Source organism: Salvelinus namaycush, chromosome 27 (genome assembly GCF_016432855.1).
Source record: "Salvelinus namaycush isolate Seneca chromosome 27, SaNama_1.0, whole genome shotgun sequence".
Taxonomy (NCBI): domain Eukaryota; kingdom Metazoa; phylum Chordata; class Actinopteri; order Salmoniformes; family Salmonidae; genus Salvelinus; species Salvelinus namaycush.
The window spans coordinates 30,560,509-30,704,687 of NC_052333.1; the positions used below are offsets into that span (position 1 = coordinate 30,560,509).

The 144,179-nt window shown below is 44.6% G+C and overlaps 3 protein-coding genes across 4 annotated transcripts; all 3 read left to right on the forward strand.

Annotated features, from left to right (window-relative positions):
- The first annotated feature begins 3,491 nt into the window (after window positions 1-3,491).
- On the forward strand, window positions 3,492-9,799 carry LOC120022337. Its single transcript, XM_038966230.1, has 8 exons — window positions 3,492-3,537; window positions 3,892-3,912; window positions 4,076-4,348; window positions 4,672-4,971; window positions 5,179-5,466; window positions 5,713-5,891; window positions 8,970-9,068; window positions 9,356-9,799. The coding sequence occupies exons 1-8, from the start codon at window positions 3,492-3,494 to the stop codon at window positions 9,797-9,799; spliced, it is 1,650 nt and encodes a 549-aa protein (XP_038822158.1).
- A 5,918-nt stretch (window positions 9,800-15,717) lies between these two features.
- Window positions 15,718-20,553, forward strand: LOC120022574 (transcription factor 19-like). The gene is made up of 4 exons (XM_038966532.1): window positions 15,718-15,870; window positions 17,116-17,731; window positions 17,987-18,962; window positions 19,166-20,553. The coding sequence occupies exons 2-4, from the start codon at window positions 17,473-17,475 to the stop codon at window positions 19,479-19,481; spliced, it is 1,551 nt and encodes a 516-aa protein (XP_038822460.1). The 5' UTR covers window positions 15,718-15,870; window positions 17,116-17,472; the 3' UTR covers window positions 19,482-20,553.
- An 8,905-nt stretch (window positions 20,554-29,458) lies between these two features.
- LOC120022450 (poliovirus receptor-like) lies at window positions 29,459-105,751 on the forward strand. Of its 2 annotated transcripts, XM_038966356.1 has the most exons (10): window positions 29,459-29,863; window positions 58,249-58,358; window positions 58,647-58,890; window positions 59,195-59,494; window positions 59,967-60,084; window positions 60,663-60,811; window positions 104,054-104,189; window positions 104,393-104,450; window positions 104,586-104,681; window positions 105,197-105,751. In XM_038966356.1, the coding sequence occupies exons 1-10, from the start codon at window positions 29,779-29,781 to the stop codon at window positions 105,425-105,427; spliced, it is 1,527 nt and encodes a 508-aa protein (XP_038822284.1). In that variant the 5' UTR covers window positions 29,459-29,778; the 3' UTR covers window positions 105,428-105,751. The 2 variants fall into 2 exon arrangements, with proteins under 2 accessions (XP_038822284.1, XP_038822283.1); XM_038966355.1 differs by lacking the exons at window positions 104,054-104,189; window positions 104,393-104,450; window positions 104,586-104,681; window positions 105,197-105,751 and adding an exon at window positions 67,793-70,767.
- The last annotated feature ends 38,428 nt before the right edge of the window (window positions 105,752-144,179 follow it).

The window sequence follows — 144,179 nt, forward strand, 5'->3', positions numbered from 1 at the left end:
ATATATCATTGATGTCGCTCCTGCTGCTGGTGATTCTCTGATCTACCTCTACGCAGACGACACCATTCTGTATACATCTGGCCTTTCTTTGGACACTGTGTTAACAAACCTCCAAACAAGCTTCAATGCCATACAACACTCCTTCCGTGGCCTCCAACTGCTTTTAAATGCTAGTAAAACTAAATGCATGCTCTTCAACCGATTGCTGCCCGCACCCGCCTGCCCGACTAGCATCACTACTCTGGACGGTTCTGACTTAGAATATGTGGACAACTACAAATACCTAGGTGTCTGGTTAGACTGTAAACTTTCCTTCCAGACTCACATTAAGCATCTCCAATCCAAAATTTAATCTAGAATCGGCTTCCTATTTCGCAACAAAGCATCCTTCACTCATGCTGCCAAACATACCCTCGTAAAACTGACTATCCTACCGATCCATGACTTTGGCGATGTCATTTACAAAATAGCCTTCAACACTCTACTCAGCAAATTGGATGTAGTCTATCACAGTGCCATCCGTTTTGTCACCAAATCCCCATATACTACCCACCACTGCAACCTGTATGCTCTCGTTGACTGGCCTTCGCTACATATTCGTCGCCAAACCCACTGGATCCAGGTCATCTATAAGTCTTTGCTAGGTAAAGCCCCACCTTATCTCAGCTCACTGGTCACCATAGCAACACCCACCCGTAGCACGCGCTCCAGCAGGTGTATTTCACTGGTCATCCCCAAAGCCAACACCTACTTTGGCCGCCTTTCCTTCCAGTTCTCTGCTGCCAATGACTGGAATGAATTGCAAAAATCACTGAAGCTGGAGACTTATATCTCCCTCTCTAACTTTAAGCATCAGCTGTCAGAACAGCTTACCGATCACTGTACCTGTACACAGCCAATCTGTAAATAGCACACCCAACTACCTCATCCCCATATTGTTATTTATCTTTTTGCTCTTTTGCACCCCAGTATCTCTACTTGCACATCATCGTCTGCACATCTATAACTCCAGTGTTAATGCTAAATTGTAGTTATTTCGCCTCTATGGCCTATTTATTGCCTTACCTCCCTAATCTTCTACATTTGCACACACTGTACATATATTTTATAAAAGTGAAATAATAAATTAAATAAATAAAAAACACAGCATGGTGGCAACACACCATAACAACAACATGGTAGCAACACAACATGGTAGGGGCCCAAAACATGGTACAAACATTATTGTGCACAGACAACAGCACAAATGGCAAGAAGATAGAGACAATACTTCACACAAAGCAGCCACAACTGTCAATAAGAGTGTCCATGATTGAGTCTTTGAATGAAGAGATTGAGATAAAACTGTCCAGTTTGAATGTTTGTTGCAGCTCGTTCCAGTCGCTAGCTGCAGCGAACTGAAAAGAGGAGCGACCCAGGGATGTGTGTGCTTTGGGGACCTTTAACAGTATATGGTCTGATATACCATGGCTGTCAGCCAATCAGCATTCAGGGCTCGAACCACCTAGTTTATAACGGGAAATAATGCAGAGCCGAACCTCCGGAGTCCGGATTCTAACGAAATTGCACGAGCTCCACCGATCATTAATAGACCACAAACCGACACCTACCGAAGCTCTCCAGATAATCCCGATTCGTAACACCATTGAAGTCCCTTTATTTGACGGGTTGGGGGTGAGGGAGAGGGGGACGGTATTAAGAAGAAAAAAAACAAATTTAGCAGAAAACCCTACTTCCTATACCCCGCCCGTTCCATCTGCTGCTGCCGGATCCAAGCCTGTCTGAAAGGTATTTACCAGCATCGAATCATGATTCATTGGTATCTGCTCAGTTCTAGCGGTTTTTTATTTGACCGGGAAATGTATGGGTTAAATTTGGCCGTTTTTTCGTTTGCTGGCTGGTAATTTGGCTGTTTGTTTTATGCATGTCTAACAGCTATATCTAATATGCGTGATTTAGGGCGTGTTACTAATAACGCAGCAGAATCGGGTAGGATGACAGTAATTACCTTCATATTCACCTAGAACACAAACATCATTATTATTTTATATGTAGAGTATAGCACTTCCCATAAACAAAGGCTAATAATAGAAAATAGAAACGGGAAAAAATGACTATTGTTGGGCACCAGGCAGCATTTCATAGGCTACTTATGCTATTTGGGAAGGTTGAACGCCCTCTCTGCATCTTCAGATTGTAGCCTATATCCTTACAATGAACACCAGAACAAATACTATGAGGGTTCGTCCCCTCTCCCTCTCCCCCTCAATCGTTTATGTAATTGATGAAGGAATGGTAGTTCAATGTGAAATTGGTGATTCTTCATTATTCGTTTGATGTCCTGCCCAATGCGTTAATACGTGGACACCCTGACAGGACACCCAATCGTTAGGCTTCATAATTAATGGAAACGACAGATGGCAAATTTAGCGTAGTCGCTGAGTAAGTGTTTGGTATGGTCACATATTCACTGTACTGAAGACAGAATACAAATCCTAACTGGAGTGAGGAGGAGTCAACTCTATGTCTTTCAGATTCCTCATGGCAGTATAGTCATCATCATTACCACAGCTGTGTATTATCTTGTTGGGACAGCCCATGCAGCGGAGCGTGACACACCCTTGTCGCACCACCGGTGTATAGACTGCACACTGTTTTACTGAGAGATAGAACAAGAAAGACGACGATGCTGCTCGCGCGAGAGTGTGTAGTGGAGGAAGAGCGACACGGGGATGTCATACTGATGATATATGTGCGAGAAATTGGGGTGAACAATTTCAGCTCTGCATTTGTTAAATAGACTCCTGACCTTTCAGAGTTCTGATTGATGTACATTGTTATTGCATGCGACAGGCTCAAGGCAAGCTTCACTCGAACGTAGATTAGCATCCTTCTTCTCAGATACTAAACACAACCCATTGGAAATCAATTGCTTTCAAAACTCTGCCTACACTTTGATTGTCCTGAATATGAGATGCAAATAGGGAAGAGCTAGTGCTGTAATTTCTTAATTTATGCCGCTGAAAGAGAGAACGCTTATTAAACAGCACTCTGTGTTCTTTCATGGTTGTATGCTAGATCTTTGGAGCCACTTAACTCCTTCTCCTTCCCATCTCCTGCCACTGTAAGCAGAATGGTAGTCTGAGCCTGGGCTCATGTCCACTCTACTCTAATGGTGGTCAGCCTCATCATCATACAAAAGAGCTGACTAATGCCCTGGGGAACTACAAGCCAGTCCGGTTAACCCCAGGAAATGATGTCAATACCACTGCAGACACCTTGGCTTTTTTTCTTCAGTTATAGTAGAATTTCCTGGGAGTAGATTATTGAATATTAGCTCTTCATGTCCAGATTTAAACTATACCCTATTATGTTTAGTGAATCTTCATATCTCTACATGCATGTACAATAATTAAATCCATATTTAGGTAAGCAATATCCTGCTGTAAAAAAAACACTTTTTATTTGGTGTTTTCAGAGATTCAATCAAGATGAAAATAATTGGTGTTGCCGTGTTTGGAGCCGTGTTCTGCACTGGTAAGCATATTGGAGAATTAGTCACCAGGGATTTAGGTTGAGAGGTTGAAAGAGCATAAAGCAAAGTTTGACACAGTCACATGATTACATCAGATTTTATTCACATGAGTACACAATTCATTTATTATCTGTTCCTTTTTTCCCCCTCGTTAATTTATGGAGGGTTTGATGTTGTTGACAGCAGTTCTATTTTTGGCGGTGAGAATGTAGGGCATTTACATTGCAAACGCTTTGAGATATTTGCCAAGTTCTGTGGTTTCTCATCCAGCAGAACAAATAATTTCTAACTTCTTGAAGGATCTTTGACAAAGAACATAAAGTAATGCTAAAATAAACCTCTCTTTTACTCTACAGTTCTGACTGCATCCCTGAAAGGTAAAGTCACGCATGATCTACAGTTTATTCTGTCTGTGACTGTCAAAACCTGAAGATTGAGTATGAATACCATCACTAACGTTTCCCTGATTCGGACATACTATTCCTTATACTCTTGAGTCCCCTTATCAATCTCCACCTCTTTTCCATTCTCTGTCTTCAGTCAAAGAAGAACACAAGATAGCTTTTTTCGGCGAAGATGTGCACATCCCACTCCCATCCCTAGACAGCACTGAGGTTCTCTTCAAGCCCGCCTCCAATCCAACCGCCGAGGTGGCCCTGATGAGGGACGGGCGGGTGGTGGGCCACCGGGCCCAGCTTAACTCCCTCAAGCACCTCATCCTGGAGGATGTGGGGGAGGAGGACGAGGGCATGTACATGATCAAGAACACCGAGGCGCCTGCCGATGTCAAACACATCCTCCTCCTTGTCAGGGGTACTGTTCTTCTAATTACTGTACAGTTAAATCATCTTCTGTCCGTTTAATTCTTCAAGCTTTTCTTCTAATGTTGCAATCGACTTGTTTGTATCCTCCTTCTTATCGGTGTTTATCCAATACATTCACTGTCTAAGATTGTATCCTAACTCTGCACAAACAATGTAACTTAGACGCAGATATCGATCTAAATGAGAGTTTCTTGCATTTTTGCCTGCAATCGATTACGATCACTGTTCTGATGCAAGTGCAACTGTATAGGAATAAAATACTCCCCCTGAGCCCAGAGTGATAGAACTGTGCTGTTGTGTGTTCCCTGGCAGATTGCGCGCTGGAGCAGGTGGTCAAGTACGGTGAGACATACCACATCCCACTCAGCGACATCTCGGGCCCTATCACCCTGGAGTTCAGGCCCAGTCAAGCCCAGGCCAATCAGACCACGGAGCCACCGGCGGTGGTGCTTCTCAACCAGACTTCCATCCCCGCGGAAGAGTACAAGGGCCGTCTGAGTGTGTCAGAGAAAAGGGTGACTCTAAGCATGGTGCAGGGGACAGACGAAGGCAGCTTCACCGTACTGGACCGCAACGGGAAAGTCAGGAGAAGGTCATGCCTTAACGTTAAAGGTGAGATGAGGAAGACCAAAGTCAGAGAGGGAGTGGTTAATGTCAGAGATGGAAGGGAGATTATACTTTATCCAGGGGTTTTGAAATTGTGGTTCGTGGTGTGCCCAACATATGGTTGACAAAGCTTGAAAGACACAGGCCAAGGTAAGCGCAAACAGAACTATTTGACAACTTTGATCCTTTTTATCTCGCCCCTTTGTTCCAAAGAGCACCAGAACTTCGTCCACCTATCATATGGCAGTACTTTGAAGATCAACCTGTTTGTGGACCACACCAAAGTCAACCTCCTGTACACTCCAGACTGGGACCGGAAGGACCGGGTCATACTGGAGCAAGGAGAGCTAGTGGTGCCGGTGGACCCATCACTGGACGGCAGGCTGACTGTAGAAGGCTCCATGTGCATTCTGGAGAGGGTCCGGTTCAGTGACATGGGGCTCTTCAGAGTGACAGACCTGTTGGGGTTTCCTGTGACCAACATCTACCTGGAGGTAGAAGGTAAACCGTGGGTTGTCAGGGAGGAGACTAGGCCTTTAACATATGGATCCATGTATCACCCCTTTTAATGGTCTTTCCTTTCTCTTTCTTCTTATTGTCATCGATGGGACTGTCTATTTCACTCTATTGTTTTCATGTTGGAACTCTCCACATTCACCTCCCCCGTCATTCATCTCTCCTCTTTTCTTGGTGTTCCTTTCCTCCTTGTCTTCCCTTTCCTTCCTCCATCCTCCCTCTCTCTTTTAGCTTATAAGTTACCCACGCTGTATGTTGCAATCCTCTCCTTACTGGGCTTCCTGGTCCTCCTCTTGCTGGTGTGCCTGTTCTCCTGCCTGACCAATGTGCGCCGTCGGGCAGAGAAGGCGAGGCAAATTGCCCTCATCGCCCAGCAGGCGGACAAGGGGGATGGAGACGCATTCGTCAAGGTAACTCAGCCTAACGCTTCCTCAACAGGGATGAACACTTTAAGACACCACGATACAACCCTTTTACTATAGTTAGGCAGCATCTGCTTTATCACACCTGTGTGCTATTCTCATGTCGAAACACTTACATTTATTAACAATTATTGGCCATTGTCTCTTCAAGAGCGCGGTTTTCACGTTTTGGTTATTCATGAATAACCATGTTACCATGTTACTATGATTGTAGGCCTAATATACTCGTAGAGCAGATTGCAAAGTGATTGTTCGAGAAATATTGGTGATTGTAACCCCTCTTAGAGGGATAGTGAGACATATTGGATTCCTTACCCTGTAAGCAGTCTATGTACAAGGTATGACAGCAACCCATGCTTTGGTTTTGTTTACCTTGCCGCTGTTTCAACTGCTAACCGTTTAGCATTAGTGGCACGAATCCAATCAAAGTCAATGCGAACAACATTAGTATATGTCCAAATCATCCTAAAGTATTTTAAAATTGGTTTTGTAACTCAATGTAGTTACTTAGAGATGATTTGGACATGAAGCATGACAATGTTAACGTTGTTCCCATTGACTTGCATTGGATTTGTCCCACAAATGCTAAAAAGTTGAACAAAACTAAAGCACGGGTTGCTGTCATACCTTGTCCATAGACTCCTTACAGGGTAAGGAAAATAACATGTAATTCTGTAAAATGATCACTTTAAGTATGGTCAAAGAAAGATGTCAGTGGACATCTAACTGTGTGAGTGTTCGTGTGCACCTTTGTCTGTCCCGCTCTCTTTTCCTTAGAGTGCATTCCAGTGTTCGTCTTTTAGTCTCAGATATATAGCTTTAATTACACTTAAGGTCCTAATTTACTTTTGTTCATTCGCTGGAATTCACCATGGAACAAAACCTGCCTGCCCAATGTCGGATTCCTGGATGTGTGGCGCTTTGAATCACACAAAATGAGATCATCCACATATCATTAGTCATCACTCTCTCCACATGGCAGATTCCATCACAGTGGCCATTTCAAGTGTTTTGTCTGCAGCCCACAATGTTGCCGTTGTCACACAATGGGATCACACATATATCATCGCTCACTCCATATCGCAGAATCCATCAGTGGCAATTTGAAGTGTTTTGTACATTTGCAGCCCACAATGTTGCCATTGTCCACCCATCATCTTTATCTCAATCCTTATGTATTTGGTCCACCCAATAGATGTCAGCCTAATTACAAGCTTGGGGAAAATCTAGTTAACGATTTGCCTTTGGTTACATTTCTCCCTCTTAAAGGAGCCTCAGACGGAGCCTCTGCTTGGTGAGAGAACTGTGTTCTGGCTTCATTCCGTAGTGTTAAGTGGATGAATCTGTATTGGTGTTTGTACTAACGCTCTGGGGATGGTCATAGAGTCACTATGCTGTGTGGGCCTCCTACCACCGTCAGTGATTATTTGTCTGTGCCATCCATTCCTCACCCCTCCCTCCTTTCGCCAAATCTCCAAGCTGACAAATAACTGCAGTTACTCATTTATGATAATTCATGATAACTGCAGGCATAGCCTCAGTGCAAATAAGCATACAGATGCAGCCGTCCAATACGATTCAGCTATTCTCAAGCACACATGCACATATGTTGTTGTTGGGGGGCGGAGTTACAAGGTAAACATGTATTTATGTGTATGTGTGAGTATGTGCTGATTTGTGTGTGTGTGTGAGTCTACTGTGCGTTTGTAAGATCGGGGCAGTAGCGATTAACATATCAATTGGCTTGGTGATACTGGAATAGATCTACCACTTGTTTTCTTGATTATATGCAGTGGTACATTGGGAATTGCACATTGGGAACCAGGATATGTCCACCTAGTTAGTGGCACACTTACAGTAGCCTACATGCAGAGTATACAGACATAATGTGGGTTTAGGCTGTATAATACACTGGATTAAGTTGCCACCCGGACTAAGATTATCACAGCCGTACAGTATGGTATTATAGCAATTAGTGTTCTCTAGTAAGGGAATACTGTGGAGATGAGTTCATAGACATTAATTAGTGCATCAAATAACTACTGTACTGTACATCGACCAAGAGCATTATGCATTATGACATCATGTAGTTTAAGAGTACACACTGGGTGGGTTCTCTGGACACAGATTACTCCTGGACTAAAACACATGCTCAACGGTGAATCTCTGTTGAGGATGCTTTTAAGTCCAGTTACAGGCTTAATCTGGGTTCGGGAAGCCGGGCCAATTCAAGTACTGTAGTAATTACTCAAAGTATTCGACACTGTACGTCCAAGTAAGATTGTATTCTTGATTACCAAAAAATTTAGGGGAACTCTATTGCTTAATCAGCTACTAGCCCAACAGACGTTTGTGTCAAAGGTGTGCCATTTCTGTTTGTTTCTTTGTCTGTGTCTACGTGTGTGTCTGTGTAATTTCTGTACACCTGATGCTATACATTTGTGTGTTTGAAAGTGGTGTACCGTAGATAATTTACATGTATATATTGTGACATGATGTGAGGGGCCTCTACTGTTCTAATCCCCCTGTAAGGTGTTTGCTCTGGAGGCTTAGACGACACTATCAATATGCAGCGAGGCTTCATGTCCCACTTCATTATGGATTTCTGGAGACTAGGTCGACAAACCTGGACAGCCTGTCTGATTGCCTTTGCGCTCCCCACAGCAGTTTCCGGAGCGCTCCGACATAAAAATCGATTGATCTACCTCATCTCTCGCTCTCTCCTGACATACACACTAGAATGCGAATCCCTGTCCCTCAAGAACGATGGCTCCCCGAAGCCTGCTCCTCTAAACTTCCAGTGTGTTCTTTTCACGCCAAACAACTCCAGTCGCTCAACTTGTCACTCTATATATACACACCTTACGATCTTATACATCGATATAAGAGCTTAATGTGCAGTACATGTACAGTTTTTCCCGCCAACTCCTATTTACCCGTATGTGTTTTTTATGACGCATATATATACATGATGTATACATGATGAAGTGAACCTGTGATTGCTACTGTGATGTGCTTGCCGTGGGTTCCTGCTAAAATACGACCCTCTTGTGCTGTTGTTGGTAGGTTGTTCAAGAGGCCTATACGCGGTTCGCTGAGGAGTCCACTTTGACGTCTACGTGGGACAACAGCAATGCTACAGAAAGCACTGAGGTCACTATTAAGGTAAGCTGGAAAACATTATGGGGTGGGAAGTGGCCTACCGGTGCGCATGTTAAGTTGCAAGAGGAAAACAGATTCCACCATTATAATTGCAAATGTTTTAAATAAAGACAGACATAAACAGAAATACGGGGGTAATGTTTCCATAAAAGGCTGAAAATAACCAGTCTACACACCAAGCAGTACCTAAACTACATTTGCAGAAACATCCGAAATGAATCATTCATGTTCTTTTTTTGCTGACCCTTTCTTTCCACACCCCTCCACCCCACATGACTTTCCTTCCACAGGGTCTGGAGGTATCCAAAGCAGGCCGCTACCACACTTTCTCCTCGGACAAGAACTTCCTGGAGATGAGCGACTCGGGGGTAGAGTTCAACTCCTCCGGCCTCCCGTTAGACAGCGAATACGAGACGGACATGCCCCAGACCTTTACCTCCCACAAGTTGGTCCTCAACAACTCTGACAGCGTGGCAGCCACTGTCATCCCAGAGGGAGATCAAAGCGCCAACTGGAACCCCGACTTGGCCATGAGCCCCAGCCCCATGACCCAGGCCCGCTCTGAGGCCGACGCCCCTGAAGAAGACCTGATGGGTGACAGCACGCCAGAAATGACATCCAGGGGCGCCGAGCTGGCTGGAGGACTTAAGGCAGCCGACAGTGTTGCTGAGCCTGCCGATAAAGCAAGAAGCCCATTGATTCCCAGTGCCACCGCAGAGAACACCATCACCTGAGAGCTCCTGCATTGTATTCCTAAAAGTCAGACACAAACCACCGGACACCCTAACAACCTTTACTCTTCAGCCTCAATTACTCCCCCACTCACACAGACACTACCCAAATCCTGATCACTGCTTTTTTAACCTAAAGCTACAAAAAAATACATGGTGTAAAAATTGCCACTCTAAATGCACTAGACTTTCTAAAGAAAAAAATACAAGAACTTAGCTCATTAGAACACATGAATTCTGTGCATACGGGAAACGCATGTGTAACAGATTTAAGAACATACCGTAAGCTCACTCCACAGCTAGGTTGAAATGTCACGGATGGAGCCATCCAATTGGTACCTTTTGGGTGGCTCAACCCGTTGGAACGTTGTCAAGGAGGGCGGTCACGTGTGTTGTGAAGCAGAGGATCACTGGGTCGAGCCCAGTATGTGGCAGTTGGACTGTGGAGGAAGCTAAGCTGTTAACAGCACACTGACCCCCGTTACACATGTTTTTAAATTAGACTTAAAGCCAGAATGTATCCTTAGCTGGCCCAAGAGGGAATTGACAGTATTAATTACTGCGTACTGCATGCATTCCTAAGAACCACAGACTCAGAGATAATATCTAAGATAATGCCAGATTAAAATGTCCAAAAGGAATGAGTGCACATTGATATCAAAGCATTTTTTAAAATTAATAATCCTGTAAAAATGTATCCCAGATTTCCTATAATGACAAAAATTATAACATTTCTGACAGAGCTACAATATATTTAATCCATCTTTCTTATTAGCACTGAATGTTCCTACCACTGATACTGTATGTGGGGCCATAGACATAGCAGCAAAATGTATGACATAGGCCCAGGGTAATAGACCAACTTAATTTTAGAAATAAAATTGTAATACTAGACTAACAAAACCAATAAATACAACTTTATTTTCTAAAACAATCTTGGTAAATAACGCTTCTGACAACCATAAGCCCATGGTTTCTGACATAGGCCTATACCGCTACAATTTCATTACATAACAGAAATTACAGGCAAGGCTTTGGCACCAACTCAGAGAAAGCGCTTGTCTCAGCATATAGCCTCTATAGAATACCAGAGTTGGAGAGCTAATTCTTGATAACTGATACAAGCCTCGTAGATTGAATAACACCATGCTATGCAAGAAAGCTTGTAGTGTCCCTGGGCATGTAACAAGGTGTCCAATCTCTGCCACTTTTGATGACATCATCCAGTAAAACACACATTTACTACATCCCTTATCTTGCAACACAAATGACCCGGAACTAATACAACGGCAACTTCACATCACGCCATTTTGAACCCATATACATAAGAGCATGTTTCTCATTACAACCCCAGCCACTGCAGAAAAAGCCTTGGAATAGGGACTTCTGGTTGGAAGGGACCTGAACATTTGGATCGTTGCCCTTTAATAAAGACAGACTCAGGAGTGATTGTGGAGGAATAAGATGACATTCAGACCTATGACATCCAATGCTAATGCATGATGTCACCCTTCCTTTTTTAAAATTTTTATCCAATTGGTAGTTACAGTCTTGTCTCATCGCTGCAACTCCCATATGGACTTGGGAGAGGCGAAGGTCGAGAACACGTCCTCCGAAACACAACACTACCAAGCCGCAATGCTTCTTGATACAATGCCCACTTAACCCATAAGCCAGCCGCACCAATGTGTCGGAGGAAACACCGTACACCTGGCGATCGTGTCAGAGTGCACTGCGCCCGGCCTGCCACAGGGGTTGCTAGAGCGCGATGGTACAAGGACATCCCTGCCGGCCAAACCCTCCCCTAACCCGGACGACGCTGGGCCAATTGTGCGCCGCCCCATGGGTCTCCTGGTCACGGCCAGCTGCGACTGAGCCTGGACTCGAACCCAGAATCTCTAGTGGCACAGCTAGCACTGCGATGCAGTACCTTAGACCACTGCACCACTCGGGAAGCCCCCTTTTTTCATTCCTATTTTGCCTGACTCCACGGCCCAAAATGAACTGAGTGCTGAATTGATAAATGCTAACGATTAAGCCAACTTTCCTGACAGACTGAAAACACATCGCTTCCTGAGATTGGCACGCCAACAAAGCCAGCAAGTTATTAAGATTCAATGCACTTGCTGCTGCATTCATCACGATCTTTATTCATCACGGTCTCTACTGTCAGATTCATTTATTTGAACCAAACATCCCACCCAGAATCTCTAAACGAATAACAGTCGCTACTTCATCTCAATTCACTACAACATTTTTTCAAACGCATTGTATTTCAGATAGGTGAGGATGCATGACTAGATTATAATAACGCGGTAAAGTCCCAATGCAAAACAGAACATGAATCTTAATCCAACATCGTGATTGCTGAACTGTTGACATTTCATGATTATTGTATTGTCTAAATTCTATGAGAATTGTACTGTCAAATAGGCCTAATATCCTGGATCTATTCAGTCTGAACAGGAAAAACGCAGAACCGTTCGTCAACCGTTCAGATAACATCAGTGAGAGATGTCTGTCTGTCCATTTGCTGCAAATATATATTGCAAAGTCATCCACCATCAGTCCATTTGCTTCAGTAACACTATATTAATACACCCATTACAACATCTGACAAACCATTCCACTAAGGCTTCCCACTGGTTTCAACTCTAGTCCAATCAGGTTCTGCATATTATTAACGAGGGCATTCTGTATGTCGATAATTGGTGTGTGTACACATGATCATGTTAAAAAGGTCAAAACAAAGGGAATGAAGGGGTGTAACAGTCCCAGGGACGCGGCATAGTTGTTGTTGGGGACAGCGTCTGCTAGCAATATCGCTACCTCGTGTTGTGACCGATATAGGTATGTCCGTGAGTGGAACTCAATTGAGTAAGACAGACATGATTGGTGTCTGAAAGAAAAAGCACAAATATAACATGAAACAGTTAAAAGTATAACAAAAATTTTAAAAATGAATTTAATTGCAGCTGTTGTAAATAACACTACCTACAAAATAAAAAGTATGATTCTACATTCCTTTTTTTGTTGAAAATTAAGGTTAAATTGTTTTTAATACAACATGAGAATGCTGGACAGCGTAAATAAATATCTTATGTGTAAATTCATCATATATGATGTAGCTACTTCATCGTTGATATTCTATCGGCTATTATATTGGTTTTGTAGAATATTATTTATTTATAGATTTGTGTTCAATTGGTGTTGAATTTGCACTAATTATTTAGAATTGATGACAACTTTGACTAAAGACAATGTAAAAGCCACCTTTAAAGCTATCCCTTTCATATCAGGTAACAAGCTACTGAATCCATGGTCTGGTGAGGTACATTTGACCCATTCCTATTTTAACTAATTGAAGGGGGATTGATTTTTCATTGAATCTTGAGCAATATCTGCGCTTTAGCACTGAAAAAAAAGGAAAAAAAAGATATATATCTAAATATCTTACTTTACAAATATTACCCAAAGCTCACTTTCAAGCACTCTTGTATATAGCCGAGATATATTGCATGTGTATACAGCCAATACTGTTTCTTACTGCAAAGTTATGCAAGATTTTATATCCCTGAGTTGGGTAATTTATCCTTTCACTATGTTCATAGTAGTTATACTGATACACGTAATGTAGGAGATGCCTTAGACTGAGTGATCGAGGAGACATAATAGCAGTAAAATGCCTATTTTTCTGTCTCTCATTCTCTTCTCTCTTTTGCATCACACATCATCTACCTAGAGTATCACACGATAGTATCCGCACCTCAGAATGTTTCTTGGAAAATGCTAGACGTGCTTGAACATTTCATAAGAACTCTTAGTATCACGACTACTTTAACTAATATTACACTTTTTTCTTCTTATGCAGATAACTGCTGTCAGCTATAGTGTACCCAAAAACTACTGCTGCATGTTGAGCCGTAGGTCACCTGTGAGACAGCAGGAATACTGTCATATTTAAATTGCAACGTAAATACTATCTTTTTGGTGTCTGTTCATGCAGTCAAAGAGGTATTCTCATTGTCAATATTACTATGGCTCAGACTGGAATAATGTACACGTCGCCCGCAAAAGCCATTACAAAATCACCTCTGCAATTTTCACAATGATTCTATTTCCTTAATATTGATGTCAGCCAACATGGTATGTAAACAAATGGTCACCCAGAGTTGAGAGTAAGTCTTGGGGTGACTTTATGCTCTATACAGGTAAAAAAAAGTGGGATTTCGGCAACAAAGTACGACCATTCATTACAAAGTACGACCATTCATTAATAGTAGTATTTAGTATTCAGCAATATATGTCCATTTTATCTACTTCAGGGTTGAGTTCACAAGGCCGAAGTCCATAGCTGAATTCAGCTGAATGGTATACCTACCCGGCAGGTTTATTTCAGGTACCTTGGTGGGAAAAGATGTCAGATGTATTCAGGAAAACTGCTTCTGCAAATGAAATGATGCATGCTAACCTTGGTTGTTATGATTGCATTTGATTGTTTTGTTTCATTTAAAATGAATTACTTTCCAAACTTGCCTGTTAGGTTTAAGTCCAGAATTCATACTGTTGGCTCTCTAGCTATATTATCGTTGACTTTTATAATACTTCGCTATCACGTACGAACAACTATGCCCTTGTATGCTAGAATTAACCATTTTGAAAATGTTATACTTTTGGCATCATGCACAGATTTTTCTTTTTTCTTTTCTGTAATGAATGAGCAATGTCCATTAAAGGATTTTGAAGAGACTGATGGAAAAGGATGCCATAATTGTGTCTCGTGTCAGTGCCATGTCTGCAATAATATTCTTCCAATATAATGAAAATACTGAGCTGAGGTAAACTCACTAGGGAACATTCTTAGTGTAGGAGGGTTGGGAAAGTAATTTCCATAATGAAGTCAAATTCTGGAAGTGAATCGAGTTTCCTCCTGTAACGTGTAGACCTAGGGCCTACTGGAGGTGCATCTACAGATTGTTACACAAGATTATGTGATATAACCAAAGATTGTTGGTGTCCATTACTGAATGTTATAAGTTTGCCTATACAAAACTTCACCAACAATTTTTCTACTAACCTGCATTTGGTGATAGTCTCTTTGTTCTCGATTCAGGAAAACAGTTATCTTTATAAAATGTCTGTATCCAGTTGCAGGTGGTTCTACAAACACCATATACAACTCAGGAAGATAGTAAATACATGTTTTGTATCGAGTGAGATATGCTTACTGCATGCATCTGTTTTAGTCGCCCTGTCACCTACTTCTACATGTGGCCATGTCTCATAGAAAGGACTTGTTCTGACAAAGATGCTGGGAAATTCTAGATGTGCGGCGGCTAAGATGGCAAGGAACCTTCGTTTGTGCTGCTTTTTTTGTAGAACCACCTGCAACTGGATACGTCATGTATAAGAAACTGTTTTCTAGAATCAAGAACAAAGGGAGTTGCAGATTAGATGCTAAATCTATGGCGCTGTTTGGTATAGGCAAACCTGTAACGTTCAGTAATGGACACCAACAATCTTTAGTTATATCACATTATCTGGTGTAGTAGGCCTACAATATGTTGCTACTGCAGGTGCTGCAGTGCACTGTTCTAAGGTGGAAGCCACATGGTATGAAACGCTCTAAAAACCTTACCGTATCAATTTATTTTTCTTTAAGAATTCCCTGTCTTAATTACAGGAAACTCTGAAATCAACAGACACCATAGCCTATCAACTAACTAACTACCTACACCTTACCTGCGAGTTTCATATGTAATAGCTGGCCAAGGTAGCTACAGTACCACTGTTTCAATTAAAACTATGCCATAGCTGTGAGTGACAGAACAGAGGCGGGCGGAAATGGCGTGAATCAAGCGCAAGGAAGCCTGGATGGCGCGCCAAATTTCAAAGGACTTCCTGGGGAAAATAACGCGAAAATCTCCGTTCAGCAAACAACGACGTTTAAATTGGACATAAGTTATCAAAAGACTAAAGTATATAGACAGTTTTAAACAATCGGCAGCGTTAGCATCATATTTAGATAGTGGATAAGAATTCAAGTGCAGCAGATTCGAGCCACTTTTGTGGAGGTATGACTTTCAATGTGGATTACAGGAACTATCCGGCTGTCTACGCCTTGATTGTGAAATGCTTTTTCCGAGTAGTGTATTTTGACATCTTAATATGATGCACCTCATAATCGGTGTAACGATGGTTTAGTTTGTTAACATTTGCATAGTCATCTTGGCAAAACTATTCGTTGTAATTTAGCTAGTTACCTAACAAAAGTGATACACTTGTTGCCCACTGCTTTGTCCCTGTGTAATTTCACCGCACGAGCCTTGTGCTACACTAGCAAATCAGCAGCACTGTCAGGCATACAGTAACGTTAGCTATTAGCTACATGCAGTTTGTTCGTTTTTCATAGAACAATGTGCATCATATTGGTGAATGCTCACAACGGCAAGGTAGTACCTACAATTCAACTACATGTAAAAGTCTATTTTGATGCGTATTTTTAATTTATGCAACTTTTCTGAGATACAGAGTGCAGCTATGGGCAACTGATGGGGGCCACAATCTGAACTCATCATGAGAGGACACAGTGATCAGGGCCTTTCTGCAATTCTGACTGACATAACAAGAGAAACTGCTGATGCGCAACCACATTTCGAATTGTATCTGTGTTTTCTAACTCTCAACAGTAAGCTGAGATCCCGATTTGAGTTCCTAAAATATATTTTTGGAAGTGTTCGTATTTGGAAATTGATCTGCGGGCCTACAAAAGGGCCAGATAGGGCAATAGTGCTGGGAATTGCCAGGGACCTCACGACACAATACTTAGGTGCAAATACGATATGTATTGTGATTCGATGTTCCAAACATATTGCTCACTATATGTCTTCTGCAGAGAGCATGAGACAATTGGTTTTGATCAGTCGTGGCAATAAGTTTTTGAAAATCGGCTCACTTTTTAAAAAGATGGAGAACAAGCTATAGGATAAAAAATGCTCTACCAGAGTTTTGGCACAGGTACAGCAGACTAGCGCTAGCTAACACTACCTAGCAAAAGGTAGATTTCCAAATCGATACTTGGAGTCAAAGTATCGATATAATATCGTCCAACGTAGTAACCATCTACTTTTTTCTCCCCATCACTAGGCAATAGGATGCTAAATTGCCATCAATCCATAGATTGATCACTTGTGTCATATGAAATTGTCATAATTGATTATATTAGCAATATAAATGAGTTAACAATCTATGGTGTAGACCGGCTGAGTGAGTCATATGAGCATTCTGTCTTACAAACGTTCCCTCTTCTGTCTTTTCAGGTTGAACCCACCTCAAGCTGCCAGCTCTAGCTCCCAGCCTTTACGTGTCAATTTATGAATGAGTTAGCTTAGTCAAATGTACACGGTATTACAACTGATATTTAGGTGACATTACTCAGCAAATAACCGTGCAGGTTATAGATTGTATACAATACGTTTTACTATTAAAACAAGAGTTTTAATGTTAAATCTGTTCAAATTCATTCTACGCAACATACTAAGAACAAAGCTTTTACCAGCATTACAGACGGCTTTTTGTTATCACATTCACTGACTTAAGTGCTATTTAAGCAATGGAAGGCTCTATGTAAGAAAGTATCTGTCACTGACTGGGGTGGGCATCGGTGAGTCGTGGCCATGCTGTCCGGAGTCCAGCCGTGTTTCCAGCTGCTGAGAATCGGCTCGTCCTCTACAGATTCAGCCCGGGACCTGTACACGTTCCGGCCTGCGCTGACCCACTCGGTGTTCCGACTGGGCCGTGCGGCAGAGCTGTGTGATGTCACACTGGACTCAACGTCTGTGTCTCGTATCCATGCCGAGCTGCATGCTGAGAGGGAGGCGGAGGGAGCAGCTGAGGGGGGCTGGAAAGTGCAGATAAAAGACCGGAGCAGCCATGGTGAGTTCCACACCATCCCACATGATTACAGTACACCGTTCTTCGAAGAATCACCATCAGAGACATATAACTGTGATGTAGTCTGATATGATGTGTCTGTCATTCTATCTTTGGGAGGGAATTAATATTTATTTTGTTAATTTCTTGTAACATATTCTACAACTACACACACTTGTGTTTAGTTTCCTTAGGTCTCATTAAATTCTATTCTACTAGCCTTTCATCTGAGCATTCTCCTCCACCTTCCCATGCCAGGTACCTGGGTGAATGAGGTCCGGCTGCAGCCAGGTGTCCAATGGGTGCTCTCAGATGGTGACACGCTCACCTTCGGCGGCCAATCAGAGAGAGGGAGCCCAGAGTTCTACTTCCTCTTCCAGAAGGTTAGCGTGCGGCCGTTGGACTTTGACGCCATCACCATCCCAAAGGCCGGCACCTTCTCCTCCGACCTGAAGAACCGAATCAGAACGAGCATGGACCGCAAGGCGGTGGCCAACTTGGATTTCAACAGGGCGACTGTCATTCTGAATTCCATCGGAAGCCTGAGCAAGATGACTGGGACTCCTTGGACATTTAAGAGGTGTGATGGCAATATCACAGACACAAGCTCCACCTCCTTGCCCTTTACATCCTTGGTCCCGCCCTCCACCCCTCCTCCCTTTCCACCCACTACCTCTGTGGCCTCATCCAAGTCACTCCCGCCCTCATCCAAGAGCAGGCGCAAGTCAGCCCACACTGTCCTTCTGGAGGATGACAGCTCGGACGATCCCGGGAACCACCGAAGAGTGAAGGACGGGCCGAGTGGGACGAAGAGAAGGCGCCTCTACAAGTCAGAATCTGAGGGTTTCCATGCTCATTTACCCAAAACGGACCAGGATGTACGACGTCAGTTTGAACTGAAACACGTGCCTGTGCCCAAACCGATCGCAAACTGTCACACCATCGTCGCTAACGGCAAACTCAACCATGTTTCCTTCAACATCAGTCAGAGGCGGGAGATCAACCCAAACAATCAAAGGACTGGCCCAAATGTGAACGTCTCTTTGTTTCGCCAGCAGAATATTTTTTCGCCGCCATCCTCTGGGCGGGGAAGGCAACGGGCTCACAGCTCCCCAGTTTACTCCCCTATGGTGGTGGGAGGAACGAGTTACACCCTGGGGTCTCCATCCTTGAGGATCTGCAAAGAGGATCGAGGACGGGCAGGGCAGTTTGCTAGATTTCACATCACCTCTGGGTAAGAATGCCCTCATGTGACAGCATCCAAACTACAGTGACATTGCTCTATCATATATTTGTATTTCTCATTGTACATTTTCCTTCTCTGGAAACGAATATGCTCCGTTCTCTCTTCACATTCTCAAATATGTATTTTTTGTGATATATAGTGAATACGTTGAAAGTCGAATGTGACACTTCGCTCTTCTCCCTCCCTCCTAGCAAGCGACGGGGCAGACCAAGGAAGCACCCTCCTCCGCGACCCTCCCTTCCCCCTCCTTCCTCTTCGTCTTCCTCCTCCTCCTCCTCGTCGTCCTCTTCGAGCTCCTCCTCGTCGTCCTCAGAAGACGAAGTGGAGGGAGTGTCCCAGGGGGTGGAGCCGTGTGCCGCGCCTCGCTGCCGCCTGCCCCAGCAGGACACGGTGCAGTGGGTCCAGTGTGACGACTGCGACGCCTGGTACCACCTGGACTGCCTGCACTGCGACCGCAAGAACCTCCTGCTGGACCCCAACGCAGACTTCCACTGTGGCTGCTGCTGATACAGCAGGAGTGGGTCACAGACCCCTACACTAGAGTACACTTAATGCCTTAATCATACCACAATGAATTATGGGGGGAAAAATACATTTTATTGTTGTATGATGAAAATAGATGTTGTACAGTGTTCGTGGAGGTTTTTTAAAGTTGTGACTGAGGCTCTTATGAACAGTAGGATGGGTCTCATGTACCTAATGGTTGGAGGCTGCCCTTACCTGACATTTTTCTAAGTGTTCATCCAAGCTCTGATGTTGAGCAACGGTTTGAGGAATACAATGAAAGCTAGAACTTGGGTTAGCTGTGGTAACCCCGGGGACTGATATGAACTGAACTATTTTAGCTGCACAAAGGCTACTCTGGTGAACAGTACAAGTCTCGAAACGAGTAGGCTTACAGTGACAGACTGTAGGTCTTTAGGTCTTTGTGAATGAAGTCCTTCCATATTGGGTTGTGAATAACCCTGCTGTTGATGGGGCTAAATGAAGGTGGTATTGGAGAATTCGCCAAATTCATATCTGCCGTAACACAATATGCATCGCAATGCTCTCATCACACAATACGAATAATCGAGCAAGGATCTGCTTAGTTTGAGTCTATCCCGTTCGGTAAAGATGTCTACTCAAAAAGATGAGCGTGGGTTTTCTGCGTTCACACTCTGTCGTTGTGTTGATATTGATCTATAACATGCCGACTTTAATTTGTTCTTCTGTCTGATGACGTCGATTTATATATCTAACTATGTATGCATATCTGTCCAAAACACGACTAGATTTCAGCTGTAGAGCAGGGACGGCCAACCTCCTGCAGGGTTTTGTTCCAGCCCTACTATAACTCACCAGTTGCTCCTCGGGATCTTGATTGGCTGAACCAGGTGTGACACAGTACGGCTGGAGTAAAAGCCGGCTCTCCAGGAAGGAGGGTTTGCTACACCTGATGTATGGTCGCAAAATATTTGACACTGTCTTCACTTTGATGATTATAAGATCAGCTCGTGAGAGCGCGTTACCGTTTGGATGTTTCTCTTCAAAGTTATTAGGGAAGAAATAAAATGTGTTGATGGAGTATATTTTTCAACCTGTAGTTCACAAGTCCGTCTGTTCACCGTGAGTCGTATTGAGAAAGTGTAACACACACACACACCTATTGGCTATTGAATTACCAGGTGCGCGGTTAAAAACGGTGCTAAATTGCAAAGAAACTTCAGCACACTGGTGATCTTGACGCAGCAGCTTCACAGATTTAATTGATCTTCTGCGGACCATCAAGATCACCAGTGTGAGCTTCTTTTCAATTCACCATGATATTACCAATGACTCATACTCCGGCCCTCTGGGGTACATATCCATCTAGTTACGGCTCTGGGTTGTGAGTCGTGATAACATTCTCTGGCCTTTCTAATAGCTTTTCATCCAGATGTTCTTTCTCCAATTGGAGTACGTCTTCTCTCAGGTTAGTGAGGTGTGCCCTAAAGCCCTGGTTAACGTGATACCAAGTCAGATCTTTGCAGACAGCCTCAGACGGCCAGGGGAATAGATTATCGAGCAGAAAAAAGCTGCCCGACTCTCAAGAGAGAGTATTGCATTGTCTGTTTCCATGGCAACACTTTTTCGGCCAGCCACAGCAACAGGCAGTGTTAATTCTGGGAACCTTGGAGGCGATTGGAGATGAGATGGTAGGGAGGGGAAAATCTATTTGACTCAGATAATTGTAGTCTGAGGGAAAATGCAGTACTGTTATCGGGAGGGTGGTAATGAGAACATGGAGCTAAAAAGCTATTTCACATTGTTATTGTTTGTTACCAGCAGAGGGCTGTCTTGTTCTTTTAAGTGAACTCTGGCTTTTGACTTCACTTAAAAGTGTCTGGTATAAAACTACCTGTCTGGATATATTTATGCAGCCATTCCCAATTATTTTCAATGAAAATCATATGTTTTCATTACACAATTCAAAGAGAATTCAATATCTTTTGAACGCATGGGTGAGATAAGTTACTGCGAGGGCCAAAATAGGCTTGGAATGGATGGATTACAGTGCATTTATTGGCACAGCATATTGTCCGACACCCCAGCCAAACTGAGTTTGGCCCATATGTGCTCTGGTTCCTGGGAGGTGTGGTGTGACTGGCACACAGGCTTAACTGAAGCCTAATGGGATCACTCTGGAGCAGCTGCCACTTCCCCCAAGAACCTGTTTCTGCCCTCAGCGCAGGATATGAGACGCTTACCATTTCCTCCCGACCCCATCCTGACCCTGGTTTGGTGGGCTTCCAGCACCAGTCAGGAGAGGAGGGAAAACCCTTTTACTCACTAGTACAGCCTGAGAGGTAAGTGCCTGGAACACAATGAGCGTACTGTTCATAAGCCTTGTGTTCAATTTAATGAGTATCAATTACACTCAAACAATATTAATGGGCCATGGAAATGAATGTCTGATAGCATTATTACACTAGCTGGGCTATAATGCTTGCGGTTCAAAGTTGCAACTCTTTCTCAATAATGAATAAAACATGGCCTGTAACAACAGGTTATAAAAGTATGATTCTAAAAGATTTAAATAAATCACATTTAGCAGAACCGAGGGGAGAATGTATGTATTACTTATCACCACAGGCGGGCAATGGGATAGAGATAGTCCATTCATACATTCATGGCCCTGTTTCGAGCTGACCAAAATTGTAGTCAGATACTTAACTTTGGATCGAATCAGCCTGGAACACATATTAAACATTTTATAAATCTGAGGGGTTGGGTTAAATGCAGAAGACACATTTCGGTTGAATGCATTCAATTGTACAACTGACTAGGTATCCCCCTTTTTTCCTTTTCCTTAATATGCCAGTTGTAGGGGGATGGTCATCGCACATGACCAGGCTTTATGTCGCATAAAGTCTGGTCATTGATGGTCTGGTCTTTGATGGATGGCCCTGGTGTCAGAGGGAGGGGAGAGTAAGTGTAGCGGTAATTGGACATGCCACTTTAATGGCAGCCTATCTGTCATTAGGCTCATCAGAGAGGGTTTAACACGTTGCCCAAGCATACAACACATCCTGGTATCACAGCATTTAATTAAATGACTAGTCATGCCACCCATAAGAACACATATGCTTAGGCTCAAACACACACAAATTCTGTTTCACAAACATGCGTGCGTACACACACACACACACACACACACACACACACACACACACACACACACACACACACACACACACACACACACACACACACAGGCCATCACTCACACAGCAGCATCTCACAGTGGGTGGCATGCTTCATTCTCTGAACAGTCCACAGGTGGGGAACAGAACAACCATCAGTCTCCAGTCTATCCTAATCTCTAAACAAATGGGGCTATATCTGCACTGTAATGTCTGTGTGTTTGAGTGATCTGGGGTTATGAGGTTAACATCACAAGAGCAGTTGATTATTATTCTAATCAATTTGGCTATATCAACCCTCCAGCGTCTTGGTATTTGAGTGATCTGGGGTGGTGGGGTTAACATCACAAGAGCAGTTCATTATTATTGTGAATCTCTAAACAAGATTGTATTTAACTGCACCTAGGGGGTCTGTGTTGGAGACTGCTGGGGTCATCAAAACAAGATTGTATTTAACTGCACCTACGAGGTTCTGTGTTGGGGAATGCAAAACAATTCCTTTTTTCTTACATTCCACGGCTCCCACCTCACCTTCCCACAGGTAGCACGGCTATTTCTCAGTGGAGGAAAGTAAATGGTAGCAATGGCAGGTGGCTTTATTGTAGGATGTGAACCAGTGCCCACTTAGTCTTCCACAAGGGCAAACTGCTGTTGAACTACCAATTACGTGGTACACTTTCTCTAAATCCACTGCTTGTAATAAAGAAAGAGAAAGCATCCTCCTAGTAGGCTGTATCGGTTCGCTCTCTCTAATTGATTTAAGTCTTTTACGTGATTGAGTGAAGTCTGTTGAACTGCCAATTATGTGATACACTTGCTCTGCATCTGCGCTGCTGCTTACAGTAAATTAGCGTTCTTGTCTCAATCCATTCTCAGTAATTGTTTTTGCTAAGTCTATATGTGATGGGAGTAAAAGGCCTACTATTTCACATGGCAGAGGGGCCAAGCAGCGGACATGAGTCAAGCATAAGGGATGTAAAACCCACAGGCCCTCTCACACAGGACTATTGAAACAGGACTATTTATCTCACCAGTCTCACCCATCTAGCCTGTCAGCCCCTCACTCAATGAGCTCTCCACCCTTTAATCTGTCCACCAAACATTGTCTTCACCCCTGGGGAGCCGGTTTTCTATTTATGGAGCAGTGTTGAGCGGATGTGAGACAATCAGAAAGCGCCTTCCTGACGTTGTGTTTGTGTGTGAGCTGTGCATTGTGGATGAGGAGTGGATGAGCGGACACACAAACAGGAGCCAGTGACGGCATACAGGGAACAGAACAGATGCACAAGTATTATGTGTAAAATGGCAAAATATGGAGAAACAAGACGGACCAGATGCAACAACACCTTCTAGGAGAGGCTCTCTCAGCATGAGGACAAAAGCCTACACTTTAGGTGAGACAAATGCCAACTCACAGAAGCTGTAAACACACACACACACACACCCATATGGGCCTCAGTATATATTCACAAACACACAGCTACCACCATTGTGCCTGAAACTCAAACCCACACAGTTTCTTAAATCCAGCAACAAGCGTACTGGAAATAAATGAGCAGGGAAAACACTCATTAACTGTAAACAAAGTCCACGGTACTAAACTAATGAAGATATTCACGAGTCGGAGAACACCAAGGAGAAGGTGGCGGAGACACCGAGAGAGAAGCAGATAGAGGAAGAGAAACGAGTGGGAGAGAGATGGAGAGAATGGAAGATAGAATGAGAGCGGGAGGGGAAGAAATTAAGAATATTTCAGGAGGTGTGAGAACACTTCCTCCCTGGGGCTCCATGTCTCTCTAGCCCTTTAATGTCTTTAATTAAAGCGAACAGTATTATCTGCTGCTCCCTTGGAGTGCGTTTACCAAACCGACACTTAGCTACAGCTCAGCTAATAGGGGAGGGGAAAGGGAGAGGGGTAAACTCTAATTATTTTATTATTTATTTATTTATTCACCTTTATTTAACCAGGTAGGCAAGTTGAGAACACGTTCTCATTTACAATTGCGACCTGGCCAAGATAAGGCAAAGCAGTTCGACACATACAACAACACAGAGTTACACATGGTGTAAAACAAACATACTGTCAATAATACAGTAGAAAAATACGTCTATATACAATGTGAGCAAGTGAGGTGAGGTAAAGGCAAAAAAAGGCCATGGTGACAAAGTAAATACAATATGGCAAGTAAAACACTGGAATGGTTGATTTGCAGTGGAGGAATGTGCAAAGTAGAGATAGAAATAATGGGGTGCAAAGGAGCAAAATAAATAAATAAATACAGTAGGGAAAGAGGTAGTTGTTTGGGCTAAATTATAGATGGGCTATGTACAGGTGCAGTAATGACAGAAGGAAAAGAAAGGGGGAAGAAGGAAGTCATCGAGGGGGAGGGAAAAGATGGAGGGAGGAGGAGAGAGGAGGAAGATGGGAGATCAACGCTTCAAAAAATGAAGGAGGCTGCCACCGGCTAAGATGTACAGCGCTTAAATGTGTTGCTTCGGCTGATACACGATCACATTAAGCGACAGCTTGTTAAATCATTCTCATTCCTCTGAGCCGATCTTTGGCCACAGGGGCAATTTCTCAAATGGCACGGAAAAGGTCTGACAGAGAGGGGGAGATGGAAGAGGCTAGTAAACGTTAGATGCATTTACTGTAGTCATCTTTTTTGATTCCATGGTTTTACCAAATGAACTTATAGTTTTTTTAGTTTCTGTTGCTCTGTATGTCACAGTGGAAGGACTAGTCTTTCATTGAAGCCTCCTTGCAGAATGTTGGGTCGAGCCATCAGTAGTGCCAGTCAGACAATTGGCAGAGCTTTGGGACAGATAAACACATTATTTTATTAGTTGAAAAAGATTACCCATTGAACAGTGCAATATTTCAGTGTTTAAAGTTCACAAGCAGAACTAATTTCCAGTGGTAGTTGGAGGTATTAACTTTGTTGTTTATGGTCTCCATGGAGATAACCCCAGCACAAACCCTAATAAACCCCCAATAAACCCCAGGGCTGAAGTTAAGCATTAAGAACCTTTTGACCTACATCTGTACTGGCTAGATGTTGCAGATGATATGGCCAACCCAATCTACCCTCGGTTGAGTGATGGTGAACATTGCCTCCATTTTGCCCAGGCACAGCTCTGGCCCCCTGCCGTTTGCTGTTTGCGACCCCCAATCACAGCCATGTCAGCAGGCTCCTTATCGTGATGGACAGCCACCTCTTACCCACCGCTCCATGTGTTTGCAGATTGAAAGATTATCTGGCAACCTACGGGTCCCCTTCCCTCAAAGAAAAACATACGAATCTATATCCACACAAATCACATGGAAACCATATGGGCCTTGTGGCTTCTTGGAATGGGAGTGAAAACAGAGGGCCACATATACAATTCATGGGCTCCTGTATAAAGAAAACAATAAGGGAGAGAGCACTTTGTTAGCTTGCCTGGCTCCAGCGGTAGACCAAAGCATCTTGGGTAAATAACACAATAGGGGTCCAAGCTGTCAGGGGGTGGGAGTTGATTTATATTCCCTCCTGGAAGGAGAATGAGGAGCAAAGGCCAGGATGACCTGAACACGAGGTGATATATGTGGCCGCAATTGCATCAAACTGACAACAGATGGCACACTGTAGTTGGTGATTTGTATGCTGTGTACACTCACACGGGGGTGGTCACTAGTTTAGAGGACAGAAGGTTTTCGATGCTCCACCAGTATTGAGTGTTTGATTGAGAGTATTGCCAAGACAAAGAGTCAGCTGGTGACCACTGTGATAATGAACTGCTGATAGAGAAGCATCTCACAGCTTATGGCCATACCACCAATCACAGGGCCATATTCTGAGGCAACATTCTCCTCTGAGCGACATTTATACATAAGAAGGTTACTGAAGGTGTGTTTATGCAAAATATTTAAATAGGTGACATCTTGGAAATTACGTAAGGACGAACAACACCAACCTATAATCAATACCACATTTGATCAACAGAGGATTCAAATGAATGTACAGTGCATTTGGAAAGTATTCAGACCCCTTGACTATTTCCACAAAAATTCTCATCAATCTACACAGAATACCCCATAATGACCAAGCGAAAACAGGTTTCATAGAAATATCTTATTTACATAAGTTTTCAGACCCTTTGCTATGAGACTCAAAATTGAGCTCAGGTGCATCCTGTTTCCATTGATCATCATTGAGATGTTTCTACAACATGATTGGAGTCCACCTGTGGTAAATTATATTGATTGGACATGATTTGGAAAGGCAGACACCTGTCTATACAAGGTCCCACAATTGACAATGCATGTCAGAGCAAAAACCCAAGACATGAGGTTGAAGGAATTGTCCGTGGAGCCCAGAGACAGGATTGTGTCAAGGCACAGATCTGGGGAAGGGTACCAAAACATTTCTGCAGCATTGAAGATCCTCAAGAACACAGTGGCCTCCATCATTCTTAAATGGAAGAATTTTGGAACCATCAAGACTCTTCCTAGAGCTGGCCGCCTGGCCAAACTGAGCAATCGGGGGAGAAGGGCCTTGGTCAGGGAGGTGACCAAGAACCCGTTGGTCTCTCTGACAGAGGTCCATAGTTCCTCTGTGGAGATGGGAGAACCTTCCAGAAAGACAACCATCTCTGCAGCACTCCACCAATCAGGCCTTTATGGTAGAGTGCCAAGCGCTCTTTCCATTCAACCTGACAGAGCTTGAGAGGATCTGCAGAGAAGAATGGGAGAAACTCCCCAAATACAGGTGTGCCAAGCTTGTAGCGTCATACCGAAGAAGACTCGAGGCTGTAACGGCTGCCAAAGGTGCTTAAAAAGTACTGAGTAAAGGGTCTGAATACTTGTGAAATAGTTGGGGAAGTTCCTGAATGTCATGTTTCATAGGAATGAGTGTTGGTGGTAGGAAAATCCCTAAACTTCACAGCTTTTCACAACCTAATCATTTTAACTGAAGCATTTTGATATCTATGCTGCCTCTCACCCTGTGGTCTCAGTATAGATATATTCATCATGGGTCCCACCCACTCCAAATAGCCCAATTATCCTCTGTGTAGTCTAGCACTATGATAACATTCATGCCATATCCTACAGAGAAAAATCTATAGACGAATAGACAGAAAATGGATCCACCATCCATATAGGTCAGCGGAATATGCAAGAATGTTCTCTATTGTGATTAAAAAAAAAATATATGAGTGCCTTTGATATTTTAAGTAGAAATGTTAAAAGCCTGTTATATTCAATGAAGTGCCCTTTAATATATACCACATGGAGAATTCAATAAATACTTTTTTTGTATATGAATAAAGGCTTTTGACATGCCCTTCCATGCACCCTCGGTGACACACAGGAAGATTTGAATCCCTTTACCCCCAACTTTTCTCCCAAATGTCCACCGTCATTGTAGATCCCTAGTTATGTTGTTGCTTTGAACAGTCATTTCTGAAGATGATTATTTATTTCATGTGATTAGTGATTCATTTTAAGGTCAACCCTGTTATATTAACTGAACTCTCTTTTTAATATGGTGAAACTATTCGTTTTTAAATATTTTTTTCAAAAGAAAAATTTGACATCTAACAGTCAAATTATAGTGTAAAAGAAGGTGAGCTGGTTCTACTCTTTTTAAAAAAAAATTTCTGGTGTTTTGTGTTGGAAAATCCATTGAGTCCAGCATAACAACTGTTATCCATCAACTATGTTACCCTTAGACAGGCTAGACATTTTTTTAAAGCTTGCATTCAATTGCCCATCCCTGTTGCACACAACAATCTTCCATTTGTTTCCCTTATCACAAGATTTATGGGTGATTTAAGATGAAATCGTCAACCCTGTTACTTTATTTGGCACATAAATATGCACTTTCTACAGTCATTTTTTAAATGTAACCTCATGAGATGGGAAAACGTGTTTTTTAAATTAAGTTGAACATGTGCTCTTTATGACAGAATGTTGAAATAAATTGAATAACAAGATAGGCCTACATGATTTGACCTCGTTCTTTTCTGAGTTCCCAGTTGTCATTAAAGCACCATTAGAGACACGTTCATCGTGCTTTCAAGACAACTTGGAACTCGGGAAAAAACGAGGTCAAATAATGACGTCAGTGATCTTCAGGTCGGAGCGCTAGAAAAAAAGCCCCAGTTACTCGGAATACTCCGAATACCAAATCTGAGCTCGTTTTTTTCAGAGTTCCTAGTTGTCTTGAACGCTTTGAATTCGGGAAGTCTGAGATTTCCGAATTTCCAGTTATTTTGAACGCGGCATCAGGCCAATGCGGTTTCTGCATTATGTGCATTTACATGACACTTCAACATTCTATGATAGCCATTTTAGCTCCCCATTAATATTACATGGGAATATACAAAAAAAGACTATAAAACGGAATGTATAGAATGAGCATTACGATGCATAAACATGATACTTCAACGTTCTATTGCAGCCATGTTGGTTTACCATTAACATTACATGGGGAATATTTAAACAATGCTATGCAATTGAATGTCTAGAATTAGAACAATATTCACAATTCAAAAAGTTGGCCTAACTATTTTAGGGTGCGTTCGTAAATTCACTCTGGCTATCTACTCCGATTTCAGAGTAATCTCGTTTGAGTGTGTCAGAGCGCAGAATAACTGATGAATTTACGAACGGACAATCTGACAACGCTCTGAATTTACGACCAGAGGGCACTCTGAGTGTACTCTGGCACTCCAGATTGAATTTACGAACGCACCCTTAATATATGGCTCTGGTTTTAGGCGGCATATTGTGACATCACAACCAATCCCCCACTCAGAATGCGTGCGAATGCTTAGTGGAAATAACCGACACACCGAACATGAGTGTTACTTTTTTCTGGTGCCATTTAGCGAACACCAGAGACATACCTGTACGCCCCACACGGGGAGGGGTTTTGAATGTTTTGTGTGACTGTCAAGTCGACTCTAATTTGAAATCGAGAAAATAAGACGTCGGACTGAAGATCAAACCTATAGCTTACCGACTCCGGTCTGTTTTGCGGTCTAGTCCTATTATATATTTTTATTGAGAAGCAATCAGTCAAGGAATATTAAGTCTGTTCTGGTGTGGTGTGGTGCTGGGGATTTTATATCCAAGTCGTCTTTTTAGAAGAATGGCGAGAGACGCTAAACATTGCCCTGTATCACCAATGAAAAACAGTTTGCTGGTGACAGCAGGGATACTTCTGATTATTCAAGGTAAGAACCATGAACATTGACCCTATTTTCTGTCATCTCCAGTCCTTTTATTACCTTTACGTTTTCTTAATGTGTTTCAATGGGTCACGTTCATTCAAATGTTCGGTATCGGCAACCGAACTGTGCCATAGATCCATTCACAGTCCCATATGAAACGCATGCACATTGTGTGGCTCATCAACACGGTCATACATGATTTCAGAGGTGGCGGTATTGGATTTCGCAAGACTTGTTATGGAAGTTGACTTATACACCATACCGTCTGGTTCCTCCCGAGTTTCGGTACGCCATGTTATGCATGTAAGGTGTGGCCTCCCGGGGTATTTATTACTCAGAGCGCGCAGACTGCAGCGCAGGTGTGATTGTTCCGAATCACCTTAATCCAGTCGTGGTCTGTTTCGACACCGTCTCGGTTGATTTTGTTTTGTTTTGTTTGTTGGTATCCGCAGATCAAGTTTCATTCAGCCAATAGTGATCTAGCTGATATTTTACAAGAACTGAAATGAAGTCAGACAAAGCAACAGGGTGTTGCTGTAGACTACAAGACATTGTCAGCAAAGACACTTGGTTATGAGCGTTTTGTGTGGTTTGACTGACTGGTCCGTTGTGACAAGGGAAAAAACGAGAATGGACTCTACCTACATGTGTATTTATCCTACTGTTTTTACCAACCAAATGTCAATCTATTGTAGCCTCAAAACTGTAAAATGAAGATGGCTAATGTAGCCTACATAGCATATGAACTAGTTATTTTAGCCTTATAAACAATTCAGTTGTCATGTCTCCAAGAACTTACCTGCATTCAGCACAATTTGAAGAGTGCATTGACTGCAAGCCTCATCACTGCCAAAACCTGAGCATGGATATGAAAAATAAGGTTTCTCCTAAGGTTGGACTGGTGTTTGACCAGAGAGAGTATAGATGTCTTGAGCCTGTTAGGGTTTAGGGCTACTAGATTTGAGGAATTGATTGATTTTGATGGTTGATCGCACATGTTGCACAGTGTTCCATAGGCCTATGTAAATTGTGTTTACTGTACATTTACTATAGCCTGATGCTTTTAATCATATTAAGAGTTTCTGGGTAGAGGTTTGCCTGGGTTTATAGTTCAGATTTTGAGCTGGTTGTCATGGATACTCCTGAGTGGCAGTATTAATTTGGGGCATTGAGATGGCCATCTTGTCTGGTGGCTTTGCTAGTACACTGTTTGATACATCTTGAATTCGGGCCTGGGGTGTGGGGAAAAAATAAATCAGTTTTGTGTACTGTAATGTTTTAGTAAGCGTAAAGAAAATTCCAGTTTTCTAGGAATCCATCTTCCAATTTTTATGTCCTCATTGCAAACAGGTATTGTAAAGCCTGCAGTAGAATTTAAGCAAAAAAACTGTCTCCTTGCTTGGATACATTTCTGAATGTTTATGATTTCAGAGCTCAATCAACATTCGAAGCACCCTGAATAAACTGAACATAACAAACTTCTATCCCCCCACTCCCCCATCCAATACCTCCACCCAGAGTAAAAAAATCCCAGCCCTTTCACAGTATGCCCATTCTCTCTTTCTAGCCTATTTTCAGACTTTGCTCCAGCTCCTGTCCTGGCCCTTTGTTGGAGCAGCTTTAGTCATTGGTCCGATATCCCCCCTTCCCCTCCCTCTCCAACCGGAGTTCTGGGCCCCATTGTTTATAGACGTGTGGTGTGTCAGAGATTCAGGCGGGGGGGGGTGTGACTCAAACAGAAAATGTTTAGGCAAAAGTTCCTGCATGTCCTCAACTCACCCAAACCATGCCTCTCGCTGAAGGCGAGGTATCAACTATAATTTCCTAATTTCCTCAGTCTTATATGTAGAGGTTTTCAGGCCTGGTAAAATAAAATGACCTACTCTCTGTTATAACAACAATTCCAAAAGAAAATGATACATTTTATTTTTATGACCGGTCAACCGTCTCAAGGATTACTGTGGAATAACCCAGATAATCTTACAGGCAAATGGAATAGAACGGCACCTTCACAAATGTATAAAGACATGCAGAGGAGTAATCCATGCAACTAGAAACATAAATGAATAGCGCAATGGTGGAGTAATGAGATGGGTTCACCAGAAATAAACGCCCTCTCCTCCACCAAGTAACTTCTAAATCGTTTGCAACAAGTTGTTTAGGTCAACCCCTCCTGCTGATGCAACCGAGATGGCGGCAGATAACCTACAGTTTTTTTCCATTTATTTTTATTTTTTTCCTAGTCTTTCAAACCCCTCCACCCACCTGCAGTTTGAGATGAAACAGAGGCTAAAGAGATGGATGTCTGAGTGGGCTAGGAGAACTCTCGCCCTTCCATGTGCCCTCTGTCTAAATCAGAATGTCTGACTTGGCTCCCTGCGACTCCCCTGCGTTTAGCATGTCATTCCCATTTGCATACTGCACACTAACATCTCTCTCCACCAGTGTCGGGGTGAAAATGTATTCACAGCACCTCTCAATGTAAAACAGACACAGAATATAATAGTTTTTTCCCCGCCGGTCCAGCGCAAGCTTTATTAATTACTTTTATATCCCTCAGTAATTCTAGGGTTGATTGAAAATTGTGCCTGACAGCTGCAGCACAATGCTTGCCCTCGCCACTTCAGTGTGCTCTCCTTCAAGCACTTCATCACGACATGTAGTCTCTGCAGACCTGGCGACCGTTCTGTCTGGCTGTTAAAAGGCATGGCAAACACGTGGTCAATTGTCTTTATGGTAGATGTCGTAACCCGTCTCTGGTCTGGCTCAAACAGGAGCTGAGCACCGTCACTTTTTCCATCACTTTTGTATCCGTTCACTTTTTGTGGAGTCTATAGGCAAAATTTGAACTGGAAGACTAAACAAAAATGGATCTAGTTGCTTCCCGTAAAGAGATCTTATTACCACTTCATCTTCTGATTTTAATTTGTGCAGCTCCCTTAACCCTAGGCATCAAAGCAAAAATGGAATGAAATGATATGCATGGAAAAACAGAAAACATTGAGGCCAAGATGCATTTTCATGACTGTTGTCTTGGGTAGCAAACAAAAAGATAAACATTTAGCTTCCATTTTCCAGTGGGTTTGGCAAATGAAACGGACAGGCATGTCTAGGCCTGACAGTCTAACCCCAGAGTCTATTTTCAGTGCAGAGGCTTTTGCAAATGTGATGATGAGACCCTAATACCTTGAGATGTTTCTATTGGTCTTTTACTTTCAGGGGGAGTGACTTATAGGCACCCAGTTGTCACACTGGGTGAGTGATTGCTGCAGAGGTTGCTAATAAGATGCATTCTCTTTCAAGTATGCTCCGTTACATTTTTTTGCATGCCATTTCCAGCAGGCCCAATCCGATGATCCTGGCGTATAAAATCCAGGCCTACACAAATGTTTAAACAGTTAAGAATGTTTGACTGGTGAGCGCGAGTGCAGAAGGGATGTGAGCACATGCTAAGGAGACTTACTGTTCGCAGCATCGCACATTCTTACACATTGACAGGAGGTTGTCGGAATCATCCAGCACACGGCACTGAACACCGTTAATGAGACACAGGGGCATGATCTGATCCAACTAGAATACAGAACGACTGGAATAACTCAAAACAGCCTCCCAGTAAGCGTGACCACGTCCCGGATTGTGTGGGACAGTCCCGCATTTCAGCCCATTGTTCCGTGTCCCGCGACCAAACAATCATCTCCCGCATTTTATCAACAAATTCAAACACCGCAAAATTTAGAAAAAAAAGTACAGTTGTCCCATATTTCAGTCAGACATTCCAACCTGTCTCTTGCAGTCACGTTGCACTTATGAGAAAGTGATGCTCCTCATCCAACCTGACAGAGCTTGAGAGGATCTGCAGAGAAGAATGTGAGAAACTCCTCAAATACGGGTGTACCAAGCTTGTAGCATCATACCCAATAAGACTCGGGGCTGTAATCACTGCCAAAGGTGCTTCAACAAAGTACCGAGTAAAGGGTCTGAATACATGTAAATGTGATTTTTCAGTTCTTTGTTTTTAATACATTTGCTTAAATGTCTAAAAAGCTGTTTTTGCTTTTGTCATTATGGGGTGTTCTGTGTAGATTGATGAGGGGGAAAAAAACAATTAAATCCATTTTAGAATAAGGATGTAACGTAACAAAATGTGGAAAAAGTCATGGGGTCTGAATACTTTCTGAACGCACTGTATATATTGTATCATAAGGATGTTGTACTGGTGATTAACATTTCTCCAATCGTTGTTGAGATCTGATGTTGTGCGCAGCGCAAGAGGACATTGGTTGACGAAATACCTATCACATTTCTCAAATCCTTTCAGGCTAAACTTTGAGAGGACAGTTAGGCCTCACTACTTACACAAAGCGTGCGTCTGACAAAGAGCTACAAAAGTAAGTAAATAGCCGTATTCAGGGGAGGACCATCCTCCTCAGTGAACTTCATAAAAATGGTAAAACATTTTCAGAAGTTATCCTTCTTAGATATAACTATACTAAATATATTCACGTCACCAAGTAATTGATTAAAACACACTGTTTTGCAATGAAAGTCGTCTGTAGCCTCGACAGTACTCCCTGGGGTAGCATATGGTGTAGCTGGAGGACAGCCAGTTTCCGTCCTCCTCTGGGTACATTGACTTCAATACAAAACCTAGGAGGCTCATGGTTTTCACCCCCTTCCATACACTTACACAGTAATTAAGATGACTTCCAGAGGATGTTAGCTAGCTAGCTAAGGCTATCCAACACTGGAACTCTTCCATGTTTTGGTAAGCATTTGGTTTTATAAATGTATTGCCACCGGGGCCTGCCGGTGTAACTGCTTGCTGTACACTGTACTGCATGATTGTAGCAGGTTTACTGACATGTTAGTTCCAGTAGCTATGCTGACTAGGAAGTTAGCTAATGGTGAAAACGATGTAGACTGTGCGTAGTGGTTATGGTATGAAGGTTTGGCTTGGAAAGGTTTTCTCGCCTGGTCACAGACAGCTGTTGTGTTGTGCACTGAAGTCCACAATCAAAGGAAAAAGGTGAGAGGAGGACAGATGCGAGAAGGAATTATACAACGAGCAAAGTGATCATGCTGTTTGTATGTGGCTGCTATGAAAGTGAACTGCGTGTGCGGGTGATAGGGGTGTATTCATTCTGCTAATTCTGTTGAAAAAGTTTCTTAAACGGAAACAAAACTGGGATAAAAATAACTGAATTTGTCCAATAGAAACTCATTTGGACTAATGATTACACCTTAGATCAGCTAGATGCAGGCAAGAGTGTGCAAGGTGGTATTGAATGTGTCCCTGTCTGTCACCTTGATTACTAAAAAATGTCTCTCAATCTCTGCACCTACATTGTACACTTTCATTCGTAGGCTAGGTTGTAGCAACCTGATGATGGGCATAGGGAATATTTTAGTATCATGTAGTAGCCTAAACCTATCTTATGTTACATTGAACTGGGCGAATGTAATATGAATGACAGTCATCCAATATACTGTAATAGAAATAAGGACATGCTCATTACAAAAAATCCTCCTCCCTAATCTTAAACGGCACCAACCGCCACTGGCCGTATTAGACTGAAAGCTATAAGGTACTTTTTGTCAAACTTGTGAGGCTCTCCAGTCTCCATGCTCATTAGTTGTTCATTCAACATAAACGGTGCTACTTCACCCGACCCCGTTTTTAGAAGTCTCCCTTGCTAACCGTTTTACATTCACTGACGCCAACCAATGTTTCCTTGTCCACATATTCCCGGATGTTCATAAAACAGCCACGCCGCGTGGTCTCTCGTTTTCTGCATCACCAAATTTTGGACGAGGAAAACGGATAGACTAGGTGCGGCTGGGGCGCTGTTAGCTAGTTTAGTGCAGCGCACTGCGGAGGTGTAGTAGTACTGCCAGAGCGCACCGGAGTGTGTAAGATCAGAGATGAATTAATGTCTTGGAAGATCACATAATGATTCATTAGTATTCTACAGAGACACATATAATAGCAGAGTATAATGTTACTGTACCACCAAAAACAACTGAAAATCTCAGAAGAAATGAGGTGATTGTTAGCTGAATAGTCCAACAACAACAAATCGAATTAGGTCAAAACTCAACAGCATGCTACTGTAGGCTACTAGGCAGAATGTGCTTTCATTTTAAACAAAATGCAGGAAGGCTATATAGTTTAACACCATCTGCTCTAATTTACTCATGAAACAGTAATTCAATTGCAAGAAGATCTAAATATACTGAAACAAAATATGGGTGGGTTTGGGAGGGCATAGGCCCACCCACTTGGGAGCCAGGCTCAGCCAATCAGAATTTCCTCACAAAAGGGCGTTTATTACAGACAGAAGTACTCTTCAGTTTCATCAGCTGTCTGGATGTGGAGGTCCTGGGCTGACGTGGTCTGCGATTGTTAGGCCAGTTGAACGTACTGCCAAATTCTCTAAAACAACGTTATGGTAGAGAATTGAACATTAGATTCTCTGGCAGCAGCTCTGGTGGACTTTCCTGCAGTCAACATGCCAATTGCACACTCGACTTCAGACATCTGTGGCATTGTGTTGTGTGACAAAACTGTACATTTTTATTGTCCCCAGCACAAAGTGCACCTGTGTAATGATCATCTTGCTTAATCAGCTTCTTGATATGCCACACCTGTCTGGTGAATGACTTACCTTGGCAAAGGAGAAATGCTCACTAACAGGAATGTAAACAAATGTGTGAACATTTTTGAGAAATAAGCTTTTTGTGCTTATGGAACATTTCTGGGATCTTTTTAGTTCAGCTCATGAAACATGGGACCAACACTTTACATATTGCGTTTTTATATTTTTGTTCAGTGTACAGATGGCAACCAAAAAAATTAAGAATGTAGGCTACACTGTCCTGAAAAAAAATCATCCTCTTGTCCCGCATTTAGTTTATTTATTTTTATTTTTTATGAGTTCACCTTACATGGATTTGGAATTGAGTCTCCGCCTGTAACACACCGCATTGAACTTGACAAGTTTGTGGGAATTGTCAACCTCTCGCTATTCCTGGAACTTTTTTCTAGTGTCTGGGTTTATTGCGCTGTGACACTGCTGCTCCCTGTTGAGTGTCAAAATGTTTCTGGTTTTCCCGGAATGAGCCATCCGGAGAGTGTCAGAGGGAGCTGGACGCCGCCTCCTCGGGAGTGTATCCACTGGAGCGTCTGGAGGAAGACACTGCTCTGAGGCTCATGACAGCACTGTAGGGGGAAAACGGTTTAGGCGTTTAGTGTGTACCATTTCTCTGACAGAGAGTCGGAGTCGATGGCAGCGACCCTCAACAGGCTGGTTGTTTTCACCCTCTGTTATGCAACACATACCCAGAATTCTGCACTGGCGGTGGGTTAACACCGACCACAGCAAGCCAAGGTGACTGCATGCTATGTAAGGCATGGCAGTGACGCCGTCTTTGGCACGCCTGCTTCCAGACAGCGCATTATGCCTCCGTATCCGTGCCCCCCCCCCCTCCCCTCTCCCCCCTGCCAGCTTGTTTGTTGGGTGAATTCCTCCGTTCAGGTTTGTGTCTGTCTGTGACTCATGGATGATGCAGGCTCTACACTGCCTAAGGGAAGACATGGCAGGCCTCCCACCTCCATCAGTCGCTATCGCTCAGTCGGTGTGTGTCACATGGGGTGATGCTCATTGCACCCCCTCTGGTGAGGTCACCGCTGGAGGTCATCTGCCTTTCTGGCAGAATTTGAAGAATTTCCAGATAAGCTTCGCAGCGAGGTTCACAAGTTCATTGGAATTGCCATTTTCTGTTTGTTAGTCTTGTGTGTGTGTGTGTGTGTGTGTGCACTAGTTTCTGTGCACAGTGAATATATTGTTTGTCTGGAAAGCACCGTAGCAAAGGTTTTGAATCCAATACAGGTTATCCTTACCACTTCGCTCACGCATTCCATTGCCTTATTTGGGCAGTGGAGCGAGACAGCACAATTACCGTGGGCCGCGGGGTTGTTTTAACATAATCGCTCTCTCAGCCTCTCTCTCAGCCTCTCTCTCAGCCTCTCTCTCAGCCTCTCTCTCAGCCTCTCTCTCAGCCTCTCTCTCAGCCTCTCTCTCAGCCTCTCTCTCAGTCTCTCTCTCAGTCTCTCTCTCAGCCTCTCTCTCAGCCTCTCTCTCAGCCTCTCTCTCAGCCTCTCTCTCTCCTCGCCGCTGTCTTTCTCCACTCTCGCATTTATGCTCGTCATCCCTCCCTTCCTCTTTTGTCTCTATCTCAAGATCTCTCTTGTGCTCAATCTTTTCTCGTTCACGTCTCCCACTCCTCTGTTCAAAGTGTGATCAGATAAGCAGTGCCAAGCGAAAAGTAATGGGGGACGGCGTTAACTTGTGCCTTTTCAGGCACGCGACAGATTCCTTGGCCCTGCACAAAGGTGACGAATAAATGTTTCATTGAATATTTTCCCAGGAATCTACCCTCCCGGCAGGCATAATGTGCCTCTATAGCAGGACTAGGTATATATTGATTGGTTTATTGTTGATATTCAGCAAGCGCCACACAGTTCCCTGAGTGTTGTCTGCTCAGTGCTGAGAAATACTGTCTGAAATGACCATGTCATAGAAAATAATTTCGTCCTCTTTTTTCCTGTAAAAGGCTTACCAGTGTGATTACTTGTGAAAGCTAAATTGGCTTTCTGCCCTCGGTCTTTCTCCAACTCCCATTCTGTCTCTCTCTCCCTCGCACATTAAAGCCAGTCCTCTAAGATTAATCCCCGGCACCCTCACTAGCTCTCTCTGTCTCTCTTTTATCTGTTCTCTCTTTTATATGCTCCCCCTGAAATCCCCCCATCTCTCGCTGACTCGGCGGCAGAGAGGGTCAGGCATGGTCATGTTTATTTTAGTGCTTATCTGTAACGGTGACCCTCAGACCGAGCCACCATATATTACGGTCTCTCGTCGCTTCCCACCACCCCCCTCTCTCTCTCTCCTCCTCTCACCACATCCAATCTTTCTCCCTTTGTGCTGCTCTGTCTCGCCAGCCACCATTTCCTTATCCCGCCCTGCTCTCTCTCTCTCTCATCTCTTCAAGCCATTCCTCTGCACACCCTGCGTCTAGGCGACTACACACAGCAGAGTGGTTTAGTTTGGCTGTCTCCCTTCCCTTTCCCCCTCTGCTCAATTTAATGTACCGTCTTGTCACGATAAATGTGCCCTCATTTTGCCAAACGATGTACATAATATTGTACTATCAAAGATAAGACGCCTCTCCCCCCTCGTATCTCTTTCTCCAATTTCCCAGTTCTCTGTTATAGGAGCAGACAAAGATAATCTATCATTCTGACTGAGTTGTTGAACCCAGATATCATAGCACAAAAAGGCTGGAAGAAGTGCTTATTTTAACTCTCTTCCCCTGAGGACTGTCCTACCCCCCCCGCCGCCCCCCGCCCCACCATCCCTGATGTTCCAGCTGTCTCTCTCTACACTGTTCTCGCTGTTCCCTCTCAATGCTCTGTTTGTGTGTGTGTGTTCAGGGAGAGGGGGTTTACTGAGAAAAGGCACCCCAGAACGTCCAAAAATGAGTACAGTTAATATTGTTTGTTCATTCGCTGTTCTTGCCAGTCTGTGTTTGCTAGTCTAATTTTAATTTCCTCTTACAATTTAGCATTTGTTTTTAAACATGGATTTTCAATAGCGCGGGTCTTCTCAGCGCTGTGCCGCGTAGCTGGGACGACGCGCCTCCCCATTCCTAATGAATGAAGATGAGCAGAATATCATTTCTTATGCCGGAAAACATATGCCAGCTCAAACATTATCTCTGCGCCATAAATCAGATTAAATGTAGCACAGACTAATTGCAGTGTCGCTTTTGACGATTGATTAACACGGTGTGTCAGAGCTTCTCAGAACCCTACTGCTGCCTGACTCAGACTGCAGACTTTTAGTATGAGCAGGAGGATGGGTATTGTACAGCACAGGGTGTGTCTGCACTAAGAGGACAGTAAAAGATGACCCGGCGGATCTAGACAGACCTGTCCTGCAGGCATGACTTTCTTCCTGGTGCCCTTTTGCTGTCCTGCCTTTGGAAGGAGCCAGACAGATTCCCTCTGGGTTGGAGCTTAATTGCCACCTAAACGGAGTGTCATGCCCCTATGATGTACAGATGGCTTTCCAGCCCACGAAGTCCTACGCCGTGCCTGCGGGCCGACTCTGTGACAGGTCATCCGCTGTCCTATTCATCATGTAGTCCTAGTCTATCTGGGAAAATGGAGCCCTGGCCTCTCCAGACAGAAATAGACTTTGAATGTTCTCCCTCCCACCATTCTCGCTGTGACAGAGTATTGAGAGCGAGAGGGAGGCCCTTTGAAGCCTGTGCGCCTAACCTGTACGAGACAAGCTTTCCATAAGTCATTTGGATCAGTGTTCACGGTAACACTGTTCTGGGATCTGTTCTCACTGCCCAAACTGGCCCCGGGGATTCATTGATTTAAAATAATAATAATAATAATAAAAACTGGCTCCAGATCAACCTTTTGAGTGGCTCTTTTTCATGTTTTATCCTGCCAAACAGCACTCCAGAGAGGAGCTTCCTGTTTTTTTGCCTCATGAATGGGGTTGAATAGATACTTTGCTAGGATTTTGTTCCCATTAGACCATCGCTGTTTGTATGTTGCCCAGCCTGTTGATGTGGGCATTAGACCTTTTTCTTCCATTATGGTGTGAAGGACAAGCTTCGCTCCAAAGAGATTCTGTTTCAAATGATAGTCCTTGTGGCAAAGAACATCTGTGTTCTATATCTAGAATCTACTGTAGCGACAGCCACTCTATCTGGACCTGGTTTAGAGAAACCATGTTTTGTAAAGCGGTACCGCCAATAGGCGAGGGAGAGAGCATCCACGGTACTTCACTCTCTCTTTTCATGAGGATAAATAACAGTCCTCTACGTCTTAAGAGCAACGTAGCACTAGTTCATTATCTCCGAAGGCCAGCGTAACTGGGGAGAAGTACATGTTATTCACGTGGGAGGGAAAAAACCATTATATTTAAGCCGCCCTGTTGATACATAGATATAACCATTACCGATGAGAGATAATGATACTGGTGCGCCGTCAAAGTCGAGGCAGACTACGCAATCCAAAGGGAATTCCCAGACATGCGCAGTCGTCCAACAATTGCGTTGTATTATTTCTTTGCGTCTTGTAAAAGCCCCTGGGCTTTGTGACCTCTTCCACCCAACTGCTAATTATCTAATTATATACCCAGGATAAGAATTGCTACCAGATTAGAAGGTCTTTCCCAGCGACAGACAATGGAGGACGAACAGACCATGCCCCCCCCCCCCCCCCCCCCCCCCATGCTAAATCAAGATAGCGTTTATGGCTTAAAGTGATACTTCGGGATTTTGGCAAAGGCCCTTCATCTACGTCCCCAGGGTTGGATGAACTTGTGGATACCATTTCTATGTCTCTGTGTCCAGTATATGAACGTAGTTTTGCGAGCCAATGCTAACTAGCGTTAGCGCAATGACTGGAAGTCTACAGGTATCTATTAGCATGTACTGGACACCGACATAACAAATGGTATCCAAGAGTTCATCTGACTGTGGGGAAGTAGATAAAGGGCCTCGTTGCCAAAATCCCAAAGTATCTCTTTAATGGAGCTACTGCGCTGACAGGATTGAGCTGTGGGGTCGAATCAGACCCCCATCCATGTGTAGTAAAGAGGAGACGGTGAAACCATACCAGATGGAGGTTAACGGAGGTCAGATAGGATAAGGTCACGGTGGCGGGGCGCCAGTATCTCCCTCGGACAGAAGACAGTGGACGGACGATGACAGGAGAAACCTGAGGAGAATGTGATGCCCGAGGACTCTGAGGGGGTTTGTGCCTTGGAGTTGTCGATGAAGAAACCGGATGAGAGAAGCAGCAATGTAAAAGAGACGTATATCCTTTTTTTTTATCTCCCAGCTTAGCTATTTTCCGTCTCGCTGCACATTCTGCCTGTGGAGAGCATTGGTGCGTGCTGCTGAGGACCTCCCCTGAACTAAAAACCACCCCGTGGGCCCCCAAGGGCCTTTTTCCTTCCCTGGTTTCCCCTTTATTTGGGCCTCGCGTTGCAGCCGAGCTGTGTTTATGATTGCTTGGTGGGCATGGGCGCTGCGTGTGCCAGTATTTTTGGGAGCTGGAAGCGGGGGGAGTGAGAGGGGGGAGCTGAATCTTCTCCCCGGTGATTTCCCCCAACCCCCCCAGGCGCCACCCTGTTGGCTGCAACCCAACTTTATTCTTTCCTAATTTCAGACGCAATGCTTTTAGCCCCCCCCCCCCCCCCCCCCCCATCACGTCCCCTCGGTGTGTGCTTACACTCGTTTGCAGCCCAAGAGTTTGTCAGCGATTCATTAATTCATCATCATCACCACAAGGCCCGGCGCTCAGGGGCCGAGGGACTGCTTTACCCTCTCCCTGTTCTCACACTGTTGTCTCCTGCTCTCTTCCAGAGACAGGCTAAAAGTGCTGCAGGGAGAGAGGAAGAGGGGAGAGAGCGAGGGGAAGAGAGGGCTGTGACGCCAGCCGCCATTAGAGCTATTGTACTCCCCGATTTTTAAACACACATTTAAATAGACACTGCCTTGGGAGGGAGCAGAAGAAAAAAGGAGGGGGACGGTGCCTGCACGTCATGCCCACAGGAACCGGCATAGATTATTAATGCACTGTGGAAATGTGGCCCTTCTGTACCCCCTGTCTCCATGTCGAAACGCTCCCCTTCCGCTTTCTCTCTCCCCCACTTCCCCTGTTCTTTCTCTTTATCTACCTCCCCTCTCAGGCCACCTCTCCACTTCCCTTGATTCAGTTCACCTCTTCAACCCAGCCCTCCATCGCTAATATTTCCATTTTTGTCTCCCTCTTTAGCGCTCCCTGGCAGAGACTGCCTGATTTATTTTCCTGTTTCAAACCATCCCCCTCTTTAGCAGACATGCTCTCAATGTCTCTCTCTTTTTCTCTGTCTGTCCACTGTCTTTCCTTGTCCAATCTCTGCAAATTGGTTAGACTGGTGCAGTACATTCAGGTTGAAGTGCCCTACTTTCCCACTCCGCCACCCCTCCCTATGTTTATTTATTCAGATGTGAAGGAGAGCAAATGAGAGTAAGGGAGGGAGGTAGGAAAGGTGGGGGTGTCAAGGGAGGGGAGCCAGGGAAACGCAATGAGCTCTCCCTCCGAGCAACCAACATGAAAGTGAGCATTTCTGGCATTCCGTTCTCCGTTAGTGTGGTCAGCCTCCAGATAGAAGGGGTTAAAGATGACCGATCTCCAATCTAAAGCCAACGGAATTCAACAGTTTCTCAATGAGTGAAGCTTCAGTGAGTAGAGCTCGGCGGAGGCGGTGTACGTTTTGCATTTGGTAGTAGTGAACGAGAGATCCCAATCGCCGTCGGACTATGAATGGGACCAGTCACACTACCCAGGGCCACCGTCTCGGCGGTAGTATAGTATCGCTCAGTGGACACTTTCCTTCCTTCCAGAACAAATGTGGGCTAATGTGTCATCGTATCGCTGGGAATCTCCAGTGACACCTCTGCCATTGACCCCGACAGACACACTCGCACACAGACTGTCCCTCTCGATCTTTGTCACTCCAGTAGTCTGCCAGATAAGCTGTGCCACGGCGCAGCCTCCCATCGGCTAAGGCAGCGGATGCTGGAGAGGGTCCAGGCCCTGGCACTGTTGGAATAAGCAATGTGACGGCTCCATTAGCCGTGATGGCTACAGGACTTCATTAGGCAGTACCTACACTCTGGGGACACTGTAGGGGGGGAACCGCGCCGGATTGAACAGGACAGGCTGACGCTGACGAGCACCTAATTAGCGATCACACCGGGAGCCCGAGCGGAGGCTTTTGTTTCGCCACGCAGGCATCCTCCTGAAGAGGTGTCCATAACGGGCTGACCCGGAATCCGAACTAAGGCGCTGGTCATACTGTGTTGTAGGTTTGGATCAGATGATGCTCGGCTGACCTCGGAAAAACTGTGCTTTAGAGGAAACAGTTGCGCAATATGCCGCTGCTCATCCACTGGGATAATGACCCAGGTGTTGATGAATAGGGAGATGGAGAAAGCGAGAGATCTGACAGGAAGAAATCAGAGGAGAGGAAATAGAGAAAGAAGAGGTGGAGGGAACCCGCGTGAAGAGCCAGAATGGGGTGAATGCTAACAGCAGGAAAGCGAGACACTGCCGCAGCAGACAAAAGAGAGTAGTTAGAGAAGGTAGAGATAATGGAGGAGATGATCTGTCACTGAGACTGAGTGCAGAAGGCAGAGAGGGGTGGGGTTGCCTCATTATAAGTAATGGAATCGAGAAACGAGGAAGGGGGCTGGGGGGGGGGGGGGGGGGGGGGTGCTAAGCTGACAGGGAAGGTGTCTACTGTTCTCCGTAATGAGCTGAAGTGATGAAGGTCTGTGCTTCGTGAGCGCACACCAGAGAGGAAAGAAACTGGGGTGATGATGATTAGGGAGGCCTGGCGTGGGAGATTCCCGCAGAAGCCTGTGGGGAGAGTCGGAGGCTGTCTCACATCGTCTGAACTCCGCGTCAGTCAATCTGCACAGATCTACTGATCTGACGCTGAACGGATGGACTCGAACACACCCGGTGAATCGACATCAGTAAATCCAAATGATGTGAGGATTCTTGCACAGCTCTCATTGGTTAGAATTGTATTGAACTGTTTCTGTGCATAGCTAGCCATCTATCTAGCTGACAGTGAAATGGATCGACTCGACACTGTGCATTTCTATCCGTGAGTCAGGTGATGCAAGGGCTCTGTCCAGCTGCCCTCACGAGACAAATTCAATTAGGGTAGAGCAAATGGACAGTGAGGAAATGCCCATTGTTGTTCTTGCTGAGGTGGGTAGACTGACTGCTCGTGCCGAGGTGGGTAGACTGACTGCTCGTGCCGAGGTGGGTAGACTGACTGCTCGTGCCGAGGTGGGTAGACTGACTGCTCGTGCCGAGGTGGGTAGACTGACTGCTCGTGCCGAGGTGGGTAGACTGACTGCTCGTGCCGAGGTGGGTAGACTGACTGCTCGTGCCGAGGTGGGTAGACTGACTGCTCGTGCCGAGGTGGGTAGACTGACTGCTCGTGCCGAGGTGGGTAGACCTCTGGAAGTGGGCTACTAAATAAACCTCCCCACCAGATAAAATCAGAGCATAACAAAACCCAATTTTTTTGCATCATGGGCATTTCCTCTGGTGAAGACCTCACGCGGCGTGGAGCCATTTGCTCAACTCTCAGACCTTGGACAGGCTAGTATGTCAGAACACACAGAAAATAGGCCAGCCCGGTTTGCTGCTCAGTTTGTTTTAGCTCGCTTGTTTTTGTGCCCTAGTTGTCTTTTATGTATGTGAGAAATCAGTCCCACGGTCATAGTGGTGAACGTACTGCTACATAAAAAGGGGTCAAGTCATTGACTCTGTAAGCTGATACCTACACAGGGCACATTTACCCAAAGAGGTGGGTGACTGTGGAGAGCACCTCTTCACTGGTATTTTTATATTAGGATGTTAAAATCAGACACAGTAAAGTCCATGGTAGACCACAGTGAAGGTGTACACTCACCAGACAGTTTATTAGGTACACCATCTAGTACTGGGTCGGGCCCACCTTTGCCTCCAGAATAGCCTGAGTTCTTCGGGGCGTGGATTCTAAAAGTCGAAAATGTTCCACTGGGATGTTGGACCATGCCGACACGATGGCATCACGCAGTTGCTGCAGATTGGACGGCGGTACACCACATCCACCTGCCTGTACCGTTGACACCAGGCATGATGGGTCCATGGACTCATGCTGCTTACGCCAAATCCTGACTCTGCCATCAGAATGACTGAGCAGGAACCGTGATTCGTCGGACAAAGTGATGTTTTTCCACTCCTTAATCGTCCAGTGTTGGTGATCGCGTGCCCACTGGAGCCGCTGCTTCTCGTTTTTAGCTGATATGAGTGGAACCCAGTGTGGTCGTCTGCTGCAGTAGCCTATCTGTGACAAGGATCAAGTTGTGAGTTCTGGGATGCCGTTCTGCACACCACTGTGTTGCTGTGCCGTTATGTCTGTTTGTGGCCTGTTAGCTTGCACGATTCTTGCCATTCCCTTTCGACCACTCTCGTCAATAAGCTGTTTTCGTCCACAGGACTGCCTCTGACTGTATGTTTTTTGTTAGTCGCACCATCTTCGGTAAACCCTAGACACTGTCGTGAGTGCAAAGCCCAGGAGGGCAGCCGTTTCTGAGATACTGGATCCGTTGCGCCTGGCATCGATGATCATTCCATGCTCCGTCACTTAGGTCACTCGTTTTGCCCATTCTAACGTTCAATCCAACAGTAACTGAATGCCTGGATTCCTGTCTTCCTGCTTTATACAGTGCATTCGGAAAGTATTCAGACCCCTTGATTTTTTTCCCCCACATTTTGTTACGTTACAGCCTTATTCTAAAATGGATTACATAAAACAAAATCTTCATCAATCTACACACAATAAACCATAAAGACAAACCAAAAACTATTTTTAGAAATGTTTGCAAATGTGTTTAAAAAAAAATAAAAACGTATGTAAATAAGGTTTCAGACCCTTCGCTATGAGATTTGAAATTGAGCTCAGGTGAATCCTGTGAAGCAAGGTGGCAGCATCATGCTGTGGGGTTGTTTTTCAGTGGCAGGGACTGTGAGACTTGTCAGGATCGAGAGAAAGATGAACAGAGCAAAGTACAGAGAGATCCTTGATGAAAACCTGCTCCAGAGCGCTCAGGACCTCAGAATGGGGTGAAGGTTTTACCTTCCAACAGGACAACGACCCTAAGTACACAGCCAAGACAATGCAGGAGTGGCTTCGGGACAAGTCTCTGAATGTCCTTGAGTGGCCTAGCCGGAGTCGAACATCTCTGGAGAGACCTGAAAATAGCAGTGCAGTGACACTCTCCAGCCGACCTGACCGAGCTTGAGAGGATCTGCAGAGAAGAGTGGGAGAAACTCCCCAAGTAAAGGTGTGCCAAGCTTGTAGCGTCATAACCAAGAAGACTCAAGACTTGTAATCGCTGCCAAAGGTGCTTCAAGAAAGTACTGAGTAAAGGGTCTGAATACATGTAAATTAGATTTTTCAGTTCTTTCTTTTTAATACATTTGCAAAAATGTATAAAAACCTCTTTGCTTTTTCATTATGGGGTATTGTGTGTAGATTGAAGGGGGAAAAAACGATTTAATCCATTTTAGAACAAGGCTGTAACAAGAAAATGTGGGAAAAGTCAAGGGGTCTGAATACTTTCCGAATGCACTGTATAGCAAGCCACAGCCATATGTCTCACTGTCTGTAGGAGCGATCCATTTCCGTGAACTGGGGGGTGTACCTAATGAACTGTCATGTGAGTGTACCATGTCAATCAATCAGTCAATGTATTTGTAAAGGCCTTTTTACATCAGCAGATGTCACAAAGTGCTATACAGAAACCCAGCCCTAAAACCCCAAAACAGCAAGCAATGCAGGTGTAGAACCTTCTTGTTCTTTTTGTGCGAGCGCCTGTCACTTTTATGATCTCTTTGCTTGCCTTATCCGTGCTGTGACAGAGGCTTGGAAAGGTGTTAAAAGAAATTCAGATAGATGGATATTCTACAGACTTGGCGTGGTATTTTCTGTTTGTCTTTGAGGGGAGACTGATGTGGTGTAGAGAGAGGGGAAACATGAAAGCGAGTGACTGAGAGGAAGGACAGCCGGTGAATGACAGATGCAGTGGGTGGGAGTGTGTAGAGGAGGAGTGAAGAGTCTCTTGAAGACAGGCTTAGCAAGTGATAAGGTTTCCTGGGGAGAAGCCTGTTTTGAAATTTGAATGCTCTTGAAGAAGCGTACCTACCTGCTCTCTATTGAAACGTATGGTCTTGCACTTTCGGAGTCGTTCTTCGCCATCCGTACACTATAGTTTCACTGGTCGGCATATCGACACTTGACAACTGCCATACCTCAGATTCTGTACTCGCTCCTGATCATCTGTATGTAACATATGCCAGTGAACGTGTATTTTCTTGATTGCTGTCATGGATGGAATAACAGCTTTACAAGTATGTTAAATTACTATGCAATTATCTGTCCTTGTACAGGCCTACAGGACTATGGTCTGTTCCAACTCTACCCCCCCCCCCCCCCCCCCCAAACCCCCTTATCTCTCCCTATCCTTCCCCCTTTCCTGCCCCTCCCTATCCCCGGTCCACTCTTGGCAGTCTGTCTGCTCTGTGATGAGCGGGGCTGTCACCAGATGTGACTGAGAAAGAACAGATGTTGCTCAGCTTCACAGCTGCTTCGCCTCGTCCACAGTGACTCCATCACATCTCCTTGACGACCAATAGCCCAGCATGCGTTCCTGGAAATCACGAGCTGGGTTGGGATCGAATTTCAGTCTGTTTACGACTTATTTACGGTTGGCTTGAGTGAGTCGTGAAAATATTGATATTGTTACCGAGAGAGCGGGAGAGAGGGGAGGGATTTGGACAGTTTCTCGTCCAGACTAATCTCAGCCAAGGACATTTTGATATGTTTTGATTGAAGGGCACTGGTACAATATTGTGTGTGTGTGATAGTTTTAGGATTACTAACCAGATGGAACTGCGAGGAAAGTTAAGACATTTGATGTGGCCAGAGAGTCTCCAGAAACCAAAACTGAATTTATAGAATCGGACAAGGTTGACGGCCCTCCTCATTTCGGTGCAAAGTGTGAGCAGCTAGACTGTGACATTCAGGGACCTTGACCTTGTGACCTTGCCAATCGTATCTTTCCTTTATTCAAGAAGAGGTGACTGGAACTTTATGACCGGCCTATCACATGTCAGTTTTATCAGGGTAGAGGTGAAAAGGGTGCTAGACTTAAAGAGTATCTTTTAGCCCTAGGACCTGCTGTTATTTAATTAGATTTCTCCTGTTATGTTTCCTCCTCACCCATCTGACAGATTGTGCCTGTGATCCTGGAAATCCAGGGATCAGAGCAGAGTCAAATATGTATGTAATCAACGGGAGAGAGCAGCCTGGCCCCAGCCTAGAAGCCAGAGATGAGAGATTTGGGTATTTTTAATCGGTGTGAATCCCTCAATAGGGTGTTTAAAAAATAAATAAAATTGAAGCGGCAAGACCCCTAATTTGAGGACTTAAGTCACAAAGCCGGCATGATTTCACCACCTGTGTGTTTGTGAGAACTCCTGACACACAGCCGAGATAAACCTCTACCAGGTTGTCTCTAATGCAGCTCCAGTCCTGAACCGCTGTGTTGCCCTTACGGCAACGTCCTTGACGGGGTTATAAATATCTAACGTCCACAAATCTATACCTTTGGCATGTTGATGAAAACACTGGGCACGCATGTTAGGTTTGCTGAGTTGACAGCAATGGTGTGCACAGGGCTTCCCGAGTGTCGCAGCGGTCTAAGGCACTGCATAGCAATGCTAGAGACGTCACTACAGACCCGGGTTCGATCCCGGGCTGTGTCGCAGCCGGCTGCGACTGGGAGACCCATGAGGCGGCGCACAATTGATCCAACTTCATCCGGGTTAGGGGAGGGTTTGGTTGGCTGGGGGTGTCCTTGTCAACTCGCGCTCCAGCAACTCCTTGTGGCGAGCCGGGCGCATGCACGCTGACTTCGGTCGCCAGCTGGACGGTGTTTCCTCCGACACATTAGTGCGGCTGGCATCCGGGTTAAGCGAGCAGTGTGTCAAGAAGCAGTGCAGCTTGGCAGGGTCGACGCATGGCTCTCGAACTTCGCCTCTCCCGTTGCAGCGATGGGACAAGACTATAACTACCAATTTGGATATCACGAAATTGGGGTGAAAAAGGGGTTAAAAGTACAAAACAGAGATGGTGTGCACAGTGCGACCTTTGACTGCTGTCTGGAGTTGAAACGGAGGCTGTTTCAATTGAATAGTGTACTCACTGCATGTTGCATCCCATTCAGAGGCCTTACTATCTTAATACATTAGTCTCCTGGTATTCAGCTAGCTAACTGATGGCATCATCTGGGGCTGTTTACATTGCTCACATTTCGTTATCCATTTCAAGCTAATCAGGTGAAGTATCTTCCTTAGGGCTAGCCCAGTGCCTGGGGCGAATCACCTGCTATTTGAATCATCATTGTTTCCGAGCCGTCGGGTCCCATGCAATGCTCTCTCTAAGCTGCGTGTGAGGGCGGGCAGTTGCCCGAGACTGTTCTATTGCACGCGGCTCAGCCCATACACAGACCTGTGTGGTATAACCAATCAGAGCTGCAGTAGGCCTATATGCAAATAGATCATTACCATATGTGGATCTGTGCCGTTTACTTTGAACTGGACTGTGTTTACAGCTGTGGTCGTGAGTCCAGATCAAATAGAATTAGCTGCATGAAGCCACGTGTGCACATTTTGTTCATATCCTTTACTAGTTAGTGAGTTATTAGCCCAGTTATAGATCATTTGTAGTCAGCAATAGGGGACTGATTGCTTCCTACAAGAGCACAAAAAGTGCACATTTCTTGACCTCTTTGAAAAGCAAGTCAGGTAAAGAGGTTGGTTTTTTTTGTCTTAAAGGGGCAGCGTTGTATTTTGAGACCGGCTTGAATAAGCCAAGTAGCCAATAGGCAGAGGGTAGAATAATTTGTCAGATTTTTCTGTAATAATGGTATGGTAATAATAATAATTTTATTTTGTAAAGAGGTTTCTTGCATCAAACAACACAACAACATTTTCAGTCACCTCCTTGTCTGAAGGACAAGTGGATCAACAGGTTAATGTCAAGCTCTGCATGTTTTCTTTATTCAGTCTCATGGAATGTAGGTCTACGTTGAACACCACACATTGGCTGCTACTGTAGGTTGAATGATAGAACAGCTGTTTCCATGTTAAAATGTTATGGAATGCATTTTCTCCATTGTTTTTGGTGGTAGGCCGCTCAGGTAGGCCTACATTATGATCAAGTAGCCACAGTAGCCTACTTGGCCACTGTTACAACTGTAGTTCTGTTGCACAGAATACAGAATTCTCACAATGTTGAAGTTTGCACTCAGCAGACCTGAAATTTGCTCAGTGCGGGGGGGAAAAAATCGAGGAAATGTGTTAAAAAAAATAAATAAATAAAAAATCTGCAATATCTGAGCTGTACTCAACCCGCTTACTTAAAAGATAAAGCAACTGATGTTTGCTAACCTCTGCGGTGCGGTCGCTCACTCGGGCAAGAGAATACACATAACCCGACGTCTCCCAGTGGAGTACTACGGTCTACAAAGCCTACCAGATAATAAAGAGCGTTGTACAAAATCCATAACCAGGCATTTGAGAGGGTGAGTAAGCAACAACCCGCACTCTGTTAATCAACCTTTTCTTTAAAACTGTAACAATGAAATAAACCCAGTCTGAGCAGGACCAATTATTCCTCCAAGGTACCTTCGTCAATGTATTTGCCTGAACCTTTCCCAGGATCTTTTCATCTGTGCTCAGGAGAGTGATTGGTCTATAATGGAAACTTGGATTAAGCTGCCTCTTCTCATTCTAGTGGATAAGTCTCTTGCCCTTAATGTAATTCTGCGTTTCCCCTCCTGGGTGGTTTTTCTTACCGTGATGATTGACTATAAATGTAGACACTGCTGCCTGTGGCTCGGTGACAGTAGTGTGCTCTTTAGAAACTCACCCTGTTCAGTGTTAGAACCCAACCCTCCCCTACCCGGTGCTGTTCCTCGCGCTCGCAGAGCTAGTTTTATTATACGAGTAACCCTTAGATTCAGGAATAAATATCATGCATGACGTTAATCCCTAGCCAAATAGGTCTTTGCCTCGCCACATGACGGATCTACACTGAGTGTGCACAACATTAGGAACACCTGCTCTTTCCATGACAGAATGACCACTGTGATTCCAGCTGAAAGCTATGATCCCTTATTGATATCACCTGTTAAATCTGTTTTAATCCGTGTAGATGAAGGGGAGTAGACGGGTTAAAGAAGGATTTTTAAGCCTTGAGACAATTGAGACATGAATTGTGTATGTGTGCCATTCAGAGGGTGAATGGGCAAGACAAAATATTTAAGTGGCTTTGAATGGGGTATGGTAATAGGTGCCAGGTCACCAGTTTGAGTGTCAAGAACTGCAACGCTGCTGGGTTTTTCAGTTTCCGGTGTGTATCAAGAATGGTCCACCACCCAGAGGACATCCAGTCAACTTGACACAACTGTGGGAAGCGTTGGAGTCAACATGGGTCAGCATCCCTGTGGAATGCTTTCGACACCTTGTAGAGTCCAAGACCAGATAAATTGAGGCTGTTCTGAGGGCAAAGGGGGGGTGCAACTCCATGTTAGGAAGGTGTTCCTAATGTGTCGTACACTCAGTGTATGTTACACGACAGCCCGTAGAGACAAACTGTCATAGTAAATAATGTACAGCCCAAGCGGGATTCTGGGAAGTGTCGTTTTTGGATGGATTGTGGAACTTTAAGCCCATAGTCTAGGATTTCTGGCAAAAGAACTGAAGTGGGCGCCCTGTAATTGTGGCGGTGTGGCTTTTCTTTATGGCTTTGACATGCGGTAATGGGGGAGGCTGGGTTTACCCCACTACGGAAAAGAGGCATTGTCCAAACAATGTAAATTGTCCACAAAGGACTTCCTTCCAATTTCTCCAGCTCCTGCATATCTTTTCCCTTTCATATTTGTTCCAAGGAAGGTGTGACGTCCATTCTTTCAACAGACCTCCTCTATCAAAGATATTTACATGGGCGGGGGGGGGGGGGGTCTGGCTTGTAGTTGGCTGCTCTTAATAGGGACGATTGTTGACGTGCGTCAAAACAGCTTGTCAAAGTCACTGGGTTGCAACAGTGTGCACCTGGACTCCATTCGTCTTAAGTGCTGTTCTCCCGTCAGCTGGCGTTCACTCTGCGCTGCCTGTTCCATTGAGTCATTAACTTCCAGTGCTGTGTGCCGACAGACAAGCGACCGACTCTAATGGCTCTCAAATGAATATTGCGGCCCTCGTGACAGAAGCAGTGGAGTCCATGGCAACAAGGCATCGACTAGGCTTCGAAACAATGGGGGGGGGGAAACGCAGCGTACTCCCCGATCCAACTCCACCACCCTTTTCCTCATCTCATTCCTCCCACATCCTCTTCCTCTCTACCCCTGGTCAGGTGCAGTATAGATGTTGCTTGTCAATAATTTAATAAGCGGGAGAACTCGCTCTTAACCAGGCGGATGAATTATTAACTATTCGGAATGCTGCGGGGCTGTGTTCGGGCTTTTGTGAAGAGGAATGATTAAATAATTGTATATAGAAGCGTATGAAGACGAGCATGTACATACTGTGGCAGGCACAGCCTCATTCATGCATGTTTTAGAAGCATGCGTCTGTAGCCAAATGAATAGCTTCTTTTATTTTCTGTGTGTATAGATGGGCTGTGTGGATAACTGTGTTTGGGGGTATGTTAGCAGGTTTGTGAGTGCTGAGGCACACATACATTTATCATATAAGGGCTGGGCAGTAGAGCTGTAGCCGTGGGGCTGGAGAGCCATTCCACAGATGTGATGCATGGCTACAGAACCACTCTGGGTCCTATGGGAGGAGGGTTCACTCGGAGTGAATCACATTGTATATTATGCAGATCTTGCAATCGCCAGTCCTCTATACACACACACACACACACACACACACCAGTTCTTGTTCCTTTTGTTTTACACAGATATACAATACATTTTTTCTCTCTCACACACACTCTTTTTAATGTTCTCACATTGTCTCTTTTTATATACAGTGCATTTGGAAAGTATTCAGACCCCTTGACATTTTGTTACGTTACAGCCTTATTCTAAAATTGATTAAATTGTTTCCCCCCCCCCTCATCAATCTGCACACAATACCCCATAATGACAAAGCAAAAACAGGTTTTTAGAAATTCTTGAAAATGTATGAACAAAACAGAAATCACATTTACGTAAGTATTCAGACCCTTTACTCAGTATTTTGTTGAAGAACCTTTGGCAGCGATTACAGCCCCGAGTCTTATTGGGTATGACGCTACAAGCTTGGCACACCTGTATTTGGGGAGTTTCTCCCATTCTTCTCTGCAGATCCTCTCAAGCTCTGTCAGGTTGGATGGGGAGCGTCGCTGCACAGCTATTTTCATGTCTCTCCAGAGATGTTCGATCGGGTTTAAGTCCGGGCTTTGGATGGGCCACTCAAGCACATTCAGAGACTTGTCCCGAAGCCATTCCTGCGTTGTCTTGGCTGTGTGCCTAGGGTCGTTGTCCTGTTGGAAGGTGGACCTTCGCACCAGGCTGAGGTCCTGAACGCTCTGGAGCAGGTTTTCATCAAGGATCTCTCTGTACTTTGCTTTGTTCATCTTTCCCTCGATCCTGACTACCAGTCCCTGCTGCTGAAAAACATCCCCATGATACTGCCACCACCATGGTTCGCTGTAGGGATGGTGCCAGGTTTCCTCCAGACGTGACTCTTGGCATTCAGGCCAAAGAGTTCAATCTTGGTTTCATCAGACCAGAGAATCTTGTTTCTCATGGTCTGAGAGTCCTTTAGATGCCTTTTGGCAAACTCCAAGCGGGCTGTCATGTGCCTTTTTTACTGAGGAGTGTCTCCTGTCTGGCCACTCTACCATAAAAGCCTGATTGGTGGAGTGCTGCAGAGGTGGTTGTCTTTCTGGAAGGTTCTCCCACCTCCCCAGAGGAACTCTGGAGCTCGGTCAGAGTGACCATCGGGTTCTTGGTCACCTCCCTGACCAAGGCCCTTCTCCCCCGATTGCTCAGTTTGGCCGGGCGGCCAGCTCTAGGAAGAATCTTGGTGGTTCCAAACTTCTTCCATTTAAGAATGATGGAGGACACTGTTCTTGGGGACCTTCAATACTGCAGACAGTTTTTGGTATCCTTCCCCAGATCTGTGCCTTGACACAATACTGTTTCGGAGCTCTACGGACAATTCTTTCGACCTCATGGCTTGGTTTTTGCTCTGACATGCACTGTCAGCTGTGGGACCTTGTATAGACAGGTGTGTGCCTTTCCAATCAATTGGATTTACCACAGGTGGACTCCAATCAAGTTTTAGAAACATCTCAAGGATGATCAATGGAGACAGGATGCACCTGAGCTCAATTTTGTGTCTCATGGCAAAAGGGTCTGAATAAATATCGAAATAATATATATATATATATATTTTTTTAATGTTGAATACGTTTGCAAAAATGTCTAAACCTGTTTTCACTCTGTCGTTATGGGGTATTGTTTGTAGAATGATGATCCATTATCCATTTTAGGATAAGGCTGTAACGTAAGAAAATGTGGAAAAAGTCAAGGGGTCTGAATACTTTCCCAATGCACCGTAGCGTGTGCGCACACACTCCACATATTACCATCCTCCCTGTACAAAGTCAGCACAGAGGGGTAGGAGAACAGCACAAAGAGAGAGGGAAAAAAGTGAGTCGGAGACTACAAGCTTAAGAGAGAGTGAATGACGTGAAAGGACATTGGCTGTAAAGAGAGCCGACTTGAGACCATGGGAGTGAAAAGTGGAAAGGAGGTAGATGGAGAGGCGCACTGACACGGAGCAAAATGGTAGAGATGAGAAAGATAGGGACAAAAGGATTGGGGAGTACAGAGAAGATGGAAGGGAGCACTACTTTGACCTTGAGATGAAGAGCGGGGGGAGAGGGGGCGAGGAAAAGAGTGCAGTGGAGAGCGAAAGAGCTAGCCGGCAGTCGGTGACAGCCAGAGTTGAGAGGATCAGTCTGCTTAGTGTCTGTCAGATCGACAGGAGAGTGAGGGGAAACAGCTGGAGGCACTCTGAGTGAGTGTGTGTCCCTCTGTGTGTGTGTGTGTGTGTGTCCTTTTGTGAGGTATGTGTGTTTGTGTCCATCTGTGTGTCTCTCTCTGTGTGTCATTTTGTGAGGTGTGTGTGTGTGTCTTTCTCTGCATGATGTGTGTTTACTGAGTTTGCTCTGCCTGTATTACAGTTTGCCTTATGTGTGTGTTTGTATAAGTGAGGGGGATGGGGAGAGTGAGAAGGGAAGGACAGAGGGAGAGAGAGGTATGACCCTAGCTGCCAGAGCCTAATCCTCTAGTATGGCCATTTGGCTGTGATCAGTGTACCTGCAGAGCTAATGGATTCAGATGTGGGAGGGAGGAGGGGGACGAATGGGCCGGCACACCGGAGGTCTGCTTTAATATGGCAGCGATGTCATCACTGCGCCAACGCTCATAGCAGGGGTCACATAAAGAGTGGCGGGTGGGAAAAGTGCCTTTGCCTTCGACTCATTTCGCATTGGACACATTCTGGGCTGAAGTACACAGCAGCACTCGATTCTCTTTCCTGCTTTCTCTTTCTTCATCTATTTTGGTGTAAAAGAAAGAACAGAGTGCCCACATACAATTCTTCCAGCTCCCTCTGTAGTTTCTCTGTTCCTGTGCTCTCCACCCTCCTCTCGTTCTGCCTCTGCGGGCCTTGGCTCTCTCTCCTTCTGTTTCCCCCTCTCTCTGTGTGTGTGTGTCTGTCTCTCTCTACCCTCCCCATCTTCCTCTCTCCTCCTCTCTCGCTTTCTTTCCCTCCCTCGTTCTCTCTCTTAATTTTGGCTGCCTCACAACTCGGCCAGCACCTGTACCTGTTCTTCTGTCTCCAATCCAGCCTGAAATGAGACGGCGCTTGTGTACTTTCTCTCCCCCCCCCCTTATCCCGTTACTTGCTACTTTTACATCATTCAGGCAGAAATATCGGTAATTACACCTTTGCGCTTGACTAGCCGCTGCAGTGGATAGCAGCCGTTTTTACGTGCTGCTGACCAATCCTGCATTGTTGGGAAGGACCCGGAAGTAAGCATTTCACTGTTAGTCTACACCTGTTGTTTACGGAGCGTGTGACGAGTACAATTGGATTTGATTTTGCTAGTTCGGGAGTGTTTATCAAGGGTGCTCCACGTACAGGACCGATCCCACTTTTTAAACGACCCAGACCCCAGGTCGTAAAGCTTCCTGTAATATTTCTCCCATTTCGACCGCTTTTTCTCTTCCCACATTCACTGTGACCAAAACTGCTGTTGATGAAGTTGGGGGGGGGGGGGATCAAAAACACTGTACGTACGAGGTCAGCGTTTTGGCCAACCAGGCAGCAGGGGAAAAGTATATGCATTGAAATCTGTAATTGCCCCAGTGTGGTTAACGCCACTGATTTTATGGCTGAGGTGTTAATTATGTTCTCTCCCGTTCACTGCTGCTAACAAGCCGGAAGATGCAAATGACGTTGGCTCTGCGTGTGAGCCCTGTGACAATAGGCTATTGCTCACTCCCGTTTGCTTAGTGATGCTAATGATCCCTAATGATTCCTGACTAATGCAGGAATGATGAAGGAATCTTTTTGATTAAGAATGTCTACATGAAAGGAGTAGCCTTGATGAGTGTCCCAGGACTATAGAATAAAAAAATATTTTTCCATGCTATTATGGTTAATGTGCAGTACTGCCCAGTAAGAAACGGGCATAATTATGTGGGTTTTCCTCTGCTGTTCTCCAACATATGTCGATGTCAGCCCGTATTGAGCTGAAGCACAGCTCTCCTTTGTGATACTGTCGAGCTGATTTCTCGACGGTACGCTCACTCGGATCTAATACCTGTTTGCTGTTGATGCTGGAAGTCATTGTTTTTCAAAGGAACTCCTCCTTCAGTGCTTGCCAGCTCAAAGCTCACACTGAAGTGCTTTGAACGAAAGACGTAAGAGATCTTAATCTGTCGCCTTTTATTCATGTCAATTTAGCCTACAGTAGGCACGGGTTCAAGGCTGTGCTCCTCGGATCTTTCATGCACTGCGGAGCATGGATAAAGGCATACTCGGCGAGATGACGTCGTGTTTACTTCCTGCATGCAGCGTCACCTCTGAATGTACCTTTTTAAGTTTCACTATAGTCATATCTCGTTTATCTAAAACGCTGGCATACAAGGAAATCAGTTTACTGGAAATCATAGACAGCCATTAACAGGATGTGAGGGGTGAATCCGGAGCCTTCCATTTCGATACTTGTAAATAATAGGCTCAGTCTGTAGTGATAAGTGGTTCTTTCTCTTTCAGCATTATGGCCCGTTTGGTAGTTATACCTGCGTCCGAGAGAGCTTTACCCACTGAATAATGTCCTGAAACTAGATGGTCTATTTTGTTCCCAGTGATTTTAGTATGTCGTTTTGGGGAGGAGGGGTTGTGAGAACGGCTGATTGCTGCTTTTGACAGCCCGGGCCCCATTGTCTCCCTGCGGGGGAGAATTCTGGTTCAATGGCAGAGCACTTCTCAATCACTACACTCAGCATTAGTATGAGTCGTAGGGATTATAGAGGGGGTTCTGTATGCATGAGCCACAGGCAGAAACTGAGAGGCTGATATGTGTTACTCGCTCACTCACTCTTTCTCTCTCCATCCACAGCTGCTTCGTGTCAGCGGGTGAGGGTGGATCCAGAGGTGGAGGCGTACCCTACCGAGTCGGTCGACCTGCGCTGTCAGTTTGTCGATGAAGGAAACACCAAGCTCACACAGGTAGCCAGATAACACACGATGAGAGAGCCTGCTGTGCATGTCGGCCTTGACGCAGGGAACGATAAATATTGCCCTCTGATTTCTTTGAAAAGGAAGGACAGTACTGTAAAGATGTTCTCTAGAGTTTTAATGTAGCAACCATTGTGGTCGAACGTTGCTGCATTGAAATTCTGCCAGTGTGGGTGTTCTTTATGCTATTTCATGAAATTGACTGAACATGTGGATAGACTGTATGTGCATAGACTGCCATCCTGCAACCCTCTAATTCCTTGTCATTCTTGGACGCAGGTGTCGTGGATATGGGAGCCCACGGAAGGCCAGAGGGACAACATTGCCGTCTTTCACCCCATATACGGCGAAAGCTTCCCCGACTCGCCCTTCAACGGGCGTGTCCGCTTCATCCAAGGCACCTTGACAAACCCCTCCATTACCATCACCAGCCTCAAGATGGCTGACGCCGGGCGTTACACCTGCGAGTACGCCACTTACCCCAGCGGCAATGAGCAAGGCACCACCAATCTGGTCATACTTGGTGAGCAGCTGGTGTTTTGTTTTCTTTCAGTCTGCGCCCTAATTGCTCTCGGCGAAGAGAGGGCTCCGGTGCTATGACTAATAGTGTCCTCAAATGAATGCGGTGTCACGAAAAGCATCACTTCCAATGCGCCCACCTTGTTAAGCCTCCACATCGATCGCCTCCCTTTTCACCCTCGCCAGCTGAATCTCTGCTGCCTTTCTCTTGCACTGTTGTCTTTTCTTAGACTCTAGGAGGGACCACACTTCCTGTATATGCACAACAACAAACTCACTCATGCATTCACTTACCGTCTCTCTTTCAGCGAAACCCAAGAATTCTGCATCTCCCGTTATCGTCCAGGCCAGCACAAGCGGCAAACCAGTGGTCGTGGCCCAGTGTGAGGCGGCCGACGGCAAGCCAGCAGCCACCATCAAGTGGATGGGAGAAGTCGGTGGCACCGATAACACCACCTCCAAAAAAGGTCTGGACGGCACGGTGACGGTGAGGAGCGTGTACCTACTGGTGCCCACGCCCGAGGACAACGGCAAGGAGGTCACCTGCATGATCAGCCAGCGCACTCAGGACAAGCCGCAGACCTTCCCCATGAAGCTGTCCGTCGAGTGTAAGTGTTTCGAACCCAGACCACAAGATTGTTAACCCTCTGAACCGAAACCTAGGCATTACTCAAATAACAAATGTTTGAATAACTGTCTTATTCAACCAAGTGGGAGGGAAAAAGCACAGAATATTTGCATTAGGTCTCAGGTCTCAGACAAGGTTGGGTTACTCATCGCACAAGCCTGGTTCACCACCTCCATTTCCGAATCATTTTGGGACTTCCCTGTGTTTGTTTTTACCTGGCGTGAGTCATCGGTCCCTAGTCATATCTCTGCAATCCTCTGGTGGTAGTTTTCAGTTTCAGTGATGCTTTATAGGTCAACTCTCGCTGTGAAAACCTCTCTGTTGAAGCTTCTCCCGCTCCTGCACCCCAGTAGGCAATCAGTGTTCACTTGGTCGCTCCAATTCACAGTAACACCTCTCTCTACTCTCTCCTTCTCTCTACTCTCTCTGTTCCTTTCCCCCTTCTTTCTCAGATCCCCCGACTGTGTCCATAGTGGGCTATGATAACAACTGGTACATTGGCCGGACCGACGCTGTCCTGACCTGCCAGGCCACTGGCAACCCTGTCCCCACCAACGTCACTTGGACAGCGTGAGTTAATCTTCCCATAGCTGGCCCCTGATCTTTGGAGTACCCGCCCCCCCAATTGCAGTCCCAGGCTTTTAGATTGGAGTATCCATGACTGTCCCAGACTTTAGGAGTATCCCTACCCGTTTTGGTCTTAATTTACCCTGAGATGGGAGAACGACTTTAGACAGCGTCTCCCCGATCTATCCCAGACAACAGAAGGAGTCAGTCATCCAAAAACAATCAATTAGCAATTCCAATCTGATCTGCTAGAGCACCAATATTGCCCGTCCTCTGGGTCCCAGCAGCTTGCCTTCATCTCTTAATGGGGGACACAAGTATCTCTGCATTGGTTATACGGAAAAGAAAAACATATTTAATTTGTTTTTCTCTTGTTGATTATCCACATGGTCTTAATTTCGTCTGGCGGTGATAGACAGACGGCGGTTAGACTGTTACAGCCTGCTCCTCCAGTTGAGGTCTTGAATATGGAACCAGATAGGAACTCGTCACCAGGCTGTGCTTCTTCCAAGTCGTTTATCTCTGTCCTCCCTCCTTCTCTCACCCCTGCTCCCCCTCTCTCCCCCACCCCACACACACAGCATGTCCGGTCGGATGCCTGACACGGTACAGATCGCCGACAACAAGCTGATCGTGCGGAAGGTGGACGAGGCAGTGAACACCACCTTTGTCTGCGAGGTGAAGAACCGGCTGGGAGTGAGCAAGCACCAGGTCACCACGGCGGTCATCGGTGAGTCAAGCCCACTGAGCACGTGACAACCGCCTGCGTACTCTTACTTAGTCTTATGTACACACACTGATGCACACGTTCCAGCTCACGAGCGAACACAGGTCCGGACATTTTGTGGACACACACACACACACAGGGATCAGAGCTATACAGTGGTCTTTTCCATCCTTTACACTGTCAGAGAGACCAACGTTCTCTCACAGCTAACTCTGTCGTCTGCTGGGCAGGTAAAAGGGGGTGAAGGTTTGGCTTTTAGGGGTTCTTGGAAGGGTTCTTCTATTCATGCGGGAAACCAGTTGGTGTGAGCCAGTTTGCCGGGTTTTCTTTTCTCCCCACTAACATCCTTAGTGTAGGTCTGGATCTCTTCCCCCCCCCCCCCTCCCCCCCCCCCCCCCTCAAAATAAGAGTCCGCTCTTCCTCTGCATGCACTTTCAACAGATTTTTCCTGTATTCGGATATGCTGCGGTTTCTCCTCTCTTGCTTTCACACATTGATCCAATGAACACAAAACAGCCTTACATTGGCTAGCCTCGACTTGGGCGTCAGTTATGGTTTGCAAGATGTCCGTTATGCTTTGTTACGTTTGGATTCTGCCTGGTCAAAACGGGTGCTGCCTTTGGATCAGTGGAGCCAGTGCAGTTAGCACTTGTTCTCACCAAAGACAACGTGAAAGCTACATTTAGAATCCGTGGGAATCCTTTCAGAGATTTTGAATTGTCTCCCTTTGTTCTCAAAGGTGCTTTGTAGGCGCTGAAACATGTGGGAGGTGGGGAAGAAGTAAGCTCTGGCTAGCAGCGTTGCCTTGTGACCACTGTATTAGGGCTGGCTGGCACTCCCACCAGCACCACATCTTTGCAAGTACTTGAGAGAATCTGGTCCAACCTCCAGTTTCATCCCAAGCGATGGTGCCAGACATTTTTTTTTCTTCTAAATGAAACCAATTGTAGTACAAACACAATCAGCTCCCTTAATTTTCACTCCTGAAACCATTTTAAAAGCCCTCTCTGTTCCCTTTAACTTCAGATGAAAGCGCCAAGCTCTATTTGTCTGGGGTGGCTTTCGTAACACCCCTTTGAGGTTGTGATTGTAACGAGGGTTGACGGAGGTGCCGAGCACAAAGTAGAAGATTAAGTTTCTCCTCTACGTTTTAAAGAGGAGTGCTCGGTCACGTAACCTACGACCTCTGTGTAAAATACAGAACTGAGTCCTGCTGACAGGAGAGGAAAATGCGCCGCTCTCTCGCTCGACACTTGCTCAGCGGGCACGTGCCAGAGATGGCGTGTTAGTGTCGACAAGGTGCCAGCTGGATCTGTCCCCGTAGAGAGAGCGGCAGAGAGGGGAAAAATAATAACAGAAAATTCCATAGAACTCTTAGATGACTCCTGCTAGACTTTCAAAGGCCTGGCGGGGGTTCGTGACCCCTTGTCTCTAGTCCCCCCCCCCCCTTTTGTGGGCTGTCCAGCTGGCTCTACATTTTCACTGTACACTGGAACACTTCTGAAGGGACCAGCGTGAACACACACACACACACACACACACACACATTACTTCCTCTACTGCCTCAGGCAAGCCATCCTCTGGACATACACACACTTTCCTCCACAGGGAAAGAATAATACACTAATCTAGCTGAGAGGAAATGCTGGCACTGAAATGGCTGCTGACATAAACCCGGTGCTAGTAACCTACTGTATTGTAGCCTTAGTTCTGGTTTTGTCCTCAGGGCTGGAATGGCTGCAGGCCACTGGAAGTTCCTATTTAATTGATTGTTACATCTTGATTAATCCATCTCCATTGAGCAGATAAAATCCATCTCCATTTATCAGATTATTGTTTCCCACCTTAGGCCATGTTAAGGGGGTTTAGTGAGAACTGCCAGATCGTGAGGTTTCATCTCTGTGAGGGAGATAAGGAGAGAGGCAGGCACCTGGCCATGGTGGTTTATCAGAGACTGTCCCGTGGTGCCCAGAGAGAGGCTAAGCCTGCCCAATGGAGAGCCTGTCGGGAAGATACAAACAAACAAGTTAGAGAATATCTACCATGGTGCTAGTCCAATGTGACCCACTAACCTTGCCCGTGGCCTGAAGAGGCGTGTTACAAAGAACTAACCCCAAAGAACTAGCAAAATTGACAAACCTTGGACATTAGCACCACCAGACAGGGTTAGCTTGCAGATCTTAAAAGGACAGTGTGAGATTTTGGTGATTTGAGGAAAAGCCCTTTTTCTACCTACCCAGAGTCAGATGAACTCATGGATGCCATTTTTATGTCTCTAATTAGCATTAGCGCAGTAACTAGAAGTCTACCAGAACATGCTCATTAAGTTCATATGACTCTGAGTAAGTAGAAAAATGGCTTAGTTGCCAAAATGTCATACTATCCCTTTAAGCTCTGCATGCTAACCCAGTCTGGTGGAGTGCTGATGTCCAAGGTTGGTCAATTAAACCCTGTATTTAGGGAGTTTCTCCCATTCTTCTCTGCAGATCTTCTCAAGCTCTGTCAGGTTGGATGGGGAGCGTCGCTACACAGCTATTTTCATGTCTTTCCAGAGATGTTCGATCGGGTTCAAGGCCACTCAAGGACATTCAGAGACTTGTCCCGAAACCACTTCCTGTATTGTCTTGGCTGTGTACTTAGGTTCATTGTCCTGTTGGGCCGTGAACCTTCACCCTAGTCTGAGGTCCTGAGCACTCTGGAGCAGGTTTTCATCAAGGATCTCTCTCTACTTCGCTCCGCCAAGGAGTTCAATCTTGGTTTCATCAGACCAGAGAATCTTGTTTCTCATGGTCAGTGTCCTTTAGGTGCCTTTTGCAAACTCCAAGCGGGCTGTCATGTGCCTTTTTACTGAGGAGTGGCTTCCGTCTGGCCACTCTACCATAAAGGCCTGATTGGTAGAGTGCTGTAGAGGTGGTTGTCTTTCTGGAAGGTTCTCCCATCTCCACAGAGGAACTCTGAAACTCTGTCAGAGACCATCGAGTTCTTGGTCACCTCCCTGGCCAAAGCTCTTCTCCCCCGATTGCTCAGTTTGGCCAGGCAGCCAGCTCTAGGAAGAGTCTAGGTGGTTCCAAACTTCTTCCATTTAAGAATGATGGAGGACACTGTGTTCTTGGGAACCTTCAATGCTGCAGAAATGTTGTGGTACCCTTCCCCAGATCTGTGCCTCGACACAATCCTGTCTCGAAGCTCTACGGACAATTCCTTCGACCTCATGGCTTGGTTTTTGCTTTGACATGCACTGTCCACTGTGGGACCTTTTTATATAGACGTGTGTGCCTTTCCAAATCATGTCCAATCAATTGAATTTACTACAGGTGGACTCCAATTAAGTCGTAGAAACATCTCAAGGATGATCAATGGAAACAGGTCGCACCTGAGCTCAATTTCGAGTCTCATAGCGAAGGGTCTGACTACTTATGTAAAAAAGGTGTTTCTGTTTTTTATTTATTTATAAATTTGCCAACATTTCTAAAAGGCTGTTTGTCATTATGGGGTATTCTGTGTAGATTGATGATGAAAAAACATTTCATTTAATCCATTTTAGAATAAGGCTGTAACGTATCAAAATGTGGAAAAGGTCAAGAGGTCTGAATACTTTCTGAATTCACCGTATATCTCCTAAATATTTCTGATAGAAATGTGAGGTTCATTACTTACTAGTCAGGAAGACTTTGTTTGACTTTCATTCAAATGTCAGCAACCACCTTGTGCTTCCTTCACTGAACTTGGGACACATTTTCAATTTTACTCTGGTGGTCAGGTTCTCCACCAACACTACCTGCAGTAGCAGCTAGACTTTCTCAGGAGAGACCCCCCCCCCAATTCCAATCCCGCTCTGCCTCAGCCGTTTGACGTCAAAGAGCGACAGAATGATATGCCTGATTTGTCATTCCACTGCTAGGCGTCTAACAGACCCAAGCAAAGGGCAATGATTGCCTTGCCTGTGAGTGGCTGCATTTCAATTTGAATGATAAAGTCTAAGCCCGAACGCTTTGCCGTTGCATTAACCGCTCACACCCTGCCATTTTGTGCCTGGCGCTTTGTCATTTCCCTCATTTTCTCAGGCTTGTAAATGCAACTGCCCTCTGGCCTGACCCAGCAGAAACAGGCTGCACTATCTGCATAGCCTCAGGCAGGAGCATACCTCTGTAATCCTCCAGGGTCATGAAGCTACCTTTCAATTAGCCAGAGGGTTAGCTCTATGGCACATCAGATGACTATCTGTCTCAATAATCCCCCGTCATTAATCAATGGGTAGTCAATGCAAGACGGAGTGCCCTAAATCCTTCAGGACTAGTACTGAGGATTGCTTTTCCCCCTCTACCCTAGCTTTTGGGCCTCCTCACTCTGTTCTGGAAGAAGGAAGCTGGAACCACACACTACTTTTTCTCTCTCTCTTTCCTGTTCTGTCCCTTCAGCTTCCCCTCATGAATGACTCATGGAAACACAGAATAATTCATTTTGACGCAGATTGCAGCATTGCTATTCACCGTGTGTCGGTTTGTTGATCTCTATCAACAGCCAAGGTCTGGATTCAATCATCGCAGCAGGATTTGTCTAACTTAAAATTGGTCTCGAAATACATGTGTCTGTGTATAATGCAGTCTTGGTACAGTAGTTGCAGAACTGATTGAGAATCCGAGTCCTTTATCTAAGAATAGAAATTCATGTTATGAATTTATTGAGTCTTAAGACAAACGGGTGCTGACATGTGTAAATTGTGTGCCTCGTGTACTGTAGCATTGGCGTCTAAATAATGTGCCCGTAAGCTAAACCATCAGATGTGTTTAGACGGTAACCCAATAATATTTGTTGATGGACCCTCTCAAAGTTTCTATTATCCAGTATGCAGAGTATAGCCATTAACCTGCTGTTTATCCTTTGCAGCTATGAAATGCGGTGTGTTTACATCTAGCCACATACCGCCAGACACCAACACTGGAAATCAATACCCGATCCAGTTTCACCCATCTGCTTTCCAGGATGCATTTTTATTTTACGATCACGCCATGCAGTCGTTTCTTTTCATTAACTCCTAGCTTACGTTGTTGTGGTGGCGCTTCAGACTGGGAGGGGCGCCCTCGGCGCTACGCTAGTCCACCCCCGCCTTGTTGTGTGCTGTCGACGCATCCTCACAGCAGCCAGCAAGGCCACTTAAGAGTGCTTGCCGACTGTGTGAATACGGTGTTACAGCTGCGTAGAGACTGCAGCTGGGAAGAAGGCGTTGGTGAAGGAGGAAGCAGATTGACTTAAGGGTGGGGATGTCACCGGGGTGAGGTGGGGGATGCCTCCTAGCGTTTCTCACCTCTGTAGGGGGACGAGCGAGCACCGCAATTAAATTCTGTGTGTGTGTGTGAGGGAGAGCTCTGCGTGTTAGTTTAAGCACATCTGCCCGGCGTTCTCCAAAATAAATTGTTTAGAAACTTTCGCGTCTCCAGAGAGAGAGAGGGGGATTAAATGGGCCGTAGAGAACTGAGGAAAACTGAGGAGTAAAGAAAAACGTGTTTGTGATCGTTTTGGTCTGCTTCCAAAACGGAAAGAGTGGGAGGGAATTGGGGTGAATTGAAGAAACGCCCCGGTCGCTTCAGACTAGACTACTTGGAATTGAAATGATTGAGATTGTCATGGAAACAGCTGGAGCTATTCAGGGGAGGGGGAGACTGGGGACGGAAGATTTGAGGTGAACGTGCATGCAGAGGTTGAGAAGGTGCTCTTACCCCCATTGATAAAGTTCACACTGTACAGCACTGGCAGCCCGACTCCGTACATTCCCCCTCGGCACGTTAAGTGCCTTGACTGCGTCAACCTTTTAAATATTATTGGATATTTATAGTTCTATACATATGGGTACTTTACCTGTACTTTACCTACAGCAAGAACCTGAAATCGTACTCCTCATTATTTTCAACATCCATTCCAGATCCATTTTATTTTCCCTGCCTTTTTCCTGTTCTGAGAATCTCTTCCTGTTCGCTAAGTTGTGATTCGCTGAAACAGGGAAAGATGGTTCAGGTCGGCTGTTGTGCTCCTTCCCCCTAATCTCTATGAGTGACAGTAATATAGGCGGTGATATAAGCTCGCTGTGATCATTTTGACATTTATTACCCCTTGCTGGTTGATTTAGTCCTGACTCCCAACTACCCCTGTCCTGTTTCTCCCTGTACTGTGGCTTTGATGTTTTCACCTCCCTATGCCCAGATTTAGATATGGACATCAGGGCCTTGCATCTCCCTAGCCCTCTGTCTTGGCAGGACATTCCAAGCTGCCCTGTATGGGGTCTGGTTTTTGGAATGGATCAAACTGCAGGCGGGTTTCTGCCTCTTATAGCCTCGTGTGACTCTGAGTTTATTTCCTCCATTGGACTGGTTTACAGTGGGGGAGTGCTCATAGCCCGGGGTTAAACTAACTGACCCATTAGGTGCGAGAGGGTGGGGGTGGGCAGAGCAGAGCAGTATGTCGACGTGTTCCATTTTTCAATTCCATCATGCATGACCACAGTGTGCTAGTCATTACCACTTCTGTAGTCCCCTTTCACTTCCCTTTTCCTGTCTCTTTCCCTGTCTCTCGTCTCTGCGTTGTTGTGCCCGATGTACGCCTCGGTCAAAATCTCAGACCCGGGATTCGTCACATCGTGGGTCACAAAATGTGTTCCTCATTTTTGTTTCTCTACCGAAACAAGAGTGGACCGGCTCAAACTTGGCTCACACCAACCGTACTAGGACCGTAGAAATGGGCAACGGGGGGCTGCAAAAAAAAAAAAAAAACTGCAACTAAAGGGGAGGAATCAATCCCAGTTAAATCGCTACAACACTGATCGAGACACCACCACCTCACTGACCGCATCTCACCAGGAGAGCACCAGAACAACAACACTACTCGTATGGAAAGAGGCCCATTTAAAAACCGACCAACCTCCTCTTTCCTACCCTCCCATTTTTTTTGTCTCTCCCTCTACCTTTTGCTCCTCTCCTCCCCCCTTTTCAGAGGCCATAGTGGACCCGTCCAACGCAGGCATGGTGGCGGGGGCTATCATCGGCAGCCTGCTGGCCCTGCTGCTGGTCAGCTCGCTGATTGCTGTCCTGGTGACCCGCAGTCGCCGGCAACGGCGCGGTTACCCCGGCAATGGAGAGCCTGGCGCCTACGGGAACAAAGCCCGCCTCTTCGGCGGAGCTGGCAACAAGAACGAAGGCACGGGGGCCAACATCAACGGGCCCATCTATACGTACCGCGAGAGCGACCCCGGAGCGCTGGCGGAGAATGTCAACGACTTCCACGGCCCGCCAGGCTCCACTCCCACCGCCCACGACATCCTGCTGAGCAGCGAGATGGACGAGGCGGAGCGCAGGAAATTTGACGCCCTCGGCGACAGCCTGGAGGAGGAAGAGGAGCGCTACGACAGCTTTAGCGTGGGCATGGTTCCAGCCTATCACATCCACCGGCACAACGAGGAGATGGGAGGGGTCAGCATGTACCTCGACGACGACATGGAGTCACAGCGGGATGGGTCGGTCATCTCCCGGACTGCCATCTACGTCTAGAGAGGGGCGGTCAACCAACAGGGTCCAGGAGGGAGAGCTGAGGACAGGGTGGAGAGTCCACCAACAACCACCTCTCTGGAACGATACCACCAACAACCACCCCTCCCCCTGCATACTAAATAGACATGCTACGCTTATGGTAATTTTACCCCAAAAAATCACTACAGAAACAAAACAAGACGTTGAAACTGAACTGTAACTGAGGAACAAGCAGAATGATAACTAGAGTGCGCTGGTCAATGACTAGACATCTCGATAAGTCAGTCAGTCCACCAAAATAAATTGTAACAATGTAACTCATCTTCAATGCTGCTTACTGCTCCATTTCAGCTTAGCAAGTGAAACGTGAAGAATTACCATGTGACTGCGTTAGTAGCCAACTAATCCACAGGACTGCAAACACTAAGACTTTTTCTCGGTAAGGAAACGTACCGTTCAATGTCGCCTTCATGGTAAAACTTTTAGACGCGCTCATAGATGGTCGCACTCGTTCCATAACCACGGCTACTGCTTGAAGACGTCCTCCAGCGGACCGCGGTGTGGAGGACAAGGAACAAAGCTGTAACTTGTTGTCTTAATGTGCATCATCACAGGCGTTCCATAGCACAGTGTTACGTAAATGGTCTTTGTATTGTCAAGATGTTTGGGCCTTCAGGCCTTGTTGAACCACAGTTGGTGTTAATGACTCAGGCAGTTTCCATCTTCCATTTCCTTCTTTCTTTCTTTTTTCTTCATTATTTTCTTTTACATATGGGAGGCCAGCGACGTGGTAGACCGAGCTGGAGCTGGGGTTTGGATGAGAGAAATGGTGCGACCAGATCGGTTTGTTTTTCCAACTGTCTGTTGGCTGTTCATGTTGGTGGAACATCACTGCTAAGCGAAGGGCAGCGGGTCAGCTGGCACCATCCCAGGGTATTGGGCCCCGTGCCAGGCTGTACTAGCCTTCCACGCTGAGGGACCAACCAGCTCCTGTAATGATCAGCGCCACGTCTAGTCTGCCTAGCGATAGTACAAGAGAGACCGACAGATCGACATGCACACCCAGCTCTAACTGAACCTCCTGCTCTGCCTGTCAGTTTGACCAATTAAAAAAAGGAAGCGGACTCCATTTCCCCGGCAAGTCAATAAATGCACCGTCTATTTAATAGTAAAGAAATGTTTCGCCGCTGATGCTCGAGGGACCGGAGGCGGAATATTTCCCTTTTTTTTACCAGAACAAGCTGTTCCTAGCCCACATGTTTAATTCAGGAGTAGAAGAAGCATAAAAGTGTTGCGCATTATCTCATGTAGAGGTATAGAGCGAGAGAGGCTGATTTCCGGCTGGTATTGAGCGCTTTTGCGATTTTAATTTTAATTTTTTTAATGCAGTTAAGCCCAAGCATTAATAAGACAAGCCGCACATACGGCTGAAATTGCGAAGTTTTGCTCCCGAACACAGTAGGAGTTATGAAGTGTTATGAGGTCGACCGTCTGCCTTGTTGTCGACCGTCAACGATCGATCATCTACTTCAAAATACAGTATTATTATTATTTTAGCAGGGCGAAATGCTTAGTTGAGTTTTTTGCTGTATGTTAATGGAAAAATCTCTGCCGGGCCTTCTAAGGGGGCAGTAACACACAAAATACGCCTGTGACTGTGTGTGGGGATATTTCTGACCATATGCGAGGCCCATTAGTTCTAAGCCTGGCCGGCATATGTGTTTTCGAGTTCTGAGTTGACCGAAATTGACTCGCTGCCAGACTTGGAACGAGGTTAAGGGGCTAACCCCACCCGCAGTATGTTCCACTGTCGGATTGGCGCGGTTCACTTTTTAAAGTAGCGGCCGAGTGTGTGTGCTGACTAGTGTGTGTGTATTGTGCAAGGGTGTGTGTAGCGTGATTGTACAGATTCGAGTTGTGTATATCCCACATGCTGATTCACCGTGCAATAGCCCAATGTTATGCAGGAGTTGTTTTGCATAATGTCATACATATGGATGGCTAAGCCTATCTCTGAGTCATTCATCTGTCATTTCATGCACAGTAACCTCACTGATGAAGGGGTTGGGGGACGGTGATAGGAAACTGCTTAGCACGGGGACCCGCATGGACATGAATATTACACTGGCGGAGCCGGAATGAAGCCGGACTGGCTCAAAGGGCCTTTGGAGTGGTCTCCTGTGCCACCCCGGCCAGATGGAAACTTGATTGGGTACTAGTGTCCGGGCCGTTGCTCTGTAAATATTGTGACCCACTCCCGCTCCTTTGCTTTTTCTTATCACAGATAGAGGTCGACTGATTATGATTTTTCAACGGCGATACCGATTTATTGGAGGACCAGAAAATAGCCAATCCTGATTTAATCTGCAGTTTTTTAAAAATGTAATGTATTTTTTTATTTTTGTAAATAATTTTTATTATTTTTTAAATATATATATATTATATATATATTATATATATATAATAATGACAATTACAACAATACTGAATGAACAATTAACACTTATAATACATCAATATAATCTATTTAGTCTCAAATAAATAATGAAACATGTTCAATTTGGTTTAAATAATGCAAAACACAGTGTTGGAGAAGAAAGTAAAAGTGCAATATGTTCCATGTAAAAAAGCTAACGTTTAAGTTCCTTGCTCGGAACATGAAAACATATGAAAGCTGGTGGTTCAATATTCCTAGTTAAGAAGTTTTAGGTTGTAGTTATTATAGAAATGATGATGCGTCGACTATTTCTCTCTATACCATTTGTATTTCGTATACCTTTGACAATTGGATGTTCCTATAGGCACTTTAGTATTGCCAGCCTAATCTCGGGAGTTGATAGGTTGGAAGTCATAAACAGCGCTGTGCCTCAAGCATTGCTAAAAGCTGCTGGCAAATGCAGTAAAGTGCTGTTTGAATGAATGCTTACGAGCCTGCTGCCTACCGCCCCTCAGTCAGACTGCTCTATCAAATATTAAATCATAGACTCAATTATAATATAATAAACACAGAAATACGAGCATTTGGTCATTTAATATGGTCAGATCTGGAAACGATCATTTGGAAAATAAAAATTTTCTTTCAGTGAAATACGGAACCGTTCTGTATTTTATTGAACGGGTGGCAACCCAAAGTCTAAATATTGCTGTTACATTGCATAACCTTCAGTGTTATGTCATAATTATGTAAAATTCTGGTAAATTAGTTCACAGTTCGCAACGAGCCAGGTGGCCCAAACTGCTGCATATACCCTGACTCTGCTTGCACTGAACGCAAGAGAAGTGACACAATTTCCCTAGTTAATATTGCCTGCTAACATGAATTTATTTTAACTAAATATGCAGGTTTAAAAATATATACTTCTGTGTATTGATTTTAAGAAAGGCATTTATGTTTATGGTTAGGTACATTTTTCGCGAATGTGCTTTTGTTAAATCATCCCCCGTTTGGTGAAATATAAGTAGGCTGTGATACGATAATAAATTAACAGGCACCGCATTGATTATATGCAACGCAGGACAAGCTAGTTAACCTAGTAATATCATCAACCATGTGTAGTTAACTAGTGATTATGTGAAGATTGATTGTTTTTTTATAAGAGAAGTTTAATGCTAGCTAGCAACTTACCTTGGCTCCTTGCAGCCACAAGGTCCTTTTGACGCTGCACTCGCGTAACAGATGGTCAGCCTGCCACGCAGTCTCCTCGTGGATTGCAATGTAATCGGCCATAATCGGCGTCCAAAAAGGACGCCGATTACCGATTTGTTATGAAAACTTGAAATCTGCCATGCCGATTAATCGGTCGACCTCTAATCACAGATTCCTATCACATTATCAGATCATCACCACTGTGTTCAAATGAACTGTTTTCCTTATGATGTTTTGTGCGAATGGGTATCCATTTCTTTTAGAAGTAAGAAAATAAGTGTTCTTATGTGAGGTGTTGGTTGTGTATATCTTGATGGAAGATATACATTTAATGAAGTGTGTTTATCTTCAATACTCCCTTAAGAGATGTTATTTATAAGTGCAGTGTGGGTAATGGTAAGTATCACAGACTACTCTCATGGGAAATGGTTGGAAGATAACCAATGAGTACAAATGACCTTAATGTAATTACATGTGTGTCAAGGCATGTATCTTGTAGCCTGCTGTTATGTAGAGGTGTATATTATCGAGGGCCTTGATCTCCAATCTGCTCTGACCATCTTTTCCACACAAATGCTCTCTCGCTCCCTTCCACGGGATAAACTCTCACGAGAGCATATAATCACACACCCATGCAGATCTGTTTCACCCATAGAATTCTCTCTCACACAAACTATATTTCCCTGACCCGACACACACTTTGAGTTCGATGCCTCCCATTAGCGGGGGGGGGGCGAGATTGTTCCTGGTTGGGCTCCTGTGACTCCATCACTCTCCATCTTGTTATTAAGATGAACAGAGAGGCAACATCTTTCTCTACAGAGGCTTAAAACATTTGATTCTCCATTCCCCTGTTTTTAGAAGTAAACAAGCACCAATTTCACTCTGTGGGAAGTGGTGCTACAGCTTCTAAGGACCATGTCAGAATAAAAAGCGATGTCTCTAGCATGCAATTACCAGCCCTGTCTAAGGGCGGTGATGGTGGTGGTTTTAAAAAGCATAAATGGGTCACGACATCCTACAATTCTTGTCCGACTCTAATCTCAAGACCACCAAACAAAGCCTTAAATTCACAGTTTCGCCACATGCATTATTCCCCGTGTCCCTTGTGTACAAAGTATAAATAAATCCAACATACTTGCAACATGCATTACTAATTGATGTGGTTACGTCAGTGCATCTGTTCTGCCCAGCTGCTGGTATAACAAGATATTCATATTTTCTGGTCAATTCTACAGTTTTGTTGTTGTTGTGTACAATATTGACAGGACGGTGACCTGGAGAATATGAATAATATTAAAATGCTCCTATATTCCAAGATGTTTGTGTCTCTCACTATAAGCTGCTAGAATAACAATGTCTTCTGTATCACCGTCTGACTGTGTGGGTGTTTTTATTTGGAACCTTTCGTTCCGGTTCGTCCTGTCAACATTATTTTTGTATTCTGGTGTTTATTAAAGTATGATGGATTTCTAAATATGATTTGAGTCTGTTATGTGTGACGTTCAGCCAGCGCAATGATCCGTCTGCGAATTTGATATGTAACATGTATATCGACAATGTTTTCGCTTCGGCCCTTGCGGTTGATTAGGTCGAGCTTATTATAAAGCTGAAATTATTCTCATTATTACACAGAGAACGGTCTGTTCGCTTACATTTATCACATGCTTCGACAACAATCCTATCTAGACAAGTGTAGTTACCCAAAGTGCTAGAGAAACTATAGGGTTATTGATGTGAAACAATGAGATGTAATAAGCGGAGAGTAACTGTCATGCAAAGAATACTGACGACAACGAGCAGTATCTTAAAGTAGATGCATTCATGGTTCGCTGAGTGTGTTGTTCACAACATGTGGGCTGGATGATGTATGTTGACTGCAGATCCCCCAAAAATGTATGTACTTAAATAAGGTGGCTAATTCAGCCAAACCTGTGGTACTACATTGCCCCGCCAAATTCTTGACTGCAGTCGAGACATTTATGGTCCTCCTGAGTCCACTTTAGGTCCTCGTCTGTTGCCTTGACTACACCTCTCTGCAGCACTCTGTCAATCCCTCTTCATTCAGGCCTTTTATCCTTGTTGACCTAATGCAGGTGATTGTGACACGAATGGCTTAGTTTTAGTTCAGGGAACGGTACTGAAAAGAATAACCTTTTTTTTTTAATAAAGATTTGTTTTTAGAGTCATATTTTACGAAAGTCAATCTACCTCAAGTCTGCTGGCATGTAAATCTTAGTAACGGCTTTGAAAGGTGGGATTGTGACAAGCAACAAACAATTACTGTACCTCAGACAATCTTTGGTTGTCACCAATTGTTTTTGGCGGGGCATACAGGCAGAATGTTAAATAATGCAGCAGGGCACATTAACGACTGAAGTAGACCCACATGTCATAGTAATGGGATGTCGTTTTTCTGCCTCAATGCGAAATCATGTCATTAGCTGACACTCCATTTTTTTTTTTTGGTGCATATTATTCTATTAGTTCCCCTTTTGTCTTTTAACAGTGGACTTTTTTTCCTCACGAGACCTATGTGTGTGAGAATGTGAATTGTTATGGATTTTGTAGGCCGCCACATCTATGCATATAATTTTTCTTTATTTAAAACGTTTCTTTATCCCCACGTATGAATGGAAGACAGGCATGTCTGCATTCCTAGGCATGTCAAAATTCCATGACAAATTAGAAAATAATTTTTTAGAAATGAGAGCGATTTTATAAATAAAATTGAAACTGAAATGTAAAATAAACTGCCTAACACATTCTTCCGTAGTATTATTTGTGGAATGTCATTGTACAAGGTAGCCCATCAAATTGCACTGGAAGGCGGAATGCTTGAAATGATTTTCCTCGACTCGTCAATAAGTGTCTCGCCCACATGACCTAGTAGCTCGTTATTTACCTTGGGGCTTGTGATCTTAACCAGAGGGTGTCCGGGCAGGGCTAGCAGAAACGCCTGATAGCCTACTATGTTCGGGCCTGCCGCCTGCTTGCCCTGCCCACAGTATATTGACAAGACCACTAATGGCTCTGGCTGTCCAGTATTAATAGACCGGCAGAACTGTGGACAGCCACAGGGGGTCTTCCATTGAGCCCTTTGTGGACCGCCCTGGGGCCTGACACCCCTCTCTCACCTTTCCCGCGCCACTCGGGCTGAATGGATTGACACAGATTGACAGATAAATGGCCTACAGCGTCTTTTCTCCAGGCCAGTCTCTCAGTGGGACGGACAGATAGTCAGCCAGGGAGCAAATCCTGTCCAGTTCATCACCTCCTGAATGTTCTCTCAGTTTCTCATCAAACTCACATTTGTATCTGTGTGAACAGTTTTGCTGTCAGTTGTCATAGCACCTGCGAGTTCAAATCAAATGTTATTTGTCGCATGCTTTGTAAACAACCAGTGTGGACTAACAGTGCAATGCTTATTTATGAGTCCTTTTCCAACAATGCAGAGTTAAAGGTGTAAATGACATGTAAATAGTGAGGAATAAATACACAGTGAATAACGAATAGCAATAAGGAGTAAAAATAACGGGGTTATTTGCATATTTCCAAAGCAACGTCCAGTAAGTAGCAAGTAGGCTTAAGTGCCTTGCTCAGTCACCTAGTCAGCTTGGGGATTTGAACCAGAGACCTCTCGGTTACTCGCCCAACGCTCTTAACCACTCGGCTACCTGCCGCCCTATACAGGGAGTACCAGTACCGAGTCCATGTGCAGCAGCTGCCAGGGAAAACCTTCAGCAATGTGTGATACAATGTGTGAAGATCACACTCACTGTTATTTATTAGAACGCAGGTTTCTTAAGAAAAGCCTCGTGACTTAGTCAGCTGTGCCTTTTCACACTCGCGGGTGTGTCGTCGTACGTGTGAACCCGAGCACGAGGGAGAACTCGGCGAGCGCACCTCGCTACAGCAGCTTTTGATAAGGCTATGGTAGCAACAGTAGTCAACGTGTTTCCAGCTGATCTAGAATCAGCATCTACCTACCACCCATAACGTGGTCACCAGTTGGTATGTGATGTTATGCGAGTTAAAGTAGCTAATCCTAACTGATCCCAGGACAGTGGGTAATGGATAGCGCCGGCTCGCTAACTGCAACGACAAGGTTCAGAATGTATAACCAGGAAGTGACACTGAGCCAAGGAGAGGAGGTTGAACGTGGGCACTTGGAGACCGGACATGTCATCTTCGGTTTGGCTCTCTGCACGGCGGTGACAAAAGCAGAGGGAGAGATACCAGACGGCTGCTCTCTCTTTCTCTTCTCTCTCTGGCTTGTGAAGATAACACTGACACCTCTGGAACACACCACTGCACCATCGCTTCTCTGGTCCCCATCGTTCCCTGTGAAATGATGGTCAGAGTCCACCAGTTCTCGAAGCCTTTTTATGTAGGCTGCGAAGTGATAGGCATGCTCAGTCCTGCCCCACTTCTCTAGAGGCCTTTAAATCCACTATCATATTATATACCTTTCTCCCCCATCAAGAACATCTTTCATTTAAAATTTAAATGATATTTTTTAAAGGGTCAATCTGTGATTGCTGCATCCATTTTTGACTTATTAAATTAATGATATATACCCAGTGATTCTTGAAGAATATAACTTCTACATGCCTTGTGAGCTTAGTTCAACTGTCGTAACCCAAAATACACTACATGACCAAAAGTATGTGGAAACCTGCTCGTTGAACATCTCATTCCAAAATCATGGGCAATAATATGAAATTGGTCCCTCCTTTACTGTTATAAGAGCCTCCACTCTTCTGGGAAGGTTTTCCACTAGATGTTGGAACATTGCTGCAGGGACTTGCTTCCATTCAGCCACGAGCATTAGTGAGGTCGGGCACTGATGTTGGGTGATTTAGGTCTGGCTCACAGTCGGCGCTCCAATTCATCCCAAAGGTGTTCGATGGGGTTGAGGTCAGGGCTCTGTGCAGGCCAGTCAAGTTCTTCCACACCAATCTCGACAAACCATTTCTGTATGGACCTCGCTTTGTGCACAGGGGCGTTGTAATGCTGAAATAGGAAAAGGCCTTCCCCAAACTGTTGCCACAAAGTTGGAAGCACAGAATCGTCTAGAATGTCATTGTATGCTGTAGTGTTAAGATTTCCCTTCACTGGAACTAAGGGGTCTAGCCCGAACCATGAAAAACAGCCCCAGATCGTTATTCCTCCTTCACCAAACTACAGTTGGCACTATGCATTCGGGCAGGTAGCGTTCTCCTGGCATCCGCCAAACCCAGATTTGTCCGTCGGACTGCCAGATAACGCGTTTCCACTGCTCTAGAGTTGAATGGCGGCGAGCATTGGCGATGGTGATCTTAGGCTTGTGTGCGGCTGCTCGGCCATGGAAACCCATTTTGTGAAGCTCCCTATGAACAGTTCTTATGCTGATGTTGCTTCCAGAGACAGTTTGGAACTCTGTAGTGAGTGTTGCAACTGAGGACAGACTATTTTTACACGCTTTATCTCTCGGCGGTTCTGTGAGCTTGTGTGGCCTACCATTTTGCGGCTGAGCCGTTGTTGCTCCTAGACGTTTCCACTTCACAAGAACAGCACTTACAGTTGCCTGGGGACAGCTCTAGCAGGGCAAAAAGTGGGCGAACTGACTTGTTGGAAAGGTGGCGTCCTATGACGGTGCCGCGTTGAGTAAGGCCATTCCTCTGCCAAGGTTTGTCTATGGCGATTTGCATGGCTGTATGCTCGATTTTTATACACCTGTTGTGTCGCTGAAATGGCCGACTCCAATAATTTGAAGCTTTGTATATATAGTTCATAAGCTTGTGTAATTTGTAAACAAGTGGTTATATTTATCCAACCCCATCCCTCAGCTGTTTACCAAAACAGTGGTGGGGTGGCTGCTTAGTTATTGTTTGAGCTGCGGAGCTCCCCTTTAAATCCACAGCCATGATGCTTTCTCCCCCATCCAGAACACGATCTTTAGTGTACCGTTCAACGTATATTCTGTCCCCCAGTTAGCTTGAATTATTTATTCACCAAGATATTTTTGTTATCTACAGAGTTTAGTATGACACCCCAGAGGCCACTAGGCTACCTACCGCTTAGTAGCATAGCGCTCTATTCCCTCCACTTAAGTAAACAATAACCCTGTTTCCATGGCGTCCCGTAGATCCAGGCATGGTTAATTGGCGTTGTAAGAAGGGTCGGTAATGGAGAAGATTGGTGACTCGTTCTTAGGAGAGCTATTCAACAGGGCCTCTGGTTCTCCAGCATTCTACTGCTGCTTTATGAGTGTTGGGAAGGAGGAAGTGGGTTTTCTAGCGCCTAAGAATAGATCTGCGAAACGGAAATGATTTTAATGTGAAGTGGAGGGTGTGCGCGTGATTGTGTGTGTTATGTGCGTGGCTCCGGGCATTCTGCAGATCATTCAATGTTTAATCCAGCGCTTTCCCCCGCCAGCACGATTCCCAACAGGCAGCTCCCACTCTAGAGTTGCGCTACTTCCTCTAGATCCTAACCAAAGAGAAGAAAGAGAGGGGAAAATGACGCACTTCTGTACGTTCTGGGCTGATATCCCGGGGTTGTGTTTTCTTCTAATCATCATCTTTGCAGAGGGAATCAAAGATGAGATGAGTGGTGGGAGTGTGTGTGGAGTGGGATGGGTGATTGATGTGTGTAGATGTGTTTGCGTAGATCTGTGTGTAGATGTGTGTGTGGCTGGTTGATTGGGTGTGTGTGGCTGGATGATTGCGTGTGTGTGTGTGGCTGGATGATTGCGTGTGTGTGTGTGTGGCTGGATGATTGCGTGTGTGTGTGTGGCTGGATGATTGCGTGTGTGTGTGTGGCTGGATGATTGCGTGTGTGTGTGTGGCTGGATGATTGCGTGTGTGTGTGTGTGGCTGGATGATTGCGTGTGTGTGTGTGTGGCTGGATGATTGTGTGTGTGGCTGGATGATTGTGTGTGTGGCTGGATGATTGTGTGTGTGGCTGGATGATTGCGTGTGTGTGTGGCTGGATGATTGCGTGTGTGTGTGTGTGGCTGGATGATTGCGTGTGTGTGTGGCTGGATGATTGCGTGCGTGTGCGGCTGGATGATTGTGTGCGTGTGCGTGTGGCTGGATGATTGTGTGCGTGTGCGTGTGGCTGGATGATTGCGTGCGTGTGCGTGCGGCTGGATGATTGGGTGCGTGTGGCTGGATGATTGGGTGCGTGTGGCTGGATGATTGGGTGCGTGTGGCTGGATGATTGGGTGCGTGTGGCTGGATGATTGGGTGCGTGTGGCTGGATGATTGGGTGCGTGTGGCTGGATGATTGGGTGCGTGTGGCTGGATGATTGCGTGCGTGTGGCTGGATGATTGCGTGCGTGTGGCTGGATGATTGTGTGCATGTGCGTGTGGCTGGATGATTGGGTGCGTGTGGCTGGATGATTGCGTGCGTGTGGCTGGATGATTGTGTGCGTGTGCGTGTGGCTGGATGATTGTGTGCGTGTGGCTGGATGATTGTGTGCGTGTGCGTGTGGCTGGATGATTGTGTGCGTGTGGCTGGATGATTGTGTGCGTGTGCGTGTGGCTGGATGATTGTGTGCGTGTGGCTGGATGATTGGGTGCGTGTGGCTGGATGATTGGGTGCGTGTGGCTGGATGATTGGGTGCGTGTGGCTGGATGATTGGGTGCGTGTGGCTGGATGATTGCGTGCGTGTGGCTGGATGATTGCGTGCGTGTGGCTGGATGATTGTGTGCGTGTGCGTGTGGCTGGATGATTGTGTGCGTGTGGCTGGATGATTGTGTGCGTGTGCGTGTGGCTGGATGATTGTGTGCGTGTGCGTGTGGCTGGATGATTGTGTGCGTGTGGCTGGATGATTGTGTGCGTGTGCGTGTGGCTGGATGATTGTGTGCGTGTGCGTGTGGCTGGATGATTGGGTGCGTGTGGCTGGATGATTGGGTGCGTGTGGCTGGATGATTGGGTGCGTGTGGCTGGATGATTGGGTGCGTGTGGCTGGATGATTGGGTGCGTGTGGCTGGATGATTGGGTGCGTGTGGCTGGATGATTGGGTGCGTGTGGCTGGATGATTGGGTGCGTGTGGCTGGATGATTGCGTGCGTGTGGCTGGATGATTGCGTGCGTGTGGCTGGATGATTGCGTGCGTGTGCGTGTGGCTGGATGATTGCGTGCGTGTGCGTGTGGCTGGATGATTGCGTGTGTGCGTATAGTGTGTGTGTTTGTCTCATTGGATTTACTCTGTTGAACATAATGTTTCTACAGTATGTGGGAATGCCTGTTATCATTTTTGTGGGAATACCTTTACATTTTTTTTTGTGTGTGTGAATGCCTTTGCATTTGTTTGTTGAAAATCAATATCATCTTCTACAGAATTTGAGGATTAGTTTGAACAAAAGCAGCTTGGTTTGTTTATCCTATACCTTTCCATCTGAGAGAGAGCAAGAAGGAGAGTGGGAGAGAAGCCTTTTCATTCCTCAAATATTTACCCATCTATTCAGTGCATGATGAATAGCCACTCAACCCCTCAGTCCACTCTCCTCTTTCATATCGCTCTCATCTCATTTCTTTCCTCATCTTTTCACCTGTCTTTCATATCGCTCTTTTCATTCGCTCCCTTCATCATCACCTCTCTCCCGTCACCTTACTCTGTGTATCAGTCACAGACTCACACAACTCGTCTATGTGCAGCTCACCATATTGCCTCATGTCTTGTATTTCCCTCTCTCATTTTCTCCAACTATCCATCCGTCTACCTCCTTGAACACGCTCACTCGCTTTCTCATTTTGAAGACCGGGGCATTGTCATGTCCGTCTATCCCCTCTCCATCTCTCTTCCAGCCGACAGATCATATCTCATTGTCAGGATCTTACTGAGAACATCTTCACCCGGGATATCAGTTTCATTTGTCTTTCATCCCCTCCGTCTTCGTCTCGCCGACCGGCTTAGCCCGGGCGAACGTGAGGGTGATATAATGGAGTCTCATATCCGCTTTCACATCACTCAATCCATCTCCACTATCTTTATTTGGTTAACACACACACACACGTACAGTATACACGCACATTCTCTCTTTCTCTTCCTCTTTCCATTTCCTTTTCTTTCTGTCTTTTCTAGCTCTCTGTCTCACGCACACATACACCCACACTGTCCCTCCCTCTCACACGGCAGGCTCACTAACAGAATCCAGTTTATCATTGCTACGGTTCTTGGGGGCTCTTCCCTCAGGACACATGGAGACATCTTGCCACTACCTTTCACCATCTTTACCGTCTTAATAAACCAGTCCATCCTATGACTCCTATCCCTCCATCTCTCTCTCTATTCTTCCCTCCCTGCTGTTGACCCAGCTGTCACTCCTTCATTCTATCACCCGTCTGGGACGCCGTCCATCCATCCATCCATTTGCATTAGCCTGACGAGTAGAGACGGCGGGCGAGCGTGGCTCACCTACTCGGCCTGATTACACTCGAAAGCCTGAGTGGGCGGTCCGGCCCCGCGGTCTCAAAGCACTGACTCCTGGGTAATGGGCACCCATGCGGAGCTGCGCGCCTAGGCGAATATCCATTTGAAGAATTGTTGGCCTTTCGTGTCTCGGTTTCATTGTCGATTCCTATTGGTGTATAATTGCTTTGTCTTGTTTTAGGTACAGAAACGCCCATTTAATTTCTCTCTTCCATCTTTCTCTCTGTCTCTCGGTCTTCCCTTCGCGCTCTCTCGCTCTCCCTCTCACCCCCCCCCCCCCCCCCCCCCCCCCCCCACACAGATCTACATCTCATGACTGTCTGCACTGAGAGCAGACTGTCTCCTTCCTCCCCTCTAACACAGTGACTAATAGGCAAGTCTAACCATGCCTCTATCCACAATTCATGACCTGTTGTCTCCATGACTGGGTGGCAGCACGGGTAAAAACATATTTTTATGTCATTTCTACCCTTTCCATTGTACCCGCCTCGTACCCTCGTTATTATGCCCTAAGGCCTATTAGCTACTACACTGGCGTCAGTGTTGTGATATATGCGGTGGCTTCTGTCTGTCTTGGGATGCCATCTGTACGGCCTGGCTCTCTGGCTGCCTGACTCCCCCTGGGTCGCCAGTCTCGACACTTGCCTGGCAGCGCAAGCGTCTCGCAGTTTGTCACCCATAAAGAGGAGGGAGGGAGAAAGACCTTCAGGCCAGAGGGAAATTAAACGGAGTGACGAGTGCAACGGGGATCTTTATCTCTCTGTTAATGCTATACAATAGCCTACACAATGCTTTATTTCAATTTGAGGCCCAATCTATTCAGTCTAATTCAATGTGATAGGAGTGTGATCGGGATCTGGTTAATGTTATACTCCATGCGCTGTCTATAGATACAATAGCCTTGTGGGGTACAATACTGTACACACAATGGCTTTAATTCAATTCATATGTGCACCAGGTTCCTGCAAGGCGGGTATGATAAGAGTGTCATTGAACAGGCCTATCTATACCCGTGCTAGGGAGACTGAACATCTACTCCCTGGCACTAATAGAAACCGGGGGGGGGGGGGAATGCCCCCACGTTTGTGTTTTTCCAAGGAGTACAGCCCATGTGTCGGTCGTGTCAAATCCATTGTATTGGAACACTGGAACATCCTCAAGTGATCCAGACCTACTAGAGTTAACAACATTGAGCGCACTACAGAAACAAATGGAGGCAATCAGGCCGATTCCGTTATGCACAGTATGCAGCTACCAAGAAGCGTGTGACTTGGCTCTCAGGCCCATCCACTGGCAATTACAAGTGTGGACAATGTGTTCATTGTGACAATACGACCAATAATAAAGAATACAAAAAATAAAGCTTAATTAATTGTTGCACCACAAATTATTCTAAAAATGTATTAAATAAAACATTTTCCTCATCAATCTACACACAGTGCCCCATAATGACAAAGCGAAAACAGATTTTTGGAAATGTTTGCAAATGTATTAAAAATGATAAACATACCTTATTTACATAAGTATTCAGACCCTTATCTATAAGACTTGAAATTGACCTCCAGTCCATCCTGTCTCCATTGATCATCCTGGATGTTTCTACAACTTGATTGGAGTCCACCTGTGGTAAATTAAATTGATTGGACATGATTTGGAAAGGCACACACCTGTCTATATAACGTCCCACAGTGGACAGTGCATGTCAGAGCAAAAACCAAGCCATGAGGTCGAAGGAATTGTCCGTAGAACTCCGAGACAGGATTGTGTCGAGGCACCGATATGGGGAAGGGTACCAAAAAATGTCTGCAGCATTGAAGGTCCCCAAAAACACAGTGGCCTCCATAATTCTTAAATGGAAGAAGTTTAGAACCACCAAGACTCTTCCTAGAGCTGGCCGCCCAGCCAAACTGAGAAATCGGGGGAGAAAGGCCTTGGTCAGCGAGGTGACCAAGAACCCGATGGTCACTCTGACCTAGCTCCAGAGTTCCTCTGTGGAGATGGGTGAGCCTTCCAGAAGGACAACCATCTCTGCAGCACTCCACCAATCAGGCCTTTTATGGTAGAGTGCCCAGACGGAAGCCACTCCTCAGTAAAAGGCACAAGACAACCCACTTGGAGTTTGCCAAAAGGCACCTAAAGGACTCTCACCATGAGAAACAGATTATCTGGTCTGATGAAACTAAGATTGAACTCTTTGGCCTGAATGCCAAGCGTCACGTCTAGAGGAAAACTGGCACCATCCCTACGGTGAAGCATGGTGGTGGCAGCATCATGCTGTGGAGATGTTTTTCAGCGGCAGGGACTGGGAGACTATTCAGGATTAAGGGAAAGATGAACGGAGCAAAGTACAGAGAGATCTTTGATGAAAATCTGCTCCAGAGCGTTCAGGGCCTCAGAATGGGCGAAGGTTTACCTTCCAACAGGACAATGTCCCTCAGCACACAGCCAAATCAATGCAAGAGTGGCTCCAGGACAAGTCTCTGAATGTCGTTGAGTGACCCAGCCAGAGCTGAACATCTCTGGAGAGACCTGAAAATAGCTGTGCGGTGACACTCGCCAGCCAACATGACCGAGCTTGAGAGGATCTGCAGAGAAGAATGGGAGAAACTCCCCAAGTAAAAGTGTGCCAAGCTTGTAGCATCATACCCAAGATGACTCAAGGCTGTAATCACTGCCAAAGGTGCTTCAACAAAGTACTGAGTAAAGAGTCTGAATTCTTACGTAAATGTGATATTTAAGTAGTTTTTAAAAATATATATTTGCAAACATTTTTAAAAACCCTATTTTTGTTTTGTCATTATATGGGGTATTGTGTGTGTGGATTGATAAAGGGGGAAAAAACGATTTAATCAATTTTAGAATAAGGCTGTAATGTAGAAAAAGTCAAGGGAATGAATCTGAGGGGGCTGCTTGTATTGGCCAAACCAAACGAGCATCGAAACTTCACATCGCGGAACATAAGGCTGCTATTCAAAATAAAACATGGACTATGCTTTTGCGCCACTGTATCGACGCCAACCATGGCTCACCTTCCTCCCTGCTCTTTGCAGCCATAGAACACATCCACATTTCACCAAGAGGACGTGACATCATACATTAACTAACACCGAGGCATTCTGACAACACATCTTACACATTGTGGATCCAAAGGGGCTAAACGAGGATGTTGTTGCCTCCTATAATGTTGTTGCCCTGATTTTTTTGGGGTGTCTCTGGATTTACAGGCCTATGTATATTTTGACACGCGCTATTTCTCTTATTATTTGATGCTGTAATTTGCCATTTAACTTGAAACAGGATTATTTTTTACGTTGTTGTGTCTCAATGAGCCACTAGGCTATAAATAGGAACAAAGTGCAAAGGTCAGGTCACTCTGAGGAATACGTCAGCTTGACGTCGAAACATCAGTCACCTGTTCGCATCCTGTACAATTTGATTTATTTTTGCTTAATTTCATCCATCTCCAACTCCTTTTTACCTCGAATTATTCCTTTTGTAAGTTTTTCTTGGTAAAAGTAACACTTCCTGTAGCATAGAAAATAACTCCTCAAAAGTGACTATTGTTAAAAGAAAACTCTACGGGATCGGCGTCCCTATACCGGGACGGTTGTTGCTAATGTGCGCTAATGCGACTAGAATGACGTAAGTAACATCCAACTTTCCAGGACATAGACATGTCTTATATGTGCAGAAAGCTTAATTGATTGTTCACCTAACTGCACTGTTTAATTTACAGTAGCTATTACAGTGAAAAAATACCATTCTATTGTTTGAGGAGAGTGCACAACAACTAAACTTTTATCATGGCACTTGGTTTGATACATTCACTTCTGAAGGTAAATAATGTACTTACATTCAGTAATCTTGCTCTGATTTGTCATCTTGAGGGTCCCAGAGATAAAATGTAGTGTGGTGTAGTTTTGTTTGATAAAATACATTTTGATATTCAAATGTAGGAACTGGGTTCTAAAGTTTGAACCTCTGCTGTTTCTGGCCCCACACCCACCACACCCGGCCATCTAGATGTATGAAGGTTAGTGTCTTTTCTGTGGGGAAGCTAATTTTCCATCATATATGACATTCATGGGAGTAAACACGTTTTATTATCCATATCATTTTTGTGTGTTCTCTATAGTTCTCTAAATGTATCAATTGACCAATTTGGCACATTTGGGCAGGCTTGATAAAAAAAATTGTGACGTATTGCAATAGTGGCCAAAATCTAAATTGTGGCTAAACTCCAATATTATATAATTGTCTTTCTCTAGCATTTCAAAGATTTTTGAAAATGCATGTTTTTTTTGTTTACCAAATCTAATGTGTTATTCTCCTACATTTTAATTTCAAATTTCTACAAACTTCTAAGTGTTTCCTTTCAAATGGTATCAATAATATCTATATCCTGGCTTCAGGTCCTGAGCTACAGGCAGTTAGATTTGGGTATGACGTTTTAGGTGAAAATTGAAAAAAAGCGTATGTTCCTTATTCACTGTGGATATTTTTTGAAGTACTGTAAAAAATAATTAAGATCAGGACTACTGTGCATGATAATCCTCTAGGACACGTGTCAAACTCATTTCATTGAGGTTCTACTGTCTGTGGGTTTTTGGTTTTTCCTTTCAATTTAGACCTAGACAACCAGGTGAAGGGAGTCTTTTACTAATTAGCGACATTAATTCAAGTACAAGGGAGGAGCGAAAAATCCGCAGAAACTCGGCCCTCTGTGGAATGAGTTTGACATGTGCCCTAGGGCTAAATACTAAAGAAAACAGGCCTTGTGTTGAAGTGACAAAATTAAACAGTATGTATGACTAACTGTATGACATGTTCATATTTATTCAAAGGACTGTAGTTACATTGTTTTGGAAGCACCTTAACATTTAAATTTTCTCACATTGGGGGTCCGACTGACTGAATTTGGCATAGTCTGCAAGCCCATTTGAAGCAACACCTGTTACTCAATGGGCATGTCAGTGGGTTACCAATGGCTTACCACACATTTTCATAAGTCCCCACAAACTGCCATATGGGTCTCTGTATCCTACATCTCCTGGGTTTAAAGTGTAGTCCCCATTTTTGTTTTAAAGGAATTACACTATTGACCTTTTTATGTGGCTGTGTTTCGTAGTGCGCTTTTCTGTCCGGATCATGTCTTGGGCCAAGAAGATTCCCCTTCATGTCCTTGGCGCCGTGCACATAACGACATGGAGATAATTACTGAGGTGCCCCATGGGATTGTCATCGCTGTGTGTTTTATGGGGGGGGGGGGGGGGGGCAGTTTTGAAGCAACGTCCACACTAATGCCTAGCGCTCTGTATATAGCTTGTGTGACCTTTTTAAACACCACCATTTCTGTGTATTTAACACGAGTCCTCTGTGCGTTGGGATATGTACGCACTTGAACTTGTGTCGTGTGCTCCGAGCGTCTTCAGTTTGTTTCGCCCACAAAGGCGTTTCCATGCGCTGTGTCTGAGCACGCTGTAGCGTGCGTCGGCTCTGCCGTGCTGATGGTCATTTGCGGTGTTGTGCGTTCAGTGTTTGCGGCGTGTTGTGCACATTGAAGCTCCTACGTGTATTCAACGGGGCGCCATGTGTGTTGGTTTGGACTCTCCGTGTGTGTGTTCAGGCACTTTCACCAAATTCAGCGTGCCGCATATGGTTACAGGCCCAGAATCCGTAAAGCCTGTTTCAGTGTTCTCTCTCTCTCTCCTGTTTCAGTGTTCTCTCTCTCTCCTGTTTCAGTGTTCTCTCTCACTCACAGACACACTCACAGACTCACAGACACGCTATAAATAATTCAACAACCTGCTGCTTGCCATGAAATGGCAAAACGCCCAAGCGTGCTAATGCCTTGTGTTGACGTGCGGTACTGTGTTCACTGGGAGGGTTGAGGAGTCTGTCGGTTCCAGCTCGCTTTGTTCTGTCTACATGTACGTGTCTGTTGCTGCATGTACTCTTAGCAACGTGTGCTTGCGTGCTGCTGTGCGAACAACAGCAGCACGCAGTGTGAATGGTAAAGGAAATGCACTTCATATTGTGTGTGTGTGTGTGTTACTTAAGCAATAAGGCCCGAGGGGGTGTGGTATATGGCCAATATACCACGGCTAAGGGCTGTTCTTCTGGGTACAGCCCTTAGCCATGGTATATTGGACATATACTACAAACCCAGAGGTGCCTTATTGCTATTTTAAACGGGTTACCGACATAATTAGAGCCGTAAAAATAAGTGTTTTGTCATACCTGTGGTATACGGTCTGATATACCACGGCTGTCAGCCAATCAGCATTCAGAGCTCGAACCACCCAGTTTAAAATAACAATTGAACAATGAGAATTCAAGATGGACTAGTTTTCTTTTTCGTGCCGGCTATGTGTGTGTGTGTGTACTGCATGTGAGCATTATGTGTGCTCTCTGTCTGCCTGCTGTGTGTGGAATAGGCAGTGCAGCCCCTTGCTGTGCGTGGTATCTACTGTACATTCTGTATCCAGGCCTGAGTCCGTCCGTGTGTGTGTGCGCCCATGGTTCTGCATGCCTCTCACACACCTTGGCAATTTCAGCATATTCCATGTTAATATTCAGTGGGGGGAGAATGGCGGGAGAAGTGTGCCACGGGGTGGGAGGATGGGGGTGAAACCAGTCCCCAAGTGTGCCACGACAGTTCTCATATACACACACATTTACATGCTGTATGCACACACACAGATCCACACATGCCAGATGGGAAAGAGATACATACATCTGAGGAGAGACCGAGAGAGGAGGGAGATGTCCGAAGCACCCTGGCAGCTGAGGAGGACAGCTGGAGGGAGATAGAGGAGGGTTACAGAGTGCTTGGTGTGACCTGAGGGGCCATTGGGGGCCGGTGTGGGCTTCAGCTCACGTTTCCCCAGTTGACGAGTTGTCACCCCACTCTCTCCTCGGCCTGACTCCCCTACCTCCCCACCCCCCTCTGTGCTCCTGACTGAGTAGCCCTGCTCCCTCCTGTAGTCACTGTCTTGCTGTGGAAACGTGCTGCGTCTCTGGGGAGGCTTTCTACCCTCTGCCCAAGGGCTGTGGAGTGTGAGGGAGAAAAGGAATGTTCCATATCTGTTGAAGGGCTGTGGAGCTGCAGTGTTGTGCCCTACCTGTTGAATACGCCTTTTGGTCATTCAGGTTGTGTATGTATTCGCCTGTGTGGGTGTGTAAACTGTAGATATCGATTTGTCTTTGTGTGTGTTCCATCTACCCTTTGCACTGTTGAGCAGCGGTGCAGACACGGTGTGTGTGTGTGCTTGTGTGTGTGTAGCCGCGTCGCTCTCTCACTCACTGTGTGGCGTCTGATCCTCTCACCCCTCTCCTCCTGTCATTGGCTCCCCCTGAAAGGCTCCAGTCTCCTCCCCGGGCGTTAGTGCTAGCGCTAGCTTAGCTAGGCTGTCTGAGCACCGAGGCTACCGCTAACATGGCCTTGAATATAAATCACTGTTTGCTTGATGTTGGATGCCTTATCATTGCATTCCTTCTAAGTCCAGTTTTCACATGACTGCTTGACACTACCTCGCATTCCTCCAACAATTAAATGAACTGTTTTCTTTGGCACATTTTGCCACAAGGTAGAAAAAATTAATTGTTTTGATTATGTGGAGAGGACCATTGTATTCAAGATGGCCTTGTTTGTGTTCGTTGTAACAGCGTTAGCGCACATTGTATTACCATTCAGCTGGGATGAGAGAGATAGTCGGAGGATTCTTTCATGACTTGGCCCCGGTTATGAGACGGTGCAGAAATTGCATGCAGAGATTATTCTAGAAAGAATGTATTACTCGTGATGCAGTACTTAGGCCAGCTTTTATTTCACAAACTGTAAAAGAGGGCTATGAAAAGCCTTTGATCATTTTATGTGGGTTAAAACCCATTCAAACGTACCAGTTATGAACTATATATGCAACACACGCGATGCAAATGCCATCTGTTGTATTCGATTTAAGTACCATGCACTTATATTTGAAACATTACGGTCATTTTTATATTTGAAATATTATGGGCATTTTTGGTAATAGCCCCACTTTTTTAGCACTGTCAGAATAGCAGCTACAGTAATGTATTACACACAACCAGCTGAACTAGTTGGTTCAAGGGTATTACACAGTATATTAGGAAATGTGAGCTTTGATGTGCCTGAGTCTTCTGATGTATGATATTCACTGGAAATATGCTTTTGATGCCACTCTATTGATTTTCTGTTGTCTTGATTTTTGGGGCTACGGCCCAGTGGCAGGCATTGCGTGCTTGTTACCAAGGTGCTACCTTGCTGTTAGTGAGCCCTGAGGCTGTGCATCTGAGTATATGTGCATTTGAGTATACGTGTGTGTGTGTGCTCGTGTCACCCCACGTTAGCACGCCACGTGCCTCCTTTACCCACAGGTAACCAGGTTTGACATGCTTCAGAATCCACGCTTTGGAATGGCAGGCTTGCTCTAACCTGCCAAGATGTCAGGGGGAAGAGTTTTGCAGCCCCCTTCTACATTTAAAAAAAAATTGCGTTGTGTGTTTTCCCATATGCAAAGACAGGAGAGGATTGTGATTTCTCAATTTTTAGCACACAGGGGTTGGCAGTTGAAACAGGTTGTACCCTAAGGGGGGTATTTCCAGTGACTTGTGTCTAAACACACAGGATGTCTTCCTTTTCCTCTTTCGAAACCCCGCTGCTGTTTTAGCAATGTCTTTGTCTGCAGGCTTGAACGCCCCGTCTTCCTACCTTGGTGTGACAGCAATCGCGTATGAAGCTATTCATTAGTCGCAGTGACACTGGGCAGCCCAGTTTATTATGCTAATGACCCTGTTGATTAAGCGGTGTGTGTAGGGGCCAGACCTGGGAAGAAAATAATTTGTGTTTTGTAGTTTATTTGAATATGCCAAGTTCAAATACTCTGTAGCCGAATATAGTTTTGATAGTTTCAACTAAAAGGCAACTATTTTCTTTGATATTCAAATACAGGTCTCAGAAAAACAATATATGAAGGTATTTGAATACCTATTTGAAAACAAAATTAATATTTATTTGATGGCTGACAAATATTTGATGAAGAACCAAAAACTACAACAGTTAGTTTAATTAGTCTAAATATATCAACAATAGCACTCGGTTTGGAGAGCTTTCAGATATGAATTTTAACATAGCCTATAGCAGTGGTCGCCAACCTTTTCTGAGGGAAGAGTCCAAAAGCAAGCCGAGATCTACCGCTCAGATATATATTTTTAATATGACTTAAAAAAAAACATAAACCTACTGTATGTAACATTAACCGATTTTAAAAACAGTTCTGTAGCAGTAAGCTATAGGCCCAATAAATGATCACTGCATATTGGCTCTGCTTGAAGTGCACTGCCAATGTTGTTCCTCTCAGACCATTTGTAGGTATATGATCACACAGGTAATAGATCATTTGTCGTATTACTTGTGAGGCACAGCTGAGGGAGCATAATAATGAGGTTTTTATTTTATTTTACTGATGGCCTGCAACTGATGGTCAGTCTGAAGGAAGGGAGAGAGCAGCGGTGAGGCTGCCTCACCCGTCCCCTCTCCTCCCTCCATTCTGCTGAGAAAAGGGGACAGTCTTCCAGCTGATGGCGAAACTCAAGTCGCACTGCGTTATTTCTGCCTCATCAACCAATTCATGTTGTTACTCCTATGACCAGAGAAAGTGAAATATTCCTTGATATTAAAAAAAGACAAGTTGCTAATAATACCAACGTAAGCTTATCGGAACACATTGATATACTCGTTAATTGCAGCTGCAGTGCTGGTTGTAGCGTAAGTGGAAGTAGGGAGAACGTGCATTTTATGGCTTGTAAAAGTGTTGGAACAGTGTTGACAGTGCTGAATAACAACATAACCATGAATTTATAAAAAAACAGCAGCTCTTTGCTGTATTAATTGAGTCTCTCTCTAGTCATGGTTTTAAAAACGGTGAAATCTCAAAGTAGCAACTTTGCTGTGTGCTCTAGGCTTCTTTTTGTAGCCTATGGCTCGAGGAAACTGTGCCGAGACGGTGGTCTGAGCTCTCTGATTGACCAGCGGTAGGCCTATAGGTGCACTTGATTTGCTCTCTGGGCCTGCCTGGTAGGCGCAGTTCTACCTTCAGACACATGAAATGGTTAAAAATGGGAACACTTTGCTTTCCTGGCACTAGGGCTGCTGAATCAAGTGCACCGCCAACGGCACTAAACCAACAACAACAAAAAACAGAAACGCAAGGCTTTATTGTTGTTTTTTTACAGAAATGTTCGGTGATTGACTATGAATGCCGCAGTCGACCGGTTGGTGACAACTGGCTCATAGCCTGTAAGTAAATGCATTGAATCACCTCAACATTAGAGTAGACCACTTTTGCAGCTTCAAAATGACTAACTAATATATTTTCATAATGAGTGAGACATAAGGTAATACAGTAACATTTGATATCAAGCTCTAATAGGGTTGCCAACTTTCTCACTACCAAATAAGGGACAAAAGGTGTACAGTGCCACGGCGGTGTGGGTATGGTGTTGTGTGAATTAATATACAATGTATATCATATTCTTAGTCAATTGGAAAGGCAAAACATTTTTATATTCCATTTACTCTATAGCTTTACTAAAACTGTATCATTATGTAAACTTATCTGAATAATATTCAAAATAAATGATCAAAGAAATCCCAATTTGGATCTTTACAGCAAAGAAAAAAAACACATTTTAAATGGAAAAGAGGGGCACGAGTCACTCACCAAGTCTACTTTTTCCATGGATATTTTTTGCTGCTCTTGACTGATTCAAGCAGTCCTTTCTCCTTTTGCATAGCCAGAGAGAAGTACTTACATGACAAGTCACAGTTCACAGATATTTGAATTTCATTTTTGATCAGCTCTGCCTCTGTGCTGCATCTGTTTCTTGAGTCTGACTATTTAATGGTCATCCGAGAGAAAAGCCTCTCCACAAAGGCATTTGAGCCTGGCACACTGAGGACAAATGAGACAATCCTGAACATGTTGATCAAGTTGGCTTTCCCTAGGTTTTGGAAAACTGCCACCCACTTCTCACTGGTGGATTTTGTGGTATCCTGTCTGGCTTTCTGTATTTCCTCCCGGCTAGCACAAAACTCTTCATAGAGTTGGTTCATAATGACTACTGTCTCTTAAAAATAAATAAAAGACTGTCATTTTGAGGGCAACCACCACCTGCTCCAGGTCAGTGAAGGAGAGCTCCTCATAGAGGCTGATCGGTTTCAGTTTCACCATTACATTTTCTGGTGAGAAATCAAACCACTTGTCAATGTATGTAATGACAGTGTCATAGAACTTCACAAAGTCCTGTTGCTGCTTGGACCTTTGTGCTGACAATTGTTTGTCCATCAGCTGCTTGGTCTGGTATCCAAAAAGGCTGTTCTGTTTCCGCTGAAGAATCTTCATTTTGAAGTCTTGGACTTCCCCGTAAACATCTGTGATGCAGAGCGCTGTTTCCTCCAGCTTTTTTACGAGTTGGTCAAAAACACACCCCGCGTTGTGGAAAAAGCACAGATAAATCTCAGCAGCTTCCGTTTTTTCTTCATACTCAAAAATACTCTTCAGTGCCACAGGACAAGTCTCCCCAAGGGACCTGAAGTACGAAGTAAGAGCTGGCTAGCTTTGCAGGAGACGATCGACAGCTGGATGAAGAGAGCCATCGTGTGCAAACATGTCGCAGAATTCAATGTCAACAAAGGCAAATAAAATGCACGCAGTTCCTCTCTTCGGGAAGCAGATACTGAGAAGTGGCTGTAGATCTTTAAAACAATTGTCTCAATATCCACTGACAGCTGATTGCAGGCATGCTTGCAGGAATTATGAGCTATGTGAGCTGGGCAATTAGCTTTCAGAATGCGATTGTTGGCACTGCTCAATAACTGGTAAACTGAGAGGTGTTTTACAAAGTTGACATTGGCATTATCTGCTGCATAGGGCTGTGATGTGTCCAATATCCAGTTCATGCTTTTCCAGACAGTTCATTGGAGCTTGATGTATGCCATTTACAGTTTCTTCATTGTCTTCATAAAAGTCAAGTAACTTGCGCTGCACTCCATCAGACAGAGAGAAATATCTCACGCACGCTGGAAACATGGTTCTAGTGCTGTTGTAGCCGAGTCCGTGTTTAAACGTAAGATACGAGGCTTCACTTGCAGCCATTTTGTTGTTTTCCGCAGTAGACGTCACGAAGAATGCACCGATATTGCTAGCACCTTTAGCTAGCGTGGCCGCCTTGTGCATTTGTAACCGATGTGAAATGGCTAGCTAGTTAGCGGTGGTACGCGCTAATAGCCTTTCAAACGGTGACGTCACTTGCTCTGAGACCTTGAAGTAGTGGTTCCCCTTGCTCTGCGAGGCCGCGGCCTTTGTGGAGCGATGGGTAACGATGCTTCGTGGGTGACTGTTGTTGATGTGTGCAGAGGGTCCCTGGTTCGCGCCCGGGTCGGGGCGAGGGGACGGACTAAAGTTATACTGTTACACATTTCTGTGGATGCATGCTGAGTTTGGTCATTCTCCCCTCCATGGCCTATTGAGAATTCCCGATGGCATAAAGTACAGAAAGTTTTCGTTGAGTCACCACTGACGGGCTTAGCCCACGTCTTTTTTTTGCTTCCCATTCTTTGTTATAGCTGCACAGTCTTTTCTTTTTTTGCAGTTTTTTCCATATTTCCTTGATATGCCAAACCGACCGAACAACAACAGAGATGACTTTGCAGGAATTGGCGCGTTTACGCTATACTGTGATTGGATGAATATACGGGACAAGGGAGGTCCCGTATGGGACAAACCAATTTTAGCCCAATATAAGGGACATCCCGGCTAATACGGGACAGTTGGCAACCCTAAGCTCTAATGTGTAGTAACTTTGATTACTACAATAGTAACAGTGAATACATTTACATGCACACTAATAACTAGACATTAAACGGATTATGGCAGTAGACCGATGATGCAATAGTCATGTTAACACTTTACTCTGTGTATCTAAATTGGTGTAAGGTCAAAATCGAAGTAAGCATACTCCGATTAAAACACCTGGTTTTTCTGAGCAACCAAATTATTAGGACATGTAAAACACCTTAAGCGACGTTCCAGCAATGTATTTGATCTGCGCATGTGCAAGCACCAGCCGAGCGAGCCTCCCTCTTTTTAGCGGGAGTGAAGTGAGTTCGGAACCACTGAATGTATGCGAAGTAGTTTTCACCTACACACTTTGTCAGAACTCAGAATCAAATATGCTTCTCAAAAATAACATGGTCGCTGTGGTTGAACGTTTCTTTTGTTGGATTGGTGATTTTCTGCATTTATCAGAGTGCCATCAACTAGCCTGATTTCAGATGTGTCCATGTAAACAGGATTATTTGGGAAATCGTGCGTCTTGCAAAGCATGTAAATGTTTTAATCGAACTATATTAATCTGACTAGCCACATTAATCGTATTATTGTGTGCATGTAAGCTAACTCACTGTTACATAGGCCTTTGGAAATTGCGTTAATTGCATAATGGGGTTATTACGTCACTGGAATAAGGAACAGTCACTATTCCTCTTGTATACAGTACTTCAAAACGCTCTCAGCTCATTGCTGTGCAATTAAAATGCAATTACCAAAGTATTTTGTAACACCAGGCTAATAAAATGTTGCTCCAAACGTAATTAAAGTTTTATTAGAGGCACAAGAACAATTTAATGTTAAGTGTTACTGCGAATTCTAACAGTAACAAAATATGGTTAAGTATTAAACTAAATATCCAAAAACTGTCTTCTTGAATCAACTACAGCCAAGGTAGGTGGGAAATCATGTTAGTTTGTATTTTGAGTAACTATCCCTTTTTAAAGATGGTTTAGTGTATGTTTGAAACAAGAACTCTTACCCTCAGATGGACAAAGAGGTTCGAAGTTGTTTTTGCTAAGCATCCAACTTGCTGTTTGCACTGTTTGCAAATGGATATTGAATTTCTCTGCAGTATTTTTACGTATCATTAAATGAATTGCAGTTTTCAACATTTTCAGTGGCATACAGTAGTGGAGCATCACAACTTATTTACTTATCGGTACAACATATCATTGATTTGACTGATTATGTACACCTGGGGCAATGGACATTCAGAAGAATGGCTATTTACAGAATTTTCAGAGAGTCATATTTTATCTACACAATACATTTCTGACAGATAGATTGGAATAGTATAGGAGATTGTGTCCTGTTCATTCTATCTTCAACATGCAGGTCCAGATACAGCCCTGCCAAGACAGAAAATCCAATCGTTTCTGGAAAAGTTGTCACTTCCTGAGATCTGCATTCAAATAGTTTGACAAAAATATGAATTTTTGGGATCTGTATGTAAATAGTACTAGTCACCTTGAAAGTAGCTATTTGCCCCCCATAAAAAAAGTATTACTTTCCACAAAGCATAGTTAAAACTATAGCTGTCCCAGGCAAGTGCTTTGTGACAGATACAGAGTGCTTGAGTGCATAGCTGAGTGTGTATGTATGTGTTTGCGGAATACTCCTGGTCTTGTGTGATATCGAGAGCAGCCACTAAGTATCTGTCAGGGCCCATAGACATCCATGGCGCTCCTTCCACTAGTGTGACTATCTCCGACTAGAGTTCATCAAACGGCTTCCATTTTACCACACCAGTGTTTGTTTGCTTCAGTCGGGGGCTCGTTTTCCTTCACACCAGCCTAGTCACCACAGTAATTAGGCCCAATCATTAGTAACCATTAGCATCAAACACTGCTCATAAACCAAGCGTCAACTCTCTGATTAATAAGAGCTGTGACCTTTGACTCCAAGACTCAATTCGTAATCCCTCTGATTACGAAGAATGTACTACATACAATAGTAGGCGTTTTACATGGCACAATACATCAACGGTTCAACGCTCTCCGGAAGTTTTGATGGAACATTCTTTGAATGTTGTGGACATTTGTGTCGGAATCGATTTAGTTCGCATCTCTCTGAACCGTGTGGCCAGCAGCTGTTAGTCAGCCTTTAGATGTGTTATAGAACACAGTCGTGTTGTTCCGAGCTAGTGATTAGAATCCTCGTCTTAAAGCGGTTTGATCGGGGCTAATGAGCCGCTACTGTTTACTCTCTGAGGCACTCAGTGTCTTTACCGAGTCTTTCTACTCCGCTGCTTAGTTTGCAGCCCAACATAATGCCTGCTGCGGAACCCACTTAAAGACGTTAATGCGTCTGGCTGCCGCCTGGGCTTGTGTACCTGTATATTATGTGTGTGTGTTTTGATTAGTATGTCTATATAGAGAGGTATGTGTGTTTTTGTCTTGATCGGCAGATGTTCTATCTGTCTGTGTTTTGTTCGAATGAGTAACGGCGTTGGGGTGCCTTTCTCTGGGGACGTGATTAACAGGGTTTTTGTTGAGTGCGCGTGCGTGTGTGTGTTGTACCTTACCGTGACATCTGCGCTCTGTCATTCATTAACACTGCTCCTGAACATCAGTGTTCAGTTATAAAAAAGCCTCCAGCAACCAGAGGTTAGACGATCTTATATAAAGACACAAGAGAAAATAGAGTTTTTGCTATTAGTTAAGGCCTTAGATATGGATTCCGATTCATTGGTATGCAGTCATTGTCGTAGGTGGATAATTACCACAAAGAGAAAAATGTAATCTGCAATTAAACCGATTTCAGAAGCACTTATTCCACACAAGAGAATAGGTGTGGCTTTAACAGAATGTATTGATGTAATGAAAGCGAAATGCTCTATCAAAACACTTGGATGGAATTAATTGGGTGAGTTCCTTTTATTCAGTAGTACCTTCCAAAACATAAGCCGTGGAGTATTAATTTTGATATTGTAAACCGCCATTCAGATTGCTGTATGCTTGCTGGTAATCAGCAATAGCCTAGTAGTTAATACAGCCTTTGTCGCAAACAATGTGGGGTACCATTTAATATAAAGGTATATATTGTTTAGAATGCATTGGCATTTACAGTTCTATATACATTTGATACACAATATTCTATAATTCAATGATGACTCACTTCCTCTGTATATAAAACAGTCCGTGTTGTCATGGGAATGGCTTTGTTGTACAGGTACTGTACATTCCCTCAGTCATAGATAGATAGATATGTACAGATCATGACTGTTTCTCCTGTATATCCTACGACTGTTGGTCTTTTCCCAGCTGCATGATAACAGCTTCTCACTGCTATCATAACAACAGAGTTGATGTTCACCCCTAGGTTCAACCCTTTCATTGAGTCCAATTATAGGAAATTACAGGTAGAGAAGAATGCAGTTCATTCCAATGTGAAATTCAGAGGTTGGTGTTTTTCAGTCTCTTAGCGATTCATTTTTTAGATGGTTTCGCAGAAGTCATGAATATAGAATATTTTTCCTTTTCCTTTTCTCTGTTTTTTCTTTCTCCTGTTCTTCCGCTCATCTTTCTCTATCTCTCCTCCTTTACCTCTCTCTGTCCATTAAACACACTCCAGCCGTGGCCCCGCAGGGCCTGCCCTTTTAGTTCCGCCGTGGCTAGCCATCCCAGAGACCTTTACCGTCGTTAGCGTAGCAAAACCTCATGGCTCGCTACACTATTAGTCTGTTAGCCACTAACCGCTATCTCAGACCGATGCACTCAAGGGAGCTCATTTCTCTCTCTCCATAAAACCATTTCACCCTCTCTTTCTCTCTTTCTGGTCTTTCTCTCTCTCTTTCATTCCCTTTCATTCCTACTCTCCCCTCCTAACCATAGCCCGGGAAACGCAAATTAGATGCTGAAAGACACAGAGATGGGGTTTAAGTGCACTCCAGGCTTCTCCCTTGATCTGTCCGTTCTCTGAAAAAGTCCATTGTGGAAAAACAAGAGGAGTTTTACAGGAGCGGAACGGAGAGGTGTGAGGTGATGGATGAGTGTGTGTGTGTGGGGGGGGGGGGAGTGGAGGATGATGAAACGTCTGGTTCTCGACAGGCATACCAGGCAGGCTAAGACAAATCAGCTGTTAGTCCTGCAGGGATTGTGTGTAAAGGGGGGTTTGTGTTTGTGTGTGTGTGTGTGTTCACAGTATGTGAGGGGAATTATAGTGAGTGGCGGTGTTTCTGTTGAGAGGTTACAAAGTTCAATGCTAGCATCTCCAGCTGCAACAAATCACTCACAGATAAACAAGCTGTGATGTTGTTTTGCGGGAAGAAAGAGGTGGCCATTTTTATTACCGTTAGTGAAAGTACCTGCATACCTGGGGTGTCTAAACACGACGTAGACTCCACGGCATGCAGTCAAAACAATTCCTAAGAGACGGACTCTCTCTAAGAGGATAAAGTGAACGGAGAAAAGGCCTGACACACTGACAGTGTGTATCAGGGTTTAAGACTATTAAACCGTTTTAGCCCGGCATATGTTTCCTGTGCCGTTGCAACTGCCAATGTTTAGATCAGAAACTGGTATGGCATGTAGCAGCAGGAAGAGGAGGAGGGGACTTGGTGGAAGTATGTGTTTCTGCTGTCCTTGTGCGTGGGTCTGACTGTGTTTCTGCCAGGTTTCTGTGTCCCCTTCGTGTCTGTTTGTATGCGAGAGGAAGGTCACTCAGTGGAGGGGGGGGGGGGGGGGGGGGGGGTTAGGGTTAGGGGGGCCCTTGGGCTGAGAGGAAGGGTAAGAGGCCTGTCTACCCAGGGCTAGAGGGCCAGCAGTGGCTGGATGAGAGTGTGTGGGCTGTGATTCGCTGTGGCACTGGATGGCAGGAAGCATACTGCTGCCTGCGGAGGAGGGAGGGATGGAGGGAGTAGAGGAGATCAGTGTCACAGTGAGGGGCGCGCACACACACAGAGAGAGAGAAGGACAGACAGAAGGATATAGCGACACAATCTGACACACAAACATGCAGTGTCACTGACTGACCTCAGCTTAATCTCCAGACAGTTAAAATGCACAGGGGCCAACAGGGGAGGGATCGCAGTAAATTAGCTTTGGCTCTGCTTGATGCTACTAGGCACAAGCAGCAGTGGCCACTAAGACATGCTAGTATAAGTGCCTGTTGGTCTGGAGACACCCAGCTCAGTGGAGCGTAAACCTTCTGCTTCATGCCCTTCTGAGCTACACTCACACACACACACACACACACACACATAAACACACACACACACTGCTCTCTTGACCTGACAAACCCTCCGTGGCCCCGCAAACACCCAGGCCTCATTACCTATGCGGAAGGTTACCATGTAAAAGGCGGCAGCCGCGGCCCCCGAAGCCCAGCCCTGGTCCACTTGACCCAGATAAGTGACAGTCGCTGGGTACGTGATCTGTCTTAAGGCAAAGATCAGGGGACGTGGGCCACGCTGGAGCCGAAAATGAAGTAGCTGTTGCTGTCTCGCGCCTATTTGACCTAGTTTGATCCTTGGGAATGGAATGGTTGGAGGCGTTTGCAATGACGATAAACTCATTTCAGTTTTATTTTTGTGCGAAACACTTTTTTTCTGGTCCAGTCATGCTATTTGAGGAAGCGAACTCGGAGAATGTTTTTAATCCACAAAGTGGCAGAACGATGGAGGGAAACCAAAACGCATGGGGAGAGTTGACCGGCACGGAAAAAAGAGAGGATCTCTGGCAATTGATAGGATTTAAAAGTGTAACTATTAAGACTAAGAGGGACATAACACGCTGAGACACTCAAAGCGCACAGATGCACACGTACACATGCAGGGAAGGGCGGGTGTGTTTCTGAGTGTTACCACGAGGCGTCGTGATCCAATGACTATTGGTGCTGCAGGTCTCCGTGTGTGTGTTTGCGTGTGCCTTGCGTTGTATTGCTCACTGGTTTAGCGATGGGGAAAGATAAGATGTCGGCTCATTGGACGCTAAAGAGTCCAGGAGAGCAACACTCCTGCGAGCCTGTTCTCCAATCACAGATGGCCCCGCAAAGTAAGTGTGTGTGTGTGTGTGTGTGTAAGAAGGTGTGAGGGCTTGGGTTGGTGGAGCAGGCGGGAAGCCGAGAACACGCTAGGTCACTAAGGTGGTCGGGGAGAGAGAAAGAGGGAGGGATGGAGGGGTAAAGAAAACACGTGGAGGGGGGAGGGGAGGCTGATGTCAAGCGTAATCCAGTTTTGGCCTCTAAGCACAAGGCAGTATTTGACTTCATGTTACGTTGAAGTCTTCTCTCTTTCCCTCTCCATTCTTTATCTTTTCTTTCACTCCTTCGCTCCCCCTCTAGCTCCAGCACTTACTGTACAAGACCTATTTTGAAAAAGGAGAGGAAGAAATCGTTTTTTTAGTGGTTCGTTTTTGAACTATAAGGTAATTATGTAGAATTTGAAAAATGTTCGGCCCAAAAGGGCTGTGTGTGTGTGTGTGTGTGTGTGTGTGTGTGTACTTCTGTGTCTGACCAAGTGTGTGACTAAAAGAGAACATTTCAGAGCTTGCTTGCCAGTGAAGGGAAAGTGAGCAATGGAGTGTGAGAGAGAGAGATGGAGACAGACAGAGCGAGAGAGAGATGTCCCAGTTGGGAGTTTTGCGGAGGAGTGTAGCAGCAGAATGCCAATGACAATGAGAGCCAGGCCGACTGTGAGGGGTTGTTTCGCTAGTTGTTCCTCCCTGTGACTTAAACCGTATCCCAGAGAGACGCTGGACCTTTTACAGTCTGCCTCTATTGGCCCCACTTCAGAGCCTTCGCACCCATGTCGCTCTCCTCCGCCCTCCCTCCTAGCACCATCCTTCCCTCCCATCTCTCTCTCTCTCCATCCTCACACATCTTATGTATATACAGTGCTTTCAAAAAGTATTCAGACCCATTGACTTTTTCCACATTTTGTTACGTTACAGCCTTATTCTGAAATGGATTACATTTATTTTTTTCCTCATCAATCTACACACAATACCCCATGATGACAAAGCAAAAACAATTTTTTTGAATTCTTTGAAAATGTGTCAAAAACTATCACATTTACATAAGTATTCAGACCCTTTACTCAGTACTTTATTGAAGCATCTTTGGTAGCGATTACAACCTTGGGTCTTCTTGGGCATGACGCTACAAGCTTGGCACACCAGTATTTGGGGAGTTTCTCCCATTCTTCTCTTGCAGATCCTCTCAAACTCTGTCAGGTTGGATGGGGAACGTCGCTGCACAGCTATTTTCAGGTCTCTCCAGAGATTTTTGACCGGGTTCAAGTCCGGGCTCTGGCTGGGCCACTCAAGGATATTTAGAGACTTGTCCCGAAGCCACTCCTGCGTTGTCTTGGCTGTATGCTTAGGGTCATTGTCCTGTTGTAAGGTGATCCTTCGCCCCAGTCTCTGGAGCTCTGTCAGAGTGACCATCGGGTTGTTGGTCACCTCCCTGACCATGGCCCTTCTCCCCCGATTGCTCAGTTTGCCCGGGCGGCCACTGTGTGGACCTTCAATGCTGCAGGCATTTTTTTTGTACCCTTCCCCAGATCTGTGCCTCGACACAATCCTGTCTTGGAGCTCTACAGACAATTCCTTCGACTTCATGGCTTGGTTTTTGCTCTGACATGCACTGTCAACTCTGGGACCTTATATAGACAGGTGTGTGCCTTCCCAAATCATGTCCAATCAATTGAATTTACCACAGGTGACTTCAATCAAGTTGTAGAAACATCTCAAGGATGATCAACGGAAACAGGATTAACCAGAGCTCAATTTCAAGTCTCATAGCAAAGGGTCTGAATACTTATGTAAATAAGGTATTTCTGATTTTTTATATTTAATACATTTGCAAATATTTATAAAAAATCTGTTTTCGCTTTGTCATTATGGGGTATTGTGTGTAGATTGATGAGAAATAAATATTGAATCCATTTTAGAATAAGGCTGTAATGTAAAAAAATGTGGGTTCGGGATAGTCTCATTCTTTCAATCTGGGCTGACAGGATGGTTTTACACACTGAATGGTATTGGTAAGTGACTCAACTGGGAGAGATATGGGGTAGAATATGTTAGGGTGACTGGGTAGGAGTGGGGGGGGGGGGGGGGGGGGTGTCTTAGTGTGTGTTTGAGTGTGCTAAGGGGTTTGTCTATTCACATCACATCTGTTATGTGAGCTAATCAGTCTCCGATGACATCCTCTCCACTCCACCACGCCCCATTCTTGTATCCACCCTGACAAAATCTGATCCCAATCCTTTTTCTCCCCCCCTCTTCTTACCCCACCCTGTCTTGGCCCTCGTTCTCTGCCAAACCCGTGGGTATCGGGGTGGGTGGGCACCCCCTATCGTTACCTTCCTTTTCCCAGCCAATACAATTGTCTGTTTCTTTACCTCCTTCCCTCCCGTCCTTCAAACAGGGTTATATTCATCAGGCACCAAACATAAGAAAACAGACTGAAACAGGGTTATATTCATCAGGCACCAAACATAAGAAAACAGACTGAAACAGGGTTATATTCATCAGGCACCAAACGTAAGAAAACAGACTGAAACAGGGATGGGTGTATCTGGACTTGAACAATAACAACAGCTTGTTTTTCTTTTTCCGTCAATAATTGTTTTAAGACCAGTTAATTTCCTCCATGTTAGACTGCTTGTTTTTGATGCAGTAACTAACATGACTCATTATTTATTGAAAATACAGTTTATTATTATCGGAGAACATTAATGGTAAACGCTGCTAATGTAAACGCTGATATCCAGCACATCAGATCAGCAGCTAGCGTACCCACAGAGGGATGCCAATAGGTTGGAGGGGCGGGGGGGCTTCTGTCTGTATAGATTTCTGTGTTTGTGTGTGTGTGCCCGCGGATCCAGCTTTGAGAATGAGAGCGAGAGAGCAATTCAGGACAGAGCCCTGGCCACCGCCCCATATCTCCATCCTTCCCTTCTCCATTTCGTGTTAACGTGATAGCAAATGATTGACGCTGACCGGTCTCTTTTCGGGTGTGACTGCCGTTGTTCAGAGACACACACTCACACGTGTCCCCAGCGTAGACGCAGCAGACTCCCCTACACCTACACAGCTAACAGATGCGTGGGTCTGCGCCGCTCCCAGTGGAATCACCCGTAGTCGGAATCTCTGATATGGACGCAAGCCGGAGTGAGAATCCACAAAGTAATTTATGCACTCACTCACTCTCGGCAGCGAGGTGTTAGCTTGGCAACAGCACACCACCATGTGGCTGAAAAGAGGAAGTCGACCGTCATTATCCTCCAATGTGATATTGAGGATAATAGTGGTCTAGTGGCCATCTGTGGAAACTGCAAGCTGGTTAAAACCAACATAATGAGAGGCTTTTACATTTAATTTAGACGCCTCACTCAGCCTCAATGCCCTCTGGAAATCACAAACAGAGGCATAATTGAGCAAGGAGTCGGAGGTCAACTCAGAACATCGGCGGGTGATAAGATGTGTGGCAGGCATTAAATGCCTAGCAGAGCTCATTTCCTGGCGTGCGTTCAATGGTGAGAAACGTTCTGAATGTTGCAGAGAGAGAGAGAGAGAATGAGCAGTCATGTCTGTTCTGTGTGACACATTTCTATCGGAATGTTCTGTAACATCCTCCTGAGCAGGCCCCTGTTCTACAGTTCAGCTGTTTTCATTTAACACTTCTGATTGGATTCTGATTCCAACAGCTCATGTTCCCCCAGCCCTTATCACAAGGAGTAATGCCACATATATTTGAATTGGACGAAATCCTAAGTCCCCCGCGTCTTCTTCTCTTTCAGAGCAGCGAAAGAAAACAGCTGGGCCGTCGACGGCTGCCATCATCGGAGGCATCATTGGTGTGGTCCTCTTGCTGGTGATCGTGGGCGCTATCATCATGGTGGTCCGTAAACGCAAGCAGAACGCAGAGAACGGAGAGTGAGTGTCCCGCTCTCAGAAAATTGTCCTCTTAGGACCCTTAGCGATTTTTCAAAGTCATTTTTTTATTCAATATGTACGACTTAGCAAATCCCTATCTTTCCTCCAATCAATGAAGTTTTACTCACTCCAAATCTGTTAGGTGTGGACAGAGTGAGTTGCACTAACCTCTCCCCCTGCCCTCTTTTCTCTCATCCAATCAGTGGTCCTCCCAAGCACAAGCCCCCTCCGCCTGTGAAGACCGGCAGCTCCACAGAGATGGTGAGTGGTCCACGTTCCCTGTCACTCAGGGCTTGTTATTATTGAAGGTCATAAACCACATGGAGTGCAGTTCGTAATGGGGCTAATGGCTATTGATTGGAGATGAGTGGCCCAGTTATCTGACTTTACCCACAGCTGAACAAGCATGTCACGGACCCAGTGACGAAGGAGTTGACGGAGACCCAGCCTTTAAGTAAGGTCTACTACGAGACCAGCGGAGAGCCTGTCACGGTAAGAGGACATCCTCCAATCTCCATTCTCTGGGTCGTGATCATTAGGTCACACCAGAAAACAAAAAAATGAATATTTCCTATCGTACTTAAGTCCAGCTAGTTACTCCATGTGTCCAGCTGGTTACTCCATGTTTCAGTCTGTTGTCTGCCATTGGGTGCCTTATGAACACAACCCGGACTGTCTCCATTTTCACACAGTGCTGTTTACAGTCGTTGATTTACTACCTGTACTACGTTTACCTTTCATGAGGTACAGCTGGCTGCTTTCTAGACTCTGGATTCGCCTCTATCATCAGATTACTCACCCTTTTGTACTATATTATAACATTCTGCCTGCATGGTCCCTCAACATCTTGACTATTTTGTAAGCAAAAAAAGTTATTTTAACCTATTGTGAAACTATTGAACGGTGCGTGGTCAAGGAGTGGGTTTTGTCTACCATACCACAGTTGATGTCATTTTCTCGAGAGTTGTTGTTGTTGCTGGTTCAACCGGGATCTGTTGCTGTTACAGGATCTGGATGCCTGCGACGTTGACGATGATAACACCCTTGGCGGTGGGGCTGCTAATGGTGGCAGCCCTGCTGTCCTGGAGGACTCGATACAGTATGCCGATATCGACGACACGCTAAATGACGGAGCCCTGCCGCCGTACTCCGGTGCGGACGGTCACCACGTCGACGAGCCGCCGTCGACCACTGTGGCCCGCGGAGAAAGCTTTGTGTCGGCAGCCATGTATGTTTAGCAGATGACGCTTTAGCCTCCGTGACGACGACAACAACAGCGACAACGTGCCTGTAGACCCAGGAAGGTTCTGGACCTATCGGCACAACTCCAGCCTCCCGATGTGGTCAGATCCTAAATGCAGTGTTTACTACTCTTGTGATTCCGGAAAGGTCACCAAAGGTCACCGGAAACACAATTCAAAATATCACCAGAATTATCACTCGAAACTGTTTGTTTGAATGTTGCAGTGTTATATTTAAGCAATAAGGACCAAAGATGGTGTAGTATATGACCAATATACCACGGCTAAGGGCTGTTCTTCTGGGTACAGCCCTTAGCCGTGGTATATTGGCCATATACTACAAACCCCCGAGGTGCCTTAATGCTATTATAAACTGGTTACCAACGTAATTAGAACTGTGGTATACGGTCTGATATACCACAGCTTTCAGCCAATCAGCATTTAGGGCTCGAACCACCCGGTTTATAATGTACAGTAAGCATCCTCAGACCAAAATGCCGTTTTATGGCAGTATGAACAGAATGAGGTTGTCACTGCTTTATAACATTGCACCATGACACAGTTTAAGAATCTGACTCATGTTTTGGGTTCAATCTAAATCGCAAGAGCTGGCAATACTGCGTTGTTAGGGTAACGAAGTGTGACATGTGCAAACACAATTATCAATGAGCGTGCAATTCCCTCCCCCACAGGAAAGATTAACATTTAAGTCAAATTAAGTTAAAATTATAAGGATTGTATTTTCAGTGTCAAAATACCCAGCATATATTATATATTGGAAAATACTGCCATTAGTACCAATTTATGTAGATGAAGTGGCTATTATACGATGTAATATATGCTGTTTATTTTACACGCAGTGAAATGTGTATTGAAATCTTTTCTATTTTAGTTTTATTCTAAAGCCTTTTATGTACCTAACCACAAATGTGCAAAACATCATTGATGAACAATTATGTGAGACCGTGTCAAGTTGGTCAAAGATGTCAAAGTGAACCAAATTATCAACGAACACTGTAAATAATATTGCTGATTAATATATTGTCGGTGAAATGTGTGCACATAAAATAAAAAAAGAGTGTAGGTGTTTTCAGAACCTCTATGTATAGGGGTGTCAGTTTCCATGTGAAATTGGAAAAAAAAAAAGTATACATTTTACTTTAACGGGTATTGAGGTTGTCAGTCACAATGCTTATGTTTTTAATCTAAAAATGCTGTGGATTTTAGTCCTTTATAACTCTGCATGGCATGATCGGTGGCTTGTTTCAATCAGTTGGCTCACTTTTTCCCAAGGCTACTTACAGACACCAGGGCTTATACTTTTTGAATGTTGTCGACGTCTTTGCGTTCCTCCGTTGTATCGTCTACTTCAAGCACAAACACATGGATATAGAGCAGCGGGTGGTTTAGGCCGTACAGAAGGCGCACAGCACAACTTGAGATATCTTTTTGCTGATCCATAAGTCAGTCAGCATATGACTATGTTCTTTCCACAGGCTGCTTACTGCAGGGTGCAATAAACAAAGAGTTGTATGTAACTCTTGCTGAGTAATGGGAACAAATCATTGGTTCTGGCTGTTCCAAAGAGCTTGAGTCGCACAATTCCACAAGGGCATTGATCTGTGTCACCTCAACAGACAGCGAGTATTGCCTTGCTTGTCTCTAAGTACATTAGCTTGTTGAATAAAAAAAACGTTGCAAAGAAAAAGACAAACATGAACAAAAAGCACATGTAGATATGTAAGTAAATAAATAGATACTATGACACTAATGATTGCTAGACAGATGTAGACAAATAGATATGGTATATAGACTGCTAGGTAGGCGGACTGGTAGACGGACATACGGACACAGAGAAATAGAACACAGTAGTAACTGCCTACCCCACTGTTCTCTATTCCATCACAGTCAGTGGTCCACTGCACTACTGTCGTTTTTCTTTGATGTGACAATCACTTTGAAAACAACTTTCATTGGCTTTTGGTGGCACTTCGGTCTCTATGGTGTTTCTTTTAAAGATAATGTCTGCATGCTGCATGGAACTATGGGTAGCTCAACTTCTTCTCTGTGCAAAAAGACTCATGCTGTCATTTTGAAAACGTATGGCTGTGGGCGGCGGGCTCGCATAAAGTGGTGCAGTGTCAGACAATCACATCTGAATTTTATAGCCCTTACACAGGTCAGAGTTCAAAGGGAAATGAATTGTGCATTTTTTTTATTTGCTTTTATAAACTGTGATTCCATTTTCTTTTCTTTTTTTATTTATTGCTTCATATTGCCGTCAGATATATATTGTACTGTTTTGTGTATTGCCTATAAAAAGAGCCTCAAAATTGAAGATGTGTTGATATATTGAGCTTAGAAAACGACAATCATTGGGCCCCTTGGGTTTGTTATTATCAAAGACCAATGAGTCAGCATTCTGTTTAGTTCTGTTGTTTTATAGTCAAGGCATCTGATAACCTTTTCTCGCTGCAGCATGAGTTGCAGTGTGTGTTTGCCAAGTGCTTTGCCTCCGTCCCGATAGGTTTAATGCCAAAAATACAAACTGTGAATGTTAGCGATAACGCTAATCTGAATCCGGTCTTCTTCCTTCCCCGCTTGTTTAATTATCTCACATTCATTGTCGCTTTTTTTTCATCACCAAGCCAGATGTGCCTTCGTTACTTTAATTTCAGCTTGTTCACTTACACATTTGTTTCTGTTTTAGAAAATACATTTGAGATTTAAAAAAGATGGGGTAACCTCTGATTGTGGAAAGCCAAACACTTGATCTTTGTGATTAAAAAAAAAAAGCATGTTCTTAATTTCCCTTTTTTCCCCCTTTTTTGTAAAAATGTCATTAGCTTTTTTGAAAACATATGTTTTAAGGATCATTGTCTTGTCGAATAAAATGTAAACCAAAGGCCCTGAATGTCTCACTGTATTCTGTTAAACTTCTATTGAGTGTCAACGACCTCCAGGCCTTGAGTCCTTTAAGGCTCCTAAATGACCAACCAACATGTGTCACTGACAGCATCACATCCTGTGGCACTATAATGTCCAGTGGTAGCTGACACTGATTGCCCTTCGTTGCCCCTGGACAAGTATGTGTCTGTTACCATTCTATAGCCAGCACCCAAGTGATATAGCCTGGCCTGAGAACTGTCACCATGCATTTGTTAACCTCTGTCTTTAATTAGTGTTATAGGTCTATAGCCCGCTGGGGGGGGGGGGGGGGGGATCAACATCACAGAACATGTTTTAAGATCATTTTCAGCTAGTACAACATCCAACATTTCAGCCCCAGAGCACATTTCAAAGCGGCAGGTACTTTCACACTTTAACAAAAAAATAAATATCATAAAACATGGCAAATTACAGGTATGCCTGAGATTTGTGTGTGAACATATCCTCTGGAGGCTCAAGCACAGACAAATCCAGGAGTGTTATTTTAGCCGCCAAAAAAATGTTAGGCACCACTAGACGTGCTGCTTGTGAAAATTGTTGTCATTTTTTGAGCGACTGATCCAGGCATGCGGACACGTGTTGAAGCGCATCTTAAACAGATTAGGGAGCGTTAAAGGTGCAGTCTGGGATTATTATTTTCTTCAGCAAAACGGCTGCCCGTCACTTGTTTTGATATACAGGTGAGGGACGAGGCTGGGGTAATGTAACCCCCTCCAATGAATCCTCAAATTCATAGATGGTACTCTTGCTGCAAGGACTGACAGTCCATGACATCCACATGATAATTGTAAATGTACTTTAAAGTTATACATTGTTTACAAAGACACTGTTTATAATGGAATAAAACAACCTTACATTTTGGGACTTGATAGAAGACAGTTGTGCTAAACTCATGATGCATTTCTAAATGTTATTCCACAGGAATCAATGGATATATAATTAATTTAAATGATGAATAATGGCTGTAAATATCACAGATTGCAGTTTTAAATGAGACGGGAACCAAAATGATGCTAATGCTACATCACTACCCCTTGTGTTGAAGATGAAGGAAGTGTCTGATATTAAAGCACGTCCAATTATGGTTCGAGTGCTTAGTGATGGAGATTAAATATATTCACCCAAGTACTACCAGTGGATGTATCAGTAAGTAGGCCTCGGAGTCAAACACTCTGATCCATAGATCAACAGTTTGACAACATGGCTAGAGTTGCCAACACAGACCAAATTTATAACAGCAGATTATAACATGCTTTTTTGGGGGGCTTTAAGAAAATCACCAGGAATAGCTTTTGCCTGCAGCTATTTCAGATCATAGTTGTGCCTGCTCTTGCTATTACCTCAATATCCACCTTCCATTAAACTACACACACTATAGATAAAATAATTAAATGATTTCGTAATTAGGGATTAAAACACTGTCTGATATGTGTGTGTGGTATGTTGAACTGATACATGGTGGTAAAATGTTATTCATTTGATATTTTCTGTTAGCATGTCATTTCAGTGAAATCCCTCTTTGTGACACCAAATAAAGTCTTTGGTAGCATATTTGGGCTTGACATTTAAAACATGCTAATCTGGATACATTGATTGATCGGTTTTTGGTCTGAAAATGCTAATATTAGCCATTGGTGGCAGTGGCTAAATCACAGTGTGGATTGTTGTCTTTCCTTCTCCATAGCTCTCAAGGTAAGGAAACAAATATATACATATGTACTTTTGCTGCACTATCGCTTTAGTGAATCCAACTTTTTAAAATTATATATATTTTTTACAAACACTACCTAATGGTTAGAATCTAAAAATGATCATGTTTACATCTCGTCATATAATTACTTCGCCATCCAGTAATTCCAGATCAAGGGAGAAACGTTTTACCCATACCGGCCACCAGAGGGAGCAGTGAGTTGCGGAGATCAACCATGATGTTGTGTGCATGTAAACAGGCGGGGTGTTGACTGGTAAGATGATGACGCTCTTCATACCTCATTCTGATAATGGAAATGTCTGTAAGGAAACACCCGACGGTCATACACATGACAAAGGCCATGTGCTGTTTTCAACTACGTCCTCAATGCAGCACACTCAATTAACTATAGCACAATCAGTACACCTAGTAGGTATTCCTGTTATGATAGGGTTGTGTACATGTTTTGAGTGGAATGAAGAAGTTCTTATTTCAAAACTATTATAAACTCATTCTGGTGATTCGCAGCATGAGAGGTCCAGGGTTCAAATCCTAGACTAGCCCCCAAATAGTGGTTTCTTGTAGGAAAACAAATGGCTACATTGTGTTATTATTGTGGTATTGTACACTGTGTTCTGTGGGGAGTAGAGCTGAGACTGGCCCACCATCTCACGGGATTAACTACTGCCATTAAATCCGTTGCCTTGAGGTTTTCAATTTGCTTTTTCAATGGGAATAAGGGGCTTCACTCTCCAGCTGCTTTTTCTTTCTCTTCTCTACTCTACTCTTCTCTACCCTTCTCTACTCTACTCTTCTCTACCCATAACCCTCTAGAAATAGCATTTGACCTTGTGGGGACTAACCTAATGTCCCCAGGTGTTCAAAAAATCATCATTTGACTATTAGATGTTTAATGTTTCTTTTGAAAAAAATATCAAAAAGGAATAGTTTTGCCATATTAAAACGAGAGTTAAGTGATGGAGAAACTTGAAGAAATGTCTAGTGGGTTAAAATCTTAGAAAATCCTAGAAGTGACACCGAGTTGACAGTGGGACATGTCAAGATGCCGTTATTCATTTTAAAAATCTGATTGATTGAATTCTTCATGTAGTCTATTTTAAAAGGTACTCCATTTATAACATGGTTTTAAAATACAATATTGGTGCATAATGTCTACTTAAAATATTAAAGGGACGCAGAAGGCACTTATTTTGTGGAAAGACCCAGATGTACTAATTATGAGCAAATTAACACAACTGATTCTAGATCAGTGCTAACTATCTGCTAAGCCCCTTGTCTCTCATCTGAGTCAGCCATCTTAACTGCCTACAACAATTCCAGAATTCTCTCTCGCTCTCTTAATTGAACCATGTGCCAGTCTCTCCCTCTCTCGCCCACCATTTCCTCTTTCCATGAATTCCCTGGCTCCCAATGTGACGCGGAAAAACAGTGATCTCCATGGAAACAGCCCAGCAACAGGCTGGCCCCTAACACCCAATCGGAACGCTCGGTGGCTCTACCTCTCCTCCAATGGGAGCGGTGGGCCTGACGTCAGCCGTGAATGTGAATGCTCAGAGGCGTGATCGTTCACTTCCTCGTTGGTACATCTAGCCGACTGAGCTGAGCTTTATTCGATGTTCCTCGCCTCAACATCGCTTGGAACGTATCGAATGGCACTTGTCTGCTAAAGTGCTGCTCTTAATTGAATAAAGTCCTCTTCTGTGGTGACGATACCACAGTAGCAGAGAGAGGGGGGTTCGAGGAGAGACGCTAGATAGTTTTCCGAAGTCATGCCCACAAACCCACTTGCGACCTATATGCAACCACTTCACCAAACGATTCTCCCTGCTCCTCCCTCATCTACATATCAGCTCTGCTGCTCATTTACGATGTGCTGTCATTCAGAATGATGTGCCGAAAGGTCATCCGATACACACAGTTCCCCATTTTCCTCTGCTTCCATTTCATTCCATTTTCCAGCCTTAAGTAACACGAAAAGTTGTATCTAGCATTTAGCCTACAGTAAAAACATACAATCGTTGACAGACACCTCTTTGTCACCCTATGGCAAATGGATGTGAGGAGACTCTTGTTAGTAGCTGTGTGTGTGTTTGAATGTGTGTGGGTTTCTGATGTGATGCCTGCTGCCAGCAACTATGCCAATCTTTGTATTCCACCAGTGTGTTACTACTCCTGAATTCAGTGCTAGTAAACCCATTTCATGTGACATGCAAGACAGGATGTGGTTGCCAGGCAACCTCCATCCCTCGCCCCATCCCCTACAAAATAGATGTGTATTTATAGAAGCGATGGCAAAGGAGAGGGAATTACGTGTTGATGCTAAAATTAAACTTTTCCTGTTTTCTGAGTCACTCAGTTTGTTTCATTCACAGATGGACAGAGGAGAGTGAAACAGGAGAGGGGCAGAGGAGAGTGAAACAGGAGAGGGGCAGAGGAGAGTGAAACAGGAGAGGGGCAGAGGAGAGTGAAACAGGAGAGGGGCAGAGGAGAGTGAAACAGGAGAGGGGCAGAGGAGAGTGAAATAGGAGAGGGGTAGAGGAGAGTGAAACAGGAGAGGGGCAGAGGAGAGTGAAACAGGAGAGGGGCAGAGGAGAGTGAAACAGGAGAATGGGAGAGGAGAGTGAAACAGGAAGGGGGGAGAGGAGAGTAAAACAGGAGAGGGGGAGAGGAGAGTGAAACGGCAGGGGGGAGAGGAGAGTGAAACGGGAGGGGGGGTGAGGAGAGTGAAATGGGAGAGGGGGGGTGAGGAGAGTGAAACGGGAGAGGAGGAGAGGAGAGTGAAACGGGAGATTGGTAGAGGAGAGTGAAACAGGAGATTGGTAGAGGAGAGTGAAATGGGAGACTGGTAGAGGAGAGTGAAACAGGAGAGGGGCAGAGGAGAGTGAAACGGGAGAGGGGGTGAGAAGAGTGAAACGGGAGAGGGGGTGAGGAGAGTGAAACGGGAGATTGGTAGAGGAGAGTGAAACGGGAGAGGGGGAGAGGAGAGTGAAACGGGAGAGGGGGAGAGGAGAGTGAAACGGGAGAGGGGGAGAGGAGAGTGAAACGGGGGAGAGAGGAGAGTAAAGCAGGAGGGGGGAGAGGAGAGTGAAACGGGAGAGGGGGAGAGGAGAGTGAAACGGGAGAGGGGGAGAGGAGAGTGAAACGGGAGAGGGGGAGAGGAGAGTGAAACGGGAGAGGGGGAGAGAGGAGAGTAAAGCAGGAGAGGGGGAGAGAGGAGAGTAAAGCAGGAGAGGGGCAGAGGAGAGGAATTGAAAGAGGGATCAGGACAGAAATCTGATCATAACAATGAACTTCTGAACATAACATTACCGCAGATTTCACAAAGCAGCAGTACAGCACTAACTCCATTATTCTAAATTATTCTAAAAAAGCATGGCAGAGGAGTTTTCCCATTAAAAGTCCTGTCATATACCATGATTTGTGCCAGGTCTACTGCTTACTGAACTCTAATATGTATTCTGTGAGGGGGATCCATTTTAGATACAATGTTTTTTTTCTATCCAATTAGGTATTTTCTGGACAATATTTCTTTCCATTTAGAGGACCCCTGTAGGCTCTAGAGCACCCCCAAAGGCAAAAGTTCAGTATTGCCTCTTTTAAGGCGGTTTCCTAAAGGATGGGTGGTGGACGGTTATGTCTGGATCATGGCAGGAGATTGTTTGTCTAGAGATATTGGCTTTGTTGGTTCGGTGGGTGGCAGGAAAATTCCAGAACCTTTTGATTAGTCAGAACACAAAGTATTTTGGGTACGACAGTGTGACAAATATCACCGCAATATAAATAGACAGGGTCATTATCGTGGATGGAATGACAAACTCGCAACAGAGGAATTCAAACCCTGTTTGTGGATGTACTTGGTAGAAAAAGGAGAAACATTACAGGGATGGCACATAAATGAGAGATAGATATGCTCAAGAAAGACACTCAAGTCTGAAAGACAGCAGACTCATATGGTAGACACAGTACAGTCTCTCATAAACGAGTCACACCCCATAGTAGGGAGTCCTACTTCACACAGGAGACAGACAGACAGACACGCTATCAATACCCTGATAAGGCCCGTACACAAGACAAATGTCCAGGTATTGTTTTCCCAAGTACAGCTAGTGTTCTTCCCCATTAGCTCAGGGAGCCATGGCTCATCTCAAGGTTTCGCCCAACAACACGCTGCTGCTCGCTCCAATGGAGCGTCACATTGACGGATGGGTGTGTCTTCACGCGGAAGGTCATACCTTGTCTTCACGAAACGCATCCCTGAGCGTATAAAATCATGAATAGGAGAGACAGGAGAGTGTGATTTTGATGTCCTTGTGAAAATACCAAGTTATTTTTTTTGTTGCACAAAACCTGAAGAGTGCCATGGTATTTTTTTAAATACTTTCTGATGTACCTTTTTTTATCATGTGATGTTAAATCGAGGTTCTAGTACATTATTTGATTTATTGAATTATTTGTTATTTCTGTGTCTTACCTCTTTCAGATACCCAGCCCGTATGGGTTTATAAGACACTAGATATTCAAAACGTATATACGATTTTCAGTATAGTACAGTATAGTATAGCTCTACCTCTATTATGCAGTGAGTCGTCCACTATCTCCTGCTGTCTCTATCACTGCCATTATGCAACTCTGTCATGGAGTCAGACGAGGCTTTACAAAGAGCGGAAAGAGGTGGGGAGGAGAGGAGGGGGAATGGAGAGAGGGGATGGAGAGAGTAAAGCCCTTTGAATTGAATTGAGAGAGGCATGGAGAAACCATAGCCGTTAGCTATCAAATTTCCCAGCTGCATCCCATGTGTCCTTCAAATCAAATGCATTTATAAAGCCCTTCTTACATCAGCTGATATCTCAAAGTGCTGTACAGAAACCCAGCCTAAAACCCCAAACAGCAAGCAATGCAGGTGTAGAAGCACGGTGGCTAGGAAAAACTCCCTAGAAAGGCCAGAACCTAGGAAGAAACCTAGAGAGGAACCAGGCTATGAGGGGTGGCCAGTCCTCTTCTGGCTGTGCCGGGTGGAGATTATAACAGAACATGGCCAAGATGTTCTAATGTTCATAGATGACCAACAGGGTCAAATAATAATAATCACAGTGGTTGTCGAGGGTGCAACAGGTCAGCACCTCAGGAGTAAATGTCAGTTGGCTTTTTGTAGCCGATCACATTCAGAGTATCTCTTCCGCTCCTGCTGTTTCTAGAGAGTTGAAAACAGCAGGTCTGTTTTGAGAGAGCATACTTAAATTCACACAGGATAACAGACTGACCCTATCCCCTGACACAAACTACTGCAGCATAAATGCTGGAGGCTGAGACAGGAGGGGTCGGGAGACACTGTGGCCCCATCCGACGATACCCCCGGACAGGGCCAAACAGGCAGGATATAACCCCACCCACTTTGCCAAAGCACAGCCCCCACACCACTAGAGGGATATCTTCAACCACCAACTTACCATCCTGAGACAAGGCAGAGTATAGCCCACAAAGATCTCCGCCACGGCACAACCCAAGGGGGGGCGCCAAACCAAACAGGAAGATCACGTCAGCGACTCAACCCACTCAAGTGACGCACCCCTCCTAGGGACGGCATGGAAGAGCACCAGTAAGCCAGTGACTCAGCCCCCGTAATAGGGTTAGAGGCAGAGAATTCCAGTGGAGAGAGGGGAACCGGCCAGGCAGAGACAGCAAGGGCGGTTCGTTGCTCCAGTGCCTTTCCGTTCACCTTCACACTCCTGGGCCAGACTACACTCAGTCATAGGACCCACTGCGTCTCTCACATGGGTAGGCAGACCATTCCATAAAAATTGAGCTCTATAGGAGACAGCCCTGCCTCCAGCTGTTTACTTAGAAATTCTCGGGACAATAAGGAGGCCTGCGTCTTGTGACCGTAGCGTACGTGTAGGTATGTACGGCAGGACCAAATCTGAAAGATCGGTAGGAGCAAGCCCATGTAATGCTTTGTAGGTTAGCAGTAAAACCTTGAAATCAGCCCTTGTGTAGAGAGGCTAGCACTGGACTAATATGATCAAATTTTTTGGTTCTAGTCAAGATTCTGGCAGCTGTGTTTAGCACTAACTGACGTTTATGTAGTGCTTTATCCGGTTAGCCGGAAAGTAGAGCATTGCAGTAGTCTAACCTAGAAGTGACAAAAGCATGGATACATTTTTTCTGCATTTTTGGACAGAAGGTTTCTGATTTTTGCAATGTTACATAGATGGAAAAAAGCTGTCCTTGAAACAGTCTTGATATGTTCGTCAAAAGAGAGATCAGAGTACAGAGTAACGCCGAGATCCTACACAGTTTTATTTGAGACGACTTTACAACCATCAAGATTAATTGTCAGATTTAACAGAAGATCTCTTTGTTTCTTGGGACCTAGAACAAGCATCTCTGTTTTGTCCGTGTTTAAAAGTAGAACATTTGCAGCCATCCACTTCCTTAAGTCTGAAACACAGGCTTCCAGCGAGGGCAATTTTGGGGCTTCACCATGTTTCATTGAAATGTACAGCATAGCAGTGAAAGTTAACATTATGTTTCCGAATGACATCACCAAGAGGTAAAATATATAGTGAAAACAATAGTGGTCCCAAAACGGAACCTTGAGGAACACCGAAATTTACAGTTGATTTGTCAGAGGACAAACCATCCACAGAGACAAACTGATATCTTTCCGACAGATAAGATCTAAACCAGGCCAGAACTTGTCCATGTAGACCAATTTCGGTTTCTAATCTCTCCAAAAGAATCTGGTGATTGATGGTATCAAAAGCTGGGCTTTTTCAAGATAGGCTTTATTACTGCCACTTTTAGTGAGTTTGGTACACATCAGGTGGATAGAGAGCCGTTTATTATGTTCAACATAGGAGGGCCAAGCACAGGAAGCAGCTCTTTCAGTAGTTTAGTTGGAATAGGGTCCAGTATGCAGCTTGAAGGTTTAGAGGCCATGATTATTTTCATCATTGTGTCAAGAGATATAGTACTAAAACACTTGAGTGTCTCCCTTGATCCTAGGTCCTGGCAGAGTTGTGCAGACTCAGGACAACTGAGCTTTGGAGGAATACGCAGATTGAAAGAGGAGTCCGTAATTTGCTTTCTAATGATCATGATCTTTTCCTCAAAGAAGTTCATGAATTTATCACTGCTGAAGTGAAAGCCATCCTCTCTTGGGGAATGCTGCTTTTTAGTTAGCTTTGCGACAGTATCAAAAATAAATGTTGGATTGTTCTTATTTTCCTCAATTAAGTTGGAAAAATAGGATGATCGAGCAGCAGTGACGGCTCTTCGCTACAGCACGGTACTGTCTTTCCAAGCTAGTCGGAAGACTTCCAGTTTGGTGTGGCGCCATTTCCGTTTCAATTTTCTGGAAGCTTGCTTCAGAGCTCGGGTATTTTCTGTATACCAGGGAGCTAGTTTCTTATGACAAATGTTTTTTGTTTTTAGGGGTGCGACTGCATCTAGGGTATTGTGCAAGGTTAAATTGAGTTCCTCAGTTAGGTGGTTAACTGATTTTTTTTCTCTGACGTCCTTGGGTAGGCGGAGGGAGTCTGGAAGGGCATCTAGGAATCTTTGGGTTGTCTGAGAATTTAAAGCACGACATTTGATGATCCTTGGTTGGGGTCTGAGCAGATTATTTGTTGCGATTGCAAACGTAATAAAATGGTGGTCCGATAGTCCAGGATTATGAGGAAAAACATTAAGATCCACAACATTTATTCCACGGGACAAAACTAGGTCCAGAGTATGGCTGTGGCAGTGAGTAGGTCCGGAGACATGTTGGACATAACCCACTGAGTCGATGATGGCTCCGAAAGCCTTTTGGAGTGGGTCTGTGGACTTTTCCATGTGAATATTAAAGTCACCAAAAATTAGAATATTATCTGCCATGACTACACGGTCCGATAGGAATTCAGGGAACTCAGTGAGGAACGCTGTATATGGCCCAGGAGGCTTGTAAACAGTACCTATAAAAAGTGATTGACTAGGCTGCATAGATTTCATGACTAGAAGCTCAAAAGACGAAAACGTCGGGGTTTTTTTGTAAATTGAAATTTGCTTAGCGGGATGCGCGGGGGATATGGTCACAAGTGTAACCAGGAGGTGAGGCCTCATTTATCACAGTAAATTCATCAGGCTTAAGCCATGTTTCAGTCAGGCCAATCACATCAAGATTATGATCAGGATCTAACATTAAGTAGCCCAATTTTGAGATGTGAAGTATCACCATCTCTTTCAATAATAGCAGGAATGGAGGAGGTCTTTATTCCAGTGAGATTGCTAAGGTGAACACCGCCATGTTTAGTTTTGCCCAACCTAGGTCGAGGCACAGCCACAGTCTCAATGGGGATAGCTGAGCTGACTACACTGACTGTGCTAGTGGCAGACTCCACTAAGCTGGCAGGCTGGCTAACAGCCTGCTGCCTGGCCTGCACCCTATCTCATTGTGGAGCTAGGGGAGTTAGAGCCCTGTCTATGTTCGTAGATAAGATGAGAGCACCCCTCCAGCTAGGATTCCTATCTACATTTCTCTCTCTCTCCTCTCTCTCTCTCTCTCTCTTTCTTACTCCATCATGCATCACTGGCTCCCTAGTCTCTCTCATTCCTTTCTCCTCTCCATCAAGGTAGTTGGCAAGGAGGACCCTCATCACAGGAGACCCTCTGCGATTGACTGACGCTGGAGACTGGGCCTTAAAGAGACAGTGATGCTCTTTTATTGGGTGGCGGCCATTTTTAGAGCAACTAAAACAATGGACTGGCAGACTGTGGAATTGTGTTGGGTTTTTCTTTATAAAGGATTGATATAAAAGCGTACATTTGAAAATGTTCATAAACATGAGGTTAGAAAGCATTCTAGAGCTAATATGAATGTAGTAATATTCTGATTGGCGCTCTAATTTACACACACAGAGCAGACAAGGTCAGACAGACTTCCTACTCTTGGGAGCTTTGATTCCTATACAATTGAGAGCTATTGATATATTATATTCATAATAGAATTAGCATGTACTAATAGCTACTGTGCCCTTTAGCATTGCCTGGCTACCCAGACTCCTTGCTCCGGCCGAACTCTATGCCACGCCCACGGACATTAGTTTCTTCTCCATAAGGAGTCTGGATCTGAGTATCTCCCCAACTCTTCACCAGATGCTGACACATTCGAGCCCGTCTGATTGGTCCAGAAACCGATGGGTTGAGCCAGAGCAGGAGCACACGTGGGGAGCGGCGGTTTGAAAATGTGTCATTGGCTTTGATACTCTGATTTGTTAGAGACGATCCAATCGCTGACGACTTTGTTTTGTACAACGCCCCTCGTGGCAGTCTCTAGTTTTAACCAGAGATCATAGAAACACACCGTTTTCACGTATGTAAACACTGGTATGGTGCTGGAGATAATGAACATGAGGTTGAAAAGTGTCAGAGTTGCCCTTGGTTTTTTTGCCATTATGATTACGTTGTGCTACCAGTAGGAGTCGTAACACCAATGAGACATTTTAGAGTCAGAATTGAATGCTGGAATGTCAGAACATTATACCAGATAGGTAATCTGTCACAACTAGCCAGAGAGATGTCAAGATACAACCTGAGCATTGTTGGAGTCTGGGAAAGCAGAAGGAACACGTTTGGTGAAATCACAACCACCACGGCTGAAACCTTTCGTTACTCTCGAAACCCAAATGAAGAAGACCCACACACACATGGAGTTGGACTCATTGAGTGGGAGCCAATACCTGCAAGAATCATTAAAGCCAGATTTACATCTAAAGGGTGGAACTTTACAATCCTATAGTGCTCTGCTCCAACCAACTCAGGTGACTTCAAAGAGAAAGGGGCCTTCTATCAACAGCTACAGGCAGTTATTCAAAAAGTACCCAAAAGGAGACATCCAAATTGCACCGGGGGACATGAATGGCAAGATCGGAAAGGACAGCGACAACTGGAGAGGCACAATGGGGAGAGAGGGTCTAGGACAGACGAACGAGAATGGTCTTCTGTTTGCCAGCTCATTGAGAGAACAGAAGTCTGCAATCGGAGTATGTCTCTTCCCACACAAACCCAACAGGAGCCGAAGCCACCCCATCGGAGACAAACAGGGAAACCTTCTTACCAAAGAATCCCAACAACTGGAGCACTGGAGAATACACCTCGAGGAAATCCTAAACAGGCCTCCACCTGACTTCACCCCAGACATGGTGGAAGCAACAGAAGACCTTGACATCAACTGTAGTAGGATATCCGAGGAGGAGATAAAACGAGCCACCAAAAAGCTGAAGCTACGCAGGGTACCAGGAAACAGCCAGGAAAGTACAAACAGAATGGAAGACAGGTTTGGTTGTTACAATCCCCAAGGAAGGCAACCTAAGTGAGTGCAATAACTTGAGAGGAATCATGCTCCTTTCAATCCCCAGCAAAATCTTCTGTAGGATCATCTTGGATAGGATGCAGGACGCGCTCGACAAGAGACTCTGAAAGGAACAAACTGGTGTTAGGACGGACTAGTTGTGTACAGACTACATTGCAACACTCAGGATAATTGTCAAACAAGTGCATTAAATGGCAGACACCATTAGACATCAACTTTGTAAACTTTGAAAAAGCTTTCGATAATCTAGAGATATAAATAGTCTGGAAACTGCTATGGCACTATGGCGTCCCTCAAAAATATGTGAATCTGATCAGGAGTATGTATGAAGGGTTCACTGGCCAGGTCATCTCCAACAGAAAACTTTCAGACAGACAAAACTGGAGTACGCCAAAGCTGGTTACTATCCCCTTTTTCTAATGTCCATCGACTGGAGCATGAAGGGAACCATAGCCCACCAAATAACTGGGATTCAGTGGAGCCCATTCACTCAACTGGAGCACCTGGATTTTGCAGACAACCTGGCTTTGGTCTCTGAAAGTCACAGGAAAATGCAACAAAAAAACAGATTGACTATGCTCCCAACGGTGCCAAGAGGTTTATGTCAAGTAAGTCAGTCGATCCAATCCGTCAGCTGGCGTGGAGCCAACCCGGCATTGCACTCAGTCCCAGAGACCTGATTGGCTCGTGCCATGGGTGTGGGGTGCGGATCACGTGGTGCACACACACATACACACACATGCGTTCATGTGAATTATTGAACTAATACAGAAACTCTTCCCAAAAGTGATTCACAGTACTTCTCATGCTCCGCCAAAACCAGTGTGTCATGGCTAGACGGCTGGCTGGCTGGGTGGGTGCGCGCGAGCGAGCGAGAGCAAGTCAACCTGAAGAAAGTGGAAGAGCGAGGGTGGAGAGGAGAGTAGAGAGTGATGGGGAAAGCGAGTAGCAATGAGAGATTGAGAGTTTAGGGAGGGTGATGTAGAGAGAGATGTGGAGGAGGAGAGCGTAGCGAGAGATTATTGGTGAAAGAGGGGAAGAGAAAGAGTGAATGGAATCACACCACATTGTGGTCACCACGACTGGCAGCTCAATCCATTATGTATGAGATCTCCCTATTGGTAGTGATGGGCCACTCCAGTATGGATTGCGTGACCTCTTTAAAGGCACAGTGAAACACTATCCGTTCCCTCCCCCCACACACAAAGCTACAAACAAAGTACTACTACAGGGGTTGGGTTAAATGTGGAAGACACATTTGAATGCATTCAGTTGTGCAACTGACTAGGTCTCCCCTTTCCTTTCCCTAAAAGCAATATAATATACTTAATATGTAGTACATGTACTGCTTAATATATTAGCCCCCAGGGCCAGGTTTCTGCTTCTCGTATGACAAAGCAAGGAAAGAATGCAGTGTTGTTAAATGCGGAAGTCTGGCACCCTAGTGGCTGAATTAGATGACATCATTGCGATAGAACGTCGATGATGTCATATTTTGATCTCGAGCTCAAAGACCGAGGTTATGAATGATATCCGTTTTTAGGTATCCTCTGTCATTTGCGTAGGAAGGTTCCTGCTAATTGTCTGATAGTCATTTTAGGGGTATATGTGGCCGTGTAAAGTTATTAGTGCTGAGCAGACAGCAGCAGGAAGAGAGAGGGGGGGTTCAAAGGAGGGTAGGGGAGGGGGTGGGAGACAGAAAAACAGCTGGGAGGCAGATTAAGCACACAATAACAGAGAGGGGGGTGGAGAGAGAGAGAGAGCGAGAGATAGCTGTAGCAGCAGCAGTAGTACTATAAATGTTAATAGTAGTAGTAGTAGCAGTAGTAGTAGTAGTAATGGTGTTGATCTTAACAGTAGTAGTATGGCGCTGGTAGTGTTGAAGTGCTCAGCAATAGTAGTAGCAGTAGTTGCTGTGCTAAGCTGTGGCACTCGTCTCCAAAACCTAGCATCATTCGACTGCACTGTCGGTCTCATGTGATATCACAGCAATTACACAATCGCTGTTAGTGATCTTGTGAGAAACACACTGCACAGGTCTGGAGGTGCTCTCATCTGATAAAGGGTGGATAGACTGGCCTGGTCAGTGCATATCTATCTATCTTCCTCGTCCTCTCGTCCTCTGTCTGATCCTCCCATACTCATCAGCCACCCTGAAGAGTACCATAAGGAGCGCTTGTTCTCACATCTCAAGGAGCTTATGCAACAGCACAGCATGTGTCTGTGTGTGTGTGTGTGTGTGTGTGTGTGTGTGTGTGTGTGTGTGTGTGTGTGTGTGTGTGTGTGTGTGTGTGTGTGTGTGTGTGTGTGTGTGTGTGTGTGTGTGTGTGTGTGTGTGTGTGTGTGTGTGTTCTCCCCTGCCTTCCCTGGAGGATATGTCAGTGCCCTGTGGACGAACAATAATGATATTCAGAGGATGCATGACATCTCCCTTAATCCTTACCCTTAACCTTACCCTAACCTAAACCCCAAACCCTAATTGTAACCCTAACTCTAATTATAACCCTAACCCCTAAGCCTAAAATAGCCTTTTCCTTGTGGGGACCGGCGAGATATCCTCCTGATCCCCACAAGTAGAGTAAAACCAAACACACACACCTGATCCTCAGTCAGACTCCTGCCATTGACTTCAAAAATAAATGCATTTCCTGTTTCCCAAATCCCTCGCTACTCTCTTCTCCTCCCTCACTCCTATCACCTTCTGTCACAGTTCCTCACACTCAGTCCACTCCTCCCCTTTTCATCGTTGCCTCTTTTCATTTTTCTCCCTAGCTCTCATCCTTAATGTTGCTTTCACGCTCCATCCACAGCCTCCCTTCTCCATGTACACCCTGGCCCATCTGCTGTTGCTAGCCCTAATTCTGACTTGTGCTCTGATATCTGTTTCACAGATTTTTGCTCTCGTAAAAGCTTGGGTTTTCTGCACGTTAACACCAGAAGCTTATTACCTAAAATTGATCGATTGAAAGTGTGGGTTCACAGCTCCAATCCAGATGTTTTGGTCGTTACTGAGACGTGGTTAAGAAAGTGTTTTGAACACTGATGTTCACCTTTCTGGTTAGAACCTTTTTCGGCAAGACAGATCCTCCAAAGGTGGTGGTCAGTTGTCTCCACCAAGTCTGTCTCCAAACAATTTGATTTGCTGGTTTTAAACATTCAACTTTCAACTAGCTCTTTGTTGACTGTTGCTCTGTGTTATCGTCCACCATCAGCACCGGCCTGTATCCTACCTGCCCTAAGCTTTCTCCTGGCCCCTTACACTAAGTCTAAATTTGTCCTGCTAGGTGACCTAAACTGGGACATGCTTAAACCACCTGACCAAGTCCTAAAGCAATGGGACTCCATAAATCTTTCTCAAATGTTTTACCAATCCCACAAGGTATGACCTCACAAATAATCCTGATAGGTGTCAGTCTGGTGTTTTCTGTAATGACCTTAGTGATCATTGTTTTACAGCCTGTGTTCGTAATGTCTGCTCAGTGAAACGACCTGTCCTGGTGTGTCATAGACGCTTGCTAAAAAACTTGAATGTGCAAGCCTTCGTTCATGACCTGGCATCTATAAATTGGTAGAGATCCCCTCTGTCGAAGATGCTTGGACCTTCTTTTTCTATATTTTCAGTGGTATTGTTAACAAACACGTCCCCATATAGAAAAAACAGGTTCAACCCCTGGTTCAACCTTGATCTGGCAGAATTACTCCACCTCAAGAATTATATTTGGCAAAAGGCTCGGCACACGCATACTCAAGCTGACTGGCTCAAGCTGAGAAATAAGTGCACTCAGGCTATCCGGAAGGCTAAAGTTAGTTACTTTAAGGAGCAGTTCTCTCTGTGGGTCTAACCCCAAAAAGTTCTGGAAAACAGCTAAAGAGCTGGAGAATAAACCCTCCTCCTCACAGCTGCCCATGTCCCTTCATGTTGATGATGTGGTTGTTACTGACAAGAAGCACATGGCTGAGCTCTTTAATCACCACTTAATTAAGTCAGGATCCCTATTTGACTCAGCAATGCCTCATTGCCCGTCCGACGTTTCCTCATCTCCCACCCCTTCTAATGCGACTAGCCCCGATGCTCCGCCCTCTTTTTCCCCTGCCCCACTACAAAGTTTCTCCCTGCGGGCGGTCACTGAGTCTGAGGTGCTAAAGGAGCTCCTTAAACTTGACCCCAAAAAAACATCTGGATCAGATGGTTTAGACCCTTTCTTCTTTAAGGTTGCAGCCCCTATCATCACCAAGCCTATCTCTGACCTGTTTAACCTGTCTCTCTTCTCTGGGGAGGTTCCCATTGGTGCGTCCTTTATTTAAAGGGGGAGATCAAGCTAATCCTAACTGTTATAGGCCTAATTCTGTTTTGCCCTGTTTATCCAAAAACTTGTCAATAATGAACTCTTTCTGGTATGCAATCTGGTTTACGCTCAGGTTATGGATGTGTCATTGCAACCTTAAAGGTCCTACATTATGTCACCCTTGCCCTTGGTTCTAAGCAATGTTGTGCTGCTATTTTTATTGACTTGGCCAAAGCTTTTGATACGGTAGACCATTCCATTCTTGTGGGCCGGCTAAGGAGCATTGGTGTCTCTGAGGGGTCTTTGGCCTGGTTTGATAACTACCTCTCTCAAAGAGTGCAGTGTATAAAGTCAGAACATTTGCTGTCTCAGCCACTGCTTGTCTCCAAGGGAGTACCCCAAGGCTCGATCCTAGGCCCCACGCTCTTCTCACTTTACATCAACAACATAGCTCAGGCAGCAGGAAGCTCTCTCATCCATTTATATGCAGATTATACAGTTTTATACTCAGCTGAACACCTCCAAAACAAAGGTCATGTAGTTTGGTAAGAAGAATGCCCCTCTCCCCACCGGTGTGATTACTACCACTGAGGATTTAGAGATTGAGGTAGTCACCTCATACAAGTACTTGGGAGTATGGCTACACGGTACACTGTCCTTCTCTCAGCACATATCAAAGCTGCAGGCTAAGGTTAAATCTAGACTTGGTTTCCTCTATAGTAAACGCTCCTCTTTCACCCCAGCTGCCAAACTAACCCTGATTCAGATGACCATCCTACCCATGCTAGATTACAGAGACGTAATCTCGAGCGGCTAGATGTTCTTTACCATTCGGCCATCAGATTTGCCACCAATGCTCCTTATAGGACACTTCACTGCACTCTATACTCCTCTGTAAACTGGTCATCTCTGTATACCCGTCACAAGACCCACTGGTTGATGCTTACTTATAAAACCCTCTTAGGCCTATCTCCCACTCTATCTGAGATACCTACGGCAGCCCTCATCCTCCACATACAACACCCGTTCTACCAGTCACATTTTGTTAAAGGTCCCCAAAGCACACACATCCCTGGGTAGCTCCTCTTTTCAGTTCGCTGCAGCTAGCGACTAGAGCAAGCTGCAAAAACACTCAAACTGGACAGTTTCATCTCCATCTCTTCATTCAAAGACTCAATCATGGACACTCTTACTGACAGTTGTGGCTGCTTTGCGTGATGTATTGTTGTCTCGACCTTCTTGCTTTTGTGCTGTGGTCTGTGCCCAGTAATGTTTGTACCATGTTTTGTGCTGCTACCATGTTGTGTTGCTACCATGCTGTGTTGTCATGTGTTGCTGCCTTGCTATGTTGTTGTCTTAGGTCTCTCTATATGTGGTGTTGTGGTGTCTCTCTTGTCGTGATGTGTGTGTTGTCCTATATTTTTATTTTTAATCCCAGTCTCTGTCCCCGCAGGATGCCTTTTGGTAGGCCGTTATTGTAAATAAGAATTTGTTCTTAACTGACTTGCCTAGTTAAATAAAGGTTAAATACAAAATAAAGTCCCTTCTCCATTCACAGCCTCCCTTTTCTATTCACAGCCTCCCTTTTCTATTCACAGCCTCCCTTCCGTTCCTTTTTGTGTAATGACAACATAAATCTGTCTGTCTCTCGCTTCCTCCCTTTGTTTTATTCTGGGGGTCGGTAAAACAAACATACACACAAGCACACACTCACACCATACACACACACACACACCACTGTGGTGATGTCATCTGAGATCATGTCAACCTGGATTACAGTGTTTATATTAAAGCCCCCCAGAGCAACATACATTAATAATAACACACAGCTATGTTGTCATAGAGTCACATGTAGCGACACACTCACATACATTGTCTTTGACACAACATAGACATTCCCGTTAACAAGTCACACAAACGTGTGCGCCACAGGAGGTTGGTGGCACCTTAATTGGGGAGGACGGACTCGTGGTAATGTCTGGAGTGGAATTAGTGGAATGGTATCAAATACATGAAACACATGGTTTGATGCCATTCCATTTGCTCCATTCCAGCCATTATTATAAACCGTCCTCCCCTCAGCAGCCTCCACTGGTGTGCACATACTTTGCTTACTCAAAACATTTCCATTGGTGTGCTTACCGTACTATACTGTACTGTACTGTAATGTACTATACTACTGTTGTTTGACTCTAATATATACACTGAACATAAATATAAATGCAACATGTAAAGTGTTCGTCCCATGTTTCTTCCTCACCAGGGTCTTGACCTGACTGCAGTTCGGCGTCGTATCCGACTTCAGTGGGAAAATGCTCACCATCGATGGCCACTGGCAAGTTGGAGAAGTGTGCTCTTCATGGATGAATCGCGTTTTCAACTGTACTTGGCAGATGGCAGACAGCGTGTATGGCGTCATGTGAGCGAGCGGTTTGCTGATGTCAACATTGTGAACAGAGTGACCCATGATGGTTGTGGAGTTATAGTATGGGCAGGGATAAGCTATGGACAGCATTTACATTTACATTTTAGTCATTTAGCAGACGCTCTTATCCAGAGCGACTTACAGTAGAGTGCATACATTTTATTACATTTTTACATACTGAGACAAGGATATCCCTACCGGCCAAACCCTCCCTAACCCGGACGACGCTATGCCAATTGTGCGTCGCCCCACGGACCTCCCGGTTGCGGCCGGCTGCGACAGAGCCTGGGCGTGAACCCAGAGACTCTGGTGGCGCAGCTAGCACTGCGATGCAGTGCCCTAGACCACTGCGCCACCCGGGAGGCCCCCAGCAAACACAATTGCACAATTGCATTTTATCGAATGCAATTTGAATGGACAGAGATACCGTGACAAAATCCTGAGGTCCATTGTCGTGCCATTCATCTGCTGCCATCACCTCATATTTCAGCATGATAATGCATGGCCCCATGTTGCAAGGATCTGTACACAATTCCTCGAAGCTGAAAATGTCCCAATTATTCCATGGCCTGTATAATCACCAGACATGTCACCCATTGAGTATGTTCTGGATTGACGTGTACGACAGCATGCAACTTCACACAGCCATTGAAAAGGAGTGGGACAACATTCCACAGGCCAAAATCAACAGCCTGATCAACTCTATGCCAAGGAGATGTGTCGCTCTGCATGATGCAAATGGTCACACCAGATACTGACTGGTTTTCTGATCCACGCCTCTACCATTTTTTTAAGGCATCTTGTGACCAACAGATGCATATCTTTATTCCGTCATGTGAAATCCATAGATTAGGGCCTAATATATTTATTTGAATTGACTGATTTCCTAATATGAACTGGAACTCAGTAAAACCTTAAAAATGATTGCATGTTGCCTTAAAAATGTTGTTCAGTGTACATTCTTGTGGTATATTGTGCATCGTATGGTTGTCTACTATCCTGTATATGAATGGTAAGGATTGGGGCTGAGGGTTAGGGTTGAACCGGGATGTAGACATGAAACTAGGGTTAGGGCTGAGGGTTATGGTTGAACCAGGATGTGGACATGAAACTAGGGTTAGGGCTGAGGGTTAGAGTTGAACCGGGATGTAGACATGAAACTAGGGTTAGGGCTGAGGGTTAGGGTTGAACCGGGATGTAGACATGAAACTAGGGTTAGGGCTGAGGGTTATGGTTGAACCAGGATGTGGACATGAAACTAGGGTTAGGGCTGAGGGTTAGAGTTGAACCGGGATGTAGACATGAAACTAGGGTTAGGGCTGAGGGTTAGAGTTGAACCGGGATGTAGACATGAAACTAGGGTTAGGGCTGAGGGTTATGGTTGAACCAGGATGTGGACATGAAACTAGGGTTAGGGCTGAGGGTTAGAGTTGAACCGGGATGTAGACATGAAACTAGGGTTAGGGCTGAGGGTTATGGTTGAACCAGGATGTGGACATGAAACTAGGGTTAGGGCTGAGGGTTAGGGTTGAACCGGGATATAGACATGAAACTAGGGTTAGGGCTGAGGGTTAGAGTTGAACCGGGATGTAGACATGAAACTAGGGTTAGGGCTGAGGGTTAGAGTTGAACCGGGATGTAGACATGAAACTAGGGTTAGGGCTGAGGGTTAGAGTTGAACCGGGATGTAGACATGAAACTAGGGTTAGGGCTGAGGGTTATGGTTGAACCGGGATGTAGACATGAAACTAGGGTTAGGGCTGAGGGTTAGGGTTGAACCGGGATATAGACATGAAACTAGGGTTAGGGCTGAGGGTTAGGGACATGAAGCTAGGGTTAGGTTAGGGTTAGGGTTGTGGTTGAGTCTAGGGTTAGGGTTGAACCGGGATATGGACATGAAGCTAGGGTTAGGGTTGTGCTTGGAGCTAGGGTTAGGGTTGTGCTTGGAGCTAGGGTTAGGGTTGTGCTTGGAGCTAGGGTTAGGGTTGAACCAGGATGTGGACATGAAACTAGGGTTAGGGTTGTGCTTGGAGCTAGGGTTAGGGTTAAACCAGGATGTGGACATGAAACTAGGGTTAGGGTTGTGCTTGGAGCTAGGGTTAGGGTTGAACCAGGATGTGGACATGAAACTAGGGTTAGGGTTGTGCTTGGAGCTAGGGTTATGGTTAAACCAGGATGTGGACATGAAGCTTCATGTAGATCCTTTAAGATAGGGATCATGACTGAGCATGTTTGAGTTCTATTAATATCTCCCTGTCTTCCTATGGGGACTGATTATAAAACATCATCTTGTGGATGGAGGGTTAATTGCCTTTGTTCCATAAAGACCACACCTAAAAAAAAAAAAAACAGTGCAGCAGAGGATAGGAGATAATTACTCTATCAATTAATCTCTCTTTCTCTCTTTTGCTCACTCACTCTGTTTGTCTAATTCTCTCCCTCCCACACCTCTTCTGAACCTCCCCGTATCCCTCTCTTTCTACTGTCTAATTTTTCTAATTTCGTTTCATTTAGTCAGCACTCTGATTACGAGGCAAGGTTACCTGACAGTCGGTGCCATAGCGACCAGGTTATGTTTTCTTGTTCAGTGTACATTCTTGTGGTATATACAGTGCATGGTATTGTTGTCTACCATCCTGTATATGAATGGTAAGGGTTGAGGGTTAGGGTTGAACCGGGATGTTGATAGGAAACTAGGATTGGGGCTAGTTTAGGGTTGTGGTTGAGACTAGGATTAGGGTTGAACCAGGATGTGGACATGAAGCTAGGGTTGGGGTTGGGGTTGTGGTTGAGACTAGGATTAGGGTTGAACCAGGATGTGGACATGAAGCTAGGGTTGGGGTTGGGGTTGTGGTTGAGACTAGGATTAGGGTTGAACCAGGATGTGGACATGAAGCTAGGGTTGGGGTTGGGGTTGTGGTTGAGACTAGGATTAGGGTTGAAGCATCATAAGGTGAATGCACCAATTTGTAAGTCGCTCTGGATAAGAGCGTCTGCTAAATGACTTAAATGTAAATGTAAAAAAATGTAAGCAGGATGTGGACATGAAGCTAGGGTTGGGGTTGGGGTTGTGGTTGAGACTAGGATTAGGGTTGAACCAGGATGTGGATATGAAACTAGGGTTAGAGCTGAGGGTTAAGGTTGAACCAGGATGTGGACATGAATCTAGGGTTAGGATTGTGGTTGAGACTAGGATTAGAATTGAACCAGGATGTGGATATGAAGCTAGGATTAGGGCTGAGGGTTAGGGTTGAACCAGGATGTGGAAATTAAGCTAGGGTTAGGGTTGAACCAGGATGTGGAAATTAAGCTAGGGTTAGGGCTGAGGGTTAGTGTTGAACAAGGAAGTGGACATGAACTAGGGTTAGGGTTGTGGTTGAGACTAGGATTAGGGTTGAACCAGGATGTGGACATGACGCTAGGGTTGGGGTTAGGTTAGGGTTGTTTTTGAGACTAGAATTAGGGTTGAACCAGGATGTGGACAAAACGCTCGGGTTGGGTTTGGGTTAGGGTTGTGGTTGAGACTTGGATTAGGGTTGAACCAGGATGTGGACATGAAATTAGGTATTACGTTCCCCAGTTTCTGTGTTGTGGGTTTGCATGTGTGTCTATTTCAGGAAATGGCTTCCTGGAATCCTAAAGCAGCTGATTGGGCAGCCCCATCACTGGTTGGAGCTCTGACCCTCCCGCTCGTCAGGGGATACAGCTGTTTCTTCAATTCCCAACTCTTTCTCCAGCTTGATAAAAGCCAGTGTTCCTTCGTCAGAGATGAGAGCTTCTTTTTATGTCCTGTGTTGGTTGTGGCGGTCAGTGAAAGTCTTTTTGGATATTATTTTGTAGTCGCTCCTTCAGAGGTATGTGTATGACAATAGGACTTAGTGTTTGTGGTTATTGACATTTCACACTTAAAGTATTGGTAAATTATTCTGTGTTTCATTTGTTCCCAGGGGGACGCACCTTGGGAGTGTTTAGGCAAGAGGCCTGCAGGCATACATAACCCGTAGTATTTAATTTGTCAATGTACACTAAGTATGACCTGGGCGGACCACCCCCTGTATTTTGGTTAGCGCGCCAGGTGGTGCTAAAGGTTAGGTTAGAAGTGGGATGGCAGGTAAGGTAGGAGAGGGGATTCCTTAACTTTTACTTTCTTTGCTTTGGTTCCGTCCAGCCCCTTTTCCCCCCATTACCGTGTGTTAGGAATAATAAATTCCCCGTAAACTGTATTTTTCTCTGCCTCTGTCGTCCTTTTTTCCCTCCACGGGGAGTTGAGATGTAGCGGGGTGTTGCGTTCCCTCCTCCAAGAGGCGTACGTAACACTAGGGTTGGGATTAGGGTTGTGGTTGAGACTAGGATTAGGGTTGAACCAGAAGGTGGACATGAACCTTTCTGTAGTAGATAGGGATCATGACTGAGCATGTTTTCCACCAGATGAGTTCTATTAATATCTCCCTGTCTTCCTATGGGGACTGATTATAAAACATCATCTTGTGGATGGAGGGTTAATTGCCTTTGTTCCATAAAGACCACACCTAAAACATAAAAAAACAGTGCAGCAGAGGATAGGAGATAATTACTCTATCAATTAATCTCTCTTTCTCTCTTTTGCTCACTCACTCTGTTTGTCTAATTCTCTCCCTCCCACACCTCTTCTGAACCTCCCCGTATCCCTCTCTTTCTACTGTCTAATTTCCCCCATTACGTTTCATTTAGTCTGATTAGGTGGCAAGGTTACCTGACAGCCGTTGCCATAGCGACCTGGTTAAATTCTCTCTCTCCTCTCATACTTTCACTATAGGCCAAGTCAAAGAAAGAGATGGAGACGACGAGGAACAATGCATTATGACTCATGGAACCTCTAGCACGGTATTTCCCCAGTGGAAATTCCGCACATGCTAAAAGCATGGTTTCTACCAGAAACATGGAAATGTGTGTTGGGAGGATGGCAGTTATAGCAGTCCTCCATCGCTGTGTGTGTACTATCTTTTAATACAGTACTTATTGCTCTGTAGTTACCGTAGTGTCTTTGAGGGGACAGGAGAATGCAGGGCCAATTTTAATCGGAGGTGGTTGAGCCTCTCACACTGTGTAACAATGAAAGGACATCTCATTCTAGGCCTACAGCCCGAGGATTTCACCCTGATCTTGAAAATTGGCAGACGACCAGCAAAACCTATCAAAATCAATCCAAAAGCTTAGCCAACAGTGTATGCCCATTATAAGACATTAATTCATGTTAGTTCTCCACAAGTGTCTTTCTTATATTTTCACCATGTAACCAATAACTGCCCAGTCTGATCTATACCTTCCTCTCTGCTATAAAGTAGAGTGAAGTTGTGCACCATGCAATCATTTTACCTCAGTTATTTCCTTCTACGTGGTTTGTCTGACCATGTTAATTTGCATCAGCCACGCTAACATTCTCCCTCTCTATCTCTCTGTCTCTCCATCGGCTCTCTCTGTAAGTTTGTGTGTTTGTGCGTGTGGGAGTATGCGAGAGATAGAGACAGACAGAGACAGAGAGATATGGAGAGAGGCTCAGTGGAAATTCATGTACAGTGGCAAGAAAAAGTATGTGAACCCCTTGGAAATTCCTGGATTTCTGCATTTAATTGGTGATAAAATTTGATCTGATCTTCATCTAGGTCACAACAATAGGCAAACACAGTCTGCTTAAACTAATAACACAAACAATTATACATTTTCATGTCTTTATTGAACATACCGTGTAAACATTCACAGTGCAGGGTGGGAAAAAGGAACCCTTGGATTTAATAACAGGTTGAACCTCCTTTGGCAGCAATAAGCTCTTTACAAAACTGTTTCAGTTCAGTAATATTATTGGGATGTCTGGTGTGAACTGCTCTCTTGAGGTCATGCCACAATATCTCAATCGAGTTGAGGTCAGGACTCTGACTGGGCCACTCCAGAAGGCATATTTTCTTCTGTTGAAGCAATTCTTACATTCTCCTGCAAAATGTCTTGATAAACTTGGGAATTCATTTTTCCGTCGATGATAGCAAGCTGTCCAGGCCCTGAGGCAGCAAAGCAGCCCCAAACCACGATGCTCCCTCCACCATACTTTACAGTTGGGATGAGGTTTTGATGTTGGTGTGCTGTGCCTTTTTTTCTCCACACATGGTGTTGTGTGTTCCTTCCAAACAGCTCAACTGTAGTTTCATCTGTCTACAGAATATTTTGCCAGTAGCGCTGTGGAACATCCAGGTGCTCTTTTGCAAATTTCAGACGTTCAGCAATGTTGTTTTTGGACAGCAGTGGCTTCTTCCGTGGTGCCCTCCCATGAACACCATTCTTGTTTAGTGTTTTACGTATCGTAGACTCGTTAACAGAGAAGTTAGCATGTTCCAGAGATTTTTGTAAGTCTTTCACTGACACTCTAGGATTCTTCTGAACCTCATTGAGGATTCTGCTCTGTGCTCTTGCAGTCATCTTTGCAGGATGACCACTGTCACGTTCCTGACCTGTTTTCTGTTATTTTTGTATGTGTTTAGTTGGTCAGGGCGTGAGTTGGGGTGGGCATTCTATGTTTTGTGTTTCTATGTTTAGGTCATTTGTAATTAGCCTTATATGGTTCTCAATCAGGGACAGGTGTTTGACGTTTCCTCTGATTGAGAACCATATAAAGGTAGGCTGTTCACACTGTTTGTTTGTGGGTGATTGTCTCCTGTGTCCGTATATGTTACCACATGGGACTGTATCGTTTGTTTGTAGTCTGTACCTGTTCGTGCGTTCTTCGTGTTTTATGTAAGTTCTCATAGTTCAGGTCTGTCTACGTTCGTTTATTATTTTGTAGTTTGTTGAAGTGTTTTCGGGTTTTTTCTTTACTTTAATAAACTTCATTATGTCCACATTCCACGCTGCGCTTTGGTCCAATCCCTACTCCTCCTCTTCGTCTGAAGAGGAGGAGGACAGCCGTTACAACCACTCCTTGGGAGAGTAGCAACAGTGCTGAACTTTCTCCATCTATGGACAATTTGTCTTACCGTGGACTGATGAACATCAAGGCTTTTAGAGATAATTTTTAATCCTTTCCAGCTTTATGCAAGTCAACAATTCTTAATCTTAGGTCTTCTGAGATCTCTTTTGTTGGAGGCATGGTTCACATCAGGCAATGCTTCTTGTGAATAGCAAACTCAAATTTTGTGAGTGTTTTTTATAGAGCAGGCAGCTTTAACCAACATCTCCAATCTCGTCTTATTGATTGGATTCCAGGTTAGCTGAGTCCTGAAACCAATTAGCTTTTGGAGAAGTCATTAGGCTAGGGGTTCACATACTTTTTCCAACCTACACTGTGAATGTTTAAATTATGTATTCAATATAGACAAGAAAATACAATAATTTGTGTGTTATTAGTTTAAGCACACTATGTTTGTCTATTAGATGAAGATCAGATCAAATTTGATGACCAATTTATGCAGAAATCCAGGTAATTCCAAAGGGTTTACATACTTTTTCTTGCCACTGTATTGTGTGTGTGTGTGTGTGTGTGTGTGTCCGTGTGTGTGTGTGTGTGTGTGTCCGTGTGTGTGTCCCTCTCATCTCCTATAGATCTGTGTCTTCATTTTCCTGACCCTCTCTCTCTCTCTCTCTCTCTGATGTCCCTGTCCTTGACTCTCTCTACCTCTCTCACTCTCTCTTATGTCCCGGTCCTTGACTCTCTATCTCTCTCACACTCTCTGATGTCCCTGTCCTTGACTCTATCTACCTCTCTCACTCTATCTGATGTCCCTGTCCTGGACTCTCTCTACCTCTCTCACTCTCTCTTATGTCCCGGTCCTTGACTCTCTCTACCTCTCTCACTATCTCATTAATATCTCATTAATTCTTTATCTCTCTCCAATTTGCACACTTCCATACTGTAAAGGATTTATTTTATTTTATTGCTGTTAGTGAGCATTTCTCCTTTGCCAAGATAATCCATCCACCTGACAGGTGTGGCATATCAAGAAGCTGATTAAACAGCATGATAATTTCACAGGTGCACCTTGTGCTGAGGACAATAAAAGGCCACTCTAAATGTGCACACGTCTTAAGTTGAGGGAGCGTGCAATTGGCATGCTGACTGCAGGAAGGTCCACCACAGCTTTTGCCAGAGAATTTAATCTTAAATTCTCTACCATAAACTGCCTCCAACATAATTTTATAGAATTTGCCAGTATGTCCAACCGGCCTCACAACCGCAGACCACTTGTAACCACGCCAGCCCAGGACCTCCACATCCTGCTTCTTCACCTGCATAATGTCTGAGACCAGCCACCTGGACAGCTGATGAAACTGTGGGTTTCAAAACATAGAATTTCTGCACAAACTGTCAGAACCCGTCTCAGGGAAGCTCATCTGTGTGCTCGTTGTCTTCACCTGACTGCAGTTCAGCGTCGTAACCGACTTCAGTGGGCAATTTGTCACCTTCGATGGCCACTGGCACGCTGGAGAACTGTGCTCTTTACAGATGAATCTCACTTTCTACTGTACCCGGGCAGATGGCAGACAGCGTGTATGGCATTGTGTGGGCGAGCGGTTTGCTGATGTCAACGTTGTGAACAGAGTGCCCCATGGTGGCGGTGGTGTTATGGTATGGGCAGGCATAAGCTACAGACAACAAACACAACTGAATTTTATCGATGGCAATTTGAATGCACAGAAATACCGTGATGAGATCCTGAGGTCCATTGTCTTGGCATCTGCCACCATCACCTCATGTTTCAACATGATAATCCACAGCCCCATGTTGCAAGGATATGTACACAATTCCAGGAAGCTGAAAATGTCCCAGTTCTTCCATGGCCTGCATACTCACCAGACATGGCATGCTCTGGATCAACGTTTACGACAGCGTGTTCCAGTTCCCTCCAACACCCAGCAACTTCGCACAGCCATTGAAGAGGAGTGGGACAACATTCCAAAGGCCATAATCAACAGCCTGATCAACTCTATGCAAAGGAGATGTGTCGCTCTGCATGAGGCAAATGGTCACACCAGATACTGACTGGTTTTCTGATCCACGCCCCTACTTTAAAAAAAGAAGGTATTTACGTCCAACAGATGCACATCTGTATTCCCAGTCATGTGAAATCCATAGATTAGGGCCTAATGAATTCATTTCAATTGACTGATTTTCTTATGAACTGTAACTCTAAAGTCTGAAATTGTTGCATGTTGCGTTTATATTTTCGTTCAATGTGTTAATCAGACAGCAATTCTCCATGAACTCAACAAAAGAGAGTGACCTTGCCAGCTGCTACAGAATCACAGTGTTCATATGTCAGTGTGTCCTCAGTCCTTGTACCTCTGACGTCAATCATTACCAAACGATATGAGAACAATCCATAACATTCAGAAACAAAGTCTAGTGACCTTCAACACCTGACACAAATGTGTGTCACAAATAGAACACTTTAAATAATTTGTGTTACGTAAACGGAAAACATATACAAATGCTAAGCATTGTGTTAGTTACACTTAACTGAATATGATCTTTATTCATCTTATATGTTCCCCATTACTGTGACCTTACTACCACCACACCCCCGACCATGAGTCTTTGACCGCAGTAAAATCCCACGTGACTGTTGAGTCATGGTCATCTCCTTTTCTGCACTCTGGACATGTTTGGTAGTACCCACCTACAGTACCATCATGTCCTAATGGCCTGGTACTTTGGGCTCTATTGTCCCTCTAACCACTCTGACATCAATGCAAATGAATCAAAAATCACATCAAACACTTATCAAAACAGTAGGCCAATCATACTATTAATTTGAAGAAAGAAGTTCAACAGCAGGTTTAAACAGTGCTGGACGTTGTTTAGAAGACTAACACAACGAAATGGACAGCCTTTCTATGGTGATGATTCATTCACTCATATGTATGTTAGAGAGCTTATCATTGTGCCCCTATGCAATACATAGCCTACCGCATATTATGCATGGAAGCAAAACATAAAACAGAACGGATTTAAGATGTCTTTGCTACATTATTGGTCCAGCCTATACCCCCGAAATTAAACACATTTGAATAATGGCCTTTGAGTGTGGACTGTATTATTATACATACTGGATGTGCCAGTTACCTTCTGCGATGCTCCAAAATGTCTTTCCATGAGTCTCGTTGAGAACGTACAGCCTTGGGCTATGCTGATGGTTCATTGTTTGTGCAGGGCAGCTTACATTTAGCCTACAATTAGTGAATTTGTATTTGATTTTGAATAGCCTGGTAATAGGGAATTGTTTACATTTTCATAATTAATTGAGTGACATTACCTTCAGCTACACAGAATATCTCACCACCGTGCGTTTCCATCTCCTCTCTCCTTTATTCCTCTCTCCTTTATTCCAACCATGTTACCACGAACAGATTTCACCTGCAGGAACAAGGTTTGAGAGTCCATGGCACACAGAGTTCAGGTGGAATATCACCTGTCGGGCAGCGAGAGCATGGTCCTCAAAGAGTGGTTGATGCGTGCAGTGAAATAAGTGTTATTATATTTGTTTCTGACCACATGCTCTGCTATAAAACCTGAAGTAGCCTATCGGACCGGCGGGAAAGCACACGGACTCCATCTCTATTTGAGTGCATATAGATGACATGTATTTTCCCCCCTGTCCATGTGATAATGGGCCATTCTAAATCTAAACAAATTTGACATATTAGTAGACAAGATTACATTGAGAATAGTCTGATGGGTGAAAATGTGATCACTTTTTTACTAATACATTTTTACTAATACTGTATAACTTTATTCTAAAGCGGTATCCGTACTCGTTAGATGCCGTGATCACAATATAGTGGCTGTATCCAGGAAAGCCAAGGTTCCAAAAGCTAGGCTTGAAATAGTGTATAAGAGATCATACAAAAATATTTTGCTGTGGCTCTTATGTGGATGATAAAACCATTTGTTGGTCTGATGTGATTAATAAGGAGCATCGTGACACGGCACTTGAGGATTTTATGAAATTGCATCCTCCAATTGATAAACATGCACCTGTTAAGAAACTGACTGTTAGAACTGTTAAGGCTCTATGGATTGTTGAGGAATTGAACAACTGTATGGTTGAAAGAGATGGGGCAAAAGGAGTGGCTAATAAGTCTGGCTGTACATCTGATTTACTGCAAATTAAGAAATTATGTGACTAAACAAAAATGGACAGAAACACAAATTCAACTCCATTTTTTTATCGAATCAGATGGCTTTTCTGTCACAAAACCATTTGATGTTTCCAATTATTTGAATGATGTCAGTTTAGTGTGAACCCCTTTAACTCCACCCAACACAGGATTCAATGTTCTCCAGCACACAACCCCAGCACACAACCCCAGCACAGAAGACCAGGACAGGTAAGTATGCTTGAGGTACATTTTATTTGAAATTCATGGGTTAACAGGGATCAGGCCCCGTTTCCCCACAGCAGACTGTATCGACACAGTAGAGCCTCCCCTCAGGTAGGTTACCCTCCCCCTTACTACCTCAGGTAAGTATCAGGCATGCGGAAGTGACACACCGCATTATTCTGATATGGCACTGCAACAATATAATTATACTAAGGGAAGGCACTGCAAACAATATGGTGAAAGGCACTACAATCTAACCCTGGTGCTGAACAGAATATGTGTGCTACTATGCCAACCCCTCTAAAGGACTCTCCTGCTATAGGACAAAACAGTGAGGGGGAAAGACAGACAAGACAACATAGAAAATAAAATTAACATCTCTGTATGGTGATATCCAGATCCGCACAGCTGTCTGTCCTGGAACGCACCCGGTCTGAGACTTTGCTTGGCGAAGTCACCTATGGCCCCGCCTCCACTTTCAGTGGTGTGGCAAAATGGCCCAGAGAGAGAAAGAGTAGTGTCAGGGGAACCCAGGAAGAATGACGTCCCTTATTTGGCAGAGCTAAAGCTCCTGGAAACTTGGATAAGGGACCGATCCCCACAGAGAGACATTCTCCACTCAACTTCCAGCCCCAAACAACACAAAACACTGTGTTTTTAAAGGAAATGACAGCCAATCTCCAGCTACCTGTCTGATTAGCTAACATGCTGCAGGTGTGTCTGATCACACCAGCCCCGCCACCCACTTATCCGCTTATCTACCAATCTACCAAGTCTTGTGACAATTACTTCATTGGCAAATTGGGCAAACTTTGCCAGGAAATGCCACCAACGAACAGTGAGCCATTGTATTCATGCATAAAAAAACGAATAATGAAAGAAAAGCATTGTAAGTTAGAATTCTGTAACATTAGTGTATTGTTATCGAACTTCCTGGCACTCAACATGTACTGCACTGACACAGAAGACTGATGATTGGTTGAAAGAAATTGATATTAAGAAGATTGTGTGAGCAGTATTGTTAGATTTCAGGGTAGTCTTTGATATTATTGACTATAACCTGTTGTTGAAAAAAATGTATTTGTTATGGCTTTTCAATCTCTGCCATGTTGTGGATTCAAAGCTATCGATAGAACACAGACGGTTTTCTTTAATGGAAGCTTCTCTAATGTTAAATATGTAAAGTGTGGTGTTCCGCAGGGCAGCTCTCTTGGCCCTCTACTCTTTTCTATTTTTACCAATGACCTGCCACTAGCATTAAACAGAGCCTGTGTGTCCATGTATGCTAATGATTCACCCTATACACATCAGCAACAACAGCTAGTGAAATCACTGCAACCTTAAACAAAGAGTTGCAGTCAGTTTTAGAATGGGTGGCCAGTGATAAACTGGTACAGAACATCTCTAAAACTAAGAGTAGTGTATATGGTACAAACCATTCCCTAAGTTCTAGACCTCAGCTGAATCTGGTAATGAATGGTGTGGCTGTTGAACAAGTTGAGGAGACTAAATGACTTGGTGTTACCTTAGATTGGAAACTGTCATGGTCAAAACATATTGCTTCAATGGTTGTAAATAAAAATGGGGAGGTCTGTCAGTGATAAAGAGATGATCTGCTTTTTTTTTGACACCACACTCCACAAAGAAGGTCCTGCAGGTTCTAGTTTGATCTTATCTTGATTATTGTCCAGTCATATGGTCAAGTGCCGCAAAGAAGGACCTAGTTAAGCTGCAGCTGACACAGAATAGAGTGGCACGTTTTTCTCTTCATCGTGGTTAGAGGGCTAATATTAACAATATGCATGCCGAAGTCTCTTGGCTAAGAGTTGAAGAAAGACTGCATTGCTTCTTGTTTTTATAATGTTAGGTTCAAATTCTCAGAGTAAAAAACACAACGGACACTATGAAAGCTTAAACAAGTTTATTCTTCCCAGAGGATCAATACAGCTGCATCAGACAAAGACATTTTCACACAAACACTGATATTTAACCCTTTCTCCTAGGCTGAGTCTCCTCCTACACATCTGTACAAACATTGTTCTTTAGGACACTAAGTGATACGGGCCATAAACTTTTATTTCTCCCTTAACGTGACGTGACCTGACCTGACCTTCATCACTAATCCATGGCTCTCTCCCCTTATCAATGCCTGCCACATGTGATCGCTTCCCTGCACTCAATATTTCAATAGGATACCTGATATAATGTAAACGTTATACATGAACCTCTCTCCCTCAGTGACATGAATAAGTATATTTCATATTCTCAGAACCCAACAATAAGAAACATTAATGTGTTCGAAATTCCAAATTGTTTGCATAGTCATCATACACATAGCACTGGCACACACACACTTACCCCAACAGACATGCCAACAGGGGACTTTTCACAGTCCCCAGGTCCAGAACAAATTCAAGGAAACGTACAGTATTATACAGAGCCATGAGTGCATGGAACTCCCTTCCATCTCATATAACGCAAGTGAACAGCAAACCTGGTTTCAAAAACCAAATAAAGCAACACCTCACAGCACAACACCTCTCCCCCACGTGACCTAGTTTTTGTGTGTATGTACTGACATGTATGTGTAACTGATAGATGCACACACACACTACATGTTAATGTTTTTAAATGTATGTAAATTGTAAAGTCTTTTGTCTGTAATGTATTTTTCATTACGTGTTGGACCCCAGTAAGACTAGCTATCGCCATGGGTGTCTGCTAATGGAGATCCTAATAAAATAATATAAAAATCACACACACACACACACACACACACACACAAACACACACATACACACACACACACACACACACAAATAATCATAAAACACAAATCCCTTTTTTCTTTCCAGTGTCAAGGCACTCCAGGTATTCACCCAGTTGGATACAAAAATAATATTGTAAAGCTAGAGCCTTATGCTTTCAAGTGTGTTACAATGATATCAGATTAATGAGTGTGTGTTCTCTCTGGACTGTTCTCATTGCATTTACATGCATGCCACCACAGCTAACTTTGGTGTGGAGAGATAAGAGATGCATGGAGACCACAGCTAACTTTGGTGTGGAGAGATAAGAGACGCATGGAGACCACAGCTAACTTTGGTGTGGAGAGATAAGAGACGCATGGAGACCACTGCTAACTTTGGTTTGGAGAGTTAAGAGACGCATGGAGACTACAGCTAACTTTGGTGTGGAGAGATAAGAGACGCATGGAGACCACAACTGACTTTGGTGTGGAGAGATAAGAGACGCATGGAGACCACAGCTAACTTTGGTGTGGAGAGATAAGAGACGCATGGAGACCACAGCTAACTTTGGTGTGGAGAGATAAGAGACGCATGGAGACCACAGCTAACTTTGGTGTGGAGAGATAAGAGATGCATGGAGACCACAGCTAACTTTGGTGTGGAGAGATAAGAGACGCATGGAGACCACAGCTAACTTTGGTGTGGAGAGATAAGAGACGCATGGAGACCACAGCTAACTTTGGTGTGGAGAGATAAGAGATGCATGGAGACTACAGCTAACTTTGGTGTGGAGAGATAAGAGATGCATGGAGACCACAGCTAACTTTGGTGTGGAGAGATAAGAGATGCATGGAGACTACAGCTAACTTTGGTGTGGAGAGATAAGAGACGCATGGAGACCACAGCAGACAGTGGGGGCTTAGACGGAGGTAATTGAGAGGAACACTACAGTGTTGTAACAGATTGATCAGTGGGGAGGTACAGTGACAGTCTATTAATTTGTTCTCGAAATATGGAGGACAGACCTGAGCATAGCATTTGTATTTATAGCTGCAGGAGAGACTCCTAACGTCATTGATGTGTTGTGAAGACCTTCATCTCTCAAGAGATAGGAATTTCATGTGTGAGGTAGGCTAACTGTCAAGCAAACTACTAAGTATGAAAGTATACAAGTTTTCATAGTTGTTAGACAGTTGATCTGTCAAGCCTTCTCTCACTTCAATTATTGGCAAATGTTTGACCATCCTGAAGCAAAATTGGACTGGTGATCTGTCAATTGTCTTTTTGTAATGCGACCTATTGTGGCGCAGAATGGTCTGTGGTTGGATTATAGTTGCGAGTGCGACTGATTACATAGCGCACTTGCAATAGGTCTGTCCTGCTTTGCGTGTCTATGGGAGTGCCAGTGCATCTCACACACCCACTGGCATTTCTTTCACACGCGGAGTGGTGTGGAGAGTGGAAAGGGAGAGAGACGGCAGCTGGGCATAGCAGCGGAGGGAGACAGAATCCGAATATCGCTAACCAAGACGCTCGGCTCTTCAATTTGACCTGGTATCATTTTCACGTGATACTGAGCAGCGCTTATTGCTAGGATGCCTGTAATTGTATATTACACCTAAAACGGCCCCTTTAATTCGCTTTTGTTTTTTGTGGGGGGGGGCGAATGCAACTTTGCATAGGTATTCAATGAAACCTTGCCTTCTCACGTATTCCTATGCCGTTCCTCTTTTAAATGAGATCTGATAATTTATTATTAGAGCAAAAGCCAATTGTGTCAGGGAGAAGAGCGTTTGTTCCTCAAATTGGTCGAGTTACAGTTTACTCTTCTGTTTTTATACTATAGCCTACTATCAGCTAGTCTGCTTGAATCCAGCCTAAAACAGTTTCATCTGCTGAGGATACCCGACTGACTGAGCAGAGATGGGGGTAAGGACTATTTCCATTCTAATTGGTGTGCGTAACAATGAGTCCATGAATGGATAGCTGTAATCTATGAGGCATGTGTAACGCACGTGAAAAAGAATAAATATCATATTAGAATGGCATAGTCCACTATAGGATTTCGATTTCTTGTGAAACTATGGCAAATTGGTGTGACTTTACTTGCATGACTGTTACACGTGTGTAGTGTAGCAATTTATGTCTATGTTGATTCAATGCAATTGCACGAATTACAGTCCAATACCTTTAATTACTGTATATTCTTTCGTTACCTTATATTTTCTTGCCATGTCTGTGTTAAATAGCAACATTACTGACATTGTTATAATCTGCTATCTGCCCTATTTTCCGAATTGCACCCGAACCGATCCGCGACACACTTCCACTCTTCTCCTCTCCAGACGCCAGTCGGTGCGTCATAATGGAGTTACCGGGAGAGGGGAATCTGTTGTTTCATTCCCGCTCCAAAATGGACATTAATAACGGTAAACATCTGTAGGCTATCGATGGATGGACCTCGTGCCAAATTGAAAACAAGCTGTTCTCTAAACCCAAATCCCAAATTAGCCGGATGTTTTTTTTGGCCATTCCCTATTTGGAAACTATATTCCATTGAATTTGAATAGCACATATAGATATTGCCAAGAAGAATTACAATATTTAGGCTAGGCTACCGAAGAAAGGCAATGGTGATGCAGTAAGGATGGCGGACAACCTTATCAATCCTCGACATCGCATTAAATCTAAATAGGTCTAATTCCATTACATTATGAGTCTGGTTGTCATAATTTTGTTTCACGTTTTGAACCCTTGCTTTTATTGCACACTGATGGCCTCCGTGATTGTAATTTGGAATTGATGGGGAGGCGACAGGGACACATTCAGAGGGTGGGTGTGGGATACTAAATGCCTATAGATAATATTTGAATTGTCGAACACTTGTTTTATACCCATCCTACAGAGTCATATTTTAAGTCACGGAAGCTG

Coding starts and splice junctions, on each gene's coding strand:
- LOC120022450 (XM_038966355.1), top strand. CDS start 29,779: ATGGCGAGAGACGCTAAACATTGCCCTGTATCACCAATGAAAAACAGT. Junction 58,891..59,194: donor CACCAATCTGGTCATACTTG/GTGAGCAGCTGG, acceptor TCTCTCTTTCAG/CGAAACCCAAGAATTCTGCA. Junction 60,812..67,792: donor GGTCACCACGGCGGTCATCG/GTGAGTCAAGCC, acceptor CCCCCTTTTCAG/AGGCCATAGTGGACCCGTCC.
- LOC120022574 (XM_038966532.1), top strand. CDS start 17,473: ATGCTGTCCGGAGTCCAGCCGTGTTTCCAGCTGCTGAGAATCGGCTCG. Junction 17,732..17,986: donor AAAAGACCGGAGCAGCCATG/GTGAGTTCCACA, acceptor TTCCCATGCCAG/GTACCTGGGTGAATGAGGTC. Junction 18,963..19,165: donor AGATTTCACATCACCTCTGG/GTAAGAATGCCC, acceptor CCTCCCTCCTAG/CAAGCGACGGGGCAGACCAA.
- LOC120022337 (XM_038966230.1), top strand. CDS start 3,492: ATGAAAATAATTGGTGTTGCCGTGTTTGGAGCCGTGTTCTGCACTG. Junction 4,349..4,671: donor CATCCTCCTCCTTGTCAGGG/GTACTGTTCTTC, acceptor GTTCCCTGGCAG/ATTGCGCGCTGGAGCAGGTG. Junction 9,069..9,355: donor GCACTGAGGTCACTATTAAG/GTAAGCTGGAAA, acceptor TTCCTTCCACAG/GGTCTGGAGGTATCCAAAGC.